The 120861-nt window shown below is 44.0% G+C and overlaps 2 protein-coding genes and 1 long non-coding RNA gene across 9 annotated transcripts; 1 reads left to right on the top strand and 2 right to left on the bottom strand.

Annotated features, from left to right (window-relative positions):
• Positions 1-4685: 4685 nt before the first annotated feature.
• Positions 4686-5789, bottom strand: LOC311144163. The gene is made up of 2 exons (XR_014614471.1): positions 5720-5789; positions 4686-5537 (listed from the first exon to the last, which is right to left on the bottom strand). It is a non-coding gene; the product is annotated as an uncharacterized lncRNA (long non-coding RNA).
• A 27-nt stretch (positions 5790-5816) lies between these two features.
• LOC311144161 (signal transducer and activator of transcription 1-alpha/beta-like) lies at positions 5817-37573 on the top strand. Its single transcript, XM_084180154.1, has 26 exons — positions 5817-5879; positions 6097-6357; positions 9450-9577; positions 11762-11906; positions 13923-14018; positions 14361-14450; positions 14651-14729; positions 16688-16797; positions 16933-17084; positions 17229-17387; positions 21131-21223; positions 21379-21438; positions 22399-22428; positions 22519-22609; positions 23775-23816; positions 23950-24033; positions 24164-24262; positions 24407-24542; positions 26645-26700; positions 26785-26876; positions 27047-27186; positions 27354-27539; positions 27787-27862; positions 28306-28341; positions 35244-35337; positions 35910-37573. The coding sequence occupies exons 3-26, from the start codon at positions 9450-9452 to the stop codon at positions 35931-35933; spliced, it is 2298 nt and encodes a 765-aa protein (XP_084036280.1). The 5' UTR covers positions 5817-5879; positions 6097-6357; the 3' UTR covers positions 35934-37573.
• On the bottom strand, positions 36667-96917 carry LOC311144162 (glutaminase kidney isoform, mitochondrial-like). Of its 7 annotated transcripts, none has more exons than XM_084180155.1 (18): positions 96477-96917; positions 81534-81630; positions 79501-79622; positions 73933-74089; positions 73378-73457; positions 71606-71769; positions 64911-64969; positions 54905-54937; positions 54667-54725; positions 54199-54265; positions 53619-53669; positions 52774-52950; positions 51463-51594; positions 48794-48886; positions 40324-40385; positions 40034-40110; positions 39729-39792; positions 36667-39479 (listed from the first exon to the last, which is right to left on the bottom strand). In XM_084180155.1, the coding sequence occupies exons 1-18, from the start codon at positions 96794-96796 to the stop codon at positions 39329-39331; spliced, it is 1965 nt and encodes a 654-aa protein (XP_084036281.1). In that variant the 5' UTR covers positions 96797-96917; the 3' UTR covers positions 36667-39328. The 7 variants fall into 7 exon arrangements, with proteins under 7 accessions (XP_084036281.1, XP_084036282.1, XP_084036283.1 ...); XM_084180156.1 differs by having other exon boundaries at positions 54905-54934; XM_084180157.1 differs by having other exon boundaries at positions 73960-74089.
• Between the last annotated feature and the right edge of the window lie 23944 nt (positions 96918-120861).

Genomic DNA, 120861 nt, shown 5'->3' with positions numbered 1-120861 from the left:
GGACATTCTCTCTTTTCCCCCTGACCCATCTGTCTATCTCCCCATTTGAATTCCATGCTGTCACAGTCACTAACCCATTCAAGATTAACATCATCATTTATCGCCCTCCCTCCAGGTTCCCTTGGAGAGTTCATCAATGAGCTTGACGCCTTGATAAGTTCCTTTCCTGAGGATGGCTCACCCACCCCTCACAGTTCTGGGTGACTTTAATCTCCCTACGTCTGCCTTTGACTCATTTCTCTCTGCCTCCTTCTTTCCTCTTTTGACCTCACCCTCTCACCGTCCCCCCCTACTCACAAGACAGGCAATACGCTTGACCTCATCTTTACTAGATGCTGTTGTTCTACTAATCTCACTGCAACTCCCCTCCAAGTCTCCGACCACTACTTTGTATCCTTTTCTCTCTCGCTCTCCTCCAACACTACTCACTCTGCCCCTACTCAGATGGTAATGTGCTGTCGCAACCTTCGCTCTCTCTCTCCCGCTACTCTCTCCTCTTCCATCCTATCATCTCTTCCCTCTGCTAAATCCTTCTCCCTCCGATCTCCTGATTCTGCCTCCTCAACCCTCCTCTCCTCCCTTTCTGCATCTTTTGACTCTCTATGTCCCCTATCCTCCCGGCCGGCTCGGTCCTCCCCTCCTGCTCCGTGGCTTGACGACTCACTGCGAGCTCACAAAACAGGGCTCCGGGCAGCCGCGGAAATGGAGGAAAACTAGACTCCCTGCGGACCTGTCATCTTTTCACTCCCTCCTCTCTACATTTTCTTCCTCTGTTTCTGCTGCTAAAGCCACTTTCTACCACTCAAAATGTTAAGCCTCTGCCCCTAACCCTAGGAAGCTCTTTTCCACCTTCTCCTCCCTGCTGAATCTTCCTCCTCCTCCCCCTCCCTCCTCCCTCTCTGTGGATGACTTCGTCAACCATTTTGAAAAGAAGGTTGATGACATCCGATCCTCATTTATTAAGTCAAATGACACCGCTGGTCCTGCTCGTACTGCCCTACCCTATGCTTTGACTTCTTTCTCCCCTCTCTCTCCAGATGAAATCTTGCGACTTGTGACGGCCGGCCGCCCAACAACCTGCCCGCTTGACCCTATCAATGGCTCTTCTCCAGACCATTTCCGGAGACCTTCTCCCTTACCTCGCTCATCAACTCATCCTTGACCGCTGGCTATGTCCCTTCAGTCTTCAAGAGAGCGAGAGTTGCACCCCTCCTCAAAAAACCTACACTCGATCCCTCCGATGTCAACAACTACAGACCAGTATCCCTTCTTTCTTTTCTCTCCAAAACTCTTGAGCGTGCTGTCTCTAGCCAACTCTCCTGCTATCTCTCTCAGAATGACCTTCTTGATCCAAACCAGTCAGGTTTCAAGACTGGTCATTCAACTGAGACTGCACTTCTGTGTCATGGAGGCTCTCCGCACTGCTAAAGCTAACTCTATCTCCTCTGATCTTATCCTTCTAGACCCTATCTGCTGCCTTTGATACTGTGAATCATCAGATCCTCCTCTCCACCCTCTCCAAATTGGGCATCTCCGGCGCTGCTCACTCTTGGATTGCGTCCTACCTGACAGGTCGCTCCTACCAGGTGGCATGGCGAGAATCTGTCTCCGCACCACGTGCTCTCACCACTGGTGTCCCCCAAGGTTCAGTTCTAGGCCCTCTCCTATTCTCTCTATACACCAAGTCACTTGGCTCTGTCATATCCTCACATGGTCTCTCCTATCATTGCTACGCAGACGACACACAATTAATTTTCTCCTTTCCCCCTTCTGATAACCAGGTGGCGAATCGCATCTCTGCATGTCTGGCAGACATATCAGTGTGGATGTTGGATCACCACCTCAAGCTGAACCTCGGCAAGACGGAGCTGCTCTTCCTCCCGGGTAAGGACTGCCCGCTCCATGATCTCGCCATCACGGTTGACAACTCCATTGTGTCCTCCTCCCAGAGTGCAAAGAACCTTGGCGTGACCCTGGACAACACCCTGTCGTTCTCCGCTAACATCAAGGCGGTGACCCGATCCTGCAGGTTCATGCTCTACGACATTCGCAGAGTACGACCCTACCTTACACAGAAAGCGGCACAGGTCCTAATCCAGGCACTTGTCATCTCCCGTCTGGATTACTGCAACTCGCTGTTGGCTGGGCTCCCTGCCTGTGCCATTAAACCCCTACAACTTATCCAGAACGCTGCAGCCCGTCTGGTGTTCAACCTTCCCAAGTTCTCTCATGTCACCCCGCTCCTCCGCACTCTCCAATGGCTTCCAGTTGAAGCTCGCATCTACTACAAAACCATGGTGCTTGCCTACGGAGCTGTGAGGGGAACGGCACCTCCTTACCTTCAGGCTCTGATCAGACCCTACACCCAAACGAGGGCACTATGTTCATCCACTTCTGGCCTGCTAGCCCCCCTACCTCTATGGAAGCACAGTTCCCGCTCAGCCCAGTCAAAGCTATTCGCTGCTCTGGCACCCCAATGGTGGAACAAGCTCCCCCACGACGCCAGAACAGCGGAGTCAATGACCACCTTCCGGAGACACTTGAAACCCTACCTCTTTAAGGAATACCAGGAATACCCCCCCCCCCCCCCCCCATAAAAAAAATCAAAAATGTTTGCATCCCATGGTTAGATTACTGATTTTGCTGTCTAAAATTTAACAGGGAACCAGATTCCCAAGTAAGCTTTAAGTCTTGTTTCTTGTCATGGCTCTTCAGAAGTGCAACATTTCCTCTTTATGTTGAAATATTTCCTGAATGATTCAAATGCAGACGTGACTATTCATGTGGAAATAACTGATTCTCATGGCATTTGACCAGCTACATTGTTGGCATCAAGTGGCTACTGTACCTTCTATTGTCATAAAATGGGAAAGTACCTTGGGCTGTACATTTATTAAATTACTGTTTTGCCTTGAAGGTCGGAGAGCTTGCTTCCTCATATTTCACTGATCAGCGGATCTACAGTAGTTTCTGTAAGAAAGTGTAAACTAATTTACAGGGTTTACTTTGCAAGACAGTGTAGCATGATGTATAGTGTTGTAGGCCTACTTTGGGCCTACGGCCTCTACCAAAGGTTTGTGGCACAGGTGGTTATGCACTCGTCCATGCACCGCAAAAAGATCAAGCTACCCTTCATCTGTCATTTAAGCAATAAGGTATGAGAACCCGGGGATTATCATGAATCACAGATGAGGGCTGTTCTCACATGAAGCAGAGTGCCCGGATACGGCCCTTAAGAGTGTTACTCACGATAATCTGCGGGTTCGAGTTACTTTATTAAATGGTTGCCAACATATGAAAAAATTATATTAAAGGGAAAGCTTGACATTTTGGCAATCAAACCCTTTTTTCTATGTACCCAGAGTCAGATGAATTCATGGGTACCATTTTTTATATGTCTGTGTGCATTTTGAAAGAAGTTGATGGTCGTTTCTGGAGCCATTGCTAATGCTAACTAGCGTTGCTAAGGTGAATAGTATGGGCAAAAGCCAATAGTTCAGAGATTCTGAAGTTGCTAGCCAAGCGGACTGGTGGTCCGTCTTACGCAAAAAAGGTCGCTATGCAGGCTGGCTACTTCTCCTTTGCTAGCTAGCCAACTAAACCTAACTCACATCACATCAAGCAGCTGAAATGACGTTTGCATTTTCATTTGTTTTACCTTTGTTTCTATTTCCATTTCTTTGGATACAGTGCCTTGAAAAAGTATTCATCCCCCTTGGTGTTTTTCCAATTTTGTTGCATTACAACCTGTAATTTAAATTGATTTTAATTTGGATTTCATGTAATGGACATACACAAAATAGTCCAAATTGGTGAAGTGAAATGAAAAAAATAACGTGTTTCAAAAAATAAATGACGGAAAAGTGGTGCGTATATACAACTGTTCTGAAAGGCCCCGGAGTCTGCAACACCACTAAGCAAGGGGCTCCACCAAGCAAGCGGCACCATGAAGACCAAGGAGCTCTCCAAACAGGTCAGGGACTAAGTTGTGGAGAAGTACAGATCAGGGTTGGGTTATGAAAAAATATCTGGGTGGAGATTCCTATGGGTTGGGAGCGATCAGCCAATGATCAGAGCATTGTCTTCTTCAAATTGGGTTAACTATGGTTTTTAAATGTATTTAAGATACAGTATATCACCGCATTCTAGTGGCCACAATAAATCAATGACACAAGATTTGGGTCAGGACTCCAGTACTGCAAGTGGCAGTAAATCACCAATATTAGCTTTATGCTTTTTTCAAACACAAAAGAAGAAGAAAATTGACTACTTCAAAATGGAGATGGCCTCAATGACACTGTACGTGCTGTCACGATGATATTGATCATTCAAATGGAATTACCTGGGGACAAGGAATTGTAATTCCTTGCCTGGGATTATTGTGAATAACTTGCGGCTATCAACCAATCAGGATCCAAGTTTACAGTTTTATAATGACTGTAGCCTATAATGGGACAAAGGACATTCTGATATTGTAATTGATTGATTGACTGTCTGAATTGTACCATAATCTTGGCATTTATGTTTTTTAATCATGATCTCTCTTGTAGGCCTATATTCAATGGTTTTGCATACTTGATCAAGTGTGCAGGGGCAAGTGGCCAAGCTTATTTCCCCTTGACTTGAGGGATAAACTTTTATTGTATATATTTCAGATCCATATAAGAAACTACTCAATATAAAAATAGGCAGACTAAATCATGATTTTATGTGGTTGGCCTATTATGAGAAATACAGTGCATTCAGAAAGTATTCAGACCCGTTGACTTTTTCCACATTTTGTTATGTTACAGCCTTATTCTAAAATTGATTAAATAAAAAATTGTCCTCATCAATCTACACGCAGTACCCCATAATGACAAAGCAAAAATAGGTTTTTAGAAATGTTTGCAAATGTATTAAAAATAGAAAACAGAAATACCTTATTTACATAAGTATTCCGACCCTTTGCTATGAGACTCAAAATAAATTGAGCTCAGGTGCATCCTGTTTCTATTGATCATCCTTGAGATGTTTCTACAACTTGATTGGAGTCCACCTGTGGTAAATTCAATTGATTGGACATGATTTGGAAAGGCACACACCTGTCTATATAAGGTCCCACAGTTGACAGTGCATGTTAGAGCAAAAACCAAGCCATGAAGTCTAAGGAATTGTCCGTAGAGCGCCGAGACTGGATTGTGTTGAGGCACAGATCTGGGGAAGAACACCAAAAAATGGCTGCAGCATTGAAGGTCCCCAAGAACACATGACAGCCCCCTTGGAAGTTTGCCAAAAGACACCTAAAGACTCTCAGACCATGTGAAACAAGATTCTCTGGTCTAATGAAACCAAGATTGAACTCTTTGGCCTGAATGCCAAATGTCACTTCTGGAGGAAACCTGGCACCATCCCTACGGTGGAGCATGGTGGTGGCAGCATCATGCTGTGGGGATGTTTTTCAGCGGCAGGGACTGGGAGACTTGATGAAAACCTGCTCCAGAGCGCTCAGGACCTCAGACTGGGTTGAAGGTTCACCTTCCAACAGGACGACGACCCTAAGCACACAGCCAAGACAACACAGGAGTGGCATTGGGACAAGTCTCTGTATGTCCTTGAGTGGCCCAGCCAATTTAATCAGTTTAAGAATAAGGCTGTAACATAACAAAATGTGTAAAAAGTCAAGGGGTCGGAATACTTCCAGAGTGCACTGTATGTTCCTGAGAAAAAAAATACCTACTTGGAATTTGAGCTAGTTTCGTTTCCGGCTGTCTCCTATGTGGCGCTGCACTATCTACTTTCGCTTTCTCGGAAACCACATGGTTTCTACACAGCCGTTCCATCATTTTTGGCCACTCCCGCCGACAGAACCTGCAGAGCGCTTGCTAAGATAAATGAAGGTACGACCGTTTTACTTTGCCAAGCATTTGTAATAAATACACTATAGTCAGCAAGACAGCTTTTTGAGTTATGTATATTGCTTTTAAAATGTTGAACATTCCATTGCAGTACAGGATGAACTACCCAAAATAGCTGTGACATTACTTTCAAAGCTTTTGTTCAATAATATGTTAAGTTTCTATTTACGGTCTGAATAAGTTGCGTTTCTGATTTCAGGCTGAGGGAGGTTGCTCGAAAAGAACAGCGGTAAAACGCGCATTGGACTTTCATTGGTTCTCTACTGACCCGTATGGGTTGTGCCAATAAACAGCTGTTCATGTGAAAGTTGATCTTTACAGAATTATTTTATTGGCAATAGCCTGCCTACCTAAATGTTCACATGTTTTCTGAAGCACAAGGCTGGGGAAGTTATTGGAGGAACCTTTTCCCATCTATCTTGACTTCACCTTTTTAGTACCGTTTTCAACATTAATCAAGGTAGGTACAGCTTACTGTAACTGGTAGTTACTGCAATCAATAAATATCGGGTAAAACACATCCAAAAACGCAATTGTGCATGCAGGGAATTTTGTGTCATAGATAGCGTCAAATCAAGGGATGTGTTGAAATAAGTATACAAAACGTGTTTGTTTTACTTGGTAATAATAACCATTTAATTTTCTTATATTATTGAAACCGTCAAATATAGTGTCAATATTTTCTTTCCAAATTATTGTCACAAAATAGATTGTCTATTCATAGAATTTGGTTTTGTAAGAACATGTAATTTCTGCCATTTTCTTCTAATGCTTTTTTTGAATAATTTTCTTTGAAAATGGTATTAGGTTTCACTGGCAGCTACTGGCACATATATTTTTGCATAATGTCACTTGTGCAGATTAATTTGGCAAAAGTGATTAGGCCACCTAATAATTAATTGCATACTGAGTAAATGCATGTGTAATAACTAAAAGTGTGGTACAGTAATTGAACATACTTCTATCATGTTTTTGTTTTTTTGTCTTGCAATGCTGTTTTCAGAATGTATTTGCTTGAACCATATTCATAATCGTACAAAAACACTTCAGCTGGTCAAAGTTGATCTTGCAATACTTCAAAGATGCAGGTTTAGAAAAAGCCACCACAACCGCAATCATAGCTGTTGATTGAATATAGTTTGCTTCAATCAATCAGCATGTGATAATGGTTGTACATTCTTCATTTGGAACAGGAAACTCTAATTAGAAATATATCTTGATAAGAGACACCGGACACTCAATGGTTCACTCTAACAATTACATAATTTGCAAACGAAGCATTTGTGTTTAGTGAGTCCACCAGATCAGAGGGAGTAGGGATGACCAGGTATGTTCTCTTGATAAGTGCGTGAATTTGACAATTTTCTTAAGTAGTACTTTAAAGTATTTTTACTAAAGTACTTTACACAATGGCTTAAATTGTGACATTGCAGGAAAGTGACATGCACTTCAATTGAATTCCAATCTAGCTACTTTAGCTACTAAAGCTTGTTTAAACTTTACCCCTTCACTGAAATATACACAGAATGCAGTTAAGAAGTTCAATGAAAAACAGTTCAGCCATTATCCCATTAGGCAACATTGGTGTTACCCAGCAGTACTATAGAGCTGCTGACTCTCTTCCTCAACCTTTCAAAGACTAAAGAAGCTTATAGCTGACTGTATGTCAGAGTTTTCAAATCAGGAAGTGAATTAAAATGCAATTAATTAATTTAAATTATACATTGTTTTCTGTGAGGATTTTTCAATTAACTTCCTGAATTTTCAGAAGTGAAAACTGAACTGAGACCAACTCTGATGTACAGTGCCTTGCAAAAGTATTCATCCCGCTTGGCGTTTTTCCTATTTTGTTGCATTACAACCTGTAATTTAAATGGATTTTTATTTGGATTTCTTGTAATGGACATACACAAAATAGTCCAAATTGGTGAAGTGAAATGAAAAAGAAAACTTGTTTAAAAAGAAATTCTAAAAAATAAATAATGGAAAACTGGTGCGTGCATATATATTCCCCCCCTTTGCGATGAAGCCCCTAAATAAGATCTGGTGCAACCAATTACCTTCAGAAGTCACATAATTAGTTAAATAAAGTCCACCTGTGTGCAATCTAAGTGTCACATGATCTGTCACATGATCTCAGTATGTATACACCTGTTCTGAAAGGCCCCAGAGTCTGCAACACCACTAAGCAAGGGGCACCATGAAGACCAAGGAGCTCTCCAAACAGGTCAGGGACAAGGTTGTGGAGAAGTACAGATCAGGGTTGGGTTATAAATAAATATCAGAAACTTTGAACATCCCATGGAGCACCATTAAATCCATTATTAAAAAATGGAAAGAATATGGCACCACAACAAACCTGCCAAGAGAGGGCCGCCCACCAAAACACGTTCGGTGTTTGCCAAAAGGCATGTGGGAGACTCCTCAAACATATGGAAGAAGGTACTCTGGTCAAATGAGACTAAAATTGAGCTTTTTGGCCATCAAGGAAAACGCTATGTCTGGCGCAAACCCAACACCTCTCATCACCCTGAGAACACCATCCCCACAGTGAAGCATGGTGGTGGCAGCATCATGCTGTGGGGAGGTTTTTCATCGGCAGGGACTGGGAAACTGGTCAGAATTGAAGGAATGATGGATGGCGCTAAATACAGGGTAATTCTTGAGGGAAACCTGTTTCAATCTTCCAGAGATTTGAGACTGGGACGGAGGTTCACCTTCCAGCAGGACAATGACCCTAAGCATACTGCTAAAGCAACACTCAAGTGGTTTAAGGGGAAACATTTAAATGTATTGGAATGGCCTACTCTAAGCCCAGACCTCAATCCAATTGAGAATCTGTGGTATGACTTAAAGATTGCTGTACACCAGCGGAACCCATCCAACTTGAAGGAGCTGGAGCAGTTTTTCCTTGAAGAATGGGCAAAAATCCCAGTGGCTAGATGTGCCAAGCTTATAGAGACATACCCCAAGAGACTTGCAGCTGTAATTGCTGCAAAAGGTGGCTACACGAAGTATTGACTTTGGGGGGGGGGGGGTGAATAGTTATGCACGCTCAAGTTTCCTTTTTTTAAATCTTATTTCTTGTTTGTTTCACAAGAACAAATATTTTTCATCTTCAAAGTGGTAGGCATGTTGTGTAAATCAAATGATACAAACCCCCCCAAAAATCAATTTTAATTCCAGGTTGTAAGGCAACAAAATAGGAAAAATGGCAAGGGGGGTGAATACTTTCGCAAGCCACTGTACATGGATATAATGTAGACGAAGTGCAGTTGGTGAGTTTAATATTAGACCGGTGACGTCGAGAGCCGGTGCGGGATTAGGCTTGACAATGGCTGTGTGTCATCTGTGGAAGTGGTATAAATTTGATCACAGCGTCTGAAACTAAGCACCTCAGAATTACAAAGCAGCCTCTATGTGCAGTTGTCGATAAATATGACACGCAGTAGGCTATGTACTGTAACTGGTTATCCTCTGACCACCATATGTTGAGGTGCCTATGGAATGGTACAGGGGGAAACAATGATTTTCTCTGTCCCTGGTTCCTAGATGGCACAGTGGTTACAGCTGCAGAAATTAGACTCCAAGTACCTGGAGCAGGTGGACCAGCTGTATGATGATACTTTCCCTATGGCGATCCGCCAGTACCTCAGTGCCTGGATCGAGAGCCATGACTGGTGAGTGAGTAGCAGTGGCTGACTGACTAAGTCTGTAATTTACACAGTCAGTACGTGTAGGTGTGTTTGAAGCCTGTGTACTGTTCTCATGATTGAATATGCTACTGTTTGTTATTCTAGGTAAGGGATAGGCAACTGGCGGGCCGCAGATCAATTCTCCCCCCCCCCTCAATTAGCCATGTGAGATTTAAAAAAATTTAGAATGGTAAATTAGTCTAGGAGCCAGCTATCTAAACTTGTAGTCACTCTCACTCAAATATCATATTAAAAACGGCAATCATTTCTCTCCAGCCTATGGCAAAATGTGTAGAATTGCAGGAAATTAGCGTTGCCTGATCTACATGCATGGGTAGATGATTGCTGTGAAAGCCTGCGCCAACTACTGTAATAAGAAAACTGAAAGTAAGATTAAGAGATGTATCAAGGTTGCGATGTGGATGACACTTTCGTTGTTAATGTACAGGTTGTCAAACTCTTTACCTCACACCTAAGATACAGTGGGGGAAAAAAGTATTTAGTCAGCCACCAATTGTGAAAGTTCTCCCACTTAAAAAGATGAGAGAGGTCTGTAATTTTCATCATAGGTACACGTCAACTATGACAGACAAATTGAGGGGGAAAAAATCCAGAAAATCACATTGTAGAATTTTTTATGAATTTATTTGCAAATTATGGTGGGAAATAAGTATTTGGTCACCTACAAACAAGCAAGATTTCTGGCTCTCACAGACCTGTAACTTCTTCTTTAAGAGGCTCCTCTGTCCTCCACTCGTTACCTGTATTAATGGCACCTGTTTGAACTTGTTATCAGTATAAAAGACACCTGTCCACAACCTCAAACAGTCACACTCCAAACTCCACTATGGCCAAGACCAAAGAGCTGTCAAAGGACACCAGAAACACAATTGTAGACCTGCACCAGGCTGGGAAGACTGAATCTGCAATAGGTAAGTAGCTTGGTTTGAAGAAATCAACTGTGGGAGCAATTATTAGGAAATGGAAGACATACAAGACCACTGATAATCTCCCTCGATCTGGGGCTCCACGCAAGATCTCACCCCGTGGGGTCAAAATGATCACAAGAACGGTGAGCAAAAATCCCAGAACCACACGGGGGGACCTAGTGAATGACCTGCAGAGAGCTGGGACCAAAGTAACAAAGCCTACCATCAGTAACACACTACGCCGCCAGGGACTAAAATCCTGCAGTGCCAGACGTGTCCCCCTGCTTAAGCCAGTACATGTCCAGGCCCGTCTGAAGTTTGCTAGAGTGCATTTGGATGATCCAGAAGAGGATTGAGAGAATGTCATATGGTCAGATGAAACCAAAATAGAACTTTTTGGTAAAAACTCAACTCGTCATGTTTGGAGGACAAAGAATGCTGAGTTGCATCCAAAGAACACCATACCTACTGTGAAGCATGGGGGTGGAAACATCATGCTTTGAGGCTGTTTTTCTGCAAAGGGACCAGGATGACTGATCCGTGTAAAGGAAAGAATGAATGGGGCCATGTATCGTGAGATTTTGAGTGAAAACCTCCTTCCATCAGCAAGGGCATTGAAGATGAAACGTGGCTGGGTCTTTAAGCATGACAATGATCCCAAACACACCGCCCGGGCAACGAAGGAGTGGCTTTGTATGAAGCATGTCAAGGTCCTGGAGTGGCCTAGCCAGTCTCCAGATCTCAACCCCATAGAAAATCTTTGGAGGGAGTTGAAAGTCTGTGTTGCCCAGCGACAGCCCCAAAACATCACTGCTCTAGAGGAGATCTGCATGGAGGAATGGGCCAAAATACCAGCAACAGTGTGTGAAAACCTTGTGAAGACTTACAGAAAACGTTTGACCTGTGTCATTGCCAACAAAGGGTATATAACAAAGTATTGAGAAACTTTTGTTATTGACCAAATACTTATTTTCCACCATAATTTGCAAATAAATTCATTAAAAATCCTACAATGTGATTTTCTGGAAAATTTTTCTCATTTTTTCTGTCATAGTTGACGTGTACCTATGATGAAAATTACAGGCCTCTCTCATCTTTTTAAGTGGGAGAACTTGCACAATTGGTGGCTGACTAAATACATTTTTTCCCCACTGTACTGTGTTCCGTGGGCTGGTTGCTATCATTTTAAATGATGACAATAGATTTCAAAATCCTGCCCCATTTGGTTCACCTCCTGCAGGGACATGGTGGCCACCAGTGTTTCCCTGGCGACGGTCCGTTTCCATGACCTCCTGGGCCAGTTGGACAACCAGTACAGCTGCTTCGCCTTGGAGAACAACTTCCTGTTGCAACACAATATACGCAAGATTAAACGCAACCTGCAGGTAAGGCCAGGGTGGAATGCGGTATTCATTTGTAAGGATTGACATGGATTTATAAGGTAAAAACACTCAGGCACTGGCTATTGAGTATTATTCCGCAAGACTGGTGCTTTGATTCTAAGAAAGAATGCTGCTCTGGAGATGGTGTTTTAATGTCAGATCAGGGCCAATCAGGATCGAGGGTATCAACAATATTTCAATCTGATGTAATGACAGAAACTACACTACATGACCAAAAGTATGTGGACACCTGCTCGTCGAACATCTCATTCAAAAATCATGGGCATTAATATGGAGTTGGTCCCCTCTTTGCTGCAATAACCTCCTCCACTCTTCTGGGAAGGCTTTCCACTAGATGTTGGAACATTGCTGCGGGGACTTGCTTCCATTCAGCCACAAGAGCATTAGTGAGGTTGGGCACTGATGTTGAGCGATTAGGCCTGGCTCGCAGTCGGCGTTCCAATTCATCCCAAAGGTGTTCGATCTCGACCAACCATTAATGTATGGACCTCGATTTGTGCACGGGGGCATTGCCATGCTGAAACAGGAAAGGGCCTTCCCCAAACTGTTGCCACAAAGTTGGAAGCACAGAATTATCTAGATTGTAATTGAATACTGTAGCGTTAAGATTTCCCTTCACTGGAACTAAAGGGCCTAGCCCAAACTATGAAAAACAGCCCCAGACCATTATTCCTCCTCCACCAAACTTTAGAGTTGGCACTATGCATTGGGGCAGGTAGTGTTCTCCTGGCATCCGCCAAACCCAGATTAGTCCGTCGGACTGCCAGATGGTGAAGCGTGATTCATCACTCCAGAGAACGCGTTTCCACTGCTCCAGAGTCCAGTGGCGGCGAGCTTTACACCACTCCAGCCAACGCTTGGCATTGCGCATGGTGATCTTAGGCTTGTGTGCTGCTGCTCGGCCATGGAAACCCATTCCATGAAGTGCCCGACGAACAGTTATTGTGCTGATGTTGCTTCCAGAGGCAGTTTGGAATTCAGTAGTGAGTGTTGCAACCGAGGACAGAAAATTATTTACTCACTTCAGCACTCGGCAGTTCCACTCTGTGAGCTTGTGTGGCCTACCACTTTGCGGCTGAGCCGTTGTTGCTCCTAGATGTTTCCACTTCACAATAACAGCACTTACAGTTGACCGGGGCAGCTCTAGCAGGGCTGTTGGAAAAGTGGCATCCTATGACGGTGCCATGTTGAAAGTCACTGAGCTCTTCAGTAAAGCCATTCTACTGTCAATGTTTGTCTATGGAGATTGCATGGCTGTGTGCTCGATTTTATATACTTGCCAGCAACTGGTGTGGCAGAAATAGCCAAATCCACTAATTTGAAGGGGTGTCCACATACTATTGTGTGTATATATAGTGTATCTTGAGGTTCTTTAAAGCAATAAGTAACTATTGTATTGTTTGAGTTTTCAAACAGGAACTGGCTATCCAGTCCTTTGTTACAGAAGCCTTTTGATTTAGCAAGCTTAAAGCTGCAATATGTAAATTCTTGGGCGACCCAACCAAATCCACATAGAAATGTGAGGTATAGATCTGTCATTCTCATTGAAAGCAAGTCTAAGAAGTGGTAGATATGTTGTATGTGCGCTATTTCTGTGTTTCTCGTTTGTAAGTTTAGTTTTTGCTTCTTTCACTTTCGGTTTTGTACCCCAGCTTCAAACAGCTGAAAATACAATATTTTTGGTTATTGAAAATAATATTCACAGCAATTTAGATGGTACAATGATTCTCTACACTTGCTTGTTTTGCCACATAAACTGAAATTAGAATTTTAGCAACCAGGAAATGGCGGTGCGATTTCTGCATATTGCACCTTTAATGTTTTATCTGGTTTGGTTGACAGGTTGTTTATAATCAGCATAGCAGGGACATTTCCTTTTTATTAATTACATTTCCAAGAGGTAGCAACTAGCAAGTATGTGAAAAAAAACAGTGGTGCTGGAACAGAACCTTGAGGAACACCCATTCAACTTTTAAAGTTGATTAACTGTCTTCCCAGGACCACTTTCAGGCGGACCCTTTGCACATGGCCATAACTATATGTAACTGTCTGAAAGAGGAGAAGAAAATCCTGGCATCCGCCTTAAAAAAAGAGGTGAGACACTTATCTTGCCTTTTTCATACTGCTTTATGGAAATGTGGGGGTATAGTCTGTTGTAGTGTGTACATGTTCTGAATTGTGATTATGATGCATCCTCTTATGTGTTTTCTAGAAAAGTTATTGTATGGACAATTTAGCCATGAACTGTGATATTTCAGCACATTTCTTAGCAGTATGTGTGTGTGTATGTATTTTTATATATATATATATATATAAATATAAATAAAAAGTAAACCGCCTCTGATATGATGTATTTTATGTTCAATCATTGCTGCAACAGAAGTAGCATTTCAGAGTGTGAAAACAGACCATATTGTCTGTAACTGTTTTTGTCAGGAAAACGTTGGGTCCACACAAAATAATGTGGTGTTGGAGAAACAGAAAGAGCTGAACAACAAAGTCAAAGACCTGAGGAACCAAGTTCAGGTGCGCTCATTTGGCCATTACCATGTGATATTGGTTATGTGTTTTTTTTGTCATGCAAACTACTACGGCACTGTCCATTGTATTGTCATTCTACATGAAAAATAGCCAGTTGAACAGTCTGGGAGAGTAGGATAGAAAATGTTTTTCACAAACATCATCGATGTCCATGAAAAACCAAGTGTGACTTCTGTCCTCTTCAGGATGCAGAGCAGGAGATTAAGTCACTGGAGGACCTACAGGATGAACATGACTTTAAGAAGAAGACCCTGCAGAACCGAGGTACTGTAGGAGTTATAGCCTCTAAGCCTGGTCCTAGTCTATTTCAACAGCCTGGGTCTGGGACACGAGACTAGACTGGTCCCAGATCTGTTAATGCTATATGTCAGGGTTCCCCAACAGGCGGTCCAATGGCCGAATTTGGCCCCCCCAAGTTTTATTGAGCCCCCCAAAAATACATACCGTGCCCTTGACTTTTTCCACATTTTGTTACGTTACAGCCTTATTCTAAAATTGATTTAAATGTTTTTTTCCCCTCATCAATTTACACAAAATACCCCATAATGACAAAGCAAAAATAGGTTTTTAGACATTTTTTGCAAATGTATTACTAAATAAAAAACAGAAATAATACATTTACATAAGTATTCAGACCCTTTACTCAGTACTTTGTTGAAGCACCTTTGGCAGCGATTACAGCCTTGAGTCTTCTTCGGTATGACGCTACAAGCTTGGCACACCTGTATTTGGGGAGTTTCTCCAATTCTTCTCTGCAGATCCTCTCAAGCTCTGTCAGGTTGGATGAGGAGCGTTGCTGCACAGCTATTTTCAGGTCTCTCCAGAAATGTTAGATTGGGTTCAAGTCCAGGCTCTGGCTGGGCCATTCAAGGACATTCAGAGACTTGTCCCGAAGTCACTCCTGCGTTGTCTTGGCTGTGTGCTTAGGGTCATTGTCCTGTTCGAAGGGGAACCTTCGCCCCAGTCTGAGGTCCCGAGGAGGTTTTTATGAAGGATCTCTCTGTACTTTTCTCCGTTTATCTTTCCCTCGATCATGACTAGTCTCCCAGTCCCTGCCGCTGAAAAACATCCCCACAGCATGATGCTGCCACCACCATGCTTCACCGTAGGGATGGTGACAGGTTTCCTCCAGACGTGACGCTTAGCATTCAGGCCAAAGAGTTCAATCTTGGTTTCATCAGACCAGAGAATCTTGTTTCTCATGGTCTGGAGTCTTTAAGTGCCTTTTGGCAAACTCCAAGCGGGCTGTCATGTGCCTTTTACGGAGGAGTGGCTTCCGTCTGGCCTCTCTACCATAAAGGCCTGATTGGTGGAGTGCTGCAGAGATGGTTGTCCTTCTGGAAGTTTCTCCCATTTCCACAGAGGAATCTAGACCACTGTCAGAGTGACCATCGGTTTCTTGGTCACCTCCCTGACCAAGGCCCTTCTCCCCCGATTGCTCAGTTTGGCTGGGCGGCCAGCTCTAGGAATCCTGTCTCGGAGCTCTACAGACAATTCCTTCGACCTCATGGCTTGGTTTTTGCTCTGACATGCACTGTCAACTGTGGGACCTTATATACACAGGTGTGTGCCTTTCCAAATCATGTCCAATCAATTGAATTTACCATAGGTGGACTCCAATAAAGTTGTAGAAACATCTCAAGGATGATCAATGGAAACAGGATGCACCTGAGCTCAATTTCGAGGCTCATAGCAAAGGGTCTGAATACTTATGTAAATAAGGTATTTTTGTTTATTTTTAATACATTTGCTAAAATGTAAAAAAAAACTGTTTTCGCTTTGTCGTTATGGGGTATTGTGTGTAGATTGTTGAGGATTATTATTATTTTTTAAATCCATTGTAGAATAAGGTTGTAACATAACAAAATGTGGAAAAAGTCAACGGGTCTGAATAGTTTCAGAAATGTTTGTAAATCTTTTCCCAAGTATTCCCACATATAATAGAGAGACACTTGATCATATACAAATGTAAGCAAGGTTTGAAATGATTGTTTTAGTCTAATATTATATCTGTTTGGGCTTCTTGCGGTCATCATCTAGATGATGATCCCTGCTCTATGCTTTCGCCAATGTGAAGGCACTGAAATAACAACTTACTCCTACTGTACTAAAAACTAGTTTCCGGGCTGAAGTATCTGTGCTGTGAAATTCCAGACCTTTCTTTTAATATCAAATTGGGAATGTTTAATGCTATATCAATTGTGACTCTCTGTACTTGTCAGTGGAACAAGAGGTGAATGGGATGACACTGTCACTGGTGGTACAGAAAGAGATCCGTGAAGAGGAGATGGTCATCAGTGCGATGTTCATCAAACTCAACATAACCAGAGAGGTGTGTGTGCGTGGATGCGTGTGTGTCCGAGTGTGTACGCTGTATGGTGAGCTTGTGATGTATGGTTAGCTTGTGATGTATGGTTAGCTTGTGATGTATGGTTAGCTTGTGGTGTTTGTTTCTCCCGACCTATAGGCGGTGGTGCATCAGATAGCTGACATCCTGAACTTGGCCGAGCAGATCCAGTACACCCTGGTGATGGAGGAGATGCCTGACTGGAAGCACAGACAGCAGATTGCGTGTATTGGTGGTCCACCTAATGCCTGTCTAGACCAGCTACAAACCTGGTCAGCCCTGCCTCCTGTCCACCTCAGCTCCTGCCACTGCCCTTACACCTAACCTTAGACCCTGTAAGATACTTTCAACAGCACACTTTCAACCATAACTGTGTGTGTGTGTGTGTGTGTGTGTGCGTGTGTGTGGGTGTGCAGGTTCACTGCAGTGGCAGAGGGCTTACAGCAGGTACGCCAGCAGCTGAAGAAGCTTCAGGAGCTGGAACAGAAGTACACATACGAGAAAGACCCCATCGCTCAGGGAAAAAGCACTCTGGAGGAACGCGCTCTCGTCCTGTTCAAGAACCTCATTGTCAAGTGAGACCCCGCTCTATGTCACCTATGTCTATGTTCTTGTACCCTATGCTTTGACTTCTTTCTCCCCTCTCTCTCCAGATGAAATCTTGAGACTTGTGACGGCCGGCCGCCCAACAACCTGCCCGCTTGACCCTATCCCATCCTCTCTTCTCCAGACCATTTCCGGAGACCTTCTCCCCTACCTCACCTCGCTCATCAACTCATCCTTGACCGCTGGCTATGTCCCTTCCGTCTTCAAGAGAGCGAGAGTTGCACCCCTTCTCAAAAAACCTACATTCGATCCCTTCTTTCTTTTCTCTCCAAAACTCTTGAGCGTGCCGTCTTTAGCCAACTCTCTTGCTATCTCTCTCAGAATGACCTTCTTGATCCAAACCAGTCAGGTTTCAAGACTGGTCATTCAACTGAGACTGCTCTTCTCTGTGTCATGGAGGCTCTCCGCACTGCTAAAGCTAACTCTCTCTCCTCTGCACTTGTCCTTCTAGACCTGTCTGCTGCCTTTGATACTGTGAACCATCAGATCCTCCTCTCCACCCTCTCCGAGTTGGGCATCTCCGGCACGACTCACTCTTGGATTGCATCCTACCTGACAGGTCGCTCCTACCAGGTGGCATGGCGAGAATCTGTCTCCGCACCACGTGCTCTCACCACTGGTGTCCCCCAGGGCTCAGTTCTAGGCCCTCTCCTATTCTCGCTATACACCAAGTCACTTGGCTCTGTCATATCCTCACATGGCCTCTCCTATCATTGCTACGCAGACGACACACAATTATTCTTCTCCTTTCCCCCTTCTGATAACCAGGTGGCGAATCGCATCCCTGCATGTCAGTGTGGATGACGGATCACCACCTCAAGCTGAACCTCGGCAAGACGGAGCTGCTCTTCCTCCCGGGGAAGGACTGCCTGTTCAATGATCTCGCCATCACGGTTGACAACTCCATTGTGTCCTCTTCCCAGAGTGCAAAGAACCTTGGCGTGACCCTGGACAACACCCTGTCGTTCTCCGCTAACATCAAGGCGGTGACCCGATCCTGTAGGTTCATGCTCTACAACATTCGCAGAGTACGACCCTGCCTTACACAGGAAGCGGCACAGGTCCTAATCCAGGCACTTGTCATCTCCCGTCTGGATTACTGCAACTCGCTGTTGGCTGGGCTCCCTGCCTGTGCCATTAAACCCCTACAACTCCTCCAGAACGCTGCAGCCCGTCTGGTGTTCAACCTTCCCAAGTTCTCTCACGTCACCCCGCTCCTCCGCACACTCCACTGGCTTCCAGTTGAAGCTCGCATCTGCTACAAGACCATGGTGCTTGCCTACGGAGCTGTGAGGGGAACGGCACCTCCGTACCTTCAGGCTCTGATCAGTCCCTACACCCAAACGAGGGCATTGCGTTCATCCACCTCTGGCCTGCTGGCCCCCCTACCTCTGCGGAAGCACAGTTCCCGCTCAGCCCAGTCAAAACTGTTCGCTGCTCTGGCACCCCAATGGTGGAACAAGCTCCCTCACGACACCAGAACAGCGGAATCACTCACCACCTTCCGGAGACACTTGAAACCCCACCTCTTTAAGGAATACCTGGGATAGGATAAAGTAATCCTTCTACCCCCCCTTACCCCACCCCAAAGAAGAAGAAAAAAATTAAAACATTTAAAATATTGTAAAGTGGTTGTCCCACTGGCAATCATAAGGTGAATGCACCAATTTGTAAGTCGCTCTGGATAAGAGCGTCTGCTAAATGACGAAAATGAAATGTAAAATGTTGTAGCAATCACATACACATTAGGGTTTAATCAGTATACCGGGACTTCCCGACCAAGCTCCTTCCCGATTCTCGAGAAAAATATTGATGGGTCCTGTGGACCGATAATATACACATTTTATGCAGCACTAATGCAAAAATACTAAATATGCTTTGCGAATACCTGCATGAATGAACAGGACATATCAATATCTGGCTTCATTCATAGCCTACATTAGACAAGTCCTCACATCGCTAGCAGCCTACCATATTTTGCAAACTCAATGTAAAGTCCCCAATAGAAAACATAACTTCTATAAATTGCATTGCTGACTATCATGTGTAGGCTACACGCAACCTCTTGACGCAGTTCCTGAAGGCAATCTCCACCTCACATTCACAAATCTTCAAACTATCTTTGTGGCACTGGCAGAGTCTCACAATATAAACAGGAGCCACTCACTGTTACCAAAATGTCTGGTACATTGTGTTCACAAACGTGCTCGAGGAAATAGACATTTGCAACATTGATCCATAATGTTACAATAACAAAAAGAGTGCACGGGTGCTATCCATGTTGCTGAATCTCCACTACTAGGCCTACTTGCTTGTCTGTTTGTTTAGCGGAGAATCAGATAAGTTGTTCCCTGTGACAAAGTCACCACAATACCACAACCTTCTGAAATCCCCCGATAGCCAGGTGCAGGGGATAGAAAAGGGCCAACAAGCTGGCTGACATCTCAAACGAATTACATTTTCACTAGGCTGTAGGCTAATAACCTCATCATATTTGTTCTGTCTCCTGGGCTTCATAACCACGTCTTTATAACAATTCAATAATGATGAGACTGGAGACAGGAATCTGTTAAAACATTTATCTAGAACGTGTTCAGTCTCAACACATGCAACTCCCATGATGCTCTGTTGCACAACCCCAATACACCACATCTCCTCCTTTCTTACTTAATTTTTTATTTATTTTTATTTTATTTTCTATTTATTTATTTTTATTTTTTTTCCAGCTAAACCCGCGAAAAGGTTGTCAATGTGTGGTAGCGGATACTGCTCAGCAGACAACACAGGGTTAACTGTGACTTTGAAGTCTCCACATATCCTGATTCCACCATCCTTAAAGGGATACATTGGGATTTTGGCAATGATGCCCTTTGTCTACTTCCCCAGAGTCAGATTAACTTGTCGATACCATTTTTATGTCTCTATGTCCAGTATGAAGGAAGTTGGAGGTAGTTTCGCGAGCCTGTGCTAACTAGCGTTAGCGGAATGACTGGAAGTCTATGGTTATCTGCTATCATGCTCATTTAGCACATTTATTCTAAAGTTTGTCTTCACAGTTGAATAAATGTCCTTTCCTTTACTCACTGTATATTCCTCCCTTTTATCACGTTGTTTTCCCGCTCCGACGTCAGTCTCAAATCCTTTTCTGCCGCCCCATGACAATGCCGCCCCATCTCTTAGCTATTTCGACTATGCACTTGCCTCTGCTAGCAATACACTGTGCTAACATTAACCTAGACCTGCAGCATGGAAAATAACATTTTAAACATGTAAAAAAGGACTTCTTCCAGACAGAATAAATATTAAACCCTAATACACATACAGTACAGTGAGTGCATACATGTTTAGTACGTTTCTTTGGACAAAAGTGTCTGCTAAGTGGCATTATTATCTATCATTATTATGTAGCAGAGTTGGTTCAGTGAACTACGCTCGCATGGAAGGTAACCTTGCCTGAGACCTGGGGTGTGATCATTAGTCCAAACCGTTACAAACAGAAAATATTTTGCAGTAAAAACTAGAGTTTCTGTTGGACAAATTCAGGGAGGTCCCTCCCTGTTTCGTTCCGTTTGCTTCTGTTTGGTTCCTAATACATCCCAGAAGACTTGAGTTAGCTCCCAGAGTTAATGTCTAGACTAGGCTTTAGTGGAGTGTCATAGGAGTGTGACTATCAGATGATTGAGAGTATGTTTCTGTGGTGTCTGTCTTTCAGTTCTATGGTGGTGGAGAGACAGCCCTGTATGCCCACTCAACCCCAAAGACCTCTAGTGCTGAAGACTGGGGTGCAGTTCACTGTCAAAATCAGGTGGGGGAGCCAGTGCCACACATACTCCAAACTCAATGTGCAATACTGTATAGTGATTAGTTAGTAGAATCAGCTGGGTTATAGCAGGGCTGGAGCAAAAGCCTGCCAACCTAAACAACCTTATTTTAACAATCTTGTGTCAATGTTGTCCCCAGACTGCTGGTGAAGCTTCAGGAATTCAACTACCAGCTCAAAGTCAAAGCTCTGTTTGACAAGTAAGTGAATGAGTGTGTATAATAGAAGTGACCTGTCCTGAGAGTATACTTGATTCTGTAACCTTTTACCTTGAAGGCCCCTTATTAAGATGACACCGCACGTTCAGAAGTAATTTTTCAAATGTAATTCATGACCCCTTTCATAAGCAGCATATCTACCTCTGTACTCTGGACTACTGCAACTCGCTGTTGGCTGGCCTCCCTGCCTGTGCCATTAAACCCCTACAACTCATCCAGAATGCCGCAGCCCGTCTGGTGTTCAACCTTCCCAAGTTCTCTCACGTCACCCCCCTCCTCCGCACACTCCACTGGCTTCCAGTTGAAGCTCGCATCCGCTACAAGACCATGGTGCTTGCCTATGGAGCAGTGAGGGGAACGGCACCTCTGTACCTTCGGGCTCTGATCAGTCCCTACACCCAAACGAGGGCATTGCGTTCATCCACCTCTGGCCTGCTGGCTCCCCTTCCTCTGCGGAAGCATAGTTCCCGCTCAGCCCAGTCAAAACTGTTCGCTGCTCTGGCACCCCAATGGTGGAACAAGCTGCCTCACGACGCCAGGACAGCGGAGTCACTCACCACCTTCCGGAGACATTTGAAACCCCACCTCTTTAAGGAATACCTGGGATAGGATAAAGTAATCCTTCTACCCCCCCCCCCCCCCCCCAAAAAAAAATTGTAAAGTGATTATCCCACTGGCTATAGGGTGAACGCACCAATTGGTGAGTCGCTCTGGATAAGAGCGTCTGCTAAATGACGTAAATGTGCCCTTGAGCAAGGCACTTAACCCTAATTGCTCCTGTAAGTCGCTCTGGATAAGAGCGTCTGCTAAATGACTAAAATGTAAATGTAATAGAGATAAACAGAAATGATACTACTATTCTTATATTCAACATATTTCATTATATTTGATCAATGACAAGAGTCAAAGCTTGAGTCACTGATGTGGGTTGTCTTTCTTTAGGGACGTCACTGAGAGGAATTCAGTGAGAGGGTAAGAATTAATTTTCTCTTCATTTTAAAACCTATACCTGAAAAAGCCTAGCAGTGATTACATTTCTTCTAAATTGATGTCATTTTCCAGGTTCCGGAAATTCAACATCTTAGGAACTAATACTAAGGTTATGAACATGGAGGAGTCCAATGGAAGCTTGGCAGCAGAATTCAGACACCTGGTATGAATTGACACAAGATACAATGTCGTTGTGTCATATACTGTATTTTTTTATTTGTACAACCATGCCATTTTCACCAGATTTTGCTAGAAAGCTCGTTTTCATCTGTAGTCCCTGGGCAGAAAACAATCAACATCAATGCGTCATTACAATGCTACAATATAACACACTAATATATACAGTATATATAACAATCTAAATATCCAACAATTGACAATATAATGATAATATTACATTACAGTTTAAATGTCCCTTGGTCTTACAGTATCTGTCATCTTAAGAGTTGGAATGTCTTAATGTTCACATGACTGGTTTGCCTTTAGCCACTTTTTCAGGTTTGCCTTGACGCTAGGAAAGGTACTGTACTCTCTCACACTGGTTGGCAGGGTGCTCCATAATCCAGATGCTGTTGTCTGGCCAAACTGTAGTGGTCGTTAGTCTGTTACGAACTCTCCTAAGAGAGTGGGTTGTGGTAAGCATTCTTGCCTTGGGCGACTCGGGTTTGGGTCCCCTAATTCTGTACCTACCACCGGTCACAGCAATATGTACAAAATATTAAGAACACCTTCCTACTATAGAGTTGCACCCCACCCCCCACCCTTTTGCCCTCAGAATAGACTCCATTCATTGGGGCATGGACTCTACAGGGTGTCGAAAGCGTTCCACAGGGATGCTGGCCCATGTTGACTCCAATGCTTCCCACAGTTGTGTCAAGTTGGCTGGATGTCCTTTGGGTGGTGGACCATTCTTGATACACGAGAAACTGTTGAGTGTGAAAAATCCAGCAGCGTTGCAGTTCTTGACACAAACCGGTATACCTGGCACCTACTACCATATTCTGTTCAAAGGCACTTAAAACTTTTGTCTTGCCCATTCACCCTCTGAATGGCACACATACATAATCCATGGCTCAATTGTCTCAAGGCTTAAAAATAAATCTTTAACCTGTCTCCTCTCCTTCATCTACACTGATTGAAGTGGATTTTAACAAGTGACATCAATAAGGGATCATAGCTTTCACCTGGATTCACCAGGTCAGTCTATGTCATGGAAAGAGCCGGTGTTCTTAATGTTTTGTACACTCAGTGTACGGTATACTGTATATGTCATACCAATATTCGTGTGCTGCAGGTGGCATCTCAACTACAATTATTTTCTTCCCCAGCAACCAAAGGAGCTGAAGGCTACAGGCAACAGAACAAACGACGTAAGGAAATGTAACAATTATTTTAATTTGTATCATTATGCGTGTGGGAATGCTGTATCTAAGCTAAACCACAGTCTGCATTAGCATATCATCGTTGTCAATAGAAAACCTAACTGTGTGTGTGTCCACTCAGGGTCCTCTTATAGTGACAGAGGAGCTCCACTCCATCAGCTTTGAGACACAACTCTGTCAGCCAGGACTCCAGGTCAACCTGGAGGTGAGAACAACAGTTTAGTTTGTGGAGCTTTCAATAAACGTGCTATACAGTCATAGGAGCAATGTTTCTGAGCAGTACATACCATGGTACCTTACTGTCTGTACTGATGTGCACTTGTGTGTGTGTCCAGACGACATCCCTGCCCATTGTGGTCATCTCCAACATTAGCCAGCTGCCCTGTGCCTGGGCCTCAGTCATGTGGTACAACATGTTGACCAGTGAGCCCAAGGTACCCAACCCCTCTCACCTCACAAAATATATTCCGTCATGTGATCCATGGGCTACCAATTTCTGAAGAGCTACTGGATGTGCAGGCGTTTGTTCCACCCCAGCTCAGCTAATCATCTCTGTCCCTCTCTTTCCTCCTCCTCAGAATCTGTCGTTCTTCCTGAGCCCTCCCGAGGCCACCTGGAGCCAGTTGTTGAAGGTGCTGAGCTGGCAGTTCTCCTCCGTAACCAAGCGAGGCCTCAACGACGAGCAGCTGAGCATGCTGGGAGGCAAGCTCCTGGGTGAGTCTGGGAGAGGGAGTTCTTATTGTGACTAGGAGTGGTTTTGTGCAACGACACAGCCACAGCAAAGCCAACTGTGATTTAAAGGAGCGCTAGTTGTTAGACATACATAGGTGAGGTGGCCAATAGTTTTTCTTGACACTCATGTCCGGCAAATGAGTTTAGGTAGCCAATTGATTTGGCTAACTCATCTTAGATAAAGGCTAACAATACAATTGTTGCTTAAGATCTATTCACCATATAAAAAAGGTGCATAAACATTCCTCACTTCCCTCATCAACTCATCCCTGACCACTGGCAGCGACCCCTCTGACTTCAAAATGGCCCGAGTCGCTTCCCTCCTCAAGAAACCAACACTCGACCCATCTGACGTCAAAAACGACAGACTGGTATCCCTTCTTTCTTTTCTTTCCAAAACACTTGAGTGTGCTGTCTCTGATCAACTCTCTCAGAACGATCTTCTTGACCCTAACCAGTCAGGCTTCAAGACGGGTCACTCAACCGAGACTGCTCTTCTCTTTGTGACAGAGGCTCTCCGCACTGCCAAAGCTGACTCTCTCCCCTCTGTTCTCATCCTCCTAGATCTATCCGCTGTCTTCGACACCGTGAACCATCAGATCCTCCTCTCCACCCTCTCAGGGCTGGGCGTCTCAGGCTCTGCACACTATTGGATTGCATCCTACCTGGCAGGCCGCACCTACCAGGAGACATAGAGAGGATCTGTGTCTGCATCACGTACTCTCACTACTGGTGTCCCCCAGGGCTCGGTTCTAGGCCCTCTCCTCTTCTCTCTATACACCAAGTCACTCGGCTCCGTCATATCCTCACATGGTCTCTCCTATCATTGCTATGCAGATGACACTCAACTACTTTTCTCCTTCCCACCTTCTGACACCCAGGTGGCGACACGCATCTCTGCGTGCCTGGCAGATATCTCAGCTTGGATGTTGGCCCACCACCTCAATAGCAACCTAATCCAGGCAATTGTCATCTGCTGCCATCAAACCCCTGCATCTTATCTAGAACACTGCAGCCCGCCTGGTTTTCAACCTTCCCAAGTTCTCCAATGTCACCCCGCTCCTCCGCACACTCCACTGCCTTCCAGTCGAAACTCGTATCCACTACAAGACCATGGTGCCTTAGGAGCAGCAAGAGGAACTACCCTCCTTACCTTCAGGCTATTCTCAAACCCTACACCCCAACCCGAGCACTCCGTTCTGCCACCTCTGGTCTCTTGGCCCTCCCATTCCTACGGGAGGGCAGCTCCCGCTCAGCCCAGTAAAAGCTCTTCTCTGTCCTGGCACCCCAATGGTGGAACCAGCTTCCCCCTAAAGCTAGGACAGCAGAGTCCCTGCCCATCTTCCGAAAGCACCTGAAACCCTCCCTACCTCTTCAAAGAGTATCTTAAATAATCCCCTCCTCACCTCGACCCCCCCCCCCCCCCCCCCCCCCCCCCCCCCCCCCGTAAGTCGCTCTGGATAAGAGCGTCTGCTAAATGACTAAAATGTTATATGTAATGTAAATGTAAACAGCTTATGACATACAGTACCAGTCAAAAGTTTGAACACACCTACTCATTCAAGGGTTTTTCTTTATTTTTACTATTTTCTACATTGTAGAATAATAGTGAAGACATCAAACTATGAAATAACACATATGGAATCATGTAGTAACCCAAAAAGTGTTAAACAAATCAAAACATATTTTAGATTTTAGATTCTTCAAAGTAGCCACCATTTGCCTTGATGACAGCTTTGCACACTCTTGGCATTCTCTCAACCAGCTTCATCAGGTAGTCACCTGGAATGCATTTCAATTAACAGGTATGCCTTGTTAAAAGTTAATTAGTTAACATTGAAGAATCTCAAATATATTTTGATACTTTTTTGGTTACTACATGATTCCATATGTGTTATTTCATAGTTTTGATGTCTTCACTATTATTCTACAATGTAGAAAATAGTAAAAATAAAGAAAAACCCTTGAATGAGTAGGTGTGTCCAAACCTTTGACTGGTACTGTATGTCATGTAATGCTCATAAGTGTAAGCTAAGGTCATTCCATTGAAGTGAACCAATAATACTAGGACCCTCCTGTGACAGGTCGAGAGGCAGCAGGAAATCCTAATGGGCTCATCCCCTGGACCAAGTTCTGCAAGGTGAGCATCACACTTTAAGTTGTTTTAGCCAACCCCTGTGTGTTTACTATGAGCTGTGTAGTGAGTGTGTCTTTGCCTGAGCAGAATGTGAATGGAAAGAGCTTTCCCTTCTGGCTGTGGATTGAGGGAATCCTGGACCTGATCAAGAGACACCTGCTGTGTCTGTGGAATGATGGGTAAGAGCTTTGATTCACACATTTAGTCTGAATATGTCTAGAATACCTCACCAACACACCAATCAAACTCACATTATTTCAGTATGCCTTTCTGAAGCCTTAGGTCTACATTGTATTCGTGAAAAGATACTTTATTGTGCTATAATCCATTGAATCTCTCTGGGAGGTAGGTGCATCATGGGCTTTGTCAGTAAGGAGAGAGAGAAGGCCCTGCTGAAGGACAAGAAGCCTGGGACTTTCCTGCTGCGCTTCAGCGAGAGCAGCCGGGAGGGAGCCATCACCTTTACCTGGGTAGAGCACTCCAATGACGGTGTGTGTTTGTAGCTATTCTGTAACATACACATTATGAATATGTGTCCGTCTGTCTCTTCTTGTATATGGGTTTCAGTTTGTATTATTTTACCAGGTAATCTGACTGAGAACACACCATCATATCACATTCTGTGTGTTAATTTATGTATAACTATGAACATACAGACATCCATTTCCGAACGGTGGAGCCCTACACTAAGAAGGAGCTGGCCGCCGTCTCCTTCGCTGACATCCTTCACAATTACAAGGTGATGGCTGCCGAGAACATCCCTGAGAACCCTCTCGTCTACCTCTACCCCAGCATCCCCAAAGACAGCGCCTTAGCACGCTACTACACCCGCCCCACAGAAGGTAACTAACTCTCTACTACAGCCGAAATGTATGTATTTTGAGGAAAGATTGAGTAGTTGAAAAGGTACAAATGGTGTTGTGGACTTCAATTCCAGTCAAAGCTATTTATCCACAATATTCACTGCATACTGTAGCATACCTTTCATATGTTTGTTGTGCCACACCATTTTCCCCATTGAAATACTGGCCACTGGTAATGTCTTGGTTCTGATTATGACCCCTCAACGTGTATAACTGACCTTCCCAGCTGCTGAGCCAATGGAGATGGAGAGTGAGTCTGAGGCTGGCTACATTAAGAAAGAACTTATCTCTGTGTCTGAAGTGTAAGTGCGATTCTTGTTATGAAACACCTTCTAGTGTTTTTATATAGGCTTTCATTGGTTTTAGATACACAGTACAATGAAAAGTCAAATGAAGGTATTTTGGTATTTTATTAGGATTCCCATTAGCTGATGCAAGAGCAGCAGCTACTCTTCCTGGGGTCCACATGAAACATGACATAATACAGAACATTAATAGACAAGAACAGCTCAAGGACAGAACTACATAAAAACATTTTAAAGGCACACGTAGCCTACATATCAATACATACACAGAAACTATCTAGGTGAAATAGGGGAGAGGCGTTGTGCCGTGAGGTGTTGCTTTATCTGTTTTTTTAAACCAGGTTTGCTGTTTATTTGAGCAAATGAGATGGAACGGAGTTCCATGCATAAATGGCTCTATATAATACTGTACGCTTTCTTGAATTTGTTCTGGATTTAAGGACTGTGAAAAGACCCCTGGTGGAATGTCTGGTGGGGTAAGTGTGAGTGTCAGAGCTGTGTGTAAGTTGACTATGCAAACAATTTGGGATTTTCTTATAAAAAGAAGAAGTGATGCTGTCAGTCTTTCCTCAACTCTTAGCCAAGAGAGACTGGAATGCATAGTGTATATATACAGTGGGGAGAACAAGTATTTGATACACTGCCGATTTTGCAGGTTTTCCTACTTACAAAGCATGTAGAGGTCTGTAATTTTTATCATAGGTACACTTCAACTGTGGGAAACGGAATCTAAAACAAAAATCTAGAAAATCACATTGTATGATTTTTAAGTAATTCATTTGCATTTTATTGCATGACATAAGTATTTGATCACCTACCAACCAGTAAGAATTCCGGCTCTCACAGACCTGTTAGTTTTTCTTTAAGAAGCCCTCCTGTTCTCCACTCATTACCTGTATTAACTGCACCTGTTTGAACTCGTTACCTGTATAAAAGACACCTGTCCACACACTCAAACAGACACCAACCTCTCCACAATGGCCAAGACCAGAGAGCTGTGTAAGGATATCAGGGATAAAATTGTAGACCTGCACAAGGCTGGGATGGGCTACAGGACAATAGGCAAGCAGCTTGGTGAGAAGGCAACAACTGTTGGCGCAATTATTAGAAAATGGAAGAAGTTCAAGATGACGGTCAATCACCCTCGGTCTGGGGCTCCATGCACTCGCCACCTCCCTGTTGCGCCCCTGGTCTGGTCTGGACCTCAGCGCGCTGCTTCCCCTCTCCTTCCTCCCACGACGTACCAAGTCCTGTCTGGACCCTGGTGTGGGAGACACCGAACCTGGAGAGGGGCTGACGTCTGGGTCTGGACTGGAACCGCTGACTGGAGCTGGACCCGACGACGGTGGAGCAAACTGCTCAGGCTCTGGACTGGAGCCGCTGACCGGATCTGGACTGGACCCCGGTGGAGCGGATTGCTCTGGCTCCGGAGTGGAGCAGCTGACCGGAGCTGAACTGGGCACCGGTGGAGCGGACTGCTCTGGCTCCGGAGTGGATCCGCTGACCGGAGCTGGACTAGACCCCGGTGAAGCGGATTGCTCTGGCTCCGGAGTGGACAGGCACGGGCCGTGCCGTACTGGACACACGCACCACTGGCTTGATGCGAGGGACAGGAACGGGCCGGACCGGGCTGACGACGCGCACCACTGTCTTGGTGCGGGGAGCAGGAACGGGACGTACCGGACTGGCGACGCGCACCACTGGCCTGGTGTGGGGAGCAGGAACGGGACGTACCGGACTGGCGACGCGCACCACTGGCCTGGTGTGGGGAGCAGGAACAGACCGGGCCGGCGACGCGCACCACTGGCTTGGTGCGAGGGACAGGAACGGGCCGGACCGGGCTGGCGACGCGCACCACTAGCTTGGTGCGAGGGAAAGGAACGGGCCGGACCGAGCTGGCGCCGCGCACCAATGGCTTATTGCGAGGGGCAGGAAAGGGCCGGACCGGGCTGGCGACGCGCACCACTGGCTTGGTGCGAGGAGCTGGAACGGGCCGGACCGGGCTGGCGACGCGCACCACTGGCTTGGTGCGAGGGGCAGGAACGGGCAGGAACGGGCCGGACCGGGCTGGCGATGCGCACCACTGGCTTGGTGCGAGGGGCAGGAACGGGCCGGACCGGGCTGGCGACGCGCACCACTGGCTTGGTGCGAGGGGCAGGAACGGGCCGGGCCGGGCTGGCGACGCGCACCACTGGCTTGGTGCGAGGGGCAGGGCCGGGCCGGGCTGGCGACGCGCACCACTGGCTTGGTGCGAGGGGCAGGAACGGGCCGGGCCGGGCTGGCGACGCGCACCACTGGCTTGGTGCGGGGAGCAGGAACGGGCCGGGCCGGGCTGGCGACGCGCACCACTGGCTTGGTGCGGGGAGTAGGAACGGGCCGGGCCGGGCTGGCGACGCGCACCACTGGCTTGGTGCGGGGAGCAGGAACGGGCCGGGCCGGGCTGGCGACGCGCACCACTGGCTTGGTGCGGGGAGCAGGAACGGGCCGGGCCGGACTGGGAACACGCACCACTGGCTTGGTGCGGGGAGCAGGAACGGGCCGTACCGGACTGTGGAGGTGGACTGGAGGTCTGGAGCGGAGAGCTGACACAACCCGTCCTGGCTGAATGCCTACATCCACACAATATGTGTGAGGCATTAGCACAGGACGTACGGGGCTGTGCACGCGTACTGGCGATACAGTACGTAGCACCGGCGCAGGATATACGGAACCGAGGAGGCGTACTGGAGACCACGAGCGTTGAGCCGGCACACCCCGTCCTGGCTGAATGCCCATCTTCGCACGACACGTGCGTGGTGCTAGCACAGGACGTACAGGACTGTGCCGGAACACTCGCGGCACAGTACGTAGCTCCGCATAACACGGAGCCTGCCCAGTCACATGCTTCCTAGCATGAGTACGGGGAGTTGGCTCTGCTCTAACACTAGGCTCCGCCAACCACCCTTTTAGCCCCCCCCAAAAAAAATTATTGGGGCTGTCTCTCGGGCTTCCTCCTCGGCCGGCACCTTCTGCGTTGCCGCTGCTCCTCTCTATAGCGCGCCTCCACTGTCTCCTCCCAAGGACAGCGATCCATTCCGGCCTGAATCTCCTCCCAAGTCCAGGATCCCTTCCCGTCCAGGATCTCCTCCCACGTCCAGGCTGTCTGCTCCTGGACACGCTGCTTGGTCCTCATTTGGATGGATCTTCTGTCACGATCGTTTAAAGACTGGTCGAACCAAGGCGCAGCATGATAAGCGTACATGTTTATTAAACGAATAAACACACGACAAAACAACAAACAAACGATACGTGAAGTCTTAAGGTACACACAACAAACCTATACGGAACAAGATCCCACATCCCACTAGTGCCAACAGGCTACCTAAGTATGGTCCCCAATCAGAGACAACTAGCAACAGCTGCCTCTGATTGGGAACCACCCTGGCCAACATAGATCTATACATACTAGATCTAACCATAGACAATAAACATAGCACAACACGACACAGAAAATACACACCCTGACAATAATCAAGATTAGACAAAACTAGAGCCTGCAGAACTTGCTTTTTGGAGTGTGGTGTCAAAAAATCTCTTTATTACGGACAGACCTCTCCCCATCTTTACAACCATTGAATCTATATGTTTTGACCATGATAGTTTACAATCTAAGGTAACGCCAAGTAATTTAGTCTCCTCAACTTGTTCAACAGCCACACCATTCATTACCAGATTCAGCTGAGGTCTAGAACTTAGGGAATGATTTGTACCAAATACAATGCTCTTAGTTTTAGAGATGTTCAGGACCAGTTTATTAGTGGCCACCCATTCCAAAACAGACTGCAACTCTTTGTTAAGGGTTTCAGTGACTTCATTAGCTGTGGTTGCTGATGCGTATATGGTTGAATCATCAGCATACATGGACACACATGCTTTGTTTAATGCCAGTGGCAGGTCATTGGTCAAAATAGAAAAGAGTAGAGGTCATAGAGAGCTGCCCTGCGGTACACCACACTTTACATGTTTGACATTAGAGAAGCTTCCATTAAAGAAAACCCTTTGAGTTCTATTAGATAGATATCTCTGAATCCACGATATGGCAGAGGTTGAAAAGCCATAACACATACGGTTTTTCAACAACAGGTTATGGTCAATAATATCAAAGGCTGAACTGAAATCTAACAGTACAGCTCCCACAATCTTCATATCAAATTCTTTCAACCAATCATCAGTCATTTGTGTCAGTGCAGTAGATGTTGAGTGCCCTTCTCTATAAGCATGCTGAAAGTCTGTTAATTTGTTTACAGAGAAATAGCATTGTATTTGGTCAAACACAATTTTTTCCAACATTACTTTGGCTTCCCTCCAGGCCTGAGGACAAAGACTTTCCTCTAGGCTCAGATTAAAGATATGACATATAGGAGTGGCTATAGTGTCAGCTACCATCCTCAGTAGCTTTCCATCTAAGTTGTCAATGCCAGGAGGTTTGTCATTATTGATTGATAACAATAATTTTTCCACCTCTCCCACACTAACTTTACCAAATTCAAACTTGCAATGCTTTTCTTTCATTATTTGTTTTTTTATGCTTGAATACGATGGCTCACTGTTCATTGTTGGCATTTCCTGCCTAAGTTTGCCCACTTTGCCAATGAAGTAGTCATTAAAATAATTGGCAACATCAAATGGTTTTGTGATGAATAAGCCATCTGATTCGATGAAAGATGGAGTTGAATTCGTCTTTCTTCCCATAATTTCATTTAAAGTACTGTTTTTTTTACATCATTCTTTATATCATTGATCTTGGCTTCATAATACAGTTTCTTCTTCTTTTTGTTGAGTTTAGTCACATAATTTCTCAATTTGCAGTAACTCAACCATTCAGATGTGCAGCCAGACTTATTAGCCACTCCTTTTGCCCCATCTCTTTCAACCATACAGTTTTTCAATTCCTCATCAATCCATGGAGCCTTAACAGTTCTAACAGTCAGTTTCCTAACAGGTGCATGTTTATCAATAATTGGAAGAAGCCATTTCATAAATTAATAAAGTGCAGCGTCTGGATGCTCCTTATTAATCACATCAGACCAACAAATATTTTTTACATCATCCGCATATGAGTCACATCAAAATCTTTTGTATGATCTCTTATACAGTTAGGCCCAGCTGTTGGAACTTTGGCTTTCCTGGATATACCCACTATATTGTGATCACTGCATCCAATGGGTACGGATACAGCTTTAGAACAAAGTTCTACTGTATTAGTAAAAATGTGATTGATACATGTGGATGATATTGTTCCTCTAGTGTTTGTAAACACCCTGCTAGGTTGATTAATAACCTGAACCAGATTACAGGCACTGGTTACAGTAAGAAGCTTCCTCTTGAGCGGACAGCTTGATGAAAACCAGTCAATATTCAGGTCCCCAAGAAAGTAGACCTCTCTGTTTACATTACATACACTATCAAGCATTTCACACATATTATTTAGATACTGACTGTTCGCACTTGGTGGCCTATAGCAACACCCCAAAAGAAAAGGCTTTAGATGTGGCAAGTGAACCTGCAACCACAACACTTCAATAACACTTGACATAAGATCTTCTCTAAGCATTACAGGGATATGGCTCTGAATATATACAGCTACACCTCCCCCATAAGCATTTCTGTCTCTTCTATAGATGTTATATTCTTGTATTGCTATTGCTGTATCATCAAATAAATTATCTAAGTGAGTCTCAGAAATGGCTAATATATTAATGTTATATGATGTTAGCAAGTTATTGATTTCATTAACCTTATTTCTAAGGCTACATATATTAATATGGGCTATTTTCAGCCCTTTCCTGGGTAGCATATCAGAGATAGACATAATAATGAAAAAGCAAACAAAGCAAGATAAGAAAATATATACATTCAGCAGTCCATTAATCAATTGGTGTGTGTGTGTGTGTGCTGCGGGGTTGAAGCTACGAACCCATAGGCTTGGCTCTCTCATACCTTCCAGGCTTCTGGGAGGGAGGGTGGGCAATGAGCCTGTCAAAGCGGATGTAAGCAATGTCCCCACGCGCTCTGGCAGCTTTCATGGCTGGGATAAGTTATTTCCTCTTCTGGCGCACAGCTTCAGGATAGTCCTAATTGAGAAAGGTATACGTTCCTCTCAAGTTCTTGGCTCTTTCCAGAACAGCTACCTTGTTCTTGAACCTCAGGAACTTGACCATTATCGGCCAGGGCCTGTCACCTGGGCCGGTGGTGGGTTTTCCAGTCCTGTGGGCACGCTCCACCTCAATCTTCCTGTGGTTCATCTTCAATTTCTCAGAGATAGTTTCCCTCACTTTGTCCTCAGACTCCGTCCAGGTCTCATGTGGAGACTCTGCAATTCCGTCCACAACCATGTTGTTACGCCATGATTGTCCCATTGTTATCATGGATTCACACATAGAACTGATGTCCTCTCTCAATGACTTACAGATTGATGTAATCGTGCCATTCTCCTGTTTCAACTCATCGAGCTGACCCTGGGAGAACTGCAAACTGTTCTTTAGGTCCTGGACCTCTCTGCTCAGGTCGTCCATTATTTTATTAGTCGAATCCACCAGTATTTGGACAAAGCACTTGAAGGTATTTTCTTGTTGTTGTAACAACTGCTTGTAGAACTATTTTTGTCGTTTAAAAAAATTATTCACGTGTGATAGAGAGACACCACTGTCCTCGACAACGGTACTCCTGCCGGCTTTGGCCTTTGTCATGGTAGCTAGCAACGTAGGTTACGCTGTTACTCCTCGCAGTTCCAGACAGGGCAGGTCACAGGGAAGATTCGAAACAACAAACAGCAGGGATCTAGACAGCCACAAAGCCGGAACAATCTGCGGTCCCAGCCACAATGGCTAACCGCGTCGCGGGCTGCGTTCAAGCCCTCAAGAAAACTCCGCTAGCTTGATATGCTGCTAGCTAGCTAGCTAGCAGCTAGGCTAGCTGCAACGCCAAATAGCTCCTCAGACCCATCCTAGGTTGGCAGGATCACTGGACAGAGACTAGCAATCCCAGCATCTGATGTCACGGGATCCAAACTAAAAAGTTAGGTAGCTACTAAGATCTTCCCAATACACTTTCAAAACAACAAATCCGAGCTCTTCCTCGTTCCGCGTTCAAGAGAGAAGGCAGAGCAAACGTAAACTGACACTCACTATAAATCCAAACTCCTTGCTTGAGCTACAGTGTTTACATTTCATTTCAGGTGTAAAGAAATAATGATAAAACATTAAGGTACAGTAAATGCCAAATTACCTATAGTTTTCGGCTAGACTTGAGTTTTATTGATTTGAGTTATTCACGTCTAAAGTCTATATTTTCTCCTGGTTGTGTCACTCACTGTTGGTTGGGTTCGGTTTCTCCTCAGCCACCCCTCCAGACTACAGGATACCCTGCTGCCCATGAGTCCTGAAGTGTACGGAGAACTGACCACGATTATGAACCCTGAAATTGATACTGTGGTAGGTTTCAGCCAAACAGCACCAGCCGCACACATTTGAGACGCTGGGAAGATCTCAATTGCATACGCCTCGCGTCCTCTCTCCTATCTCCTTGAATCCTTCTCAAAACCCATTGGATGAGAAAGCCAGAGGTACCAACTCCCTCACCTTCTCCTCCAATGAGTTTTGAGAAGGAGACAAGGAGTGACGCGTGGAGTATGCAATTGTTGTGGTAGGTTTCAATAAGGGCAACACCAGCCGCACACTGAGTGTGGTAGGTTAGAGCCAGACAGAACACCGAGTAGAGACAACAAGTCTAATCATCATAAAACAAAGAATGGGGAAAAGATGTGAACCTGGGCTAAAATGACAATATAAATTCCCTATTTGAGGGGGCTAATCAGCTGGACTAGTGTCATAACTGGAGCATTTATTTCCAAACCTTTCATGCAAGGGTAGGGATAATTCATGCATTTTTACAATGTGACAGTACACACTTAATGCAATCACAAAAGTGCAGCATACCACTATTGAGATGCAGCCCATTATTTTCCCTGATCCTGGTAGTTCTCATTTTGTCCCTCTCTCTTCAGATGTGCACTGCCTTCCCAAACTAACCTGCCCTCTTCAGGCAGCGCCCTTGGAAAACTTGTTACCCCCCGAGCTGATCTGAAGACATCCCAGAAAAAGGATGGTATTTAAGTTTAAGACATTTGTTGGGTTTCCTTTGTAAATACAACTAAAACTGTATACATACCGAGTCTGTCGTTTAATGTACATGCATGAGATTTTGGGGCTTCAAATCTAGCTGTTTGTAATAAGGAATGTCATTCTATGTGACTTGTGGGACACGGTAATATTTTGTGAATGCATATGTAGTGTGTAATAACTTATAAAGTGAAACGGTTAAGCCGTTATACTGTGAGCTTCAAAAGTATTGGGACATTTGACAAATGTTTTGTTGTTTTGGCTCTGTACTCCAGCACTTTGCATTTGAAATTATACAATGACTATGAGATTAAAGTGCAGACTGTTAGCTTTAATTTGAGGGTATTTTCATCCATATCAGGTGAACTGTTTAGAAATTACTATTTTTGTACATATTCCCTCCATTTCAGGGAACCAAAAGTAAATGTGACAAATTCCCTTATGTGTATTTAAGTAGTCAAGTTTAGTATGTGGTTCTATATTCATAGCACGGAATGATTCCAAGTTTGTGACTCTACACACTTGTTGGATGCATCTGTTTGTTTTGGTTGTTTCAGATTATTTTGTGCCCAATAGAAATGAATGATAAATAATGTTTGGACTTCACTGTTTAATTTAAGGAGAAAGAAGAGGGCTCACACATGCCTGAATAGCTTTGCTTTATTTAACCTTGTTTATTAAAATAAATATATGTGTGTATATATATTCCACTGCCAGGAGCAAATCGCACATTTTCACATCAAGTATGCCTTAAAATAAGAACAGAAAAGGACATCCATATTCAGCAATACATTCAGAACTGTCTTTAGTTGGAACTTTAGACTGGTCTGCAACTACTGGTGACACCGGACTTGAACCATATGTCCATATGATATACAAGGGTTCGAACGCAGGTCTCCCACAAGCCACAAGATTGTTAGCCCTCTGAGCTAAAGCCTAGGCAGCTGACACAAGTTATCAGGTCTCAGGCAAGGTTGCCCTTCACTGAACCACCAATCCATTACAACAGGCATTGTTATAACAAAACCAATGTCCGATTTTGTGAACCGTGACTTACAGGAACAGGTATGACAGTGTTACGGATGTGATTGGTTGGAGGGTTCATGTCTGGTGTTTCCCAGACTAAGGGGAGTGGTGAACGAGGTTGAATTTCTGTGGCAACATGTTATCTTTCTCATTCTTTGGCTTTCATTTGAAATGTTTCTATACACAATGTCACCATCTCAGACACACAGATCTGGGGAGTTGCTGAAAACTGGTCAAGTTGCCTTACAGCGACAAACAAGTAGTGATGGAGATGTTATGTACATAGAGGACAGGGTTTTCCAATCTACCGGATATTCCATCTGTGTATTCATTATCTATCTGGATTAGAACGTTGGTCAAGGTTATTCTCCATTGTGTCAATTAAGCTGCTCTTATGCGACATAGTGTTTTCCCCATAAGACCTACCACTGCTGTTGATTTGATCTATTGTACAGTATTGCTTCATGCTGTGTTAACATTCATGTTAACATCAATTGAAAAATTTAAACAGGTTGTAAATTGACTGCAGTGGTTATATATTTGGTATCGCTCATGTCATACTGTGCGTCATTCCTCAACTGTATGGATTTGACATTCATATTGGACCTCATGAGGGGCTATCCACAAAACTGACACACTAAATCAACTAACTGTTTTTTGTACATGTCAATAATACAGGATACAATACTACTGTACATATTCAAGTAGCAAAGCATAACATACAAATACAATAAGTAATTCATGACTTTCCATTCATTTCTTAAACTGATTATTATGCTAACTATGCCATAATTCCAATCCTGAATAATCCTCATTTAGATGATTTTATATGGTCCTTTACACACCAGCTGATCTTAACTACTACTGTGGGAAAATTGGATCCTGGCCACAGGCACAAGCTTATTCATAAAAGATGACAACATCTAAGAGGATTTGTTTACTATATTAAATGTCAACTGCCATCTGTTAATGTACTTAACGTTAGCTCACTCTTTTACACAAACATGTCCAACTGGTTTCCTCCTTTACTACTTTCAGAAAAGTGCTACGATGGTTTACATGTAGGCTTCAGTCCTGTTGTATTGGTTTGATAGAAAGTCATCTGTATGGCATCAGACAAGTGACGCCAGACTAGTGTTTTATCATGGGCCACAGATACTCCCCTGTTCTATCGGTGGTTCCTGATTTAGCTACCTCCTCTCTACAACAGACAACTACCTGTGTTGTGCGCATAACATACAGTATTTAGCTATAGGGAAGTACAATTCCATTGTTATAAATGAGAAAATCATAACAGAAAAAACACTAGACAAAGAATATACAAATATATATATATAAGGGGCTTGTGCCCGTCCCAAAAAAAGTAAAGTATAGAAAAATGTAATTGAAATGAAAGCTGAAGGGCATACAGTTCCTATGCAGTGGGGTTGATAAAAGTCAAGATAAGTTTGACCCGGACTAGTGGAAGCATGGTAACATCTGGCATCCTATACTTGTTTACATAAGTACTAAGTAGGCTACAGGACCATATAGTGCTTCTACCCTAGTGGTGGCCCATCATGTCCTTAGGAGCTACCGTTTATTTTAACATCTGTCCAACCAGGCATTAACGAAGCACTGTAGCTAGAATAGTATGGAGTGACATTAGTGCCAACATACATTTTATTTCAGATTCAACATCATATCACTCCATAGAGAGTGCCGGATTTGGCATTAGATTAATGGACATTGTGGCCCTCCAGGAAAAATACCAAACTGCTAGATTATCTATTACATTAAATTACAGTAAGTATTGGTCCTTGATATCATGAAATCAATTAACTTTTAACAGTACATAAATATACAATTTACATGTAGGAGAACATCTATAATAATATCACTTTATATTGTACACCATTGTCACAAAGATTCAATCAGATTGTGCACTTCGATTTGGGACCCTAACACACACACCACACATACTTGGTGAGGGAAAGGACTAATGGAGGAAGAGGAAAGAGATAGGAAAGATACAGCAAAAATAAGCAACACAGTCGCAAAAGGTGCAAAGCACATGACAAAGGTAAAGCAAAATGCTTACGGTAAAACAAGGGAGTATAAAAAAATATATTTAAAAAAACACGTTCAATCAAACACACAGTTCAGAAATACGAGACTGTTATCATACAAAGTCGACAAGTCACTCCAAAAAGCGCATCCCACCACAAAAACAGCAGTCTAGTATAGTACAGATGATATAAAAGCAGTGTGGCGCCGCCTGCTGGCTTGCAAGGCTACACTACAGCAGGCCATCCAGGTTGTTCTCCGTTGTCTCCTTGACCTTCTTGGGGGCCTCTTGTGGGTTGTACTTGTTTTGATAGTCCTGGAGGATGGTGACCACGTCGTGATGGCCAAAGTGCAAGGCCTCTTCCATTGGAGTGTTGTCCCACCTACAGGGAAGATAATGAGCGTGACTGACTGGGGTTAGACTGGCCTACAAAGGCATAGTTCTGGGAGCTAACATGAGTTTTCAGTTGTGAAAATGAAAGGGTACAAACGTGTACATTGTATTCTAGACTGTACATTGCAGACGCTTACTCTCACTCAACTATATGATACTGTCTCTCATCCACCCTAAACACACCTACCCACCCAAAACACACACACAAGACAGACAGACAAAGTTTCTGTGGGCTTACCTATCCCTGGGAACAGGGTTCACCTTGCACGCCTCCAAGAGGAAGCGCACCACCTCTGCATGTCCTGAAAGTAGAGCAGATGGCGGAGATACGTGAGAAACAAACACACACACACTCCTACGCACTTCCTCTCTCACACACTGCAGCAAAGACGTCACACACTACGCAGTGCAGCTGCCGAGGGACAGCAAATTAACTCCTACGACACAGAGGGGGCCGAGTCTGCCAATCACTCCCAGAGGACCCAGACATACACACACAATCTGTCCCTGTGTGTGACAGGAAAAGAAGGCTGTGAGACGCACCTTCTGCTGCTGCCACATGTAGAGCCGTCCTGGAGTCATAGTCCCTCTGCTCCATGTCCATGGAGGACAGGGCAAACCTGCACACACACAGACAGAAAGGTCAGCAGTGTCACAGAGACGGAAGACAGAAGTCATTCAGAGATACAAAAGCAGATTGATCATTAGGAACAAATGTATAATTCCTCAAGTATAATGAATTGAACATAATTTAAAAACAGTCATTTTTATTTTGTGTCAATGTGTGTTTGTCAGTGTGTGTAATCTGTGTGTAAGAGAGCTGCGTACTGTACCTCCTTAGTGCTGAGACGTCTCCGGTGTAGGCGGCAAACAGGAGATTGATGACAGACTTGACCTGGAGAGAAAGAGGAAAGCAGTTTGTGGAAACTGGCAAACACACACAGGCAGGGGGTGTGGGGATATGTACCCTACCACAGTCCTTCACCAGCTAAAAGAGAAGCGGAGTCTGCCAAACATATCAATCAGGACTTCTAGATCCCAATCAACTCCTTACAAAAGCAATGGCAGTATTACTTTAATTATGTAGAATGTTATGCATTGTAAGACTTGCCAGAAGTACTTATTAACCCCTTATAATAATGTCTAAGCATCTCTCAATGACTTTGACTGAATGGCATCTATTCAGTCTTGAGAAAAATTGCAGCATGAAAAAAGGCTACATCCTATATCATTAGCCGTATAATAACACGTTAAAAACTATCATATGACCTGTTGACTTTATTGTTGTCAAAATATCATCCCAAAAAATGTTCTACTAACCATTTGTGTGCAGTGAGACCACTGTGAGCAGTTAGTAAGACCAATAGCTAGTAGTGAGTGTATTACATTTTAGTCATTTAGCAGACGCTCTTATCCAGAGCAACTTACAGGAGCAATTAGGGTTAAGTGCCTTGCTCAAGGGCACATCGGCAGATATTTTACCTAGTCGGCTCGGGGATTAGAACCAGCAACCTTTCGGTTACTGGCACAATGCTCTAAACCACTAAGCTACCTGTATTAGAAGATTTAGGAGTTAAGAGTGAGTAAACTCCAGCCCCAGGCAAACCGTGACCGGAGTCCTGGCTCGAGCTGTAGGCTACAGGGGATATTGACAGCTTTATTAGCCAAGGTCCTCTATTCTGCCACCCAGTCAATAAGATACTTCTTAAGGAGCCTTGAGTCATGTTTGAGGAGCTACCAGCTTTGACTACAGACCAGATACTATGGTTGGATTCTGGCAGTGTTTTCTAAAGAGTTGATTGGAGAAATAATTATCTTGTGGTCCGTTTACTAACTTGAAGCTTTAGCAGACTATGTGTGGCTTTTCTGCTGCATTGCAGGCTATGGGTCTGCAGTAACGTTCTCTAATATAATCAGATAATCAACCACTAGAGGGTGCTGAAACATTACTGAAGGCATAGTGACATTGCCTTCAGTAAATTGTCTCATGTTTTTCCATTTGGGTGGTGGTGGTAGTGGGTAGAGCATCAAAACTTCAAAGTCTAATTATGTGAACCACTGTTTGGATCGGAATTAGATGCTTTAGATACTCAACTGTATTGGAGTGAATTAAATGAGTGAATTAAATAAAATAAAAACAGTAAACAGTGCTGGGGTATCAAAAGCATAAAACCCTTGCTTCACATTCACAACAAACCAGTAAAACAATCAATTAATGCATTACTCAGTTAATGGCAATATGGAGTTATTACCAATTTAGTTTTTTTTTTGCTTGGGGAGGATGTTGTGCAGTATTTCTGTAACATCTCAGATGCATTTTGATGAGGCTGCAGAATGCAGAGACACAACTGCCCGAAACAGAACAGAATATAAAGGAGCTCCACATCACAGTAGAACACCAATCAGAACAGAATAAAGCAGGGCAAAACTCAGCATAGCCGTAAGTAGCATAGTTAGCAGAACTGAACAAAGTAGAATAGAGTAGAGCACAGGCATTTAGCAGATCAGTGTCACACAACTTAGTAGCAGACAATAACTAGTTAGATCAGAAAATAACATAAGAAATGAGGTAGCAGTAGAACATACGGAAATGAACAGAACAGCAGCGAGCAAAGCAGTCGTTCCATGTCATTTCAGCAAGCCATGACACCCATCGTCTCAGATTGTTCTGAAATCGTTTCTGTAGTTAGAAGCAGCTAAAATGTACATTGCTGCAACATCATTTTCTTAAAATGGAATTTGATCTGAGAAATTAAGCTAATTGATTGCACCCACTTTGGCCCTTTTAATTGATAGGATTCATATAATATTCAATAAATATAGTAACCAACATTCGATTTGGACCCAACTTCTTCCTACTATTGAGTAAGACATGAGGAATCCAATAAAATGGTCAAAAGCCAGCCACAGACCCCGCACACAAATCCCACCCCAACAACCAGAATACAGTATCAGTTCTCTATGTCTGACAAGTAGTATGGCGCTGCGGCTTGAAGTATTGCTTCTTCATCCTATGTGATGTGTTCCTGTGAATCTAATGTTTTTTCCCCCTTTCAGAGAAATTAGCCATTGAAGTCACTTGCATTATTTACCACAAAAAGGTAGCAACCTTTTCTAACCCACAGTCATCAACAAACATGGGCTATGTAGGCTAGTTTTGATATAAACACAAATGTATACACACCCAATGTGAGGCAGAGAATATCTGAACCACACTGTTCATATGGGGCCAGGGAGGTGTTTCAGACCGATTATTTTGACCATTAAGAGGTCAGACACGGACAAGAGTCACTTAGACACGCCCTATCGTCTGAGCATCATGCCAATAGGGGAAATATAACACCATTGGCGTGTGACCAAAATTGCCACCACCATAGAAATAGAATTGCGTGACTACATCTACCCCACACAGGTATTATAATGTGTGTTTGAATCCAATCTGGCCTATGTTAGCCCAGCCCTGCACAGACACAGGTCACTGTAGGTGAGATCACACTGCAACACACAACAAGCGAGCACAGCATGTCAAGGGTAGTCCAGCACATTCCCATACAAAAATGGCTACAATGTATACAAAAGTGTATACAATTTAACATATTAAAACAGAACTGGCTCAAAAGAGGCTACTTTTGACTTATTACTAAATAACTTAAAACTACTTTGACAGTTATTACCCCATTATCACCCTGAAGCCGAAAGTGACTTTTCAGTCAGGTTTGTTATGAGTGTGATGGATGGTCCTTGACAGGCTGAAAAAGAATGGCTACAACAGAAATACAATACAATAACCATACTATACAGACAGACATAGTACAGCAAGGAACACAGTTGCCAGCAACGAGAGCACACTTGACTTCACTCAACTCACCAAGTACAAACTGGTTCAGAACAATGACCGGAGGGCGAGCATACAGACCAAACTCACACAGATCAAGCACAATGCATTCTGGGGGTCTCTTCTGATTGGTTCCATTAACTCTGATCTCAGGGGTGAAAGGGTGCATTGCATACCACACAAGAACCCTCCCCAAATCACCCACCCCCTCACCTCTCTTTTACCTGCTCAGGTTGAACTGTGACCAGAAGAGTCAAACCTAGCCACAAAAACTGCACTTTCAAAGTATTTATCACACAGACATGACCAGGTATTTACTTGGGAATTATATGGTAAAATGGTAATTACACAATAATAACCAACTAGTTAACTTTAAATTACTGATTGTTGCAGATTGTTTAGGATTCATTAAAACCACTAGGCACCGTTTTAGTACCAACCAGATACGAAATTACCAATTGTGTTGAAAGTAAGTATAAAAAAGTACCAATTGATACCACACAATTTCCTAGTAAAATGAATACCAGTGGAAACAATATCATAAAGTGCTATCACAAAATCTCCTGTTAACCAATAAAACACTTAGTTTCAGTTGTGGTAATTTGACAAACAGGTATTCATTGGTTATAGTACTTTATTGGTTTATAACATGGGGCAGCAAGGCAACACGATTTCAACAAGCACTTCACCTGTCATTGCAACACACTTCTAGCATTACAACTACTGAAGCTCTTTGCTTGTATTTGCAATACAGGCCTCTATACAGATAGCAGTAGAGCTAAGTATTGCTTTCCCCCCCAAAACAAGACAAAAACCTAGTGTTTTCATCCAAACCATGAGGCAGTGTCTTTACTATGAGGATAACGCAACTCCCTTTTTTGTCCAAGACACCAAAACCAGTTTGAGTTAGAGTGATAAATCAACATTCCAGTTAGATTCGGTAAAGATCTGAAGAGTTCAAGAGAAGTTTTAATGTTAAATGCAATGATATACACTCTCAATAAGTTAAAACTGTAGACTGCTGGTGTGTATAGCATTTTAGACTTGGAGGGCTATAGTTGTTTTCGCCAAGGCACAGAAAACAGAAAAAACAGAAAAACTGAAAGAAAAAAAAAACACACTAAAATGAACTTTAAAATATCAAGGTGGGATTCAAACACATTTATTAAATCATACAAAAATATGCATGCCAGAAGGACCATTTGAAACAAAAAAAGAAATAGTAAAATAATGACATTGCCGGAAACATTACAAACATGTTGGTGTGAAATCATAAAAATCATACATTTTAATGAAAATACTGGTACGGCATTAAAAAAAACGTGTGTAAAATTTGATTGGGGTTATTTGTCACATTTTGCTGGAACATAGAAAGGTTCACATTCCCTTAGAGTTCAAGTAAGCCACATAACTTCCTCCTGTAGCCTCTAACGTCAACCTAACTCCAAATTGCAGTAGTGAGTGAAACTCGTCTATAGTTGAGGCGTGTGAGTCCTGCAGGCTTTCAGCCCCTGCATTCTCCATATTATGTCAACATGGGCAAGACTGTAGAAAACCCACTCAAACGTGTTTCAGAAAACACAAGTAGCAGAAAGAAAAGATACAATTCCAGTACAAATAAATAGGATTAATTTAACAGGACTGATTATTGGGTAAATTAGCATTAGCAAGCAGGTTAACGTTAGCTGCTAGGCTAGCTTCCCTCCACAGTGACAGAGGCTTGTGAAAGCTTTGCACCGCACACTGACTGACAAAATCTCAAAGGCCTACACTTAAAAAACAAACATCCTCAGTGAAATAGTAGTTCTAGTTCCAAATCACAATTATAACTGAAGTCCAAGCATATAGACATGACAAAACAACAAATAGATATTTTAACTAAAATTCTGATGCTAAATTAAGCTAAAAGCTAACTAAAAGTATATGGGACAGGGTGGAGTCAAGTCAGTCAATTCAGGAATTCCAATTAAATTAATACATTCCAATTAAATAATTGAAAACAGGTCATCTATGTTCAGTAACTTGTCAACAAACAAAGGGAGAAGCTATATATATATATATATATATATATATTTCCATTTATGAATTTTACATTTAAATCCCTTCCTGAATTGACTTCAATTCAAATTGACCCCAACCTTGGCCGGTATGGGCTCCATAGACTTATATGGACCCACAAGAAGAAGAGCACATTCACGGGTAACATAGGGCTACTGAAGCGTATACCCATTCAACAGTTCAGTTTCAAGCATGATTGGATAAAAACATTGAAAGAAAAACAACAACCCCAGCAGCAGGACACCCAAGGCCTTGGCTGACATGTGCAAATGTGGCCAAATTATGAACGTTTGTGAAATAAGTTGATTCCCTTGCCGTTCTGAGCTGCTGTTGAGTTTCGTCAAGCTTACTGCAAGATAACAATCCCCCAAAACACACACACACACACACACACACACAGCATGTCAGGCAAACAATACAGTCTATGGCAAAACTATAGATACAGTACATATGGAAATAAATATGATGCATTCTTAAGCTACAGTATAGATAAGATAACTGGTTTACCCTTTGACTTTAAGGGTAGCTAAGCGTTATTGACAGTAATAATACGGATTAAATATAATTGGTAACAATGTGTGATCACACTTTATCTCAATGGTATACTGACTTGTACAATATATATACACGTATGACCTATATAACCATGATATGCCATCTGACATATACATACTGCAACTGCCTATGGAATAGATCCAGCAGGATTCTACTAGGCTATGTCATGAAAACTAACGGCTTGTGGGGTGTCTGTCGGTCTGTCTGTCACAGCCAGGGTCAATGTCCCCTCGGCATGCGTCACAGCTTAGATCAACACGGTACACACACGTGCATGGACCACTCAAATACACACACACACACACACACACACACACACACACACAGAAGGGGGTTGAATGCATCACCTTTTACGACCTTGATGAAAAGCTACGGTCCACTCAACAGCAGTTGAGAATCAACTCGTGTGAGATGCTGACACTGACAACGTTGCTGGTATGTGAAAGGTAAAGGGCCTGTATGCAAGTTAGAATGGTCCGACTGATATAGTCTCAGTGTCACGCCTGATAAGTGCCTTATTATAATCTCATAGTTTGCTCTTCTAAAGCTTACTACAAGCTCTACGCAGATGCAAATATCGGTGTTGCAATGTCGTTTTTCATCACAAAAGGGGCAGCTCCTTGTAATACGCTCTGGAGTTCCACATACTGTTTTACTACCTGAAGAGACACGCAGTATCATTACCTCCGCAGCCGTGGGGGCAGTATTATTGCTTGGTTCCTTGATCTGATATGTAGGCTATATAGGCTATTCATCAAAGTAGCCTATTTTGCATTGATAACCAAATATAATCTCAGCGACTGTTCAAAAAGTAAACCAAACAAGAATCTACCCAAAAAGGTATTTTGTTTAGAAAAAATAACTAGTGATTCCAGGCTATTGTGAAATGGTAGAACCTGCTGTAGCCAACTAGCTAGCCATGTGCTTTTTTTACTCCATGACCAAAACATGTTGACGTTCTATTTTTAACTGATATGAGAATTAATACACAAACAGCATATCAAACTGGGATAATGTTTTCGGTTACACCAGCAAGTATAAGAATATTTGCCAGGGCCTATTTCTAAATTATAAATCTGATTATTTCACATGGAGATGTGGGAAGCTAAAAAGACTAGCTAGCCTGCTATGTTTTTAGCCAGGCTAAAGCCAGATAGCCAGGCTGCCAGCTAGCTACTTACTATTAGCAAGGGAAGGCTACTCTTCCTTGTTTTCAAAGAAATGTAAGACCAAAATAAAAAATGGGAGTGGGACCGGCAAGGATATCCTGTTACCAAAAGGTGTCCGCTACTCCAAAAATCCCACTTCACCCATGTGCACGCACGCACGTAGATCAACTGAGTTGAGCTTGTAGTAACCTTAAGAGCCTGTCAACGCATAGAAATATCATGAGATACATTACATTTCTATGTGTCAAAACACTTCAAATCACAACACTCCACATCCTCCCTTGGCTTTTGGTTTGAGAAAACCTCCCTCGCTTTGGTTAACAAACACATTACATTGTGCCTAATACCCACACTGGCATGTTTGACAGATTCAGGACCTCAAACCTGTCAGTAGATATTGAAGTACACATGCAATGACGAATCAAGTCTACATGCAAAGCCTTAATCTGAGCCAGGCAATCCCTTCAGGCCCCTAAAGTCCGACATTCTAGACAGGCAGCCGGAAGGGCTTCCCTCGGCTCTGCAGGACCCCCAAAAACACACAAGGACACACAGAAAAAAAAAGGTAGAGTAACTCAGGTAGGATCAATTATCATTCATCACCAGTACATAATGTGACATTACATTATGTTTTACAATCCGCCAAACAAAAAAACAACCTCATAGAAATAAATAATCCTCTTGATAATATATATAAATATATGAAGTCATATATGGGCGTAGAAAGGAGACAGGAGGTGGGAGGAGAGAGGGGGTCCTAGTTGCGCTCCCCGACACTCTCCATCCTATAGACTACAGTGGTGGAGCTGTCCTCGTGGCACTCAGTGGGCACCACCTTTTTCCACAGAGAGTCTTTGAGAGCTAGCTCTTGCTGAAGGCTCTCGTAATCCATGGGTCCGAAGGTAAACTGCTGTTTCAAGCAACATGGGATAACAGATTAGTCGGGTCTGCCAGCACATGCCACGAGTGCGGCTGCTCTACGTGTGTGTGTGTGTGTGTGTGTGTGTGTGTGTGTGTGTGTGTGTGTGTGTGTGTGTGTGTGTGTGTGTGTGTGTGTGTGTGTGTGTCTGACTGACTGACTATCTATGCGTGGTTGGTAATGTGTTAAGTTTTGTAACTATGTAATGGACTATGTGTAGGCCTTTCTTTATTGTGTCTATGACTGTTTGGCATGTGTGTGTGTCAGGTTTGCTCTGACAGAGATGCCCCTTGCCTCTAAACACACTCTGATTAAAACACTATTTTTAGATCAAAAGGAAAGGATATTTCAAAATCAATCCTAACCTTTAATTATTATTATTTTTTACCAAGCATGCCAAAGCTTACTGAAAACCTTGAGATTAAACTAAATTAAATGACAATCCCCTCCAAAAGGGCAAACCAGATTAACAAGTAAATTCCCCAAAATATATATACAATTATCAAACATCCACAAACATAATCCAAATGTCAATACATTAGAGTGTACTGTAGCTATCTAAATAACTAGGGCAACAATCTTTCTTTAGGAACTCTCATTAGCAACCCTTAGATACTCGGCTACAGACAATTTAGCACCATTATATCAGGCACATTCTGTTGTTCTGGGAGGGTGTGGTAACAATGGAAGAGGGGTGGGTCTGTGTGCGTGTGTGTGCTTGTGTAAAGGTGTGTGTGGAGGGGATGGTTGGGACTGCGTGTACTCACCCTCTGGTCGCCTCCCTCCCTGCGAGGATCATGCTTCTTGGCAAAGTGCCTCAGGTTGTCATAGTTGTGGAAGTTAAAGAGAGACACCAGGTCCTGAAACGCATAGAATGAGAGCGTCATGGTCAGACGGAAGGAGTGAGAGACAGAGAGAAAAAGAGAGACAGAGCGAGCGAGCAAGACAGAGAGAGAAAGAAACAGAAAGAAATCTAAACTCAAGCGTGTATCAGAATAGCGGTGGGACTGGGATTCGATCCCACGAGGACATTGTCGTACATGTCATATGCTGAAGGCGGTGACGCTAACCATTGCCACTAGACCAACGCCAGGTCACGAGTAGGTAGAGTTAACATTAGAACCGTCGGGCCTTTCAGCATATAAGTAACCGCTAGAGAACACCTAGCCTTGATGGACCCTCCTTTCAGCCAATGACGCATCAACATTCTAACAGTCTAATAAATACATTTCATATATGCTATCGGCAGAATAATAATTTGGTTGTGTTTATGAAGGTCGTAATATTAGAATACAAAAAAACGTATTTCAAATAACATTTTTATTAGCTTATGTTACCCTAGTCTATAAATAAAAATGAAAAAAACACTAGTTCAAGATTTAAATCCATCACAAAGAAATCGTTATCATTTCGTTTTGGCAGGTCTAAAGAAACATTGTGGTAATAAGAAAATGTCTAATTTTTTTTTATTTGTTTATTATGTTACTAGTACTAGTATTATGTTATTTGGAAATATGTATGGTAAGGTAAGTGTCATAGAAACTGCAGAATATGCCCTTTCTGATACTATATAGAAATCAAAACGATTTACCTGCATGTGACTCTGAAGGAGGATTTGATAAAGTGATACTCCTTTCCCTGCATCTGTCAATTCCAAGCTGTGCCCATCTCTTCATGTACAGTTTGACAACTGATAATATTGTCACTCAGACTATTGTCAATTTAATCTTGTCTTTAGGATAACTCTTATTATGTGTGAAATTAGTTTCGGTGTAGTTTCAATGGGCCGGCTGCGCAGGCTGACTGGCATCGTTTGTTTCCCCTCGCTCATCAATTCGGATAGAGTTAAGGATATGTTTTGCATTATTCTAAAGGCCTACTGCAACAGCATGTTTTCGTTTCCCGTACAATACATTTGATTAGTAATAGAGTTATAGTAAATAAAACAGTAACAGCTTCTTTTTACAAAGTAAAACATAAAAGAGAATGATATATCAACCCGCAAGGCGTGCGGTCAAATGATTTGCTATAAACATGAGCGCCAAAGCTGATAAATAGGCATAACACAAACTCATCATTACACTATTGTCTTTCTAAATTAAATCAAGCTCTTCACCTTCCTTATCATTCAGTTAGGCCTAATTTGAATTCAATTTTGAAGTAAAGTGCACAATTATCGCCCATTCATCCATTTGTCATTCATTCAGTGAGGAGAGAGAGACTCATTAGCGCCTGGCTGGGTACCAACGTCCTACAGCGCATTGTCTTGGTGGGTTAAGTTGGGAATAGGTGTGAAAAAAACAGTTAAAGGCTATAAATAATTTTCTGTTTGTGATTAAAAAATTCTGAGAAATGAGCAATGCAAAAATACAAACATTTTGTAAAAATCAGGGAAGGAGCAGGAGGTAGCTTTTTTTAGGGGTCCAATTTATTTTATTTACAAAATCAAACGTCACTGGCCGTTGGCCTATGGCAGTTATGGTGTTAAAGAACATTGTGTTCTTCAACAACATGTTGACAGTGATTCCTGGCATTGTTTTCCAGCCGTGAGATCTAAATCACTCATTCATCACTTTGTTATTAAGGAGCAGACTGGCGTGGGGCCTCTCTCTACGGCTCATAGCTGGAACAACACATAGCTGTATCTGTACCTGTATGAAACCCCACCGCAATGACTGGGCCTCAATGAGAAAGCACCTACTAGTTCACTATGGGATATCACAAGTAAACATACATCTACATACAGTATGTACCATTCTGAAATCTTGTTATGCAACATAAGTCATACAGCATACAATTGGGTGAAATTCCATAACCAGCTTAGTTGGCACAAACAGAAAATAGCATCCATCCAATTTAATTTTTTTACTTGTTTGAGTAGAGTAGACAGTAGAGAGTAGAGTATTACTTGGGAAATTGTTTTATGTGTCTGTGTCTTATGGACTCCTGGCTGCACAATGAGTTTCCCTGCAGGAACAATGAAGAATAGCTTAGGTTCTGAATCAAACTGTATGCATTCATCTCACTTCCCCCGCGATGCAGCAAAATAAAGGAATCAGACAGTGACCTATGAATGAATAATGCATGGCGGGGAAGAGAAAAATTACTAGGGGGGGAGAAGAAAGAGATGACAAGAAGCTATAATGGGCCGGGCAATGCACTAAATAAGATGTGTCTGTGAGGCCTTGTCAGAGCAAAAGGTATGTAAATCGCAGATGCTTTAGGAGGAGTAGCTCGGCTAGAAGAGCTCATTTCTCATGGTAGAAGGATTCATATGCCGTGGCGGCTCAGAATATGGCTCAGAGAGCGGGAGAGGAGAGAGGGCGAGAGATAATAAGATGCAGAAATATGATCATGTGTGAGGGTGGTAGTGGTAATATGTGTGTGGGGGGGATTGAGTGCATGTCTATTCGCAGGTGTCAGTGTGTCCCCGTACCGTGCAGAACTGAATGCCTCGGACACTGTTGCCCAGCTTGTCCAGTGGAGGAGACCAGCACATGATGCCCATGACGTTGGGCACCACCAGTAGGATGCCCCCTGCCACGCCCGACTTGGCTGGCAAGCCCACCTAGAGACACAAAGACACAGGGAGAGGTTACCCACAACTCTGTGGACATCAGGGCCCAAAATGTAAAAAGTTCCTTATCTAGGATCAGCTCCCCTTTGTCCATATAATCTTATTAATTATGATCTAAGACAAAACTGATCCAATATCAGCACTTCTACTCTGAGACTCGTGGTGAATACAGGCCCAGGGCTTTATATACACTAAGAGTGAGTGAGAGACAGACACACAGAGTGAAAGCAATGAAAGAAAGCATAGGACCTACAGCAGGGATCATCAACTAGATTCAGCCGCAGGGCAGATTTTTTCTTGAGCGGATGGTCTGGGGGCCGGAACATAATTACAAATAATTTGTAGATTGCAAATTGACCGCAAGAAGCCCAAACAGATATAATATTTGACTAAAACATAATCATTTCAAACCTTGTTTACATTTGTATACGATCACGTGTCTCTATTTTGCGTGGGAATACTTGACTGGATAATCGCGTAACATCTGATTGGATAATCCTCCATGGGGGCTATTGGTAGACCATTGGCCTGGTTTGTTCTGGCAAGGACAGCGACTGGAGGGACTGGAGCCCAGTGGAGGGCAATTGGGGACATTGTGGGGCAGAGACCGGCTGGATGGGACTGAAAATGACCGTATTGGGCAGGAGGGGGAAGGAAAAGGCAGAATCTGTCAGAGTGGCAATATTGGGCATAATAAGCTGTGCTTTGACTGGACCACAAAAGTCAATGTGGTGGTCTGACACTCTGGGTGCATCTCAATACCCCTACCCCTATGTACAAATTACCTTGACTAACCTGTACCCCCGCACATTGACTCGGTACCAGTACCCCCTGTATATAGCCTCGTTATTGTTATTTTTACTATTTTTCACTTTAGATTATTTAGTAAATATTTTCTTAACTGAATTTAGTTAAAAATGCCTTGTTGGTTAAGGGCTTGTAAGTAAGCATTTCACGTAAAGGTCTACACCTGTTGTATTCGGTGCATGTGACAAATACAGTTTGATTTGATTTGAATAGTGTAAAATGGCTTCCTTTTCTTGTCTACTCTCTTCCATCTGCACTTTTCTGAAAACACAGGCCAGGTTAAAGTTATTTTTGTCAGAGCAGATAAAGGATGGGAGACAAGGAATAGCCACTGTGGAATATGGCGAGGTACAGTATACTCACGTGGAAGGCGAACTGGCCAGAGAAGTCATACATGCCGCAGGAGTGCATGAGGCTCAGTGTGTCACGCACTGCCTCCGGGCTCAGCACGCGCTCGCCCGTGATTGGACAGAAGCCGCCGTTGGCCAAGGTGGCCGCCATGACGCTGGCGCTCTCACAGGTCACTTCGATGGAGCATAGCTGGAGGGACACAGACAGTTACAACACAAATGAAGATCAAGCCAAACAGTCATAGTGACAGAAATAAATGAATATAACACACACATACACACAGAATAAATATATGACAGTCAAACGTGAGTCTAGGGCATTACATACTCAATTCTTCTCCTGTCACAATATTGCCCCCACTCTGGGTGAAAACGTACTACAGTATAATCAAAATAGTGTATGCATAGAGAATGAAAAAACTATACTATAATCAAAGTACATTTTGCATAAATGCATAGAGTATAATGTACCCACTACAACGACTCCTCTCTCTTGTCCTTCTATGGTTTTAGGAAAGGCTCCAGGTTATGTGAGTTCTCAGTGGGCCAAGGCAAACATTACCAAATGACCAGCATGACCGGAGCCTATCCGTCAGTGGGCTGCCAGCACCAGAGTGACACCAGAGAGGAAGGCTGTCAACACCCAAAGGGATGTGACATCAACACAGCTATCCCATTGCACACATTTCCCCCCTTAGCCAGAGAAGCACATGAGCAAAGTCACAGTCACCAGACCCAGAAAGAGAGAGGGGGAGAGGAGGGGGCTTCGAAAATACAACCATTACAATAAGTCCTTCCTCCCCATTTCTCCCTCCACTGGCAGTGTGTAGTTGTTGTGGGCTGTCTGTTTGCACGTACCTGGAAGTAGAAATCCAGAATGGACGTCATGTCTGTCCCCTCAGGAAAACACTGCATAGAGAGAGATAGAGAATGATGAATGAACAGATTACATCCATGCAATATATTTTGACATGACAGGTGTGCTGTTCTGTGTTTCAGCAACCTTAGATTATACATTGGAGAGAGAGAGAGAGAGAGAGAGAGAGAGAGAGAGAGAGAGGGGGGGGGGGGCTTAAGTTTAGTTACTCCTTATTTAGGGAAAGATAGAGTAGCTCCTAAGTCAAAATAAATAAATAATTTTCCCCTACTAGCACCGACTCTGCTGACAGCTACTTTAAAGAAAAATGTACTTACTATGATTGAGATATGTGGCTGTCCCACCTAGCTACAGTATCTTAAGATGAATGCACTAACTGTAAGTCGCTCTGGATAAGAGTGTCTGCTAAATGACTAAAAGGCAGCTCTCCAGTTGTGAACAAAGCGACTTAGTGAATTGTAGAATGGGAACAGCAAACAGTGCCAAGTAAGAGAAAAGGGAGGGGAAGAGGGAGTGGAAAGAGGGCAGAATGAGAGGGAGAGATAGCATCACGGCTCAGACCTTCTTTTCTTTCAGGTAGTAGCCGATAGCGAAATTCCTGTCTCCTGACTCGCGCTCCGACTGGAATCTGGGTCACAAAGAACACAACACACCCCATCAGTGAGAAGAGCTAACGTTCCACAGTGTGTGTGTGCGCGCGTCTGCACCCATGTGAGTTGGTGTTTGTTTTCTTTCACCACATTCCTTCATTGCCGTCATAATTAAAAACCCTCTTCCAAATGAGATCATGAGCCTACTGTGATTCACTTCTGTAAACAACATTAATATTCAAGACTTTGCCATCACATATAAATGGCATGCCGGCAGTGTAAACAATAATTAATAATGGAGAGGGGTCCGGAAAGGAGAAGAAGGCCAGACAATTGGGCTGCATCTGAAATGGCGTCCTATTACCTATTTAGTGCATTACTTTTGACCAGGGCCCACATAGTGCATTATGTAGGGAATAGGGTGCCACTTTCTACTTACGTGGCGTTGCTGAAGCCTACATACTCGTTTCCTGCCATCTTATTCAGGAAGTTCATGACCTGGAAACAAAACAACGACAATAAGTCTCTCAACACAAGACAGTACAAACCTAAGCTAAATCAGTTAGCAAAAAAGTTTGAAACATACATTACCTAAAACAACCACAAAATACCCCATACAACTCCAAACAGCTGCCACAAACCACAAAATGTGGTATTAAAAACTTGAGTTTACTTACATAGTCAAACTTCTCAGCATTGCTCGCTCCCTGCTGAAAAGCAATAGAAAAAGTATTAAGTCAAGTTTGTTGGACAAAGAGAAAATGTTTACAGCAGAATGAAAGTAGCAAGAAAACACATTATAAGCATTGGCTTAAATAATAACAAGAACTACAAAAATGATCAGTTTGATGCATTATAAATGCAAAGTTAACTGAGCTTCGGTGAGACCTAGGCAAGCATATACACTTCAACATGGATGAAGCAAATCTGACGGGTGTTAAATAGTTACAGAGAAAGAGAGATGTACAGTGCATTCGGAAAGTATTCAGACCCCTTGATTTTTTCCACATGTTGTTACGTTACAGCCTTATTCTAAAATGGATTAAATAAATGTTTTCCTCATCAATCTACACACAATACCCCATAATGGCAAAGCAAAAAAAGGTTTTTATGGTAGAGTGGCCAGACAGAAGCCACTCCTCAGTAAAAGGCACATGATAGCCTGCTTGGAGTTTGCCAAAAGGCACCTAAAGGACTCTCAGACCATGAGAACGAAGATTCTCTGGTCTGATGAAACCAAGATTGAACTCTTTGGCCTGAATGCCAAGTGTCACGTCTGGAGTAAACCTGGCACCATCCCTACGGTGAAGCATGGTGGTGGCAGCATCATGCTGTGGGGAAAGATGAACGGAGCAAAGTACAGAGAGATCCTTGATGAAAACCTGCTCCAGAGCGCTCAGGACCTCAGACTGGGGCGAAGGTTCACCTTCCAACAGGACAATGACCCTAAGCACACAGCCAAGACAACGCAGGAGTGGCTTCGGGACAAGTCTCTGAATGTCCTTTAGTGGCCCAGCCAGAGCCCGGACTTGAACCCGATTTAACATCTCTGGAGAGACCTGAAAATAACTGTGAAGCGACGCTCCCCATCCAACCTGACAGAGCTTGAGAGGAATGTGAGTAACTCCCAAAATACAGGTGTGCCAAGCTTGTAGCATCATACCCAAGAAGACTTGAGGCTGTAATCGCTGCCAAAGGTGCTTCAACAAAGTACTGAGTAAAGGGTATGGAAAAAAGTGTAAAAACCTGTTTTTGCTTAGTCATTATGGGGTATTGTGTGTAGATTAATGAGGAACAAAAGCAATTTAATTTAGAATAAAGGCTGTAACGTAACAAAATGTGGAAAAAGTCAAGGGGTCTGAAAACTTTCCGAATGCACTGTATAATGAATTTATAGAGTCAATAGACACAAAAAGACAGTTAATGAGTGGGCTTTGGTTGGAATTAAATTAAAGAACTAAGATGATCTGTCATAATCACCTTTTGTATATAAATGTAACACTATGGCTGGCACAATTACATATAATCGTGTAACCGACGTCATGGTTACCATATAACCAATGGTTATGGATGAAGAATAACCGTCATTAACCGTTAAAAAAATAGAATATATATATTATTATTTTAATATTTTTGGGGGGGACAAACAGCTGACTGAAGACGGGACGGCCAGGCATTTGTGCGGTTGAGTCCGTTTCTGTGATAACATGGACTTTTAACAACATGAAACTTTTTTGCCCCTTGCTGAAACAAGAAAGGTGTTGTAGCAAACAATGAATAAATGGGCTTGGAACCTCTAATCCTGGCAATAGGTCATACTTGCATAACTCTGATGATAGAGAAATGTGCGCAATTGTTCTGCATGGAATAATCTGAAATGTGTAGTTCTGACTATGCTCTTCAAGAGGTGATGATTTTAAAACCAAATAGTTATAACATTTATTTAACAATCCTTTGAAAGCGGCACGTAGCTACTTGTCAATGGTTTTAGCGGAGCTGGGGGTCTCCTTTCACCCTAGCAGCCAAATTGTACACTCTATACTGTATTGTGATGTTTTATTGATAACAACCTATTTGACTGGTAAACTCATGGGTACACTCGCAATAGCTGCCTGGTATTGTGATGCAATAATTTCCATGGTAATGTAGAATGTTCCAAAACTAAACTTAAGAACGGGAAGCATAGAAATAACTCACATAGCACAGATCTACCACTTCTTAGACTTGCTTTACATTTTTGTCATTTAGCAGACACTCTTATCCAGAGCGACTTACAGTTAAGTGAGTGCATACATTTTTCATACTGGCCCCCCGTGGGAAACGAACCCACAACCCTGGCGTTGCAAGCGCCATGCTCTACCAACTGAGCTACAGGAGGCCACTGCTTTCAATAAGAACGACAGATCTATAACTCACATTTCTATATGAATTTGGTAGGGTCGCCCAAAAGGTTCCATGTCGCAGCTTTAACTGATAATCTCATGCAATGGAATGTATTTTTTGTAATGTCAGTTGAGTTGAATCAACAAATCACAGCACATATTGATGGGTACACTTCCTGCTTTGATTTCCTTCTTTGCTTCAATAGATGGGTTGGCAACGTCACAAAAATGATGCGCGTTTCGATGGGGCCAGAAGCCTTGCTTTGTTATGATTCTGAATGGTCAGATAGCTAGCAACAATGACAAGAAGCTGCCATGTGGGGAATCGTAGGTGGCTCGTTTCAGCTAGTTTTATCTTGTTCTTTATACCATGTCTTGTTTTGAGGTGTTTTGAATGAGTTAATGTCAACGCTAATATGGCAAAAATTCACTAGCTAGCAACAACTGATGATGTATTTGAGAGACAACAAGTGCTCATTGTGCAAATATATACCGAACGAAATAAAAACGCAACAACTTCATTGATTTTACTGAGTTACAGTTCATATGAGGAAATCAGTCAATTGAAATAAATAAATTAGGCCCTAATCTATGGATTTCACACGACTGGTAATTTTTATATGTATATGTTGGTCACAGATACCTTAAAAAATGTTTTATTGCTATCGATAAAATGCAATTGTATTCGTTGTCCGTCGCTTATGCCTGCCCATACCATAACCCCACCACCACCATGGGGCACTCTGTTCACAACGTTGACATCAGCAAACCGCTCGCCCACACGACGCCATACACGTAGTCTGCAGTTGTGAGGCCGGTTGGACGTACTGCCAAATTCTCTAAAACGATGTTGGAGGCGGCTTATGGTAGTGAAATTAACATTAAATTCTCTGACAACAGCTCTGGTGGACACTCCTGCAGTCAGCATGCCAATTGCACACTCCCTCAAAACTTGAGATATCTGTGGCATTGTGTTGTGTGACAAAACTGCACATTTTAGAGTGGCCTTTTATTGTCCCCAGTACAAGGTGTGTGATCATGCTGTTTATTCAGTTTCTTGATATGCCACACCTGTCAGGTGGATGGATTATCTTGGCAAAGGAGAAATGCTCACGAACAGAGATGTAAACAAATTTGTGCACAACATTTGAAAGAAATAAGCTTTTTGTGCGTAAGGAAAATGTCTGGGATCTTTTACTTCAGCTCATGAAACCAACACTTATATTTTTGTTCAGTGTATTTATGTTTTCAATAAACATCTGGAGATGTACATGTTAGTTTACATGTTGTCAACAATCTAAGCCAACCCTGTCGGTTTTGCCACATAGCTGTGCACGCGTAGGTTTTGTTGTTATGGGTACACTCGTAATTGCCGCCAGTCCACCCATTATGCCATCAATGACTTGGTGATTGCCGTTCTATTCATTATATTTCTACGGCAGCACATGTAGTCAGAAGCGGAGGAAAAGGAGAAAATATGCGTCTACATAAAAAAATATCTATATATCAATTTTTTTGTTTGGTTTTGCTATTTGAACGGTTATTATGGAGACTGCAGTCATTTGGCTGGCCAATTACTGTCATCCAAAATTCCATGACCGTCACAGCCCTATTTAACACTTATTTTAGTGCCGTGCAGTGTGTGTGTGTTTATTATAGGCTAACACGTGTCCTGTGAACAGCTCTGGGGATCAGGAGGGCTTATTAGCATGGAGTGTTGACAGCCTGGGTGACTAAACAGAAGAGCAGGAGGTAGAGAGGGTGCGAAGAGGGATGGAAGGTGCAAGGGAGGAAAAGTTGTACTGAGGATTTTTTCTTAACAATCTTCCTTGTCACTTGACATAGTATGCTCTTGTTTCTTTACTATTACTAGCTTTGCAAGACATGGCAAAAACAAAGGCATGCATGTCTATTGACTATTGAACTCAGCCTGCTTCATATATCCAGAGAAAAATACTACAGCTATACTTTGCTTCCAGACAGCATTCTAACATTTTGTAACATATGTATCAGTACAAAACAAAAATTACAGTGGTATGTTGAAAGAGATGCTAAATGGGGCTATCGATTTATCTTTTCCATCCGGGCTTGTTCAATGAGAGGGGATGGTGGGGGGAGGGAGAAAATGGAAAAGGAAGTAAAATTACCAACGTCATTTACCAACGACATGGCAGCAGTGGTCATAATATCCCACAGTTCCTAAGTCTGGAAAATATGCAACAACATACACAAAAAAATACACAAGAAGCCTTCAAACCCATGGTTACATAATCGGGGTGTGGCCCCGGTGGCGTTGTCATGGACACATACAGTGGGGTGTGTAAGCCCGACATATTTCCTATGAGTGATGTAATCAGCTCTACACTATGCTACGGTATGATGCACATGCGGGTACATACTGAGAGAGACAGGTCATTGAGAGGGACACAGACATACAGTTATGTATTAACTGACACATAGACGACAAGTAAAGACAAAACCACTGGGTTTTTCGACGTTTCGCAGATGAATGTGTGAACAGAAAGATCCCACCCACATTATATGACCTTTTCAATGAAAGGAGGAGAATGCAGCTTGCTCACGAGTAGCTGTTCTACGTACAGTGCACATGTAATGTTGTGGAAAAACTCACATGGGAATAAAATGGACCCCCAGACAGGGTAACACACCTTTCAAATCAACTTCATGCGTGGCTTAACCCGATAAAAACATATCCCTTTCAGTATCTGTGTGTGTGTGTGTGTATACAGTATGTGGTGTGCGTGCTCGTTTCCATGTAGAAGTACTGTATGTGGGAGTATCTCTCTGTGGGTGTGTGTGCATACTCTGTATACACTTAGTTGCTTGGTAGGCCTACATGCGAGTCTCGATTTCCATAGCCGATTCGTGTCCATCAGTCACACACCACTAAGTCTGGTAGGACACACTAGTACTAGGAAAAGTCAGGACATTTCCATCTGCCACCACACTACGACAGTGTTTATCATATGGTGCATAATATTTAAACGAAAGGGAGGACATTATAATAGATTAGTTGTTTCATGATCAGAATGAGTTGCCATAATAAAAACATGTAAAAGCGAGTTCCATTTAGTAAAAGACCAGTACGATGATGGCTTAAGATATGTATGTAATGTACAGTGCATTCGGTAAAGTATTCAGACCCCTTGAGTTTTTACACATTTTGTTACCTTTACAGCCTTATTCTAAAATTGATTAAAATTGTTAATTTCCCTCATCAATCTACACACAATACCCCATAATGACAAAGCAAAAACAGGTTTTTAAAAATAAAAACAATGAAATAACATTTACATAAGTATTCAGACCTTTACTCAGTACTTTGTTGAAGCACTTCTGGCAGCGAGTACAGCCTCGAGTCTTCTTGGGTATGACGCTACAAGCTTGGCACACCTGTATTTGGAGAGTTTCTCCCATTCTTCTCTGCAGATCCTCTCAAGCTCTGTCAGGTTGGATAGGGAGCGTCGATATTTTCAGGTCTCTCCAGAGATGTTCCATCGGGTTCAAGTCCGGGCTCTGGCTGGGCCACTCAAGGACATTCAGAGACTTGTCCCGAAGCCACTCCTGCGTTGTCTTGGCTGTGTGCTTAGGGTCGTAGTCCTGTTGGAAGGTGAACCTTCGCCCACGGAGGTCTTGAGCACTCTGGAGCAGGTTTTCATCAAGGATCTCTCTGTACTTTACTTTGTTCATCTTTCCCTTGATCCTGACTTGTCTCCCAGTACCTGCCGCTGAAAAACATTCCCACAGCATGATGCTGCCACCACCATGCTTCACCGTAGGGATAGTGCCAGGTTTCCTCCAGACGTGACACTTGGCATTCAGGCCAAAGAGTTCAATCTTGGTTTCATCAGACCAGAGAATCTTGTTTCTCATGGTCAGAGTCCTTTAGGTGCATTTTGGCAAACTCCAAGCGAACTGTCATGTGCCTTTTACTGAGAAGTGGCTTCCGTCTGGCCACTCTACCATAAAGGCCTGATTGGTGGAGTGCTGCAGAGATGGTTGTCCTTCTGGAAGTTTCTCCCATCTCCACAGAGGAACTCTGGAGCTTTGTCAGAGTGACCATCGGTTTCTTGGTCAACTCCCTGATCAAGGCCCTTCTCCCGAATTGCTCATTTTTGCCGGGCATCCAGCTCTAGGAAGAGTATTGGTGGTTCCAAACTTCTTCCATTTAAGAATGATGGAGGCCACTGTGTTCTTGGGGACCTTCAATGCTGCAGACATTTTTTGGTACCCTTCCCCAGATCTGTGCCTCGACACAATCCTGTCTTGGAGCTCAAAGGACAATTCCTTCGACCTCATGGCTTGGTTTTTGCTCGGACATGCACTGTGAACTGTGGGACCTTATATAGACGCCTTTCCACATCATGTCCAAACAATTGAATTTACCACTGGTGGACTCCAATCAAGTTTTAGAAACATCTCAAGGAGATGCATCTGAGCTCAATTTCGAGTCTCATAGCAAAGGATCAGAATATTTATGTAAATGTGATATTTCCGTTTTTTATTTTGAATACATTTGCAAAAATTTCTAACAACCGGTTTTTGCTTCGTCATTATGGGGTATTGTGTGTAGACTGATGATGGGAAAAAACAATTTAATCAATTTTAGAATAAGGTTGTAATGTAACAAAATGTGGAAAAAGTCAAGGGGTTTGAACACTTTCTGAATGCACTGTATGTGCAGTATATAATCACTCTAATGAGGAACTCTGACACGAGCTGGTCTGGCTCTGGCTGGTGTCTGATTGGACACGGCGTAACGGATTAGGCACTGATTAGATGGTGACACTTCCTTCTACGTTCTGATTGGACACTGTCATGCCTGTTCTGAGCTTACTGACCGCTTTGGGCCACAGTAAATAAGCTCTACTGTGTGTCCTATGGAGAACATGGAGGTCTTCAGGAAAATGGACACAAACTTTATAACCTGATCAGATAGTAAAAATAAAGATATGGGATTTGAATTATACTGTATCTACCGACAGTATAAAGGAGACTCGTCACTTTACCTGGGGAATGTGAGAAACAGGACGGACACAGTTGTGTGGAGACGACACAACAAGAGGAGTGGGGTCTGACAGTGAGTGGCGGGTCAACAACAAGCCTGCGCCCAGATCTGTTTGTGCTGTCTTGCCAACTCCTATAGTCAATGTCACGCCAATGACCATAGAAGATGGGGAGACCGCACAAACAGATCTGAGACCAGGCTACCAGACAACATACGTGTCCTATAGTCCCAGAAACAGTAGCCTAGTCCTCAGAGGAGCACCTACAACATAAAGGTCAATTCCACAACAAAACAAGCCTCATATTAATGTTCAATGAGTCTCAACATGCATCAAAGGTACAAGCAACGAGAACAGACAATTTCTGTGAAGTTCTCTTTTACTCTGTTCCTATTGGTCCATCCTCTCCAGAGAGCAGACAAATGGGGCGACACCTTCCTGTCTTCAGGAGTCGAGAGACGACAACAGTGAGAGGATGAGTTGAGAGAGAGTTTATTAGGTCTAGACGGGTGAGGAGAGGCACAGAAGCCTGGGGCTAAGCTAATGACTACACTCTTAGAAAAAAGGGTTCCCAAAGGGGTTTTCAGCTGTCCCCATAGGAGAACCCTTTTGGGTTCCAGGTAGAAGCCTCTGTGGAAACGGTTTTTACATGGAACCCAAAAGGCTTCTACCTTGAACCAAAATAATTCTACCTGGAACCAAAAAGGGTTATCCTATGGGGACAGCTGAAGAACCATTTAAGGTTCCTAGTATCTTTTTTTCTAAGAGTGTAGAAAACCTCAGAGGGACACCAAAAGCTAGGACTAGCTTCTCTGATTGATCAGCTCAGGATCAATGCCTGTTTAAAGAGGAAAGATTGGTTCGCTCTCTTTTCTTCACGGAAACAAACAAGTAGATGGAATAACCTTGGCGGCAGGGTTTCCCTTAGCCGGTAATAGCCGGCTTTTGAAATAAATTTGACCAGTCATGCTTATCGGTCTACAGGTAAGTTTGCATAATTTAGTGGAATTAAATTGGTGTGTGTGTATATTCGTTATGTATCTTCTTTATCACACACACACACACACGTGTTAAAAACAGTTTTGATAGCCATGATTAAAATTAGCTACTATTTTTATTTCTCAACTGGTAATTGAAGCGCGCTTCCCAATCGCCTGTGCATAGGTAACAGAAGGCAGGTTTCATTAGCACGTCACACACTACTTTGCAATGAGCTGGAGGCAGTATGCATTTTGAAAACATATACTTAATTGTTTGAAACGTGAACGTTTTACTACATATTACGAAACCGACCATAGGCATAAGACATTGAAACCAGTAGCCTATTTCTCTCATGTTCTATTGGTTTTCAAATCAATTTGCAACCCATGCTAGTCTTTGCATCTTTAGATCTCCCCTCTTTCTAAATTTCTAATGGATATTTTCATATCTGTCACATGAAACCGCTCACATGTGTGGTGTGCTTTTGACAAGTGTTTTCCCACTGATTGCATTATGGAATGAACATTCGCGCCTAGCCTACTGCCTTGTCTGCATTGCTGCGCTTATAATTTGAAGATATAATAGTTTATCAACATTTTAAGCTAAACGTTCTGATCGGTTGTATCAGCCTCATTGCTTTTTAACATATTTTTATGTAGCCTAGGCCTACTGGTTGTATTAATTTGTCTGTTTGGAATAGGCTATTTCTTTCTCGACAAGCTGACCAATAGAATAGGTCAACTTTTTTACTATAGGGGATAGTAGATTGACATAGGTTAGTGATTTGACTGTTCGTTACTTGTCTTGTTCGTTAATAACGGAAACCCTGCTTATCGGGCTCAGCTAAAGCGCTCCATCATCTCTCTGACACAGCTTCGTCTGTGTCTGTCTGCCTTTCTGTTTGTCCATCCAGGTTATTATCACCGGGGGCGGCAAAATCATGTCCTAGTGTGGCTGCCCTAAGTCCCTCTCAGGGAGGATTACGACAGGCCTTAATCGCCATGGCAATCACCTAGGAGTCGACTTCATACCTCTCTGTTTAGTCAAGAGTCGTTCTCTCAGACAAACAGACGATGATGACAAACTAGGTTAACCCCCTTGAGAAATGGACCGTTCCAAACAGTCACACGTTATCTGTCTACCACACTGAACCTGACTCTGTTTTTATGAATATATGAAGCAATAACAGAATAAACTAATTTTGAATTACATACTTACAGTAGAAAAGAGGAGTATATCTTATTTCTAATGATGCCAACTTTATTTAACTTCTAATATTGAGCAAACTACCCTCATTGGAGTTAATTACTCTCATTATATCTGACATAGGCTTTGAAAAAGCACCTGCTAGTACCAGTCACGGCAAGTGCCTCTGGCTGCTGGTAAGCTTACTTGACCCTTTGTTTAACCAGCTAAACCGCTGCTATTAGCGAAAATGTGTTTGGAGTTACCTTTTTTAGATGATAGGCTATGTTAGAGTTTACACTTCCTATTCCAATTATACTGTAGGGAGGTCAATATAATTAAAAACAAATCTACCAAATCTATTCATTTAAAATGTTGATTACTTCTCCTTGACATTATCATTCACCTAATTGCTAACATATGATGGGGTCCCTGGGCAAGAAAAGGTTGAAGACCCCTGTGTTAGATAGCGGTGCTCGTCGCTAATCAAATATTGAAGCTGGCACAGAGTGAACAAGGCAAATGTACCTTATCTGGGCCTGAGGTCATTGGTATGAACTATGAAAGACAGACAGTAAAAATACACAGAAACACAAGTGGATTCTTACCTTTATCAGTGAGGTGCAAACAATTGCGCCGGCGTTCACCATGGGGTTGTGGGGCTTATCTGGAATAAAAAACAACAAAATACAATAACTTAAAATATTGATTACAAATCTCACTGACTTCGAGTGGGAAGGGTTCCTCCCAGACCCTTTCCAAAAATGGACTAAGATATTCTTGCTACGAAGAATGTTTGAGTGACGTGGCTTTCATTGTAAAATTACATACAAATTCATAGAACCATATCAAACACATACCACTGTCGACACTAGACAATCCATTAATAATCTAGCAATCCTTTTTTTAAATGTATTATAATTAAATGGATCTGCAAATGTCATTTGGCATATAGCACTGAGAACAGATGCAAGCCTACACTTGAATCAATCAGGTTTGTTATTGTTATTCAAACATGACAGACCAACACTTTCTTTTGGACTACTTAGATACTAATGAGATTTGTCAGGGTTAGGGGCAAAGTGAAATGAACACTAAACAAATCAAATGATCTGGGTCCTGCTCAATGTCAAAATGTCAAGGCCACTTCTCTCGCTGCAGTGAGTCTTAATCCCCTTACATAAACGGTCACCAAATTGACATGGCTATCCTGGCACCTCCACCAGGGGATTCTGAGAACAGTGGCACACGGCCCACGCAGCCAGGGGATGATAAAGACCAGGCCCGTATCCACAAAGAGTGCTGATCTAGGATCTGTCCATATACATTCATTATGATCTAAAAGGCTAAACTGATCCTAGATCAGCACTCTTATTCTGAGAAGCTTTGAGGATATGGGCCCAGATTGCTACGCAGATGTGCACCATACATACATACATACATACATACATACATACATACATACATACATACATACATACATACATACATACATACATACATACATACATACATACATACATACATACATACATACATACATACATACATACATACATACATACATACATACATACATACATACATACACACACATTACCGTTCAAAAATTTGAGGTCACTTAGAAATGTCCTTGTTTTTGAAAGAAAAGCAATTTTTTTGTCCATTAAAATAACATCAAATTGATCAGAAATACAGTGGGGGGGAAAAAAGTATTTAGTCAGCCACCAATTGTGCAAGTTCTCCCACTTAAAAAGATGAGAGAGGCCTGTAATTATCATCATAGGTACACGTCAACTATGACAGACAAAATGAGGGGGAAAAAATCCAGAAAATCACATTGTAGTATTTTTAATGAATTTATTTGCAAATTATGGTGGAAAATAAGTATTTGGTCAATAACAAAGGTTTCTCAATACTTTATTATATACCCTTTGTTGGCAATGACACAGGTCAAACGTTTTCTGTAAGTCTTCACAAGGTTTTCACACACTGTTGCTGGTATTTTGGTATACATGGCCCCATTCATTCTTTCCTTTACACGGATCAGTCGTCCTGGTCCCTTTGCAGAAAAACAGCCCCAAAGCATGATGTTTCCACCCCCATGCTTCACAGTAGGTATGGTGTTCTTTGGATGCAACTCAGCATTCTTTGTCCTCCAAACACGACGAGTTGAGTGTTTACCAAAAAGTTCTATTTTGGTTTCATCTGACCATATGACATTCTCCCAATCCTCTTCTGGATCATCCAAATGCACTCTAGCAAACTTCAGACGGGCCTGGACATGTACTGGCTTAAGCAGGGGGACACGTCTGGCACTGCAGGATTTGAGTCCCTGGCGGCGTAGTGTGTTACTGATGGTAGGCTTTGTTACTTTGGTCCCAGCTCTCTGCAGGTCATTCACTAGGTCCCCCCCGTGTGGTTCTGGGATTTTTGCTCACCGTTCTTGTGATCATTTTGACCCCACGGGGTGAGATCTTGCGTGGAGCCCCATATCGAGGGAGATTATCAGTGGTCTTGTATGTCTTCCATTTCCTAATAATTGCTCCCACAGTTGATTTCTTCAAACCAAGCTGCTTACCTATTGCAGATTCAGTCTTCCCAGCCTGGTGCAGGTCTACAATTTTGTTTCTGGTGTCCTTTGACAGCTCTTTGGTCTTGGCCATAGTGGAGTTTGGAGTGTGACTGTTTGAGGTTGTGGACAGGTGTCTTTTATACTGATAACAAGTTCAAACAGGTGCCATTAATACAGGTAACGAGTGGAGGACAGAGGAGCCTCTTAAAGAAGAAGTTACAGGTCTGTGAGAGCCAGAAATCTTGCTTGTTTGTAGGTGACCAAATACTTATTTTCCACCATAATTTGCAAATAAATTCATTAAAAATCCTACAATGTGATTTTCTGGATTTTTTTTCTCAATTTGTCTGTCATAGTTGACGTGTACCTATGATGAAAATTACAGGCCTCTCTCATCTTTTTAAGTGGGAGAACTTGCACAATTGGTGGCTGACTAAATACTTTTTTCCCCCACAGTGTAGACATTGTTAATGTTGTAAATGGCTATTGTAGCTGGAAACTGCTGATTTTTAATGGAGTATCTACATAGGCGTACAGAGCCCCATTATCAGCAACCATCAGTCATGTGTTCCAATGGCACGTTGTGTTTGCTAATCCAAGTTTATAATTTTAAAAGACTAATTGATCATTAGAAAACACTGAAGTGTAAGGGGCCTCCAATTTTTTTAAATGGACAGGATCTTTATATTTCCCACTTGTATTCTGTTTCAGTAATAATGAAACACCTTCTTGAGTGTCTGATAATCTACCATTTACATAGGATTGGTTAAAACATGCTAATAACGGTCCCCTGAGTATATCAAAAAAGGTTTGGTATACCTCAACTGGTATGCCATCCAACCGGAGTTTTCCCGGACTTATGTCACGATCGTCGGGTACAGAGGACCAAGGCGCAGCGTGGAAGGTGAACATATTTATTAAATAATGATACACGAACAAAACAACAAACGATACGTGAAGACCTACGGTACAAACACAAACCAAAAGGAACAAGATCCCACAAAGAATAGCTGAAAACAGCCTACCTAAGTATGGCTCCCAATCAGAGACAACGAGCAACAGCTGCCTCTGATTGGGAACCACCCTGACCAACATAGATCTATATGATCTAGAACAAAACCCAAAACATAGAAAACACAACATAGCAGCTACACCGTGAAACTAAACATAGAAAATCCACACCCTGGCTCAACATTTCAGAGTCCCCAGAGCCAGGGCGTGACAGTACCCCCCCCCAAAGGCGCGGACTCCGACCGCGCCAACAGAACACCACAGGGGAGGGACCGGGTGGGCACTCCGCCTTGGCGGCGGATCCGGCTCTGGGCATGATCCCCACTCCCTCTCTAACCCCCCACAGTACCCCTGGTCCGGTCTGGCCCTGCTGGCCGGAGCTGGACTGAACACTGGTGGAGCGGATTGCTCTAGCTCCGACGTGGAGCAGCTGACCGGTACCGGACCAGGCACCGGTGGAACAGGCACGGGCTGTGCCGGACTGACGACGCACACCACTGGCTTGGTGTGGGGAGCAGGAACAGGCCGAGCCGGGCTGACGACGCACACCACTGGCTTGGTGTGGGGAGCAGGAACAGGCCGAGCCGGGCTGACGAAGCGCACCACTGACTTGGTGCAGGGAGCAGGAGCGGGCCGGGCCGGGCTAGCGACACGCACCATAGGCTTGGTGCGGGGAGCAGGAACGGGCCGGACCGGGCTAGCGACGCGCACCATCGGCTTGGTGCGGGGAGCAGGAGCGGGCCGGGCCGGGCTAGCGACGCGCACCATAGTCTTGGTGCGGGGAGCAGGCACGGGCCGTGCCGGACTGACGAAGCGCACCACTGGCTTGGTGCGGGGAGCAGGAACGGGCCGGACCGGGCTGATGAAGCGCACTACTGACTTGGTGCGGGGAGCAGGAACGGGCCGGACCGGGCTGGCGAAGCGTACCACAGGCTCGATGCGGGGAGCAGGAACAGGCCGGACCGGGCTGGCGACGCGCACCACAGGCTCGATGCGAGGGACAGGAACAGGCCGGACCGTACTGGGGACACACACCCCTGGCCCTACGCGGGGATCAGGAACGGGCCGGACCGGACTGGTAACACACCCCAGTACCTCTCGCCGTGCCTCTACACTTTCCTTCCCCTTAGTGACCAGTGGCCCCCTTAACCTGGCGGCCTCCTCTGCCAACCCGCTGGGCCGCTCTGTCGCGGTCTCCTGCTGGCCCGTTGTCCACGGCGTTAGCCCCCCCCTAAAAAATTTATGGGCTTCACTCCTACCCGTGGACCAGGTCTCCATACTTCTCGCCAGCCTTTCGCCCTTCTGCTTCCACGTCAAGCCCCTCTCTTCCTCACCCGGCTTGACCCAGTCGAGGAGGCGCTGGATATCCGCTAGGGATTTCCCTGGCGATGGCTCCTGGACCCGCTGCTTGGTCCAGTTCTGGTGGGATCTTCTGTCACGATCGTCGGGTACAGAGGACCAAGGCGCAGCGTGGAAGGTGAACATATTTATTAAATAATGATACACGAACAAAACAACAAACGATACGTGAAGTCCTAAGGTACAAACACAAACCAAAAGGAACAAGATCCCACAAAGAATAGCTGAAAACAGCCTACCTAGGTATGGCTCCCAATCAGAGACAACGAGCAACAGCTGCCTCTGATTGGGAACCACCCTGACCAACATAGATCTATATGATCTAGAACAAAACCCAAAACATAGAAAACACAACATAGCAGCTACACCGTGAAACTAAACATAGAAAATCCACACCCTGGCTCAACATTTCAGAGTCCCCAGAGCCAGGGCGTGACAACTTAAAGTCTTTAATTGCATCCAGAAGTTCTTCCTCTATAATTTCACCTTCACAAGATTATTTCTGTATGGCTGTTAATTTTACATTATCAATAGGAAAAAAATCCATACAATTAGCTTCAGTTAGAGGAAATGGAGGCGACTGAAACGAAAACATATGCTTAAAGTACTTTGCTTCCTCCTTCAAAATATGATCTGGTGAATCATGGGTGACTCCGTAATTTGTAAAGTTTCAGTAAATTATTTTTGGTAGCATTTCTGCATTTTTCCCTATATTCCATCCAGTTTTCTTTATTTTTATAATATATTACACTTGATCTTTCTTGAATAAGTTCATCCATTTATTTTTGTTTTTTCTGTAATTAATTCTGATCCTCTATGTTACAGTTTTTATTGCTATATATCTGTACTGTTAGACCTTCTATTTCCTTTGTTAGTATGGACTCTTTTGACCTAAATTGCTTTTGTTTAAAAGGCACATTTAAAAGTGTCCCATACAATAAAGGGATTTGCTGTTATGATGGAAAAATTAAGTTATAAATAGGTGCCCTTCTTTGCGAAGCATTTGAAAACCTCCCTGGTCTTTGTGGTTGAATCTGTGTTTGAAATTCACTGCTCGACTGAGGGACCTTACAGATAATTCTATGTGTGGGGTACAGAGATGAGGTAGTAAACAAATGTGAAACACTATTATTGAACAGTGAGTCCATGCAACTTATTATGTGACTTGTTAAGCAGGTTAAGCACGTTTGCTCGGATTTACCAGCACAGGCATATCCTCTTTCTTGGGGTGAGGAGGGCAGTGAAGTGTATCCTCCATTTGGTAGTGAAATGTGTTGAGGGAACGAAGGTCACCTTTACTTTGAATACATAATGTGTGTGTAGGAAAACATTGAGATTTCCATATGGCCAGCTAGGGGGGGACGGGGACTGGGGGACTGGACGACCACACAAACGGCTCTTGACAGGTTCTATTTCTTCCATTCCTGGGTCACCATTGATCTTTCTACTGGTATTCCGAGAGGGCGCTACACGTACAATCATAGGTGGAAAAGCAAGCAGGAGGACACGGTATGAGATCCCCTACTCCTCATCATACGTCAGCCAACCCCTACTGAGCACAGAGGGAGGGAATGGCCTCTGAATCATTAAAGTTTCATCCCGTCGCCATAGCAACAGTTGTTGAAAGGCCAGGTTGGACTGAAAATAGTCTTAGGCGGTTGGGGGTGGTGTGGCGTAAGGGAGCTCAAGGAGACACTGATTCATTTCATTACGTTTTATCGGCCTCTCCCCACTCTTTTTATTGGCGATGCCAACATTTACAACCAAACAGCCCCCCTTGTATTCCGCGGTGGTTGCGTCATCAGCTGGAGAGCCCTTAGAAAGCAGTGGCATCTATAATCGTGTTGGATGGATGATGACGCTCGAAGCATCGATCTGTAGACAGAGGGGACTGGGGAAAGAGACATCACTTGTGGGCTCTTCATCAAAAGCACTTAGAGGAGGAATAATCAAATAGAAAGGGATGGCGAGAGGACGGGGGTGATGGGGGAGCGTTCAAAGGCAAAGTGGCTATGACGTACGTCGATCTATGACCTAGCTACATCATACTGCTCAGAAAAATAAAATAAAAATTGTATTTTAGATTTCTGGACACAGGTGGAAAAACCAATCCACTGCAACACAGAGTTGTACCTGCGTATTTATCTGACTTGTAATGATTTGAAATAACATTTGATGACAGGGATATAGAATTGAACGGAACACAGGATCATTGTGATCTGGATTCAACATTATTGTGATTTGGATTCAAACTGGTCCCTGGCGTGATCTGAGGGGCTTTCCCCATTCTAGTCTAATTCTATGCCCCAGCAGGATCAGCTCTGAGAAACAGAGCTATGTGTGTCCCTCCCAGCTCACCGTCCTCGTCCAGGAAGAGCTTGTTGAAGCGCAGGCCGCTGGGCTCCTTCCCGATGAAGCGGTGCACGTACTCGGTGCCGTGGTCATGCACAGCGATGGCGTACTTCAGCGGCTTCACACACGACTGCAGGCAGAAGGGGACCTTGGTGTCGCCTACCGTGTGTCTGAGGAGAAACAAAAGCAGGCTTAAGTACAGGTTAATCCAGTCCCACTTAACTGTTATCTTTAAGACTTCCTACACATCAGAAACCACACACCTTAATTGATTGTATGTGTCAGTGACATCATGTCATCACTTCACATGATAACTGATGTAAGAGAAGCTCTGTTAAGGTAATAATAACACTGATATCACAAGAACGGCTTGAGGACAGTTAGAACTCAGGAAATGTGTCATAAAAATATAATTTCAATGCAGATATTTGCCTAAACTCTGCCAAGAACGGCTGTGTGCATGCAGGAACTATTAAACCGGGGAGGTTTTCTTGCTGAGGCTGAATACTAAGCAGTGTGCAATATCTGGAGAGCATGATGACTCTATCAACACTGTATTTCAAACTATATAATCAAGGGGGGGAGGAGTGAGCGAGTTAAGATATTGTTACAGAAGGTCTGTCACTAGGACCAGACATCGTCACTCATGGGCCGTCAACAAAGGGGAAGGGAGAGAAGACAGAAGAAAAAGTGAGACGCTCAGGAGGGGGTGGAAGAGAGTGAAAAAGAGAGGTAGAGAGAGAGATTGTGGCTGATGGCATACAGACAGAACAAAAAGAGACAGGATAGAAGGAAAGAAAGATGAAGAACGGAAATAGACAAACAGAGAGGGAGAGGTAGGTAGAAAGAGATAGATAGAGAGGGAATAGATAGACAGAGAAAGAAAAGGCATCCACATAACTGCCCCTCCCCATTTAGTGCATCATGGTGTTTCAACATGCTGTTAGTGCATCATGGTGTTTCAACATGCTGTTAGTGCATCATGGTGTTTCAACATGCTGTTAGTGCATCATGGTGTTTCAACATGCTGTTAGTGCATCATGGTGTTTCAACATGCTGTTAGTGCATCATGGTGTTTCAACATGCTGTTAGTGCATCATGGTGTTTCAACATGCTGTTAGTGCATCATGGTGTTTCAACATGCTGTTAGTGCATCATGGTGTTTCAACATGCTGTTAGTGCATCATGGTGTTTCAACATGCTGTTAGTGCATCATGGTGTTTCAACATGCTGTTAGTGCATCATGGTGTTTCAACATGCTGTTAGTGCATCATGGTGTTTCAACATGCTGTTAGTGCATCATGGTGTTTCAACATGCTGTTAGTGCATCATGGTGTTTCAACATGCTGTTAGTGCATCATGGTGTTTCAACATGCTGTAAATCATAAATCATGAGTCATGAAAACCAAACATAACAAAACACCTCATTCCAATGTTATCTTTATGACTTTCTATCCTACAACAAACATCATAAAGCGGAGAGATAGTGTCGTTTACAGACACAAACACACACACCCTAAGATTGGTTGTTCATTTACAATCTCTATTACCAATGAGTGCACCAGAACGAAACTGTGGACCTCACATCGTAATCTTTGGCTTCTACTGGAAGTTTAGCTGGCCCTTATCCCAGTTCAGATGGCCTTGTGATATCCTATCACTGGGTATATGTATAGGCGTCAAATAGCGGACACGTGGGCATTTTCAGTGTTGCCAACTGTTGGTCTTAAAGATAATAATAATAACAACAGCTTCATAAGTACATAATGGAGTCTAACCTTTGTCCATCCACGGTACACAGAGACACGGCCCACAGGTCCGGGCTGAATTTGGCAAGCTGGGGAATGTAGTCTGCAACCTGTGGTGGACAGAGAAATAGTTCCAACACCTGTAATCCAAACTGTTCGTGTAAGACCCTTAACAAAAATATATCTGCTGTCCCCTAATAATGTACATCCACTCTTAGAAAAAAAGGTGCTATCTAGAACCTAAAACGGTTCTTCGGCTGTCCTCATAGAAGAACCCTTTGAAGAACCCTATTTGGTTCCAGGTAGAACTCTTTTGGGTTCATGTAAAACCCATTCCACAGAGGGTTCTGCATGGAACCCAAAACAGTTCTACCTAGAACCAAAAAGGGTTCTCCTATGGGGACAGCCGAATAACCCTTTATTCTAAGCATGTACAGGTAAGCACACAGAGAAGAAAAGGATACATACGAAAACTCCAGCTACACACAAGATCTGCCATTGACAATACCACAGAGGAGGTGGAAGACAAAGAAAAGGTGAAAGGGGCAGACTACAGCAACGACGAGAAGGATGGCGTCCACCCACCTCCCCCAGGATGGGCTGATTACCAACCTGGCCTTCGGTCAGATTTTTGGCACTCTCGTAGAGCTCGTCGATGTGAGAGGAGAAGGACTGGAAGTCAGGGATGACGAACTTCTTGCGGAAGGCCTGGGTGAGCAAGACTATGTTGCTCTGGACACACCTGGAGACAGGAGGAGGGCAGAGGTTATTTGGACATTACGCGACATGAGTCCCTCTTTGCTCAGGTAGTTAGCATGGAGCTAACATAGCCATAGTGAGCAACAAAATAGGCACTGTAAACTGACTAACTTTTTTATTGCATGTGACCACAGGATGAAATTGATAGTCAAACAAAAACACATGAACGCGTCGCATGCACACACACACACACACACACAAAAAACATTATGGGTAAGTGCATACCTTCCATGACTGTAAAGCAACAACCACACCAGTAGGAGGGGAAAAAAACTCCAGCAGTCCCAACATAGGCCTAATATAAGTATTCCCAGATGCTCTCAGTTAACACCAACTGCAACGCCATGGTCACATGACTGGTTAACTTAAGATAAACAAAACTCACTTACTGTAGCTTTGTGAGTGCTACATGAACATTCATAAAGATGCTTATCTCAATGAGCACAGTATATGGCCTATTAAAAAGAAAAGGTGAGGTGGCATGTTTATTAGGCTAGCTGGTGCTTTTGTTTGTTATGAATGTCTAATAAACATGTTTTGTATTCCAAAAGATCCTTGAGACCTTGCCTCTCTCTTCCATCCTTGACGAACAAATCGATAACCATACTTTATCTAAAAGGTTTGAATGCATGGTTTCTTGTAGGATACTGTGTTTAATGTGCCGCCAGTCCTCAGGAGAGCGTTGCTAGCCATTATTAGCATTTAACAAATGTAAGCATATAACACCCATGCGTATCCAGGAGACAGAGACATCCCATAGTTCCATCTCCATCTCTCTGCTGCAATCATTTACATACATGTCCCTCAGGGAGCTATCGGCTAGGCCTTGGAGACTCAGCTAGCAGGCTGCAGTTACATAAATGTTCTAGGGACAAACTATTCCAGGGGGGTGGGAAATAACTACAGGGAAATAACCAAGTGTTGTCTTTAGGGAACCACCCAGAAAGAACAACTGTACACACACAAACTTTTTTGACCTTTCCGGATGTGGAAACCACAAGGACACCTATTGTACCAAGCAGCACTTCCTCTAAATGCAGATGAAAACAGGAAGACTGGCATGGGCATAACTGGGCACAGTGTGTAGATATGGAGACCAGTTTGACTCCAGACAGACGGACCAGTTTCGGTGCGACTGTATAGTAGTGCCATCAACCCTCGTTGCCACCTTGCCCCGGTGTCTTAAAATAGGTGATCATCGCCACACACACACAGATATTTATTATGTCCATGGATTACGTTTCATTTGTGGTGATGGATGACACTGGGCAGAAGAGCAGGCAGCGAACACGACACATGACATGGCACCAGCCGAGCAATCATGTGAGCTCTACACAAGACATTACCATCTGCAACGTTCAGAACACAACCCTGGGTCGCATTCATTAGGCAATAAACGTTAGAAAACTGATGGAAACAGGGAGGGACTACCTGAACTTCTCCAATAAGAAATGTTTTCCATAACAAAACCTTTTGCTAGTGTGCCCTAATGAATACAACCCTGGTGTTGCAAGCACTGCACGCCAATCAACTGAGTCATTGGAGCCTACAAACTAACAGTGGCTGTCAATGTTACCCTGGCCAGCCTCCTAACACCCCCCCCCCCCATTGCATACCTTAGAGAGCTATTTATAACTTGTCCAGATCAACTAGCCCATGTCAACTAACATGTTTTAGCTAGGTTCTTTAGCCCATAGATTTTGTTGTAATGTTTGAGTCACTCAAATATCACATGAATACACATTAGACATGGCAAAATGTCATGAACAGTGCTTGCGTCAATAGAAATAGACATGGTGCGCAGGGGGCGTGGGATGTTCCACACTGCCGGAAGGGGGGACTGAGTGAAAAAGATTGGGAACCCCTGTGCTAGTTGGCCGGTATGGCTTAATGGTGTCCAGAGCGTGATGTTAGGTAAGATGAGGAAGGGAGAACGAATGAGTGTACTCATGCACTGCTAAGTGATTTCCCTTTGTCACAGAAGCTTATAAATAAGACACACAGCTTTGGCCGCTAATGACAACCGTCAGGCCCGGTGTGTGCATGTGCATGTGTCTGTGTGTGGCTATAAACAAGCTTGTGGCAATAACCAAGCTTGTTTGTCTTTGAGTAACAGGTGTGTGTACACACCACGGCTGGGAATTGCCAGGGACCTCACGATACGATATTATCACGATACTTACAGTGCATTCGGAAAGTATTCAGACCCCTTGACTTTTTCCACATTTTGTTACGTTACAGCCTTATTCTAAAATTGATTAAATTATTTTTTTCCTCATCAATCTACACACAATACCCAATTTTTAGCACATTTATTCAACATAAAAAACAGAAATACCTTATTTACATAAGTATTCAGACCCTTTGCTATGAGACTCGAAATTGAGCTCAGGTGCATCCTGTTTCCATTGATCATCCTTGAGATGTTTCTACAACTTGCAGTCCACCTGTGGTAAATTCAATTGATTGGACATGATTTGGAAAGAAACACGTCTGTCTATATAAAGGTCCCACAGTTGACAGTGAATGTCAGAGCAAAAACCAAGCCATGAGGTCGAAGGAATTGTCTGTAGAGCTCAGAGACAGGCTTGTGTCGAGCGACAGATCTGGGGAAGGGTACCAAAAAATGTCTGCAGCATTGAAGGTCCAAGAACACAGTGGCCTCCATCATTCTTAAAAATTGAAGAAGTTTGGAACCACCAAGACTCTTCCGGGCAAACTGAGCAATCGGGGGAGAAGGGTCTTGGTCAGGGAGGTGACCAAGAACCCAATGGTCACTGACAGAGCTCCAGAGTTCCTCTGTGGAGATGGGAGAACCTACCAGAAGGACAACCATCTCTGCAGCACTCCACCAATCAGGCCTTTACGGTAGAGTGGCCAGACGGAAGCTCCTCCTCAGTAAAAGGCACATGACAGCCCGCTTGGAGTTTGCCAAAAGGCACCCAAAGGACTCTCAGACCATGAGACACAAGATTCTCTGGTCTGATGAAACCAAGACTGAACTCTTTGGCCTGAATGCCAAGTGTCACATCTGGAGGAAACCTGACACCATCCCTACGGTGAAGCATTGTGGTGGCAGCATCATGCTGTGGGGATGTTTTTCAGTGGCAGGGACTGGGAGACTAGTCAGGACCGAGGGAAAGATGAACGGAGCAAAGTACAGAGAGATCCTTGATGACCTGCTCCAGAGCGCTCAGGACCGCAGACTGGGGCAAAGGTTCACCTTCCAACAGGACAACGACCCTAAGCACACAGCCAAGACAACGCAGGAGTGACTTAGGGACAAGTCTCTGAATGTTCTTGAGTGGCCCAGCCACAGCCCGGACTGAAGCCCGATCGAACATCTCTGGAGAGACCTGAAAATAGCTGTGTAGTGATGCGCCCCATCCAACCTGACAGAGCTTGAGAGGATCTACAGAGAAGAATGGGAGAAACCCAAATACAGGTGTGCCAAGCTTGTAGCGTCATACCCAAGAAGACTCAAGGCTGTAATCGCTGCCAAAGGTGTTCAACAAAGTACAGAGTAAAGGGTCTGAATACTTATGTAAATGTGGTATTTCATTTTTAATACATTTGCAAACATTTCTAAAAACCCATTTTTTCCTTTGTCATTATGTGGTATTGTGTGTAGACTGATGAAGGAAAAAAACGGTTTCATCCATTTTAGAATAAGGCTGTAACGTAACATAATGTGGAAAAAGTCAAGGGGTCTGAATACTTTCCGAATGCACTGTATGTGCCAATTCGATATGCATTGCGATTCTCACAATTCTATATTTATTGCGATTCGATACTGCGAGTTTATTGTGATTTGATGTTCCAAACATATTGCTCACTATATGCCTGCTGCAGAGCACATGAGAAAATTAGTTTTGATCAGTCATGGAAATAAAAAAAAGTGCTGAAAACATGTTGGCCCACTATTTAAAGAGAAGATGGAGAACAATCTATAGGATGAGAAATACCAGAGTTTTGGCGTAGGTACAGCCGACTAACGCTAGCTAACACTACCCAGCAAAAATAAATAAATCAAATAGACTAGACTACAAATCGATACTTGGAGTCAAAGTATAATATCATCCAAAATAAAATTGCGATATGTAACTGTATTGATTTTTCCCCATCACTATCACTTGTGTGTGCGCGTGACCTGATCTCCTCCCGTAGTCAAGCTTAGCTGTCCATTGCACTTTGCTTTGGTGAGAGACCTAGTGGGGGCCTTACCCTAGTCGGAGTTGGCACGTAGGAACGTGTAAAACGTCTTTAACGCCACCTTAAAACTTTTTAGCTAACTACACAGCTCAAGGCACAACATACTGTAGCTCACTGTTGAACTTCTGCTTATGTGGGAGTTGAGTAAGTTCATCCTTTACCCTGTTAGCTACACATGTCCTGTGTCATGGCTCTATACATGAGCAGAAGCTTTCTGCCTGAACGACATAACACAACATCCTATTGGCTCTGGTGGGGTCTCTGTGTCTGATACAACCCGTTCTGGAAGGGTTTGGGGTAACACTCTCTGTAAGCCACCCGTTATAATGCATTATGAATGCACTTTAGATTGCCTATTATCACATCGTGTTCACTATGGCATAGTGCATTATAAGATTTCCGTAAGCATTCATAACAGCTCAGGGCCCATCTTCACAGCCTTTTGTGGCCTAAAGACAACAAATGCATTCATATAGCATTACTCAGCGGTGGTAATATACATTAAAGACATGCTATAAGCATTCATAATAGCTCATCATGGCTTATCGTAAGAAATTATAACAATGTATAAATACCTATAATGTATTTACAATGCATCTCAAAACAGGTGGCTCATAGAAACAAAGTGACATCACCGGGATTGGTTAGTTTCACGTGAGGTGACAAGGTTCAGGACAGGATGTCAACAATTAGGTCCAATCTGGGCCGTGTGACATTGTGGCAGGAAGTAGGTCACTGGGTTTCCTCTAGCGTGGCCACCAGCGTGGCACAGGCGGGCGAGACGTGAATAATGGTTTCTATCTTAACCCAGAGTAGAGACGGGATGAATGATTCATGAGCTAGAGCTGTTAAGATGAGGAAAACACGCAGGAACCGGAGCTCTGTCTGCACAGACACAACGACTCGCAGTCATGATTTAATCATCCCTCATTAGGGCTTTTCACACTACTGACCCGAGCCGAGCTGAGCCAAACTGAGCTGGTCGGGTTACGCATCCAGCATAGTTGCTTGAACAGTGCTGAAAGAGACCATGTGAAAAGCCTTGTTCGGGTGGGTACAATATTGTGAAAAGAGTAGCCAACTCTGGAATTGCAACAGCATATTGACGTCCCACTCTCTATCGATCCATATATCGTTAACACTACTGAGCGTCTCTGATTCGTACCGGGGAACAAGACTTACTTCTTGAAGAGCTGTCTGTCCAGCATGACTCCGTCCGAGGTGTTCTTCAGGGTGACTTTAAGGGTGTCCATGCATTCCTTCAGCCGGGGATCTCCTGTGCGTAATCCTGTGGCCTTTAGTGCCTGCGGGGGGGGGGGGGGGGGGGTAGTAACAAAACTGGTTTAGCCTTGATGGGCCCAAAGTGGAACATAAAAACGTCCTTGGTGTTGAAAGTCGTATGAAAAGTGGCCTTTCCTCGTCTCTCCTCCTTTATTAGCACTGATCAGACCTGATTAGCTCTCTGTGATCGTGAAGGAAAGGAGGCTATTCAAGAGGCCTGGGAGAACAGTTAAATACAAAAAACAGTATATACCCCAAGTCTGTTTGTACTATCACAGAACTCCTTGTCACTGATTGTCATGCCAAACAGCAATGAAGTTGGCAAGAGTACAACCAGATCTGGGACCTAGAGACCAGGCCAATATATTGTGTCACCAATATTATCAGCCGATATTGGCCTTATACCATTATATTGATATCTGCCGATAATTCCACCGATATTTCAACTTCATTATTACAGTTACGACGCACAAACACGAGGTTAAGTCGCTTTCCTCAGCAAAACCTCTCACAGACCTAGCCTGGTTCAAAATCTGCTTCAGGGAAGAGAACAGAGCTGTGAAGTAGCAGAGTCATGAAGATGTGTTTTTCCCGTAAAACCCAGGGGTTATTATTTGACTGTGTGTACATGTTTGTATTCATGTAGTGTTCCTAATATTGTGTCAGTATCTGTGTGTTGGTTTGGGTGCGTGAGTGTGTTCAAATCATATGTTGGTCCTAGGTGTGGATTGATGCTGGCCCTCAGATCATCTTCTCCTATGCCATTAACTATGCCGCCGTGTTGGGAAAAACTGTCAGGAAAATAGTTTCTTCCCCATAAGATTTGTTACATGAAATTGTGAAATAATCAATGGCTGTTGTAAATATAGGTGATTATGATTCTTGGCATCATAACAACGATAGTCAGAGGGGTTGGACTGCAAGTTCCAACAGAATCACCTATATTCACAACTCCCTTGGCACACAACAGAAAAGTATTTAATTTTTGGAACTAGATGTTCATACACTTGTTTGAGGACGTTACAGCATGTCCAGCACACCCACCAGTGGGGAGAGCCTGCTCTAGCTGTTATTCCAATAATCTACAGTAGTTCGAACAACTAATTGATATACTATGGGACTATGATTCAATCCAAGCTGGGCAGAGTTCCTATCAACCCAATATCCCTGGTTAAGAAGATGGGCACAGTTCCTAGTTCCCTAAAAAGTGATTGTGTAGGAGACACAGGAGAACGTTGGATAATGCCCTACCACAAAAACATAAATGACTGTGTGCAAGGTTCTGTTACGCACTCCTCCTACCCAGGGAAGAGTGTAAAGAAAGCAGTGAAGAGGACACTGTGGCGATAAATAGGCCAATAAGATTAGATAAGCTGGAGTAATAAAGGACGCTGTGTGTGTCTCTCTCACAACAACCTTTTGGCAGCGCATCAATCTGTGATGTGTGACACAGAGGACAAATGGCTAAATGTCGTGATAGGGCCGGGGGAAATAGATTTCACACCCTTCAACCACCTCCCCATCACTCTGTCTGAGGACTCACTTCAATTATCTCTAGACAGGAGACAGGGCAGCAGCAGTGATCGAACTCTTATGAAATAAATTCGTCATGATAATGTATATAGAAATAATATGATAATGTACGATGGCGACAATGGAAAACTGTGTGGTGGTGCTGATATATGTAGCATGATCAATATAACCTTATGTAGTTAATGTTATTAAAATGTAATTACGATAGTGATGATGTGCAATTGTGTCGCTCTGAATATGATGTTGTAAATATAATGACAATGATAACATTGATGATAATGATAATAATGATGATATCGATGAAGATGATGGTTACAGCATCAAATAATCTTAATAATGGCATCTGATAACAATGGTGTCTAATAATGAAAATGGGTTAGGATGGTGTGTGTATGACTCACAGTGAGAAATTTGTGGACGGGGATCTTCTCCTGGCCCTCTGCGATGGTGTAGAAGAGCAGGTCCTCCAGACTGGGCAGGATGCCTGCCTTCCTTCTCCTGTAGGGGAGGAACACACAGAAACACACGAGGTCAGAGAGCAGCCCCTTTAATAATACCTTTAGAAATACAGGGTGGGTGTCATTTCAATCATAGAAATATAATTCATAGAATGGACATGTCCCCTTCAGACCACTGCAATTGAGCTGGTACATCATTGAAACGTAAATTGATGTACCAAATTACTACCACAAAGATGGCCGCTGGTCCACCCACCGATTGTCAATTTCCATGGGAATGTCTATTCTATTATCTATATTTCTATGATTTCAATAAGTTTCCTTTGGAAGATTGACAGTGTAATTTAAAACAACTGATATTCCCATTCAAGTCAACATGCTCTGATGTGTTGACATCCATTTGAAGTAGAAATTTCAATTTTATTCCCATTTTAGTACATTTATCAGCCAAACATGACACCCATCCTGCATTCAAAAGCATGCTCTGTCAACACAAACACTAGTGCTTAATTTGAGCCGGATCCTGCCGGAACAGAGTCCGGCACCGCTGTTTTGAACTGTTTCGTTCCGGAACTTATTTTGCCAGGATCCGGTACCTCTCGTGACAAGTTTATTTATATTTTTTTACTGTTTGCAATGAAAAAAAAAAAATGGAATAAAAGCAATCAGAGTTCATTTGAATTGCCTCCTCAGTAATTCTCCTGCCCCATTTTATCAGCATCTAAATAGGCCTATTGAGCAAAAAGCATTGTTTTACAGAGTAAAACAAAAGAGAAATAGGCTTTTGGCACGAGCGCATTGGCCATCGCTTTTGGCACGAGCGCATTGGCCATCGCCGGTGAGTGAGCTGAGCATCATTGGGTGAGTCAGTGAAACTGGAACGTTTTTTGGGACTATAATTTCCTCCTCATATTGTACAATATGTGTGTCTCCACACACCTAGGCTATTGATGGATTCAAGACAAGGTCGTTTTTATTGATCTCAGATTCTCAGTTTGACAGTGTCATTTCGATAATTTGTGCAGTATTAAAGAAGATTCTGCTAGAAGATTCTGCTAAAGACTGCAGTCATGGAAAATGACGATCCTCAGAAGACTTGTTGAAGTTTTGGCTATCCCGGACATAACAGTTCCACTTCCATGGTTGGAGCCCAAAATGTTTTTCTTATTGGCCAAAAAGGTTTGCTTGGAATACATAATCATTTTTGAGTTACATGAACCAAAGGAAATGGAGGAAAGGAAAATAGCAGAAGGTGGCCAACCAGTTGTGTGTGTGTGTGTGTCCAGATCCATTCTTGGCAGGTTAAATAAAGGGCTTATCTAGCGGCTGTTGATGTGGTATTATCACATTTGGGGAGGGATTTCTGAAGCTCGTGTTGGAAGGCCTGAATGTGTGAGAGCGTCCATATATGCGTCTGTGTGTTCCCGTGGTTAAATAAAGTGGTTACTTAACCCTATTGATGTTCTATCACATTAGAGAGGGCTTGCGGTTGCCTGCATTGGCAAAGCAGAGTGGGAGCTGCCAAGGCCGTGACATTCTGCCACCTGTAGCTCAGCGACTGACTGTGTATGGCAGTGGCACAGTTACCAGGAGCGACAGACGAGTCTACCACTTTCACGGCAACCGTCAAAACAGTCACTTGCCAGCCGAGTTACCACTGTTTAAATACAATCTCGCCAAGGGCGTCTGTCCTTCAAAGTCATTAGTTGACGTAATGTTTTTACATGGCAGTTATGAGTACTTTCTGTAGTTTCTGGTGTCTGAGAATAAGTCACATCTGGTTTTCTGGGCATGGCTAGTGTTGCAAGGAGATGGGAGGTTGGGGCTCTTTTCATCAAATCTCTGATATCTCTTCTGGATGTCTGATCCATAGGTATGCAGTGCAGTGAGGAACTGGGAAATACTTCACACAATTGTCACAGACAAGAGGGAAGGATGAGGAGCAGGATGAAAGATGGAAGGTAGGATGAAAGATGGAAGGTAGAGGAGAAGGAGGAAGAAGAGCAAGCCAGAAAAACGATATCTATCTGAGAGACAAAAATAATAATATACTTACAGACAAATGTAAAGCAAGCAAGACGATGGAGAGAAAGAGAGGGAAAGAAAACATCCAAAAACAAATGAGACTAACACACAAAACAGGAATCCAACTCTTTGTCATGCTCCTGGGAATAACCATTGGTGTCATCATCATATTCTCCCTAGAGGTACCACCAGATATGGACACCCCACCACTGGAGAGAAACAGCCATGCACTGGAAGAGTTACAAAACAGCAGAAACCTTCTGAGAATCATCAGGAAAGCCTATATGCTATGGTTCAATTATGGCTACCAAAACAAAAGGTAAACACAGTTAAACTAACATTCTCTCTATGCGTGCTATTAGTGGAAAGAGCACATTGAGCAAGTATTGAGTTTTGAGTCATATTAGTATTGAGTCATAAGGTTCCATTTGTGTTTTGCTACGGGCTTAACATCAGCCATGTATTGTCCTTCTAGACCGAGAAATTAGTCATGAGTAAAGAGTGAGAAGAGCGAGAGAAGAGGGAGAGAGACAAAAAAGAACAGAGAGAGCGAGACAAAGAGAACAGAGTTAGAGAATAGCGAAGAAAGAGGGAGGAGGACAACTGCACTGGGCTGGCTGCAGTGGGGTGACTAAGGACACACTCATCTCTGTAGGTCAGACTGACTGAGTGATACACACACACACACCACAGTATCCAGCCTACTTTCCCAGCATTGTCTCCCACTTTGAGTACAAAGCAGATTGAGTCACACATCCCCTCTGAGAGTATAGGTTACACACACACTGTCCAGTTCACTCCCTTACTCAGAGTTGACATACAGCATGCTGTTCAGCACACACAGCCTGCCATCCCCACTGTGATGTGGGATTGCCAGTTGCCAATAGAGCTCGCCAGCTTGTAGTCAAAAATATAGAAAATTAGTTACCTCTGGTTCGTTCAGCCATTCCTATGGGGGAAATTAATGGGGAAAAAATGTTTTGGGATAAAAGCTGAAAATAAGGTCAGAGGTTAACACAGGCTTAGGAGATATTATATACGTTTTGTTCCATTAGATAATATCAGTCAGTTAACATGACCTTTATGAATGATGAAGTCTGTGCTTTTTTTAAATTACATAAATGCTTCAAAATTCACCAAAGAAAGTGACGTTCGCTGATGAAGATTATCTCATAGAACAAAACGTACAAGGTCTCCTAAACCTGTTTACCACAGACCTTATTTTTGGTGTTTATCCCAAAACCCTACAAAAACTCAATTCATTTCCCCGTAGGCTTTGTCTAACGAACCATGGCGGAGCTAGTGCCTACAAAAAGACGCCATTACTATTGCTCTCTATGCCACATCAGTGGCGTCAGGGTGCAGCAGCAACATTCCAGGAATGCCCCCGCCAGTCCAGCCCTTCTGATGGGATTAATAAAGACAACATCCTGGTCTCGTTCACACGCCACTAACCACACCACAGAGCCAACTCAGCCCAGACCCACCGGCTACAAACTACCAGGCAGACATACATTCTTATATAATCTACTGCAGAATCCAGAACCCTTACAATGGTGGGACTGGCAAACAACCGCCAGAAGTAAGGCACTGCTTGCCCTTGCTCAGAAGATATGGTAACTGTCCTTTCATCAGTCTGACTAAAAACCAGCATGGCTCAAATGCTACATCTCAGATGGATGGATCTCTTCCCACCAGCAGAAAAAAAACTTGCTGAGTCACCATACCATATCAAGATATTAATTTACGTTGACTGAACATACAACGGTTTTGTCTCAATTTGCCCTAGGTTTAAACCAAATCTATAATAGTGTTCGAAGGTTTGTTGAATTGTTCAATTGAATTGATGTTTGTTGACAACCGAATCACGTATCAATCAAGACTTAACGTTGATCTGAAGTCTTTGCCCCAGGTGGTTGCATCTTCCTAAGAATAAGACAACCCAACTGTTTCTTGCACCTCACCAGTGAAGAGCCCTAATACAGCATTGCCAATAGATCAGCCACAGACATCCAAACCATCAGATTGCTGAGTCACAAAGACACAGATGCCAGAAATATCCAAGAGCTGGCTCATGTCAAGGTGACTATGGTCATGTTTTAGCTGAAGAATTCCGTTTGAGGATTAAAATACAGTATGTAGAGTATTCATTTAGGATCATTCAGGATAGGATTCAGCCAATAATTTCCCAGGGTTCACTATGAGGTTCACCGCCATCGACTACAGATACAAATTGGGTAACTGAATCTGGCGCATTTACAGAAATATTGATCGATGTGCATTGTCCCTGTAAAATAAATCTAAAATAAATATTACGTGGCAGGTCACTGACTCCTGCTCCAAAGCGCTGAACCCTGTTGAGATAATGCCATCCAGTGGTAGGTTGATCCTAGATCAGCACGTAGGGGGATGTTCTGCTTGGAGAAAGTCCAACAGGGCTGCGCCAGACAGACACAGTATTGACCTTGCCCAATGCCAATGTACACCCAGTAATAAATGTTCATGAAAATATTGTTTAGCCCTCTCTCTGTCGGATGCATGACTATTAGGCAATAGGCTAAGCGTTTTATTTTATTTTAATAACGGACACTCCTTCACTATCTTCTGTCTAGCTGTTTAAAAAACAACTTTGCTTATAGTCTCTTTACTCTCCATTCGAAAGGCTGTGAATATGACTGAAGGCTACGCTTCATTGTTTTATGCATGGCTTTCTCCTGAGAAAACAATGAATGTAACGGAGTTCCATCTCAAAAGGTTATTTGAATAGCCTAGAAACATAAGGTAGCCAGAGGACTAATAATGAGAGAGAACAAACAATATCAATAGCCTACAGAAAAATCGAACGACAAGTTTAATCAAGTTTACCCTTAAAAATTAAACACATGTCAAATGTTCACATGTTGAGCTTAAATATTTATCACGTGGAATTGCAAGTTCACATGTGAAAAACAATCACTTGAAAATCAAACTTGCAGTTTCACATGTAAGAAAACTGTTGGGTTTAAATAATGTTATTCTCCTCACATGTGAAAAGATGGTGTTAACATATCGCAGTAGCAATGTTTCCATCGGTGAAATTAGGGTGACCACATCTAAAAAGCACAAATGCGGGACGATTTTGAGGGACAAACACGGAAACAGTGGGCAGAATGTTTTTTTTTGGGGGGTGCATGTTAATGCTTCACGTTCATATGAATTGATTGTTGAAAAATATAACGTATAAATGCCTCATGAGCTTAGTTCAACTGTCGTACCCCATCAGAACCCAAAATAGAAGCTTGTTTTACTCCAATGTTTGTAAAAAAAAAAGTAAACGTAAACAACCACTGTATAACCTAAAACCATGGTTAAAACTATACCATTACTAAACCATTACTTTCTACCTTCCGAAGATACCTCATCTTTTGTGACAACTGATGTGTCTTCTCCTTCAGTGTCGAATAAGCATGTAACTGTGTTGTCAACATAAGCATGTCAACAGTCATTGATCTACAAGTCATTTTGCCTGCCGAACAACCCTAGGGAATATCAGTAGCCTAGTCAAACTGTGCACTGTGCCCAGCTTCGCACGCTAACCAACGCCAGGTAGGCTGTTCCTGATCTTGCACATCTGCGCTGCACCTTCAGCATTCAAATGCTAAAATGGCTTGCATGATTTGAGGCATTATTAGTTGAGTCACAACCTGTAATTTACTAGGTTATTGTCATCTATGCGCTGTTGAAAACTGTGTTTTACCGGGAATAAAAGTAAGCTACCGGAGAGACACAGCTCTCATCTGGCTATACCTACTGAATGGGGCTTACAATATCATTTCTTTTGATTGTTCAGGTTCACCATCAGCAATAGTTTAGGTAGTTTTGCTTTAAACAATCATTGTATATGGTAAGAGAAAATGGATGACCACCGAAAGAGAGTGCAAGGGCAGAAAGAGAAGAACAGGCCAGTGAGACATGAGGAAATAATGTCAGGAGAAAAACAGACAGGGCAGAGATTTTAGCAATGGCAATTTCTTAAAACACACGACAATGTTGTTTGCAGAACGTCCGTTTTTTTTTTTTTTTTCACCACAGACAATTACACAGTAGGAAATAAAACAAACAAAAGATCGAAACGTGGAAAACCACGCCTCGACGACTAAGTGCAAAAGCAGATGCCCGGTTACCAGGAAACGGAAGGTGTTTTGCTTTTGATTTGACCACCGAGCGGTCACTTGGAAGTAAACGCATCCAACCATCTGCCTCCATGACTGCTGCATACATGAGGGGACCTTTGCTCCAAAATATGGGAGGAAAAAATGCGGCAGAGAGTAGAAAGTGCTAGGGCGGAGGACATGTGTCATTTCTTGGAACAGGGGCCCTGGTTATTTTACACAGGTACTGCACTAAGTACCTCTCTCCCCCCTGGAGCGTGGCTGAGGGCAGGATGTGTTCACACCGGACTGGCATGCTTCACTTCCTCCCTGGGTCCTGCTTGGTTCCTGCCTGGTTCCTCCTACAGTACCATAGGCCATCGCGTCCACCATCCACACTCCTACAACTCACTCTGACTCATCAAGCTCACGTGTTACAACAAGTATTGGAGATTGTCCCAAATTATTCTCAGTCTGATTGTGGTCTAAAGTGGGTAATCCGGGCTGTAAAGTAGACGTCTGATTAATCAATCACTTAGTAATCATCTCATAACATGTACATGACTAATATATGCCTAATAGCCTTATAACTAGTATTGACATTAGTTGTCATCCCGTTACTTCACGTGTTTGTGATGCTTTATGAAATGAGATATGTAAAAGGAAAAACAATGACGAACTATCGGGCTTTAACCTAGAAGCTTTTTTAGCTGTTATTTGTCTGACTCAGAGGTTGACAATGTTACGTCAAACTCATACTCTTGCTAATTGTACCATAGAGACCAATCTCTTACTTAACAGATGGATGACGTTTTAGCAACAGATGTTAGGTCAATAATGATTAGGCTACAGTGGATGGACGGCCTGCTAATCGACCGGGCCTTAGAAACTATTCCAGTGTGTTTGCCCATCTGAGGACGAGGTTGCCCGGGCGCAGGCTCGAGTGTTTGTTCTTTTAGAGTGAATGAGAGTGTGAATGAGAGAGAGAGACACTGTATTCTAGAATTAGAACAGCTGACGCAAGCATTCTGCTTTAAGGCTACACACAAACATGGGTCTGAGAAAACCTCTTCCACACAGCAAACACCTGCAGTAGAAATGCAGTGAAGTAAAACGCACTCCCAATCTAAAAACGGGAGATGTGGACAAGCTTTCTGACGTGGTCATAGACAGATGAGGGAAGTTCATGTAAACTTCACTGTAGGACCGCAACGATACCAGTATCGCGATACTCGTTAGAATCATGGCAAGGAAACAAACCACGTAGCGGTTTGAACTTCTTTAGGAAAACAGCCCTAATGTTGGAAACAAACATCATTATGTTGTCATCCAGAGTCACATTGATTTATTTTCCAAGCTTTTGCACACAATATTTTACATAGAGCAGGTTTTTGAAGGACCAAAGAGTTTGGTCGGCTTTGTGTTTTCATTTTTGCCACAGAAGAAATATTGGCCCTACTTTACTACATATCATACTTCCCATACTTCAGTGGCCAATGTTACTTTTCCCTTGAGCTGGCCCAGGCAAAGGCCAATTGGGGCAAACAATTTCAATAAACCCTAAATAGCCACCATGTGTCCTAATACACACGTTGTTATTATGGGACATGTCATTTGTCCAATGGAAGACTTTGGGCATGATTACATTGCATTTACTAAAATCCACTATGAGCAATACAGAACAAAGCTTGCACCAATGGCCCCTCTGCCAACACTCCTTCCAAGCATCATTTCCCTCCATTATGGCTTCCCCATTAATGCCACAATCCTCTATTCTTACTCCTGTTCTCTGGGGCTTTATCCTCTTCCGTCCCTCTTTCACTAACACGGGTCCCCCGGGCCCCTGCGGAGATCGGGTACTAAAAGCTAGGCCTCAGAAGCTGCTGGGTGAGACAGCGCTCGCCACCGCCACACTCCACTGTAAATAACTCTGCTCAGCTGACCCAGCCTGCCACACCTCACTTAATGTTATAATGACTGGTTTCATTTTCAGTCTTAGCCTCCGACTTCGCCACTATTGTGTTGTGTGTTTATAATGACACATTGCTCTCTGACAGTAATCCTCATGTTTCCCAATTCGGGCTGTAGCTGAGAACAGTTTCTGTGTTGTGAAAAAGATAATTGTGCATTCTGTGTAGTAGGCACATATGTTCGGATGCTTGCATGTTTTAATGGATGTACAGTATGTGTCTGTGCAAATGTTTTGGTCTGTGTTTTTATGGGTTTGTGTGTGATTTTACACTATGCCAACTTAACTGACACACCCTAACTGTCTTTCAGAGGGTTTTTTGCTTCCAGTAGCGGGCATGCAGGGTGACTCAGGGCTAACGGCTTTATCTCCTCATCTTTAGTACTATAATAGCTTCCGGTCCTGTTGCATAAATCTAGCTTCCTACCTAGCCTAATCCCGTACTATAAATGGAATATGGGCCACATCATGGCGGAAGGAAGCAAGGGAAGCAAACATAAACACAAATATCACATACATATATTATTCACTGAGTGAGCTCTAGGTTAGATAGCAACCAGGCTAGCTGGCCTCTGACTAACTGCGTAACTATCCAATGAGTCTGTTGGTGTAAGAAATAGAGGGGAAAGAAGAAAAGAGAGAAAAAAAGGGAGCCTCTGGGGATGCCAACAAAGTCTAGTCTTCACACTCAGTCGCCTCTAACACAATGAGCAGTGAGTGTGTGTGTGTGTAGGCCCGCTGTCATAAACACTCCTCTCATTAGGCGAAAGGGCAGCAGTCCACCAGTCAACCCCTCCCCGGCTATTCTACAGCCTCCAGGAAGAAATGATACTGAGCTAATGACCTCCAATCACTACACATGGCACTACACAGAACCGTACAGCTCAGTCACGCAATCTCCACCAGAGCACATTTTTGGAATGCTTTTGGAACTAAAATGTTCACTGCTGAAGAAGATGACTCGACTTGATTCAATAGTCTGAAGACTCCTGTAGGCCCAGTCATTCCCAGTTGTTTTTGTGGATCTCTTTGAGAGAGCACATGGAGGAACCTGGCGGAGGTTTGTTCTATTTAAAACGTACTTAGGCATGTTCCACCAATGTTCACGTTGACTTATTTGAGCCCCGGGATGTTAGTGACCTAAGTTACTCACCCAGTTAGTGTGTATATGCCGGCAGAAGTGGATCCTCTACAAGTACGTATACTGCACAAGTGTGTATCCTGCACAGATATGACATAAGTGTGTGGGTAAGGCACAAGTATGTATGGCACAAGAGTGTATACTGCAGATTATGCACACCTACACAAATGTGTATTCCACATAAGTGTACATAGTGCAGATAGCCCCAGTAAGACTGCCATTCTGCTCCAAGGCTCTTATCCTGTATTAGTGCTCTGGAGTGGACAAACACTTAGCCAGACTGATAAGGACAAATTACACTGACCTTTCTGGTGCTACAAACCGTACTGTGAGAAATACAAATGTTGGATGTTTGTCTGCTCATAAAAAATAACTATTACACTGATAGGAGAATGAAACCATTAGATAAGCATAGCAAATTGTAACCAACAAGTGTAGGCTAACGGCAACAGGGCTATGCAGGGGAGCCTGTTCTGCCTATGCAAGATCGAAAGGTAGCCTACATTCTGATTATACAGTTCTCCAAATGTTGTTACGTTACAGCCTTATTCTAAAATTGATTAAATAAAACAATGTCTCAATCTACACACAATACTTCATAATGCCAAAGCGAAAACAAGTTTTTAGAATTTTTTGCAAAATTAATAACAAAAACTGAAATACGTTATTTACATAAGTATTCAGACCTTTTGCTATGAGACTCGAAATTGAGCTCAGGTGCATCCTGTTTCCATTTACCATTCTTGAGATGTTTCTACAACTTGACTGAAGTCCACCTGTGGTAAATTCAATTGATTGGACATGACTTGAAAAGATACACACCTGTCTATATAAAGGTCCCACAGTGCATGTCAGAACAAAAATCAAGCCATGAGGTTGAAGGAATTGTCCGTAGAGCTACGAGACAGGACTGTGTTGAGGCACAGATCTGGGGAAGGGTACCAAAAAATGTCTGCAGCATTGAAGGTCCCCAAGAACACAGTGGCCTCTATCATTCTTAAATGGAAGAAGTTTGGAACCACCAAGACTCTTCCTAGAGCTGGCCAAGGTCGCTCTGACAGAGCTCCTCTGTGGAGATAGGAGACCCTTCCAGAAGGACAACCATCTCTGCAGCACTCCACCAATCAGGACTTTATGGTAGAATGGCCATACGGAAGCCACTCCTCATTAAAAGGCACATGACAGCCCGCTTGGAGTTCGCCAAAAGGCCCCTAAAGGACTCTGACCATGAGAAACAAGATTCTCTGGTCTGATGAAACCAAGATTGAACTCTTTGGCCTGAATGCCAAGCATCACGTCTGGAGGAAACCTGGCACCATCCCTACGGTGAAGCATGGTGGTGGCAGCATCATGCTGTGGGGATGTTTTTCAGCGGCAGGGACTGGGAGACTAGTCAGGATCGAGGAAAAGAAGAAAGGAGCAAAGTACAGAGAGACCCTTGATGAAAACCTGCTCCAGAGCGCTCAGGACCTCAGACTGGTCGAAGGTTCAACTTCCAACAGGACAATGACCCTAAGCACACAGCCAACACAACGCAGAAGTGGCTTCGGGTAAAGTCTCTGAATGTCCTTGAGTGGCCCAGCCAGAGCCAGGACTTGAACCCGATCTAACATCTCTGGAGAGACCTGAAAATAGCTACGCAGCGACACTCCCCATCCAACCTGACAGAGCTTGAGAGGATCTGCAGAGAAGAATGGGAGAAACTCCCCAAATACAGGTGTGCCAAGCTTGTAGCTGTAATCGCTGCCAAAGGTGCTTCAACTAAGTACTGAGTAAAGGGTCTGAATACTTATGTAAATGTGATATTTCCGTTTTTTTTAATACATTTGCACAAATTTCTAAAAATCAGTTTTTCCTTTGTAATTATTGGGTATTATGTGTAGATTGATGTGGGGAAAAAACAATTTCATCCATTTTAGAATAAGGCTGTAACGTAACAAAATGTGGACAAGTCAAGGGGTCTGAATACACTTTACAAAATAGTTTAAGTCTTGCTTTCTATGGGCTGAATCCTAACCGGAGATCTGTCCGCCATCTTTACCCAGATGCTGCTGTTGCTGACAGCTAATCACCCCATCTACCTGCAACCTGCACCACACACAAAGAAACTCCCTTTCGCATCTCAGTAACCCCTTTTTGTTGTTACATAATTGCAATGTGCTGAGTCTAGGGAGTTTGTGAATCTGCATTTACATGCATTGCCTGTGACGCAGTGGATTTTACCCAAATCCATGAACTACATCTACATGCGGCTACGATAAAAATAAATAAAGCGTTAAGAATTGGGGTAAAATGCTACCATTGAGGCCAGCGGTTTTCTGCCTTCATTAGAAAATGAAGTACTGTCCTCGTAAGCCACACGTGACGCACATGTTGAGGCTGTGAGAGAGATGGCTGTCTGTGTAGCAAGAAATCCCCTTTAAAAGGACTGGTGAGCATCACGGACTCATTGCACTCACATTTTCTCTGTCAAAAGACAGAGACAAAACTCTGCAACTTCAGTTGATGCACCGCAAACCAGCTACTCAACCCCACCAACAGAGCTCATATTACAGATTCTCTTGGGAGTAGAGCTCTAAAAGTAGTTAGTCTGAGGTCTGAACCGATGTTATATTTGTAACAGTTACAGTATTTTTATGGCCCTAGTCCAGGAGTCTCCAACCTTTTCTAGCATGAGTGCTACTTAAAAATAATAATGAAATATGTCAGAAGCTACCATTTTGTTTTTTATAGCTTTCAAATAGGCACATTCTTCTCCTCTACCCTGAAACTCTTCCCCTGGTCCTTGGGGTACAAGATATGTGTTTTCTGTCAATATACCTGGTAAAATAATGGTTAATAAACAACTCAAAGGTGGCCCAATAAAATTATACTTTGTATTTTTCATAATTCAGTTTAATATTTACTTTTTTTTTTAAATCGTTTTTTTTACTCTCAATATTACAATTAGTCATTGAGAAACAACGAAAACGGATGTTCTGCGTCATGAAAAAAAAAAAAACACATTTCAATTTTTGTGTGTAATTCCCCTTTAAATTGTGCATTAAACAAGAGAGGAATGTGTTGGTCTAACTACTTGTTACTACACAGTAACTACACTAGGCTATATAACTAACACTGAACAGTTACCTTACTTTGCCTACATGCCTAAAACAATTCAAGCATTGTAACGTGTTACTTGACTGTGTGTAACAAACACTCACTAACTTCTTGAGTCGTAGAACGGTATTTGCTTTAGTTCTTACTTTTCTTTCCAGATTTCAATAACATTCTTGTCTCATGAGGTCACGTCAGTAGGATCCAACAGTACATGTGATGCTTGCTCTATGTACTGTAGCTGTGAACAGTTGGAGCAGTGAGGAGCAGTGAGGAGCACGCTCATATGACTTTTTCCACTCCAAAACATCCACATAGCACTAACGTCATACCTTTCTCACATCATATCCCTCATGACCCCCCCCCGCTAGTAGTAATATCATGAAAACGTGCATCCCACTTTTAACAGCACACACCACTCACTCTCTCCCTCCCTCATTCTCCCCTGGGCCTCTACGCAGAGTCAATAGTCTTAACTAAATGAGGACTGTGTGCATTGATTTCCTGGGGATGAGCCTGGTTACATGACCTGGCCACGGGTAGGGTTCCCTGCCTGAGGTGGAACTGACCCCTCAATGGGCACATCCCCTCACTGTGTTACAGCAGCAGCAACAATAGGCAAGTGTGTGTGTGTGTGTGTGCGCGCGCGTCTGTATTTAGGCCAGGCAATGCCCATATTTACAACACTGCTATGCAAGTGTGTGTGTGTGTGTGTCACCTAACACTGGCACTCAATAGATCAGGCACTTTTACTGTTCTAACACCACCACCAGCCCATCCCATCCCAGCCCACCCCCAACATGCTTATCAAACACACACCTTGTGTGTCTGCCCCCTCTCTCAACAAACACGCAGACACCCCTCCCCCATGAGAAGAAAAGAGGCCACTGATTAAAAGCATTACACACACTGGCCTGTGACAAAAAAAATAGCTCTTAAGATTAGGCATTAAGGGATCTGAGTGGCGCAGCGGTCTAAGGCACTGCATCGTAGTGCTAGAGGCGTCACTACAGACCCGGGTTCCATCCCGGGATGTATCACAACCGGCTGTGATAGGGCGGCGCACAATTGGCCCAGCGTCGTCCGGGTTAGGGGAGGGTTTGGCCGGGGTAGGCCGTCATTGTAAATGAGAATTTGTTCTTAACTGACTTGCCTAGTTAAATAATGGTTAAATGAAATAAAAATGTACTTATTTATAACCGCTATACAAACGGTCAGTCAAGAACACATTGTGCCCTCTCCTCCCAATCGAAACTTCAAATGGAGTGTCTACTTCGAGATAAGGAGTACAGAACAATACCTCTTTGGCTATTGATAAACCATGGTGCCAAGTAATTGTTCATATGAGCAACTGTTGTTTCACAAGTTGTTGATGAGTCATTTAAAAGGTTAAGTATTAGGGGAAAATGTAGTGGAGAGAAGGACAGCAGATTGACCCCAGTGTTGTGGTAGCTTACAATGCATTATTTAGGAGTGAGTCATGCTGGAAAAGGAGTTGCAGAGGGATACATGGGGGAGACATCTCCAAAGATGAGCTAAGTCTGTCGGCTAATACTCCAGAGCCACTTTCGGGCTATGACTCCCATTCTACATGTCGAAGTATGTGTATTTCCACACTTTTTGAAAGTTTCATAATTCAATGTACCTTTATCAGGAGTAGGCCTTGCCTACCATGTCACTTGTTTGCAATCAGGTGTCACTGAAATACACCCTTTTGCTGTTTTGGCAGCAAGATAAACAACTTTTTCTTTATATGGGCTGTGTTTATGGAAAGGGAATGACAATTGACATTCCAAAGCTGCCATGTTCACAAAGTCAAAGCCAATCTTGGACTGGAGCCATTTGATAACAGCCATGTACCCCTCCCCTCTCACACTTCCATGAGGGAAACAAACGTGCGCGCGCTTGTATTGGCCTTATCAAGATAAGCATGCTACACTGTAAGAACTGAAAAAGTGGATACACGTTCGAGAAGTGTATTACATGATTATAAATCCTAATTTAACATTGATAAGTTCAGTAGGGCGGCAGGTAGCCTAGCGGTTATAACATTGGGCCAGTAACCGTTAGGTCGCTGGTTCGAATACCTGAGCCGACAAGGTGAAAAAAAATCTGTAAATATGCCCTTGAGCAATGGCCAATGCACTTAAACCTAATTTGCGCCAGGAACAGCGTACTACTATGGCTGACCATGTAAAATAACACTTTTTTATTTATTTATTTTTACAAGCATTTAGCTACACCCGCAATAACATCTGCAAAATATTTGTATGCGACCAATAATGTTATTTGATTTGAGTAGCTTAGCTCAGGAACGTCACTGGCTAGCTAATGGGATAATTAGCCTACAAGTTTGTAATCAAAAGAAAGGAATAGAAAGACACCAATTGGCGCGCTTTGTTACAAAATTGGCCGGTTATAAAAACTGGTAGCCTACAGTCAAATATTCATAGACTCATTTAGACTATGACAAATTCTACAATTTGTGGATAATGTGGAGCCCACCCTAAATGCCTTCAACTTACTTCTCCGCCGCTGCTTCTTTAGCAGTCTCATCTTTCTTCTCCTGGTCAGTCACCGGTATAGCACTTTCGGTCACAGGTATAGCAGCACCTTCGGTCTTCGTGCAGTAGGTCCGGGTCCCAGGTGCGGCGCAAAGCAAAGGGCGGTGGACACCCGCACCGAGAAGCTTCAATTTGAAGCTGACTTGGACATCAAGAGAGGCGTTGGTGGAGCAGTAGTGGATTGGTACCGACGTTTTATTTCTTGAAATACCTGTCAAAGGGCGCTTTAGGTTGGATTGAAACAACTCCTTCAGCACTGTCGAAAACCTAAACTGTAACATTTCAATCCTTTCGAGCAAGTTGAGGAGAATTTCTGCCTGAAAAATCCTAAAACCCGAAATTGAAAGATAGGCAAGTCACCGTCCCACGTTAACATTCAGAGAGCGCAATGACTAGCACTGTAACCCGCTGGCGTTGTAAAATGAATAAAATCCCTTCTCTTACGCCCCCTCAATATCCTATTGGTGGAAGTGTCTTTATGGCGGATTGGTTGCGCTCTTTGGTTGGCTGGTCTTGGTTTCTATCATAATTTTGTCCTGCATCATTTCCTCTGACGAATTGGCGTTCTCTAGGGGCGGGGAATATTTTAAGTATTGAAGGGCATTGATGAAAGTTATTGCTCGTGCCGAATACCGATTTATTTCCCATGTGAAACTGTAATCACACAATTCATATTCATAAAACACTATGTTCAAAACAAGGATGACATCCATGTGGAGGTCATTCAGTTTGTACAGAAAATGTTACAGTAGCTAGGTCTACTGTAGCTTTAGTTGCTCTTTTCAAATGAACTTAATCTTAATCTGAAAGACTTTCAATATAACATAGATGATGAATGGAAACAAATGTACATCATTACATTTAAGTCATTTAGCAGAAGCTAACTGCTTACTTACAGTTAGTGAGTGCATACATGTATCATACTGGCACCCTGTGGGAAACGATCCCACAACCCTGACGTTGCAAGCGCCATGCTCTACCAACTGAGCTACAGGGGACTACATCTAATGATAGCCTAATAATGTAAGCCTAGGCCGAATATACCAGCCTACTCTCAGAAGTAAAACATATAAAAGCTCAGCTATTATCATTCAGCCATGGAGCAGTGAGTTGTGACAACAAACCCTTGTCTACTGGGAGAGACAGATTGAAGCAGGCTCTTTCTCCCCCAGCTGGATAAATACAGTGTCAGTTCCCATCCTCAACCATGGAATTTGGCATACTTAGATTTACATTTTAAATTGGACAATACTCTGTCAGCACCAAAATATATTAGCAATGTATTGTAGTCTTGTTGGCTCACTGTTAAAGTGCTGTGTGAGAAACAGAGAAGAGGCCTCTATATTGTTCAGTCAGCCCTCTCATAGAAGGGAAGGCTGACTGGCATTTCACTGTGCTTGTGCACGTGACAAGAAAACTTGAAACTTGAACTTGACTGAATAATGAACAGTATGGCCATGATGACCATGACCATCCTATACATCACACATTCTCTCAATGACGTGACATTGGCTGGATCAGTCCCACAGGACCACATGCCTGCTGATGTATTATCAATCAATCAATCAATTTTATTTTATATAGCCCTTCTTACATCAGCTAATATCTCGAAGTGCTGTACAGAAACCCAGCCTAAAACCCCAAACAGCTAGTAATGCAGGTGTAGAAGCACGGTGGCTAGGAAAAACTCCCTAGAAAGGCAAAACCTAGGAAGAAACCTAGAGAGGAACCAGGCTATGAGGGGTGGCCAGTCCTCTTCTGGCTGTGCCGGGTGGAGATTATAACAGAACCATGCCAAGATGTTCAAAAATGTTCATAAGTGACAAGCATGGTCAAATAATAATCAGGAATAAATCTCAGTTGGCTTTTCATAGCCGATCATTAAGAGTTGAAAACAGCAGGTCTGGGACAGGTAGGGGTTCCATAACCGCAGGCAGAACAGTTGAAACTGGAATAGCAGCAAGGCCAGGCGGACTGGGGACAGCAAGGAGTCACCACGGCCGGTAGTCCCGACGTATGGTCCTAGGGCTCAGGTCTCTCAGTTGGCTTTTCATAGCCGATCATTAAGAGTTGAAAACAGCAGGTCTGGGACAGGTAGGGGTTTCGTAGCCGCAGGCAGAACAGTTGAAACTGGAATAGCAGCAAGGCCAGGCGGACTGGGGACAGCAAGGTGTCATCATGCCCGGTAGTCCTGACGTATGGTCCTAGGGCTCAGGTTCTCAGAGAGAAAGAGAACGAGAGAATTAGAGAGAGCATACTTAAATTCACACAGGACACTGGATAAGACAGGAGAAGTACTCCAGGTATAACCAACTAACCCCAGCCCCCCGACACATAAACTACTGCAGCATAAATACTGGAGGCTGAGACAGGAGCGGTCCGGAGACACTGTGGCCCCATCCGAAGAAACCCCCGGACAGGGCCAAACAGGAAGGATATAACCCCACCCACTCCGCCAAAGCACAGCCCCCGCACCACTAGAGGGATATTATATAGCTTTGCTTCTTGCTGTGACGGCCAGGCAGCGCCACTGGAAAACACTACATGCAGATGAGGTGCCCAAATGAGGAAATTGGATTGCAGACCGTTTTAGGGCAAAGCCTCTTATCGCTGACGGCTGTAGAAGAGAAAGGGGAAGGATGGCGAGAAGGAGAGGCACTTACTTTACTTTCAAATAAGGTGTTACTGTATTCTCTCTCCCCCCACACACACCTTTCTCACACTTTCTGTCTCTCTCTTCAGAGTGTGCAGTAAAGTGCACTTCCTGTCTAGCTACTATTAGTTGATCAGCTGATATAGTGAAATTTAGTGTTGTGTGTTGGAGTTAAGTTCTCACAGTGCCAACTCATTACTGGGTTAAAGTCTCATACTTCTCCAGTCTAATACTATGTGGGCTGGAACACTGCATTAACCATTATTCACCACCATAAGGGTGTATATTTTACGACCTTATAAAACCCAACTAACCCATTTCTGTCAATGGAGAGAGGAAGGGAGACTGTGTAAAGGGGTTTCCTTTTGAAAGAGTACTCACACACACACCATGAGCTCTTTTGCTTCTGCGGTTACAGAGAAATGAGGCATGCGTCACAGTCGTTCCTTTTCTAGAAAGGTCTCACTCCTTTCTTTCCGAGGGTGCCCCTAACTGGTATGTACGTGATTAGAGACAAAAGGGTGCTCCCTCTCTTTTAGAATGGGTACTGCAATTACTTTTTTATGTAGATGTAATGGTCTCGCACTGCCATCTCACAGAGAAATGTGCATATACCTAGAAGCACACTCTATAGTCATAATGCTACAGTGGTTTTTGAATCAACTATACTACTTTACTACTGCACTCTTTCTCCCCCAGCTGGTCAAATACAGTGTCAGTTCCATTCCTCAACCATGGAATTTGGCATACTTATATTGACATTTTAAATTGGACAATACTCTGTCAGCACCAAAATATCTTAGGAATGTATTGTACAGTCTTGTTAGCTCACTGTTAAAGTGCTGTGTGAGAAACAGAGAAGAGGCCTCCTGTACTCCCCGTTCACCCATGACTGAGTGGCCAAGCACGACTCCAACACCATCATTAAGTTTGCCGATGACACAACGGTTGTCACGTTCGTTCATCGACGGGACGGACCAAGGCACAGCGTGATATGCGTACATGTTTATTAAATATTAAACACAACGACAAAACAACAAACAAAACGAAACATGACGTCCAAGGCAACACAACATACCTTAACTGGAACAAGATCCCACAACCCACTAGTGCCAATAGGCTGCCTAAGTATGCCCCCAATCAGAGACAACGAGCGACAGCTGCCTCTGATTGGGAACCACACCGGCCAACATAGATCTAGACATAGTAGATCTAAACATAGAAAATACAACATAGAACATCACAACAAGGAATATACACACCCTGACTCAACATATAAGCGTCCTCTGAGTCAGGGCGTGACAGTACCCCCCCCCCACAACATACACATAACAGGGTAGGGGCCGGGTGGGCATTCCGCCTCGGAGGCGGATCCGGTTCAGGGCGTGACGACCTCTCACTCTTCGCCTCCCTGTTGCGCCCCTGGTCTGGTCTAGACCTCGGCGCGTTGCTTCCCCTCTCCTTCCTCCCACTATACTCCAAGCCCTGTCTGGACCCTGGTGTGGGAGACCCCGAACCTGGAGAGGGGCTGACGTCTGGGTCTGGACTGGAACCGCTGACCGGAGCTGGACCGGGCACCGGTGGAGCGGACTGCTCTGGCTCCGGAGTGAAGTCGCTGACCGGATATGGACTGGACCCCGGTGGAGCGGACTGCTCTGGCTCCGGAGTGGAGCCGCTGACCGGAGCTGGATCAGGCACAGGTGGAGCGGACTGCTCTGGCTCCGGAGTGGAGCCGCTGACCGGATCTGGACTGAACCCCGGTGGAGCGGACTGCTCTGGCTCCGGAGTGGAGCCGCTGACCGGATCTGGACTGGACCCCGGTGGAGCGGACTGCTCTGGCTTCGGAGTGGAGCAGCTGACCGGAGCTGGATCAGGCACCGGTGGAGCGGACTGCTCTGGCTCCGGAGTGGAGCCGCTGACCGGAGCTGAACTGGACCCCGGTGGAGCGGACTGCTCTGGCTCCGGAGTGGAGCAGCTGACCGGAGCTGGATCAGGCACCAGTGGAGCGGACTGCTCTGCCTCCGGAGTGGAGCCGCTGACCGGATCAGGACTGGACCCCGGTGGAGCGGACTGCTCTGGCTCCGGATTGGAGCAGCTGACCGGAGCTGGATCAGGCACCGGTGGAGCGGACTGCTCTGGCTCCGGAGTGGAGCCGCTGACCGGAGCTGGACTGGACCCCGGAGAAGCGAATTGCTCTGGCTCCGGAGTGGAGCAGCTGACCGGAGCTGAACTGGGCACCGGTGGAGCGGACTGCTCTGGCTCCGGAGTAAAACAGCTGACCGGTGCCGAACCAGGCACTGGTGGAACAGGCACGGGCCGTGCCGGACTGGACACACGCACCACTGGCTTGGTGCGAGGAGCAGGAACAGGCCGGACCGGGCTGGCGACGCGCACCACTGGCTTGGTGCGAGGGGTAGGAACAGGCCGGACCGGGCTGGCGACGCGCACCACTGGCTTGGTGCGAGGGTCAGGAACAGGCCGGGCCGGCGACGCGCACCACTGGCTTTGTGCGAGGGACAGGAACAGGCCGGGCAGGGCTGGCGACGCGCACCACTGGCTTGGTGCGAGGGGAGGGAACGGGCCGGACCGGGCTGGCGACGCGCACCACTGGCTTGGTGCGAGGGGCAGGAACAGGCTGGGCCGGGCTGGCGACGAGCACCACTGGCTTGGTGCGAGGGTCAGGAACAGGCCGGACCGGGCTGGCGACGCGCACCACTGGCTTAGTGCGAGGAACAGGAACAGGCTGGGCCGGGCTGGCGACGCGCACCACTGGCTTGGTGCGAGGGGCAGGAACAGGCCGGGCCGGGCTGGCGACGCGCACCACTGGCTTGGTGCGAGGGGCAGGAACAGGCCGGGCCGGGCTGGCGACGCGCACCACTGGCTTGGTGCGAGGGGCAGGAACAGGCCGGGCCGGGCTGGCGACGCGCACCACTGGCTTGGTGCGAGGGGCAAGAACAGGCCGGGCCGGGCTGGCGACGCGCACCACTGGCTTGGTGCGAGGGAAAGGAACAGGCCGGACCGGGCTGGCGACGCGCACCACTTTCTTGGTGCGAGGGGCAGGAACAGGCCGGGCCGGGCTGGCGACGCGCACCACTGGCTTGGTGCGAGGGGCAGGAACAGGCCGGGCCGGGCTGGCGACGCGCACCACTGGCTTGGTGCGAGGGATAGGAACAGGCCGGACCGGGCTGGCGACGCGCACCACTGGCTTGGTGCGAGGAACAGGAACAGGCCGGACCGGTCTGGCGATGCGCACCACTGGCTTAGTGCGGGGAGCAGGAACAGGCCGGACCGGACTGGCGACACGCACCACTCCTTCTGCTGCCTAACCAGCTCCTCTCACCGTGCCTCTACACTTTCCTTCTCCCTTTTAGCCTCCTGTAGCCTCGTCATCCACCCCGTGTGCCCCCCCAAAAATTTTCTTGGGGTTGCCTCTCGGGTCTCCGTCGTCGGCACGGTTGGCGCCGTTTCTCCTCTCCTGCCTGGGCATCTACCTTCGCCCATGGCCCTTTCCCCGCAAATATCTCCTCCCATGACCACCATTTGCCCACCTGTGACATGGCTATTCGCTCTTCCTGGGCACGCTGCTTGGTCCTCGTTTGGTGGGATCTTCTGTCACGTTCGTTCATCGACAGGACGGACCAAGGCGCAGCGTGATATGCGTACATGTTTATTAAATATTCAACACAACGACAAAACAACAAACAAAACGAAACGTGAAGTCCAAGGCAGCACAACACAACATACCTTAACTGGAACAAGATCCCACAACCCACTAGTGCCAATAGGCTGCCTAAGTATGGTCCCCAATCAGAGACAACGAGCGACAGCTGCCTCTGATTGGGAACCACACCGGCCAACATAGATCTAGACATACTAGATCTAAACATAGAAAATACAACATAGAACATCACAACAAGGAATATACACACCCTGACTCAACATATAAGCGTCCTCTGAGTCAGGGCGTGACAACGGTGGTAGGCCTGATCACCGACAACGATGAGACAGCCTATAGGGAGGAGGTCAGAGACCTGGCAGTGTGGTTCCAGGACAACAACCTCTCCCTCAACGTGATCAAGACAAAGGAGATGATTGTGGACTACAGGAATAGGAGGGCCGAGCACGCCCCATTCTCATTGACATGGCTGTAGTGGAGCAGGTTGAGAGCTTCAAGTTCCTTGGTGTTCACATCACCAACAAACTATCATGGTCCAAACACACCTAGACAGTCGGGAAGAGGACACAACAATTCCTATTCCCCCTCAGGAGACTGAAAAGATTTGGCATGGGTCCCCAGATCCTCAAAAAGTTATACAGCTACACCATCGAGAGTATCCTGACTGGTTGCATCACCGTCTGATATGGCAACTGCTCTGCCTCCGACCGCAAGGCGCTACAGAGGGTAGTGCGTATGGCCCAGTACATCACTGGGGCAAAGCTTCCTGCCATCCAGAACCTCTATACCAGGCGGTGTCAGAGGAAGGCCCTAAAAATTGCCAAAGACCCCAGCCACCCTAGTCATAGACTGTTCTCTCTGCTACGGCAAGCGGTACCGGAGCGCCAAGTCCAAAAGGCTTCTTAGCAGCTTCTACCCCCAAGCCATAAGACTGCTGAACAGCTAATCAAATGGCTACCCCCCCCCCCCCCTTTCTTTTTTTACTCTGCTGCTACTCGCTGTTTATTATATATACATAGTCACTTTACCTCTACCTACATGTACATATTACCTCAAATAGCTTGACTAACCTGTACCCCCGCACATTGACTCGGTACCGGTACCCCCTGTATATAGCCTCGTTATTGTTATTTTATTGTTGCTCTTTTATTTTTTACTTCGTTTATTTAGTAAATATTTTCTTAACTCTTATTTTTCTTAAAACTGCATTGTTGGTTAAGGGCTTGTAAGCATTTCACGGTAAGGTCTACACCTGTTGTATTCGGCACATGTGACAAATAAAATTTGATTTGATTGGATATATCATCTAATAATTTGTTATGAAAAACACTCAACATGAAGAATTAATGCAATTCAGTTTATTTCAAATATTTATTTTGAAATATAGATTAGGTGGTCCTCCTGTTAGAGCAGGAAGTAAAGGGACTAGACAGGGCTTTGCCCATTGCTGCCCATCTTGATCGTTGACAATTGCTGAACATAAATACAAATAAAACATTTGTTATGGATTAGGTTAGATAGTTCAGACAGCACACTACAGTTTACTACCACTTCCACACTCCATCCCCCAGGGGGAGCCGCAACCTTGTCCAAATGCTGAGCCTGGTTGATAAGCACATCAGGTTGGATTGTTGGCCATGAGGCCTTTCGTTTGGTTTTGAATCTTTAGTTTGCGCATGCCTGTTCGTGGTTTTTCCTTTTTGTATATATTTGTTTTTCGTCACCATTTGAACATAACAATCCGCTTGGGCTCGCTGACACAAAGGAGTCAAGACGCGACCGGGAGACCCATGGGGCGGCACACAATTGGCCCAGCGTCGTCCAGGGTAGGGGAGGGAATGGCCGGCAGGGGATGTAGCTCAGTTGGTAGAGCATGGTGTTTGCAACGCCAGGGTTGTGGGTTCGATAAAATAATGAATGTGCTAACTGTAAGTCGCTAAGATAAGAGCGTCTGCTAAATGACTAAAATGTAAATGTAAATGTAAGACAGAGCTGGCCCTGGACCTAAGGTAAGGTTGGTGTCTCCCTGGGCACATGTGCATCCAAAACAGTCAACAAATGCTGATTTCTCACATAAATGAATACATTCATTCGGGTTACACACCATGTAACTAGGCCTAGGACCCCTAGACAAAGCGAGTGCAACAATATCCGTAGGCTAGTTATTGGTTTCGTAACACTTTTTATTTTCTTTAACTGAGCCTAGTTAATGTGAAGAATTAGTATTGCATTATTATTATTATTTTAATATTATATATAATTTACAAATGTAGGTAAGATAAACCCTTGAGGTGTAGTATCTTGTTTTTGAAGGAGGACTCAAAAAACATACAGAACACATTTTATCTCCTAATGTTGATGCTGGGTTAGGCACAATTGTTACAGTATAATCTAAGGCATACCCTCAATTTATGATGAGAAGTACATTTGAGTGTATTGACATACCTGTTTCACTGACGGCAGGGATCTGGTTCTGGGAAGGTTTTGGAGTGCAGTAGTTCCTCTTGTTGACCTTCTTTGAATGCTGGGTAACAAACAGTCATTTGTACAGCGGGAGAAATAGCACACAAAAGGCATAGTATTAGTGTTTACCATCATACTGTACGTAAAATAATCTAGATATTATTTTTTTGTATATTTTTATGACTTAAACAGGTAGAGTCCACAGAGAAAGCTGAATCTTGCTCTCTTCTTTTCCTTTTCACCAGTCGTTGGAGGCCTAGAATTACCTACCTCATCGATGCCAAGTGCATTGTCTCAGGACAACTGAGTCATGGAGGGAGGTGAAGAGCTAGCCTTATTGCATTTGGTTAGTAGTTCCCTAGTTAATGATTTGACCAGGGCATCGTCAAATGCAGAATCTGTTGACTTCATTGCAACCTGGTGCATCTTCTCGGACACAAATTCTTAAAGAAGCCCTTTGGAGACAGTCTTGAAAACCTTTTAGATTTTCAGATTCTGGGGATAGACTTGAGTTGGTTCAAGGCCTGGGGTGCCACAGAACTCTGACAGAATCCTATTTATGAGAACTCTTGATGTTTCACTAATGTCAGAGGATTCTAGTAATGTGACTGGGCAGAACGATGACAGCAGTCTAACAATCAGTAAAATGATCAAAGAGGAGTAGTCATTGCTAGTGGAGTCAAATGGCAGATTTGGGGAAGATGTATCACTGGCATTGTCTCGGCTGCTTGAAGTCATATTTGTGGCAGAGTCCATGGCTGGTTTGTTGATGAGTTGATGATTGCACAGAGACACTAGACATCTTCACATCTTTGTCATCCATCTTGGATTCCACTTCTCCTAAAACTTCAAAATCCAAAGTTCCACAGTTGGGTGTGCTGCTGCCAGACAGAGAGGGCCTAGGCAATGATTTTTCACTAGACCGACTCCTGTTGGTCATGTGAGCCTGTCTTCCAGAGTCAGGTGTTCCAGCATCAGTTGAGGAAGATCCATTGATTCTGTTAATCAGCTCTGCTAATTCCTCTGATGAACTGGATGCCACAGACCAGGTATCCATGACTTGATTGACCATTATATTGGTGAACAGGCTCTCTGTGTAACAGTAAACCTGTGAGGATCTAATGGAGATGGCAGAACTGCTCTGGATAAGCACAGAGATGATAGTTTGGCAGAAATCTGATACTTGAGATGGTGGAGGAAGCCAGATGATAATCTTCTGTAGTAGATGTTTTATTGACTCCTTAGCAAAGGAGTACACAAGCTCAGATGGAAACTCCCTGGATTCTTCAGAAGGATCCAATCCTGTCTTCAGCTTCAAAAGAATCGAGTCAGACACGCTTTTGCTGGCTGGCACAAAAATAACCTGGGGGCTGTTTTGTCTCTTTATGAGCTCATAAACTTTGAGCTCATATGAGAAGTTGTGAAGACCCTCCCTGGAGCTGAGACTCGCAAGTCTTCTTATAAGAGAAGTGACATCCTCTGCTGTGTCTACGTGTTCAGGATCTTCTCTTGGAATGACCTCCATAACAGTGTCAACTATGGCAGAGATAGTTTTCCTTATATCGTTTGTTGACACTTCGGAATGAGTTGAGGAGTCACTCATTTCAATGACCGAACTCATAATGATAGGACAATAACTTTCAACAGGCCACTCACTGGGGACTGGAGTGCCTGGCAGAGAATTCATAAAATCACTCTGGGAACCTCTGGCTTTGGCAGAGATGATGGACAGGGAGGATTTTGTGGAGGATGGGCGATGTGTCCCCAGGCCATCCCTACTGTCCGTACTCACCATGTCAACATCCTCCAACATGGAGCCCACGATGGAACAAGTCAATAGACCTTCCTCTGAGGTCCTCAACCTCTCTGACATGGACACTCTCCTCTGGATTGTCATTAGAGTGTTTGGAATGAGTTACCATGCTGGTCTGGCTGCCTTCATGTTCACTGCCACTCATTTGTGTAGGAGTAGGTGTTCTGCATGCAGATTCAGCATGTTTGGGGGCCTCAGACACATAGTCTAGGGGGAACAGTTGTTGCTGGGCAAAAGATTCCTTGACCTTGGTTAACATACTGTTGAAAAGGTTAACAGTGCCTGACCAAATGCTATTTCCTGTTGTGAACACTGACAGGAAGGCTTGAAGCTGACAGGGGTCTCTCTAACTGGCCAGACACTACAGCATCAGACAATTTAGTCATCTGGGTGAAGCTATTAAGGTCTTTAGAGATGGTTATGACGATGTTGGAGGCTGCAGAACTGGTGTGCAGAGAAGAGATGGATAAAGATGGCATTACATCTCTATCAAATCAAATCAAATCAAATTGTATTGGTCACATACACATATTTAGCAGATGTTATTGCAGGTGTAGCGAAATGCTTGTGTTCCTAGCTACAACCGTGCAATAGTATCTAACAATTCACAACAATACACAAATCTAAAAGTAAAATAATGGAATTAAGAAATATATAAATATTAGGACGAGCAATGTCGGAGTGGCATTGACTAAAATACAGTAGAATAGAATACAGTATATACATAAATCAAAAATAATGGCCTCCAGAGACACTTCAGAATCACTCCCTTCAACAGAAGATGAGCATTCCTCCATCACCTCTGTCTTAAACAAAAGCAGAACCTGGCTGGCAATCTCTTTTGTGGTGTCATGGAGAACTTGGTCTTGTAAATACTTTTTGAGAGCCAAGAGAGGTTTTGGGCTCTCACGTTGTCGTTTTTGTTCATTCATGGATGAGGAGGACACACTGGGGGTTATGAAATGATCAAGTGGTTTACAAGAAATGGAGTCTGAGAAGTCAGTCTCACCATTACTGGAATGACCAACGTCCGGGTACAAAGTTGGAGACTTTGTTAAATAATATTTTGTGGGCTTCACAAATGTACTTAAGAGATCCAGTTTTTCTGGACATGTAAGAAGCCTCTTCAGCGTATTCTTTATGCTGTCGTTACAACCAACAGTGCAAGACCAGATCTTTCTCTGATGGTTTTCAAAAAATATCTGCTCACTCTGTGCTGGAGAGCAGCATGTTCTGATGGACTGGGTAAGATTGTCCATGTTGGAAACCAAGGTACTTACCAACTCAGAGGCCTCAGGGTCAATCACAGCAGACCTTTGGCACCGTTGATATTGAGGTTGCTCTCTCCTTGTTTTATCATCATCTCAGAACTTTTACGAGATGCTAACATCTTCATATTGTCAGCAACAACAGAAAGCAGTTACCTCTTCACGGGATCATTTTCCTCCTTATCGCTGCAGATCATTTTCCTCCTTATCGCTGCAGATCAAAACAGTGTCACTGAGGGCCGTCATGACCTGTCCTGTTAAATATGTACTGTAATATCCGCTTTAACACCATCCTCTATGAAAACAACACTCTGCTCCATGCTCTGTTCATGAATGAACATCTGAAAGGTAATGGAGACGCCAGACACCATCTTCTCAACCACCTTGGTGCTGGAGACACCACCACTGGCAAAAACGACAGGGGACATTTGCCCAGAGATGGGAGTTTGGATGGCCACAGAGATTATGGAGTTGACCTTCTTTGACACTTATCCAACAATAACCCGGGATAGTGTTTGAGTGTCTACCTGGCCTTCTCTTTGGATGCCAAGGACATTGCTCAGTGACTTTGAAGGAATCCTCAACACTACTGAGGAGACTGTCCTCAGTGATCACCAGAAAGTCACTGTGTGGCTCAGATGATCTACTGTACACTCATCATCTCCCTGAGTCCTTGGCAACACTGTCTGAAACCTTTGAGAATACAAATACAGCATTCCATCTTCAATAATAGACACTGTAGTCACATTAATACATAATTCAGTAGTCAGTCAAATTGGTCATTATGAGAAAAATGTTATACAGATAACAAAACATATTTTCCCAAAATTGGCATCTGAATAGTTAGGTGAAACATAGTTCCCATTAGGTTACAGAACTATTGAACATACCCATTAGGAGAGGAGCTTGATGTGGGCATAAGAGACCTTGAGGAGGACTTGCCACTGCCCCTTTTGCAGACCTTCAGGCTCGTACAAAACATACAATTGCAGGGATTATGACCTCCAGGATGGCCTCGGATATAAACCGTACAATCTCCATGCACATATCTGCAAGCAGTGCCTTCATGACCTGTGAGACAGAATCAGTGTAAGTAGATTACTCATAGCCGGGCTCTGCAACCAAGCTCCTCAAAGAGATACTCATGCTTGAAGAGGCACTATGCAGAAAATCGCTCTGCCATTTCCTGGTTGCTATGATTCTAATAGTTTGCCTAATTTCAGTTTATGTGACAAAACAAGCCAGTATAGTGTAGAGAATCATTGTACCATCTAAACCGCTGTGAAATATATTTTCCATAACCAGAAATATTTTATTTTCAGCTGTTTGAAGCTGGTGTACAAAACCGGAAGTAATAGACGCAAAATCGAAACTTAAGGACGGGAAGCATAGAAATAGTGCAGCATAGAACAGATCTACCACTTCTTAGACTTGCTTTCAATGAGAATGACAGATCTATTACACACATTTCTATCTGAATTTGGTCGGGTTGCCCAAAAAGTTACATATTGCAGCTGTAAGAGTTTATTGACTCACCTGTGTCAATGTAATAAAAAAATAAAAAATCCCCATCAAAATCCATCAGTTAAAGCTAGATATCATTTTGCATGGGCTGCGTCTCAATACACCACATTCGCCTATGTTGGCCTTACGCATCTGCGGTGGAAAGTGGCAGAGCTACAGCGTTGTTTGTCAGACCAGGAGACATCCTGAAAATCGGTCTTCTCAAGAAGATAAAAGGTTTAGGTTTTTTTTATTTTTTACTTCAGTTTATTTTAGTAAATACTTATTTTTCTTAAAACTGCATTGTTGGTTAAGGGCTTGTAAGTAAGCATTTCACTGTAAGGTCTACACCTGTTGTATTCGGCGCATGTGACAAATAACATTTGATTTGATTTGATATGAAATAATACAACAGAAGTTTGGACATACTCCTCAGTAAAAAAAATCAGACACTGGATGATAATCGGATTGATTGACGCAAGGTCAAGAGCCCTGGTCTGACAGGCCCTTGAGACACTCTCACTCTGGATCTTTTCACAAGATTGCACCTGGTGAGATATCCCCTGAGCTTCCATCCCAGTGAATTCCACAGATGTGAAGGGACCTGTGTGCAAAGCAGAATTAAAGGAAAACTCAACCCAAAAACTATCTTTGACATAGTCCCAAAATGTTTTGCTTGTCAGCAATAAAGTTTTCAAGATATAGTGCATTCGGAAAGTATTCAGACCCCTTGACTTTTTCCACATTTTGTTACGTTACAGCCTTATTCTAAAATTGATTAAATTGTTTTGTTTTTCTCATCAATCTACACACAATACCCAATAAAGACAAAGCAACAACAGGTTTTTAGAAAGTTTAGCAAATTTAGAAAAAATAAAAACGGAAATATCACATTTACATAAGTATTCAGACCCTTTACACAGTACTTTGTTGAAGCACCTTTGGCAGCGATTACAGCCTTGAGTCAAATCAAATCAAATCAAATTGTATTTGTCACATGCCGAATACAACAGGTGTAGACCTTACTGTGAAATGCTTACTTTCAAGCCGTTAACCATGTCACGAATCCCCCCGGTACTGCTGCTCATTCCATTCACCAGCTCCGGAGGTCTACGTCACCGGTCTTCTAGGCGTCACTGACCTGGATCATTACTGTCGTGGATAATTATCACTATACTTATTAAAAATCAAAGTTCTTCCAGAGTTTTTGTAGAATCAAGATATACTTTATTACATAGAGCAACAAAAGCCTAGCTGGTCTGCAGAGCAACTAACTCAAAACACTCGGCCCTCAGTTTATATACAATGTCTATTCCCGCTCGTTTTACATACTTTTAGCTTACAACCCACCCAGTTCAGTTTCTCCACCATTGTCTCCAAACTTTCATCTTTAGACCGCTCCGCCCACTCTCTTAATTTATGATAGTGGTGAAATCTGACTTCTCCTCCTATATTTATTTAGTTTGGATACAATGGTGGCCAAACCAAACTTTCTCATGTAAAAAATAACAGAGCCACCACCTTGCTCTGCTCCGTTTATTCCAAAACATATCAATCAATACTTAAATATGGTTTAAACATAGTAGATCCATAACCCATTCTCAACCACATACATTTAAGACTTTCCTAATGCATTACCTCATACATAACAGTATAATCAATCAAGAGCGGAATACCCTTGTCCCTCCCGGAACGCTTCGATGGCGCGTCAGCGAGATGCAAGGGATTCCTTCTGCAATGCGACCTGTACCACGCTCGCTACGCCGAGGCTGTCTCCGGGAGAGACAGGGTTGCCACAGTCATCTCAGCACTGACCGGAAGGGCCCTGGACTGGGGTGCCGTGGTCTGGGAAACGGGCGGACCCGTGGTCGAGTCCTACGAGCGCTTCACCCTCCTCTTCCGCTCGGTGTTTGATCATCCTGTGGAGGGCCGAGAGGGGGGTGAGCATCTACTCCGACTACGCCAGGGATCTAGGACCGCCTCTGACTTCGCCCTGGAGTTCCGGACCATCGCGGTTTTTCCATTAAATTCCCTGAATACCCTAGCCCCTCACTCCCGTTAGCTCTGATTGGTTCCGGAGCTGCTGGGAATCTTTTAGATAGCGCGCTGGCCACTGCATTTCGCATTCCTTTGGTTCCCCTACAGTCACCCATTCCTGTTCAAGCCCTGGATAATTGTCCAATAGGGACGGGGCTCGTACATCACATCACCGTTCATGTTTCTCTGCTGACCCATGACAATAATTTAGAACAGATCACCTTTTTGATCATAGACACCGCCACGCACCCTGTTGTTTTAGGTCTCCCCTGGTTGAGTTGGCATAACCCTGTTATTTCCTGATCTGAGAGGAGACTGCTGGGTTGGTCGCAGGAATGTCAGGGGAGGTGTCTCATGCTGTCTGTCAACATCACTACGGTGGAAAATCCGGACCACGCCACTCAAGTGGATTTACGGGAGGAATACCAGGATCTGCATCAGGTTTTCTGTAAGACCCAGGCCTCCTCATCGCCCCTGGGACTGTGCCATTGACCTGCTGTTTGACGCAGCCCTCCCGAGAGGACACGTCTATCCCCTCTCCTACGCGGAGACCGAGGCCATGGAGACCTACGTACAGGAGAGCCTCCAGCAGGGGTTTATCCGCCCTTCTACGTCACCAGCCTCCTCAAGCTTATTTTTTGTTAAGAAGAAAGATGGGGGACTGCGCCCCTGCATTGATTATCGGACACTGAATAAAGCCACCGTTAACGTCAGCTATCCTTTACCCCTCATCCCAACCATCATCGAAGAAATGCAGGGGGCGCAGTACTTCACAAAACTGGACTTGATGAGCGCCTACAATCTGATGCGCATTCGTGCAGGCGACGAATGGAAAACGGCCTTTTCCACAACCACGGGGCATTACGAGTATCTCATAATGCCCTTTGGCCTGTCTAATGCTCCTTCAGTCTTCCAGGCCTTTATTAACAAAGTGTTTTGGGACATGCTGGGACGGGGTGTAGTAGTTTATATAGACTACATTTTGGCCTATTCTGCTGACCGAGCCCAGCATATCGCGTTAGTCAGGTCTGTGCTGGGAAGACTGTTGGAGCATAACCTATATGTTAAACAAGAAAAATGTTTGTTTGTCCAGTGGTCTGTGTCCTTTTTGGGCTACCTCATATCCACGGAGGGAGTGGAGATGGAGGAGCAACGCGTCAGCACAGTCAGGTCATGGCCCATCCCCAACTCCGTGAAAGCAGTCCAGCGATTCCTGGGGTTCGCCAACTATTTCCGGAGGTTCATCTGGGGCTTCAGCATGGTGGTCGTGCCTTTTACCTCCCTGCTGAGAGGAGGTCCCCATCGGCTTCGTTGGACGGAGGAGGTAGAGAGGGCGTTCGAGACACTGAAGGCACGCTTCACCACTGCTCCCGTGCTGGCTAATCCCGACCCCTCACTCCCCTTCATCGTCGAGGTGGATGCCTCCAAAGTAGGAGTCGGGGCAGTGCTGTCCCAGCGCACGGGAACCCCTTCAAAACTGTGGCCCTGCGCCTTCTACTCCAAGCAGCTGAGCCCCGCCCAGAGGAACTACGATGTAGGTGACCGGGAACTCTTGGTGGTCAAGAAGGCTCTGAAGGCGTGGAGGCACTGGCTGGAGGGGTCCAAACACCCTTTCCTGGTTTGGACGGACCACCGCAACCTGGAGTACATCAGGGCAGCGAAGAGGCTAAACCCGAGACAGGCCAGGTGGGCTCTATTCTTCGCCAGGTTCCAATTCACGCTTTCCTATAGGCCAGGCTCGAAGAACGTGAAGGCGGACGCCCTGTCTCGCCTCTATGACACAGAGGAGAGGCAGGGAGAGGAGACCCCATCATCCCTCTTTTCCGTATCATCACGCCAGTGGTGTGGGACGTGGACGCCGACATACGGCAGGCCCTGCGGACAGAACCCGCAACTGCACAGTGCCTGGAGAACCGCGCCTACGTGCCCACGAGTGTGCGGGACCGCCTCCTTTCCTGGGCGCACACGGAGCCTATGTCGGGTCATCCTGGAATAGGCCGTATCATCACCTGCCTGACTGAGAAGTACTGGTGGCCCACCTTGGCTAGGGATGTCCGGGTTTACATCTCTTCCTGCTCCATCCGTGCCCAGTCAAAGAGACCCAGACACCTCCCTTATGGAAAGATCCTTCCCCTGCCGGTTCCACAACAACCCTGGTCTCACCTCTCTGTGGTCTTGTCACTGACTTTCCCCCCTCCCAGGGGAACACCACCGTTCTCATCGTTGTGGACCGGTTTTCCAAAGCTTTTCGCCTCCTTCCTCTGCCTTGGCTCCCTTCTGCCATGCAAACCGTGGAGGCTCTTTTTACGCACGTCATTGTGTCAGACCGTGGCCCTCAGTTCACCGCGTATAGAAAGCGTTCATGGAACGCCTGGGGTCACGATCAGTCTCCCCTCCGGGTACCGTCCTCAAGCTAATGAACAGGTGGAGAGGGTCAATCAGGAAGTGGGCAGGTTCCTGAGGTGTTACTGTCAGGACCGGCCGGGGAAGTGGGCTGAATTCCCTCCGCCACTCCTCCACTAACCTCACTCCTTTCCATTGCGTGTTGGGGTATCAGCCGGCCCTGGCACCTTGGCATCCGAGCCAGACCGAGGCCCCTGTATTGTACGAGTGGTTTCAGCGTGCTGAGGAGATCTGGAATGCTGCACACACTCGTCTCCAGCGGGCTGTGCGTCGGCACAAGGAACAGGCCAACATCCACCGGAGTGAGGCGCATGTTTTCTCTCCAGGCGACCGGGTCTGCCTCTCCACCCGGAACCTGCCCCTCCGCTTGCCCTGACGGAAGCTGAGCCTGCAGCTTCCGTCGTTTAAAGTCCTGAGGAGGGTTAATGAGGTAACGTACCTTTTGCAACTCCCTGCTGATTACCGCATGATAGAGGAATTATGATTATAACTAAAATTGTTAACCCCAATACTTATGATGACTGTGTGAACTGTGTTAGGGTTATCATTATAAACCCACTAACAGAGGGGGTGAGTTAGAAACTGCTGAGACAAACATTCCAGGGTGAAGGGGACTGAGAAACTGGTTAAAGGCATCCTAAAGTTGGGCGGAGCAAAGTGCCTTTGTGTGTCAAGGGGTATAAAAGCTGTATATGTGTTTTTTGGCGGCAGAGCTCTCCATGATTAAACATACAGATCATTCTTGCCGGTTGTGGACCTTTGTTTAATTCATGATTAAACCAGAGCCTTACACCCTCTGGGAATTATTCAGAGCATTAAGTTTGATTAATTAGAGATAGAAATTCTCGTGACAAATCGTCCTTCGAGCCGGATCTCAAAATACGTCTTTATCGTTCTGAGGACACCGAAAACCGCGCACGGGCGGATGATAGCATCCGTATAGAATAGACCTGGCCTTTGACGTTAAGGTTATAAACAGGCCGGTGATGAACCTTTTGAACGATAAAGACGTTGACGAGATCTGAAAAAGCATTTAAATCCCAACTGCAAGGATGAGGTCAGTAATTTTGATTCATGGATTTTGGTGAAATGATTTGGACGTATAATATATATATATATATATATGCCATTTAGCAGACGCTTTTATCCAAAGCGACTTACAGTCATGCGTGCATACATTTTTGTGTATGGGTGGTCCCGGGGATCGAACCCACTACCTTGGCGTTACAAGCGCCGTGCTCTACCAGCTGAGAATAAGAATAGTAATTCTTGTGAAGGGCAGAGAATAGTTACCAAAATCTCATCAGGGTATAAAGGAAGGAAGGGGGGTCCGAAAATGACTCTATGTAATAGGCCTATACCAAAATAAACTAGTTAATATTGAGATTGTACAAGATACAGTCTTTACAATATAAACAGGAAGGGAGATAATTACCCCCGTGTGAGATAGATACATTAAACAAGTCAAGAGTCATAAACAACTGGGGATTTGCTCTAACTCTGTCTATTTCATAAAACTAGAGCAGTTACAACCTCTGGGTTACGGATAGTGTTAGCAAAAAATCATATAAGGTTGTATACGTGTGAGACCTAATGATCCATCGAAATACGTGATAATTGTTTCAAGGAAGGGACTAAAATAGGTCGCGTGAGAAAAAATAATGGTTGTCCCATCCTTTTCATGAAATGGGGGTCTTAAAAAAACTCTGGGTTACGGGTTGAATAATTTAAAAGGTTGATTACAAAAGCAGATCATAACATTTACTTAAAAGTCGCACCTAATAATAAGTCCCAAAGAAAATAATTATTGATTGAATTATTACTAAACGGGGGGATTTCTTCTTTTTCTACCATGGGAAATAAATATTCTAAAGAGGTCCGAGAATTAACGGGGGATGAAAGATATATGTTAGGAAGGGATCAAAGAAATATGTATTATAGATCCATTTGGGAGAAGAGGTATGGATTTATTGGGCATCTCAATGTAGAGAAATTAGAGGCTATGATTAGGCAGATGCATGTAAACTGTGGAACGGATTTGAAGAAACAGCGAGGGGAGGGGCTAGAGACAGCGAGAGTATGGCTTTTGGAGGCTCGAAAGAGAGAGGAAGGACAGAAAAGGAAAAAAATAGTTATGCAGAGAGAAAATAAAGTAAAAGTTGAGGTTTCAGTGCCTCCCCCAGAGCAGAGGGCAGAAAGGTTATATCGAGTTTTAGCAGAGCAGGCTTGGAAAGAAAGCCCAGATGATAACGTTGTCATGTGTAGGAGAAAATTAGGACTGGTCCCCGCCCCTCCCCCACCATATGACGGCCAAGCCGGAATATTGGAAGAGGGGGAAGAAGGGGTGCAGAGTAGGGAGGCCAGTAAAGAGAAGAAAGAGGGGGAAGTTTTACAGAAATAACTTACAGAACTCAGGGAGAGTAGAGAGGAAATAGGCAGGCTAAGAGAAGAACTGGATATAGAGAAAGAGTTGAGAAGGGCTACAAAATTTAAACACAGAGAGTTGAAGAGATTAGAGAGCTATAATAAATCAGGGAGGCAGAATAGGGGAGGAGATAAGAGGAAGTGCTTTAACTGTAACAAGGAGGGTCATTTTGCCAGAGAGTGTGAGGCCCCGTGTAAATACTGTAACAAAACAGGTCATAACCATCGCGACTGCAGAGCTAAAGGAAAGGGCAGTGTCTGGGAAATGACAGTCTATTTTTTGGTTCCACGGGTAAAATGTTTGACGAAGTGATTTGTGTCGATTAAGAATAGGCTAAAAACACCACGAAGCGATTATTTGAGAGGTACCTACAGTGGGGGAAAAAAGTATTTAGTCAGTCACCAATTGTGCAAGTTCTCCCACTTAAAAAGATGAGAGAGGCCTGTAATTTTCATCATATGTACACGTCAACTATGACAGACAAAATGAGGAAAAAAATCCAGAAAATCACATTGTAGGATTTTTAATGAATTTATTTGCAAATTATGGTGGAAAATAAGTATTTGGTCAATAACAAAAGTTTCTCAATACTTTGTTATATACCCTTTGTTGGCAATGAAACAGGTCAAACGTTTTCTGTAAGTCTTCACAAGGTTTTCACACACTGTTGCTGGTATTTTGGCCCATTCCTCCATGCAGATCTCCTCTAGAGCAGTGATGTTTTGGGGCTGTCGCTGGGCAACACGGACTTTCAACTCCCTCCAAATATTTTCTATGGGGTTGAGATCTGGAGACTGGCTAGGCCACTCCAGGACCTTGAAATGCTTCTTACGAAGCGACTCCTTCGTTGCCCGGGCGGTGTGTTTGGGATCATTGTCATGCTGAAAGACCCAGCCACGTTTCATCTTCAATGCCCTTGCAGATGGAAGGAGGTTTTCACTCAAAATCTCACGATACATGGCCCCATTCATTCTTTCCTTTACACGGATCAGTCGTCCTGGTCCCTTTGCAGAAAAACAGCCCAAAGCATGATGTTTCCACCCCCATGCTTCACAGTAGGTATGGTGTTCTTTGGATGCAACTGAGCATTCTTTGTGCTCCAAACACGACGAGTTGAGTTTTTACCAAAAAGTTCTATTTTGGTTTCATCTGACCATATGACATTCTCCCAATCCTCTTCTGGATCATCCAAATGCACTCTAGCAAACTTCAGACGGGCCTGGACATGTACTGGCTTAAGCAGGGGGACACGTCTGGCACTGCAGGATTTGAGTCCCTGGCGGCGTAGTGTGTTACTGATGGTAGGCTTTGTTACTTTGGTCCCAGCTCTCTGCAGGTCATTCACTAGGTCCCCCCGTGTGGTTCTGGGATTTTTGCTCACCGTTCTTGTGATCATTTTGACCCCACGGGGTGAGATCTTGCGTGGAGCTCCAGATCGAGGGAGATTATCAGTGGTCTTGTATGTCTTCCATTTCCTAATAATTGCTCCCACAGTTGATTTCTTCAAACCAAGCTGCTTACCTATTGCAGATTCAGTCTTCCCAGCCTGGTGCAGGTCTACAATTTTGTTTCTGGTGTCTTTGACAGCTCTTTGGTCTTGGCCATAGTGGAGTTTGGAGTGTGACTGTTTGAGGTTGTGGACAGGTGTCTTTTACACTGATAACAAGTTCAAACAGGTGCCATTAATACAGGTAACGAGTGGAGGACAGAGGAGCCTCTTAAAGAAGTTGTTACAGGTCTGTGAGAGCCAGAAATCTTGCTTGTTTGTAGGTGACCAAATACTTATTTTCCAAATAAATTCATTAAAAATCCTACAATGTGATTTTCTGGAGAAAAAAATTCTCAATTTGTCTGTCATAGTTGACGTGTACCTATGATGAAAATTACTGGCCTCTCTCATCTTTTTAAGTGAGAGAACTTGCACAATTGGTGGCTGACTAAATACTTTTTTTCTCCACTGTATACATTTCTAACAATATATACGTATTAACTTTCTCACCCAAACGTAGACGTACGTCATGGGTGAGAAAGTAGAGAATATTAACTTTTAGCAGACGCTCTTGTCCAGAGCGACTTACAGGAGCAATTGGGGTTAGGTGCCTTGCTCAAGGGCACATCGACAGATTTTTCACCTGGTCGGCTCGGGGATTGGAACCGGCAACCTCTCGGTTGCTGGCACAGCGCTCTTAGTCACTAAGCTACCTGCCACCCCATATGAGTTTAAGGTTGTGCCGTTGTTTGATTATGTGATAAGGTTTAATGGGTAATCGGACCATAACTAATGTGGTTATAGAAGGAATGTATAATATCGTAGAGAGCCAATAGAGGGTTCCATTGAACTATTATGGTTTATTGGGCATTTCAATGGCATAAGGTGAAATCTGTATGTATAAGTGAATTCAACGACTGGTATGGGTGGTAACCGGATACTATTGAGTATTTGGTTTGGTGATGTTGAATGGAAGATTTGCAGCGTGGTTTGGGTTAAATAGAAAGACTCACTTATTCAACAGGAATAGGTGCAGTGAGAGATAGTTTTTGTGTTGCTGAATGAGGTGAGAGCTAGTGCGGTTTTCATTTGGTGACGTCACTTGCTCTATGAACTGGAAGTAGTTGCTTTGAAAGGATCGCAGATTTTGTGGAGTGACTGGCAATGTATGTAGAGGGTCCCTGGTTTGAACCCAGGTAGAGACAGTGGGTAAAGCTTTCGCATTGGGGCTATGGACCTAGATTACTACGTGGATTGAGAAATGTGAAAAGTTGAATTAGATAGCTTTAGAAGTATTCTAGAAAGGTCTATGAAAATATATTACAAGTACGAATGACATGATTTCCTAAGAAGGAAGATGATTAGGGCAGGTCCCCGCGCCTCCCCCGTTGTGCAGGGAGGGGTGGAAGGGGTGAGAGACAGTACATAGTTCAAATGATAGGAATATAATTAAATGTATGCTTATCAACGATAGCAAGTATTTGTTTTATTAATTAGGGCCTAATCAGAGAGAACAGTTAAAGAAATTGAATAGCGAACTGAAATTGCGATAGAGCTGTGAAAATTATTTAAGTTGAGGACAAAGGAAAATAATTTATGGTTCTAGTTCCCGGGTAAAATAGTTGTACTTGCTTGACTGTATCGAGCAGAAGTTTGAATAGTTGAATGAAAAGCATTTATTTGACAAAGTCTAATGGTTATTACTTTATTGTATAGGTTGGGTAACACCAGTGGTGTATGAAAATAATTGGTGATTTCTAAAACGATAATCTGTTTATGGTACGTTGAACAATGGGATATACAGTGGGGAGAACAAGTATTTGATACACTGCCGATTTTGCAGGTTTTCCTACTTACAAAGCATGTAGAGGTATGTCATTTTTTTATCATAGGTACACTTCAACTGTGAGAGACGGAATCTAAAACAAAAATCCAGAAAATCACATTGTATGATTTTTAAGTAATTAATTTGCATTTTATTGCATGACATAAGTATTTGATCACCTACCAACCAGTAAGAATTCCGGCTCTCACAGACCTGTTAGTTTTTCTTTAAGAAGCCCTCCTGTTCTCCACTCATTACCTGTATTAACTGCACCTGTTTGAACTCGTTACCTGTATAAAAGACACCTGTCCACACACTCAATCAAACAGACTCCAACCTCTCCACAATGGCCAAGCCCAGAGAGCTGTGTAAGGACATCAGGGATAAAATTGTAGACCTGCACAAGGCTGGGATGGGCTACAGGACAATAGGCAAGCAGCTTGGTGAGAAGGCAACAACTGTTGGCGCAATTATTAGAAAATGGAAGAAGTTCAAGATGATGGTCAATCACCCTCGGTCTGGGGCTCCATGCAAGATCTCACCTCGTGGGGCATCAATGATCATGGGGAAGGTGAGGGATCAGCCCAGAACTACATGGCAGGACCTGGTCAATGACCTGAAGAGAGCTGGGACCACAGTCTCAAAGAAAACCATTAGTAACACACTACGCCGTCATGGATTAAAATCCTGCAGCGCACGCAAGGTCCCCCTGCTCAAGCCAGCGCATGCCAAGGCCCATCTGAAGTTTGCCAATGACCATCTGGATGATCCAGAGGAGGAATGGGAGAAGG

The sequence above is a fragment of the Coregonus lavaretus genome (assembly GCF_964263955.1).
Source record: "Coregonus lavaretus genome assembly, chromosome: 16".
In the NCBI taxonomy this organism is placed as follows: domain Eukaryota; kingdom Metazoa; phylum Chordata; class Actinopteri; order Salmoniformes; family Salmonidae; genus Coregonus; species Coregonus lavaretus.
The sequence above is the reverse complement of the archived record's forward strand: the minus strand, read 5'-3'. Positions and strand labels throughout refer to the sequence as shown.

Coding starts and splice junctions, on each gene's coding strand:
- LOC311144161 (XM_084180154.1), top strand. CDS start 9,450: ATGGCACAGTGGTTACAGCTGCAGAAATTAGACTCCAAGTACCTGGAG. Junction 24,263..24,406: donor TGTTGACCAGTGAGCCCAAG/GTACCCAACCCC, acceptor CCTCCTCCTCAG/AATCTGTCGTTCTTCCTGAG. Junction 27,863..28,305: donor CTTATCTCTGTGTCTGAAGT/GTAAGTGCGATT, acceptor TCTGGATTTAAG/GACTGTGAAAAGACCCCTGG.
- LOC311144162 (XM_084180155.1), bottom strand. CDS start 96,796: ATGTTACAGTTTAGGTTTTCGACAGTGCTGAAGGAGTTGTTTCAATCC. Junction 81,631..96,476: donor AAAGAAGCAGCGGCGGAGAA/GTAAGTTGAAGG, acceptor CCTCCCCTACAG/GAGAAGGAAGGCAGGCATCC. Junction 71,770..73,377: donor TGTACCGTGGATGGACAAAG/GTTAGACTCCAT, acceptor GTTTCTCCTCAG/ACACACGGTAGGCGACACCA.